The sequence below is a fragment of the Thalassophryne amazonica genome, chromosome 2, assembly GCF_902500255.1.
Source record: "Thalassophryne amazonica chromosome 2, fThaAma1.1, whole genome shotgun sequence".
NCBI classification, from domain to species: Eukaryota; Metazoa; Chordata; class Actinopteri; order Batrachoidiformes; family Batrachoididae; genus Thalassophryne; species Thalassophryne amazonica.
Genome location: NC_047104.1, coordinates 78,021,747 through 78,165,925, shown reverse-complemented (window position 1 = coordinate 78,165,925; position 144,179 = coordinate 78,021,747). Strand labels below are relative to the sequence as shown.

The 144,179-nt window shown below is 41.5% G+C and overlaps 1 protein-coding gene and 3 long non-coding RNA genes across 7 annotated transcripts in view; all 4 read right to left on the bottom strand.

Annotated features, from left to right (window-relative positions):
* The window catches only part of LOC117526323, a 26,875-nt gene extending 12,477 nt beyond the window's left edge, over nucleotides 1–14,398 (bottom strand). The window contains exon 1 of the long non-coding RNA XR_004565259.1: nucleotides 14,264–14,398. This is a non-coding gene — a long non-coding RNA (uncharacterized LOC117526323). The remainder of the gene's footprint in view (nucleotides 1–14,263) is intronic.
* Nucleotides 14,399–50,209: 35,811 nt separating this feature from the next.
* zfand3 (zinc finger, AN1-type domain 3) lies at nucleotides 50,210–100,765 on the bottom strand. Of its 4 annotated transcripts, none has more exons than XM_034188359.1 (6): nucleotides 100,430–100,765; nucleotides 89,175–89,216; nucleotides 75,885–76,070; nucleotides 73,476–73,541; nucleotides 56,557–56,754; nucleotides 50,210–52,032 (listed from the first exon to the last, which is right to left on the bottom strand). In XM_034188359.1, the coding sequence occupies exons 3-6, from the start codon at nucleotides 76,066–76,068 to the stop codon at nucleotides 51,878–51,880; spliced, it is 603 nt and encodes a 200-aa protein (XP_034044250.1). In that variant the 5' UTR covers nucleotides 76,069–76,070; nucleotides 89,175–89,216; nucleotides 100,430–100,765; the 3' UTR covers nucleotides 50,210–51,877. The 4 variants fall into 4 exon arrangements, with proteins under 4 accessions (XP_034044250.1, XP_034044276.1, XP_034044267.1 ...); XM_034188385.1 differs by having other exon boundaries at nucleotides 75,885–76,073; nucleotides 89,179–89,216; XM_034188376.1 differs by lacking the exons at nucleotides 89,175–89,216; nucleotides 100,430–100,765 and adding an exon at nucleotides 88,733–88,916.
* Nucleotides 100,766–108,651: 7,886 nt separating this feature from the next.
* Nucleotides 108,652–135,895, bottom strand: LOC117526291. The gene is made up of 4 exons (XR_004565252.1): nucleotides 135,559–135,895; nucleotides 124,294–124,334; nucleotides 111,028–111,213; nucleotides 108,652–108,706 (listed from the first exon to the last, which is right to left on the bottom strand). It is a non-coding gene; the product is annotated as an uncharacterized LOC117526291 (long non-coding RNA).
* Nucleotides 112,361–119,585, bottom strand: LOC117526298. Its single transcript, XR_004565254.1, has 3 exons — nucleotides 119,165–119,585; nucleotides 118,323–118,327; nucleotides 112,361–112,371 (listed from the first exon to the last, which is right to left on the bottom strand). It is a non-coding gene; the product is annotated as an uncharacterized LOC117526298 (long non-coding RNA).
* Nucleotides 135,896–144,179: the final 8,284 nt, after the last annotated feature.

The window sequence follows — 144,179 nt, the reverse complement described above, 5'->3', positions numbered from 1 at the left end:
AAATGTTGATCAAATGCGCTTTTCAATATTAAATTCAAATGTCCACAAAATCCACAATCTGCAACAGATCCAGATCAAATTTTGTCAGACAAGAGTGAGTGCCAGTCTGCTCCTCACTTCAAATATGAGAGTGATTGGGCATGTTTGATTAAGATAGAATGTAAAATATACATTAAATGGGGCTTTCAATGTTAAATTTAAATGGCCACAAAATCTGTAATCTGGATCATATCCGGATCAAACTTTTTCAGTCGATAAAGGACACTAATTTTAAACAGGTCCTGGACATGTTGTGGTAGAAGTTTATTTTTTACTTTAAACATAATTTGTATTATGATATAGTGAATCAAAGCCCAAAAATTCAAAATATGCAAATGGACAACCAATGGATTTGCTGGCTCATGGTATTATTTCTTACTCGTAATTCTTATAGCATTCTTTTGAAGTAAAAATATAGGGTTTGTATTAGTTTTGTAGTCAAGAATGTCAATAATACCATGGTTTTATGAGTGTTAATGATTCAAATGGTAAATGGACTGCATTTATATAGCGCTTTTCCATCTGCATCAGATGCTCAAAGCGCTTTACAATTATGCCTCACATTCACCCTGATGAGAGTGTTAATGATTCAAATGGTAAATGGACTGCATTTATATAGCGCTTTTCCATCTGCATCAGATGCTCAAAGCGCTTTACAATTATGCCTCACATTCCCCCCGATGAATTCACCCCCGCTCACTACACATCTGAAGCAATAGGGGATTAAAGGCCTTGCCCAAGGGCCCTTAGTGATTTTCCAGTCAGGCAGGGATTTGAACCCATGATCTTCTGGACTCAAGTCCAACACCTTAACCACTAGCCCTGTTAGATCTGTGGGTGATAATGTCCTGGGAAATCCTATGTACCTTCTGCAGTAATTTTCAAAAAATCAGAAGAATTATATAGTTCTATCCAAGATTATTAAATACTCCAAGGAGATATGATATACTAGTCAGACCTTTGTGGATTCATGTCAAAGATAGAAATAATTTCAATCAGGGATGGTCAGTTATCATGCAATATATTTTATTTATCTATTTTTTTACAACCCCAATTCCACTGAAGTTGGGACGTTGTGGAAAATGTAAATAAAAACAGAATACAATGGTTTTCAAATCCTCTTCAACATATATTCAATTGAATATGCCACAAAGACAAGATATTTAATGTTCAAACTGATAAACCGTATGGTTTTTGTGCAAATATTTACACAGTATTCACACTGTATTACGTTACTAAGCCATATATATTGATTTATAACGCAAAGCTGTCAAAAGGGGTAATAAATATAAGTGTAAAGGCGCTTGAATATATCATCACAGCAGTAAATTGATGAGTTCACATGAACACCATGCAGATCGCTGCTGTGTTTATGTACCGTCGGAAATTATAGCTTGTTTGCTTGGATTATTTTTTATGTGGGTGGGGGGTCTGCTTCACTGGACTCAGGCACCTTATATAGGCCAGAATTAATCTTTTGTGTGGATACAATGATTTTTTTTTTTTTTAACTAAAAATAAAATAAAAACCACACTCCTGCCACGAGCAACAGCTGAGTTTGAAACAACTCAGCTGTTGCTCGTGGCAACAGTCCTGTAATTCCCAATGGTGCCTGAATGCAGCAGCATTCTGCATGATGTTCACATGGAGTGATCATTTACTGCTCCAATTATATATTCAATCATCGTTACACTTATCTCTTTTACCCCTTTTGACAGTTTTGTGTTATAAATCTACACTCAACAAAAATATAAACGCAATACTTTTGGTTTTGCGCCCATTTTGTATGAGATGAACTCAAAGATCTAAAACTTTTTCCCACATACACAATATCACCATTTCCCTCAAATATTGTTCACAAACCAGTCTAAATCTGTGATAGTGAGCACTTCTTTGCTGAGATAATCCATCCCACCTCACAGGTGTGCCATATCAAGATGCTGATTAGACACCATGATTAGTGCACAGGTGTGCCTTAGACTGCCCACAATAAAAGGCCACTCTGAAAGGTGCAGTTTTATCACACAGCACAATGCCACAGATGTCGCAAGATTTGAGGGAGCGTGCAATTGGCATGCTGACAGCAGGAATGTCAACCAGAGCTGTTGCTCGTGTATTGAATGTTCATTTCTCTACCATAAGCCGTCTCCAAAGGCGTTTCAGAGAATTTGGCAGTACATCCAACCAGCCTCACAACCACAGACCACGTGTAACCGCACCAGCCCAGGACCTCCACATCCAGCATGTTCACCTCCAAGATCGTCTGAGACCAGCCACTCGGACAGCTGCTGAAATAATCAGTTTGCATAACCAAAGAATTTCTGCACAAACTGTCAGAAACCGTCTCAGGGAAGCTCAATCTGCATGCTCGTCGTCCTCATCGGGGTCTCGACCTGACTCCAGTTCGTCGTCGTAACCGACTTGAGTGGGCAAATGCTCACATTCGCTGGCGTTTGGCACGTTGGAGAGGTGTTCTCTTCACGGATGAATCCCGGTTCACACTGTCCAGGGCAGATGGCAGACAGCGTGTGTGGTGTCGTGTGGGTGAGCGGTTTTCTGATGTCAATGTTGTGGATCGAGTGGCCTATGGTGGCGGTGGGGTTATGGTATGGGCAGGCGTCTGTTATGGACGAAGAACACAGGTGCATTTTATTGATGGCATTTTGAATTGCACAGAGATACCGTGACGAGATCCTGAGGCCCATTGTTGTGCCATACATCCAAGAACATCACCTCATGTTGCAGCAGGATAATGCACGGCCCCATGTTGCAAGTTCTTGGAAGCTGAAAATGTCCCAGTTCTTGCATGGCCGGCATACTCACCGGACATGTCACCCATTGAGCATGTTTGGGATGCTCTGGACCGGCGTATACGACAGCGTGTACCAGTTCCTGCCAATATTCAGCAACTTCGCACAGCCACTGACGAGGAGGGGACTAACATTCCACAGGCCACAATTGACAACCTGATCAACTCTATGCGAAGGAGATGTGTTGCACTGCATGAGGCAAATGGTGGTCACACCAGATACTGACTGGTATCTCCCCCCAATAAAACAAAACTGCACATTTCAGAGTGGCCTTTTATTGTGGACAGTCTAAGGCACACCTGTGCACTAATCATGGTGTCTAATCAGCATCTTGGTATGGCACACCTGTGAGGTGGGATGGATTATCTCAGCAAAGGAGAAGTGCTCACTATCACAGATTTAGACTGGTTTGTGAACAATATTTGAGGGAAATGGTGATATTGTGTATGTGGAAAAGGTTTTAGATCTTTGAGTTCATCTCATACAAAATGGGAGCAAAACCAAAAGTGTTGCATTTATATTTTTGTTGAGTATATATATCTGGCTTAGTAACATAATACAATTGATACAGCAGCCACCACGGTACACAAGTGGGGGGGGCGGGGATTCAGGTCTCCTGCACAGTCCTGTGATCTTTTCATCCAGCCCTTTCTGAAACGGTCTTCTGCCTGAAATTAAAGAATTTCTGAAACGTTCAAACCATGCTGAATATGCACAGCATTTGGATTTGAAAGCAAGTTTTAAAGCAAATTACATGTGCTATCAAGCAGGTTGCAACAGTGTGACCTGCAGAACTTTCCACACTTGGACACAGAACTTAAGCACCAGGACAAAGAACGTGGATCCTAACAGTCATGTTATGATGATCACATGCAGAGCATCTTGTCAGAATTTGACAGGCGCTTGACTGACTTTGCCTCCAAAGAGCCTTGTCAGTTTTCTCTGTTTTCCTTTTGGGGAAAATATAGAAGTGGACTGTATATTGTCCAAAGTGGCATCACTCTTCAACCTGGATCCTCACACTGAAAAATGACATTTGAGCTCAAATCCATAGCAACACCTGACATGAATGTCCAAATCTGGAATCTAATGCAGACAGAGAGTATCTGAGTGCCTGCTTACAGCTGCTCTCGGCTCTTACTGTCCGGACTATGAGAGACCAGCTTCCTCCTCTTGGGCCAGAAGTCCCACCAAGGTACGGAACAACTTTTCCAACTTGAGGCCAGTCCTAGACCTACTTGTGCTTATTCTTTTCCACCATGCACATTTACTTCAGTGATGCATTATTATTGTTAAAACCTACCAGAAAATTGTGTTATTATATTGGTGCACAATATGTTCTGGCTACGCTGTGGCGTTCCATATGGCTCGTTAGATCTCGATACACTGTCGACTTTAAAAGTAGATCTTGGTTCAAAAAAGGTTGGGTACCCCTGAGTTAGATTAAGATCAAATAGTTACAAGGACATTTTGGATGTGCGTCAGTCATTTTGTGTTATGCATCATGGAGCACTCTTACAACCTCCTCCAACTTCGCTGGCGGAGGAAAAAAAAAAGCTCTGTTAAGTTCACTGAAGCTATGCAGTGGGTAGGGTGTTTATGCTGTTGTGATGGTGCAGAGGTCAAAGCTGCTTCTGCAGTACAGACTACGTACATACATTCCAGCTTTTCAAGCCTTGAAGACTTGCTGCCTGCTCACCCTTTCCCCGCCGACAGCCGAGCCGAGCAGAGCACACTCTCATTCTGCAGCTCAGAATGAGAGAGCACAGTGTCTCTCAGTGAAAGAACAAAAACTCTGTCAAAGTCTTCCATTAAAAAAAAAAGCTCCTTCCGCCTGCGTAGCTCCTGATATATTCAGAAATGAACGCTTTATTTTTACAGTTTAAAGTCTTGATGATTCCAAAGTTTGCTCAAATAAGCAGCAAGGATGGTGTGAGAGTGACGAGTTTCCATTTTCCTCACAGAGAAATTTCAGTGAGGGAAAGAGAGAGATGGAGGGGCTCCCTCTCTCTTTCCCTGGTAGAGAGGAGGAGTGAGGAGGTTCAGTGTGAACAGCGGATTTATGCACTACACACTGTGAAAAAACAGCAACGCAATTGTAATCAATGATAATCTTCACCACACAGCCTCAGTGAAACAGTAAAGTGTGAAAAACTGATGCAGAAAGTTTTTCATCCAGGGTTTCATCTTTAAAAGAACAGATTTACTTATTTACTTATTCCAGTTACTTCTTAAAGAAGTATTTAATTTTTTTTCATTTTCTTATTATTGTTGTTTATGTACAAATGACACCAGGGGCCCATTCCATGAAGCAAGCTCAGAAAAGCAGTGCTTAATGTGAAACAAGTGACTTGAACAAGCCTAACAAATTAGATGAAGCTAAAGTGGTTCCATAAAGGCCATGTTCACGCAATCAAACTAAGTCAAGACAGTTTTAGCCAGTCAGATTAATTGCGTGTGCACGCCATTCACAGGCAGGCCATGAGGTCGAGCACAGATCAACTGGATTCACAATGGCAAAATGTAAAGAGCGAGCAGCAATGTTCAGTGCCTCAGAGCAGGCACTTAATAATGGACACCTATAGCAAATTTATACATCTAATAAGGAAAAAGGTAACACGGCAGCAATAAATAAACTCAGAGAGAAAGGTTGGCAGGAAACTGCTGACTGACTAAATGCATACGATTAACATACCAATGCAATGCATTCTGGGTACAATGTATTGTTAAATAAATGTGTCCTTATTCTTATTCTACTGTGGTGAACATGTTGAAGTGTCTTAGAGCTTGTTAAAATTATGTCTAACTGTTTTTGATGTCTAAATTTTGAAACATCTTGACACCATAAGTGAGTGGTTGCATTGTATTATTGGCTTCAAAATGCCGAGCTTCGTGCTGTTAGAGTGTAGTGATGTTGGCTTCAGCGTGTGCATTGGTATTCCATTCTATTTGATTTATTTAACAGTGAATCTGGTTTTGTCTATTTGATTGTTTTACTTGTAAGTGCTTCTCTTTTCTTTTCTTATTGCTCCAATAACCCCAGATCAAATTCCTTGGATGTGCAAACTTACTTGGCAATAAATTTGATTCTGATTTTGATTAAACTCAACTCAGATTGCAAGGCCAGTGACTTCAAACCTACAAAAGATGAACTCAAAGCTGCAATGAGTGGCACTTAGCTCTAGTGGATTTTTTTAACTATTTTACATACTGTGCAATAAATAAATAAATGAATAAATTAGGATTAATTAACTAATTAATAAGAAAGAAAGAAAAAAATGCACGGTACGCTACAGGGCTCAAGGGTAGGTTGCACATTTATGATAAGTTTATAAATTTAAGTTCCCGCTCTATTTTCCAGAGTTGACAGGTATGGTTAAGTGGCAACTCAGGCTAAGCCTGACAATTAGCCTGGTAGCGACCAGACTAGTTCAGAAGTATAAGTTACTACGGTAACTCACCGAAACTTGACGTTAGTGAGATTGCTGGAATGGAACCCTCTTAGAAAGTTGTGACTTGTCAAAATAAGTGGGGATTTTGTCAGGAGTTGAGTTTTTGGTTGTCTGTTTTATTTTGTTCTGTTATTTTGTGGATTTCGTTGGCCCTGGTTTGTTTATTCTCTTGCTGGGTTTTTCTGCTTGGGCTTGCCTGTCTCTGTCTCACTCTCTCTCTCTCTAGCCACGCCCTGGTTCTGGTGCTTTCCTTGCACACCTGTTTCTGATTTGCTGATTGCCACCTGGAGTGATATAAGCTCACTGAGGTTGTTTGTCTCTCGCCTTTTTGTCATGCCCTGTGCCTTCATACCAGCTCTGTATCTGCGTTCCATAGTCCTGCCTGCCTCCTTGTGTGTACCTGACCTTCAGCCTGTTGCTTTGACCACGCCTGTTTGCCTAATGATTTTTGTACTGTTGTTTTTTCTGGACTGCTTACTCGTGTACTGACCTCCGCTAACCACAATCATAAAGTCTTCTCAAAACCAGAGCTGTTTGCTTGAGCTGTGCATTTGTGTCCTGCCATTCCTGACCATCCAGCCTGATAGTACAAACTGGACAACGATGGACACAGCCGGCTCTAACCCATTTCAGCTGACAGTACAACACCACAGTAAGCAGCTCGCACAACAACAGGATCACCTTACCGAACTCTCCTCCCGGTTTAGCGACCTCGCTAAGCACCAGAGCTTTTTCATGGAGTCAGTGAGCACCCAGATGGGACAATTACTGTTGAGCCTTAATCATCAGGCTTCTACCGTTCTGGCCACCGGCAGCACCAGTGTGCCTCCACCGGGGCTGCCAGCTACCGCTCTGGCTTCCGTACCCGAAGCAGACTACTGCAATCTGATGTCACTGCCTGAACGCTTCTCAGACAAGTCCGGAGACGTCAGACCGTTTCTGACTCAGTGTGAGTTGAATTTTGAACTCATGTCATGTAAGTTCCTGTCCGACAGGGCGAAGATAGCTTACATCATCACTCACCTGACTGGTCGTGCGTTGGTGTGGGCAACAGCTGAGTGGGGTCGCCAATCTGCCACCTGTGCCTCTCTTCCGGCATTTACTTCAGCTCTGCAGTTAGTCTTCCAACACACTTCTCCGGGGCGAGAAGCAGCTCGATCCCTGATGAAGCTGAGGCAAGGTGGATGTTGAGTTGCCGACTACGCGGTGGATTTCCACATTGTGGCAGCCAGGAGTCATTGGAATGCTGCGGCGCTCCATGACATGTTTTTCAGGGGCTCTCCAATAATATCCAAGAACTGCTGATAGCCATAGATTTGCCCGACGATTTGGACCAGCTGATCGCTCTCGCCATACGGACCGACCGGCATCTGCAGGACTGCCCTCACCATGCCGCCCGGCTGCCTGTCCAACGCTCCGCAACACCTCCTGTCTGCACGTCCTCCTCCAGCCATGTGAGAGCGGGTCCTCCACACAGCAGTCCAGAGGAGTACATGCGACCACGTCATGCTCGTCTTTCTTCCGCGCCGAGAGGCAGCGACGCCAAGATGGTGGACTTTGTTTTTACTGTGGACATTCTGATCACATGATAACCAATTGTGAAGCCAGGGGTGCCACCATGCGGCCAAAGTCCGACATATGGGGGAGTCTTAATTCCATAACTCCATCCACAGCACAAAATGTAATTCCAGCAAAATTGTCCTCTGAGAACTCGTCAGTTTCCGTGTCAGCTTTCACTGATTCTGGTTCTGATGCTAACTTAATTTTTTCTTTGTTGGCCAGGTCTCTGCACCTGAAGTTAATAGAGCTCTCGTGCCCTCTGGTGGTGCGCACAGTGGATGGCTATGAATGAGGTTGTATTTCTCACCGTACTCAGTCAGTTTCCTTAACTGTGGCTGAAAACCATTCTGAATCTATCAGTTTTCATGTATTTGACAAGATGACTCATCCACTGATCCTGGGGCACCCCTGGCTAATACAACACAGCCCTAATTTTGACTGGTCAAAGGGAAAGATTGTTTCATGGGGTTCAGCCTGCAAGAAAGCATGTCTGTCAGAACCAGTGTGTTCCCAGCTGGAGTCTAACCCGGATCTCGCAGGGGTTCCGTCATGTTATCACGATTTAGCATTCGTGTTTAGCATTCATTACCGCCCCACCGAGAATATGACTGCGCAATCGAGCTTCTCCCTGGAGCAAGCGCAATACGGGGAAAGCTCTTTTCACTGACGGTCCCTGAACACAGCGCCATGAATGAATATATACAGGAATCCCTCACTGCTGGTTTTATTCATCATTCGTCGTCGCCTGCAGGGGCAGGGTTTGTCTTCGTCGAGAAAAAGGACAAATCGCTCTGCCCTTGTATTGATTATCGTTGGCTTAATGACGTCACCGTTAAAAATCGTTAACCATTACCTCTCATCTCCACTGCTTTTGAGTTGTTGAAAGGAGCAAAGATTTTTACTAAGCTGGATCTCTGCAACGCATACCATTTAGTAAGGATAAGAGAAGGAGATGAATGGAAAACAACTTTTAACACACCAACTGGTCATTATGAATACTTAGTCATGCCATTTGGCCTCACAAATGCTCCTGCAGTGTTTCAGAATTTGGTAAATGATGTGTTGCGTGAATTTCTCAACAAATTCGTTTTTGTTTACCTTGATGATATTTTGATTTTCTCTCCTGACCCGAAAACCCACACCGAACATGTGCGCATTGTACTTCAAACCCTGTTACGCCACAACCTGTTCGTTAAAGCAGAGAAATGTGAATTCCATAAATCGACGGTTTCATTTTTGGGGTTTGTAATTGCTGAGGGGGAGATTAAAATGGACCCTGATAAGGTTGCTGCAGTATGTGACTGGGCTGTTCCATCCTCACGAAAGGAGGTACAGAGATTCCTGGGTTTTGCCCATTTCTATCGTAAATTCATCCACAATTTCAGCACTATTGTATCTCCATTACATGATGTCACGTTGTCCCTCCGGCCGTTTGCTTGGTCACCTGAGTGCGACGAGGCTTTCAAGGTTCTAAAGAAACACTTTACAGCGGCCCCTGTGCTACTCCTCCCTGACCCCGCTCGACAGTTCGTGGTTGAGGTGGATGCTTCAAACGTGGGTGTGGGTGCAGTTCTTTCACAACGTAATCCTACTGACAACAGAATGCACCCATGTGCCTATCTGTCAAAGAAGTTGACTGCAGCTGAGCAAAATGACAGCATCGGAGACCGCAAACTGTTGGCAGTAAAAGTGGCTTTGGAGGAGTGGCGCCACTGGTTGGAGGGGGCACAAACACCATTCCTGGTTTATACTGATCACAAAAATTTAGAATATTTGCGATCTGCCAAGCGCCTTAATGCGCGTCAAGCTAGGTGGGCCATCTTTTTCAGCCGATTCAACTTCATGTTTTCATACCGACCAGGTTCTAAAAATGGGAAACCCGGTGCTCTATCCCATCAGGGTGAACCGGTTTACGCCCCAGCCGATCCAGGTACAGTACTGCCAGCCTCCTGCTTTGTATCCGCTCTCACGTGGGAAATTGAGTCTAGGGTCTGGTCTGCCAATGATGGGGTCCCGGTGCCCCCCGATTGTCCCACCAGCAAGCTTTTTGTTCCAGACATGCTCAGGGGGGACGTGATCAGGTGGGGACATCACAGTCGTTTTTCTTGTCACCCAGGAATAATGAAAACCCTTTTTGTAGTGCAACAGAGGTTTTTGGTGGCCTGGGTTATTATCCAAGGATGTATCGGAATATGTCAACGCCTGTCATACATGTGCCATGTATAAATCATCTAACCGTCCACCCGCCGGATTATCGATGCCGCTGCCTGTGCCTGCACATCCCTGGTCCCACATTACATTGGACTTTGTAACCGGTCTTCCGCCCTCCAAAAGGTTAACACTGTAGTTCTTAATGTTGTAGATAGACTGTCAAAGATGGCACATTTCATTCCACTGTCCAAACTCCCGTCAGCCAAGGAAACAGCGGAGGTTTTGCTGAATCATGTTTTTAAATTACATGGTTTCCCCCAGGATATTGTATCTGACAGAGGTCCTCAGTTCGTGTCCAATTTTTGGAGGGAGTTCTGCCGTCTCCTCTGGGTTTCCGTCAGTTTAACATCGGGCTACCATCCACAGGCCAATGGTCAAACCGAACGTCTTAATCAGGAATTAGAAAAGGATCTCCGTATTCTTGCCTCACAACAGCCTGCTACCTGGTCTTCGCAAATACCCTCTCTGGCCACGCCCTGGTTCTGGTGCTTTCCTTGCACACCTGTTTCTGATTTGCTGATTGCCACCTGGGGTGATATAAGCTCACTGAGGTTGTTTGTCTCTCGCCAGTTTGTTGTGCCCTGTGCCTTCATACCACCTCTGTCTCAGCCCTTCAGCCTGTTGCTTTGACCATGCCTGTTTGCCTGATGATTTTTGTACTATTGTTTTTTCTGGACTGCTTACTCGTGTACTGACCTCCGCTAACCACAATCATGAAGTCTTCTGAAAACCAGAGCTGTCTGCTTGAGCCGTGCATTTGTGTCCTGCCATTCCTGACCATCCAGCCTGATAGATTTGGCTTAATCATGTTTGCTGGAATACCCCTCAGATCAAATTACTTATATGTGAGAACTTACTTGGCAATAAATTTGATTCTGATTTTGATTTGACAATCAAATCAGTCCAGGTTAAGCTCTTGTTCAAACAAGACAATTAGGGGTTATATTGTTTTTTTTTAAGTATGCAATCCCAGTTAAAAATGTAAAAAAAAAAAACCCTAAACTGTCAACATGACGTAAAAACTCTGCCTGTCTTACTGGAGTACAGTGTGTGATTTTTGAAGAAGAGAGCAAATCCTATGTCCATCAACTATTAATGTGTTTTTAAACTTCAACATTATTTATATTATTAACTTAGACAGAAACATGCAAAAAGAACTTTGATCTCAACATACAGTAAGTGTCATTTTTTTGTCTATTATTCTTGCTTTCAATGCATCTAAAACCAGTCAAAATGACTCGCAACATGCATTGCCTCAGGTGATGATTGCCAACAGCTACACTAAAAAATTCTGGAGAGAACCCTGATAAAGGTGAAGATGTCAAAGAATGAGTCAGAGAGGCGGGGGAGTGGGGGTGTTTGGGGAAGGGCTGGTGGAGGTATTTGATCCAATTAAGCTGTCCAGTTTGGCTTCTGTTAAGAGAAGGGAGAAACAGGAAATCAATAATGCAGCCATCCAGGCAGGAAACTAATAGCAACTTTACAACAGTACCTGGCCAGCAATGATCACACATTGATAAGTAAAATGTAGTTTGCAGGAGAAAATGAGATGCCATCACATACTGTGTCTGATTGTGACACTGCATGAGTAATCAGTGAGCGGGTGCAGAAAGATGATCAAATGCAATGCAAGCAGCACCTGTAAATGATACTGACTCATATTGATGTTTTTTTTTTTTTACTGTAGGGGACTAGAATTAAAGCACAATAATATCCTGTTTACCCTATAGCTCCACCTCATGGCCAGTATCTAATCCAAAATCAATATGCAACATTTACACAGTGAAAAAAGCTGAAAAAAGAACAAAAAAGTCAGACAGAGATAAATGGCATGACTCAAAAATATGTGCAACCTGCACAGAATTCTTTGGAAGATTTTGGTGCTGTTGCCTTTATGCTAAATAGATCTACTAGGAAGTATTTTGAATATTTTACTTACAGTCTGTCTGGGCTGCTCTACTCTCCTGTCAGAGTTGGTACGGCAATATATGCTGGTTTTACTGAAACTCTGGCTGAGCTTGTTGCTCAGCTGGGAGTTCAGGGTGTTGAATATCCAAGGGACTGAATGTGAAATCAACCCTGAGTAAAACATTAAACCTTTGGCTGCATTACGCCTTTAACCCCACATAAAAAAAAAATAAGAAGGATGTAGACAAAAAATTAACAATACTGGTTTGTAGGTTTCTATTTTTGCAGAGTTTAATTGTACATTTGGAGCCCAGGTTGTAACCAAGGCTTCTCATTTTTAGCAACTTTGACATTCTCATATTGGCTAAAATACATTACAACAAAGCAGTGGCAAGTGTCGGCCATATGAGGCCTCATGATGAATTTGATGTTTTGCTTGTTTTCACAGCCTACAAGATGGCATTCCCTTTTCATAAAAGGGGTTTGATGCACAGTGCACTGAAGCACCAACCTCTGGTGCTTAATAAAACAGAACACTGAAGTGCCAAAACTCGCAATTCCTTGAAGGACCATTTAAGACAGACTCCAAAAGCAAGACAATCTCCATAGGATCCCATGTAGAATTGTCCAACTTTTCAGCAGAAATAAATGTATGGCCATTCTGGAGGAACAAAAAATAAATAAATAAAAAATTTTGGCCTCTATAGTTCGTTTCTTCTTTCACGGCAACTTTAAGTGGCAACTAGTGGGCTGGGTCCAGGGCCATCCGTGTATTTGGTAGATGCATTGTTTGCTGTTTGGTCAATTTACTAAGCTAAATAACAGTCAAAGAAAAACACTTTTTAAGGCCAAAGGACAGAAATAGTACTGTTACCAGTGATAACTGGCATGCATCAGGGATGCCTTCTGGACCCTACACTGTTCAGTGCTTGCATGTGCTGGATTTTGGGTAAAGTTTTGAAAACCAGCAGCTTAAATGCCTTCACTAATGAGGAAAGTTTTACTGACTGAGACTTTAAGGACAATGCTGTGATAGTTGCTGTGGAATCAGTGGATACCGTGACTGCAGTACTTCTACCATCAGGAGGTTCTTGATAAACGCGATTGTGCGTTACATTTATTTTTCAGCCTCTGATGTTTGGGGTGGAAATTTCCTATCTACTATGGGGTCTCATCTGAGATGTTTCCAATTGATTTTACAAACAGTACATTGTTCTTGCAAATATGTACCTGAAATCTGACCAGGACTGGTCCAGAAAACAAGAACTGATGGAAAAAAAACTGGACTTCCAGGAACTTAGGGGAGGTGATGGTCTAGTGGTTAAGGTGTGTTAAGAAGATCATGGGTTCAAATCCCCGCCTGACTGGAAAATCACTAAGGGCCCTTGAGCAAGGCCTTTAATCCCCTACTGCTCCTGGTGTGTAGTGAGCGCCTTATATGGCAGCACCCTGACATCGGGGTGAATGTGAGGCATAATTGTAAAGCGCTTTGAGCGTCTGATGCAGATGGAAAAGCGCTATATAAATGCAGTCCATTTACCATTTAACTTCTGGAAAACTTGCGTCACTGCATGTTTCACCTGGCTGAAGCAGACAGATGGGGCTACCTTTGAGATTTGGGGATGGACTCGTTGTCTGCTTAGGTGATTGCCATCCAGTGCTACAGATCCATGGTGTGGTGAAGGCGGTGACGTGCAGCACCAGCATATGCTTCAAGACTTGACTTGCTATATATATATGTATCCCCCCCAATAAAACAAAACTGCACCTTTCAGAGTGGCCTTTTATTGTGGGCAGTCTAAGGCACACCTGTGCACTAATCATGGTGTCTAATCAGCATCTTGATATGGCACACCTGTGAGGTGGGATGGATTATCTCAGCAAAGGAGAAGTGCTCACTATCACAGATTTAGACTGGTTTGTGAACAATATTTGAGGGAAATGGTGATATTGTGTATGTGGAAAATGTTTTAGGTCTTTGAGTTCATCTCATACAAAATGGGAGCAAAACCAAAAGTGTTGCGTTTATATTTTTGTTGAGTGTATATATATATACACACACACCGGTGCCTCCAACAGATGCCTTTGATTCTATGTTGAACAGTTTAGCGATAAGCGCATGGTGATCACATGAACAAACATCAAACTAAAGCATTACAACAAAAAACGAGATACAGTAAAGATGTAAGCTCCCTCATATTATACCTGAACGGTTAAAAAATAGACTGTGTAATTTCTGGTCGTGCTGGTCTTAAAAGTTTAATGGAGATTTGTCAAACTGACCTTATCCTTTTGGAGTCTCAGACTCGAATCCCTCTTGTTCCTGTCACCAATTACAGGCCCTGCTCATTGTAATGGAGACCCCCGGTTCATCGGTACGTCTTCATTAAAGATTCATCATCATCACCAGTTTATTTCACCCCCTTGAATTCAGGAACAAAAGAGAAGTGTGCAGTCAGCTTCTTCTTTAAAGGTCAGCCAGGGGGAGGGGATCTGACAGGCAAGAATGGCTGCAGTGGGATTGGATCTTCCACCATCACCCCTAATTTCCTGTTAAACCTCAGCAGATGGCAACAGCTGGGCTGTTTCAGGCTTCTGTATGCACTTTGTGCTGGTTTAAAATGGTCTTGATGGAATGAATGCTGAGGAAAGTTATCATCTCTATAGGATGACCAGTGATCATACATCATCATGCTATTAACATACTATAGTTTAAGAAACCCTCAGTTTGTAGAATCCCCAGAATTACTGAAAAAGAGTGTGTTTTACAGGCCAATGTCATGTAGGGTCAAAGGTCAAAATTTTACAATATCTGTCTGTTTATTCCACTACTCCTCCAAGGTCCTTTGGCTGATATGCACCAAACTTGACATGTGGATGACAGACAAGCGCAGAATTAACCTTAATGGGTCTCTTTTGGTAAAAGTCATTGGGGTCACTGGTCAAAACTAGGGTTGGGTATCAAGAACTGGTTCTTTTCGGGTATTGTTAAGAAATTATTTGATTCACCGACATCAACAGCCTTTTTGCTTAACGATTCCCTTATTGGTCCTTCAGAGCGGTCATTGTTTTTGGGGTTGTTTGTCGGGAAAATGATCATGTCTCTACGTTGATTACAGAACCCCTGCAGGGTCTGTAATCAACTGTTTCTGCAGTGCAGCTCTTCTTTTAAGCTTGAAGCAATGAAGCATTGATCCGACCCACTGCTTCGTTGGTTCTTTGTTTTATTTCACTTTATCTTAATTTTTCCCCACTAAAACCCAAAAGAGCATATGTCTGTGAGTAATATTTACCTTTATGTTAAACCGACCTGTTATGGTCTTCTGAAACAGTTGATAGATTTATTTTATAACTTAAAAACGGGACCGATGCTAACGCGTTAGCATGTCTATGGCATTTTCAATGTTGAAGTTAGCATTGAGCTGTTCGCATCTCGGCACGCTTGTGTGCATTTGTTTTCTGTATAATAATTAATGGCTCAGCGTTTCTTGTAAAAGAGTCAAATGTATTACAAATTGCAATAGTTTTAATTTATTTTGTTTATATATTAATAATAATAATAATAATAACAACAACAATAATACTAGTAATAATAACTAATAATGCTACAATACAATTTTAGAGAAAGAGACAAAAAGAACCTGATTAAAAACACAACAGAAAATATAAAATGAACAATGAACATAAATAAATAAATACAGAAGTAAATAACTGTTTCCTGTGAACACCTAGTGACTCTTACACCTCCACTTCATCCCTGTTTTATTTAAGTTTAATGACAATTCGTTTCGGTCAAACCATATTTTCAGTGTGTTAATTTCTTCAGTGATTTCCTCCAGAACTATCTGCCAAACTAGAAAACTGCTGCATCCGAGTAAAAACCATTATACTACTGGAATGAATTTGAATAAGGAAAGTTATTTTGTTTTTCTCACTAAATGGATGCTGCACTCACTGCAGTTTATTGTCTGGAATAGTCCCAGATTGTATTTCAGAGCTTCTAGAATTCAAACATTTTCATGCGGGTGGTGTTGGGGGGTAATTTTGGGTTTCAGCTTTTTTGTTTTTCACCACTTTCATCCCTGAATATGTCAATCATGAGTCACTTTTGTGCGGATTAAAGTCACTAACTGGGACTCCTGTCTTGTAGCGAGAAAGAAACGAGAATCATCCTCCATTCTATTCACACAGCTCCAAATGCTGCGCGACTTTCTGTCTCAGTCAAGTTAGAAGGATAAGAGTACAGTCGGGATAAATAACTTCAAAGCGAAACGTCGTTTAAATCAATTGACACCTCTTTCCAAATGTAAAAAAACAAACTGAAATCGAACAAAACATTTTTTCCTCCCAAAATGAGATGTCCTGAGCTGATGTGCAGCAGCCGGCTGAGCTCAGAGGTATGGAAAGACATTCATGCCAAAATGTCTGAAAGGAAATGCTTTTGACAAAAACTACAGATTTTATTTATTTTTATTTATGTCCAGAGATCAAGGATCCAGTGACCAATTTAAAATGTTGTTGACATAGAAAACCTGTAAAGCCTACTCTTATACCAATATGCAGCTGTGTTCAAAATAATAGTGTGTTTAAAAAGTGAGTAAAGCTCAAAATAGCTTTTATTTCCATACACGCAAATGCATTGGGAACACTGCACATTGTATTCCAAATCAAAACATGAAGAAAAGTTGATCAGATTTGTTACTACTTTACAGAAGGTGAAGAAAAAGGAATATTAGGCTGCTCAAAAAATAGCAGTATCTACATTTGTTTCTTAAATAAATTAGGTGGCTCTTATTTAAGGATGAAGGCAGAAAATGCTGTACATGCTGGTTGTAGTGCATTACTCTAAAAATCTGAGACATTGTTCAGAAGAACAGTGTAACAGATCTGATCTGTGTGTGTCCACTTTGACATAGTCTTATCCATGGAAATATAGACCTGGAATGGATGTGCACGCCTCAATCTATTAGCGTTGCTAAACACACGGCGGCGCTATTACTAAGGATGGAGATGTGCAGATCATAAATAATAAACTGACCACTTTTTTCGCACTAGCGTCGCTATTTCTTAACGGATGTTAATAAATGTAGGCTTGTTTTAAAGCCCCTTGAAAGCTCTTTCCAATGAACCTATGCATGTGTGGGTGAAAAAAACCTTTATGTAAAATGCAGAAATTTGGGGAAATTATGACAAACTGTGCTGCTTTCTTGCTCTATTGTCACTATTTGTTAATGTCACTATTTGTTAACAGATTTTAATAAAAGTAGGCTTGTTTTAAAGCCCTTTAAATGCTCTTTCCATTAATTGCTCTTTCCCATACATACCTGGGTAGAAGAAAAAAATGTTTTATGTAAAGTGTGGAAATTTGGGGAAAAATATGCCATTCTGTTCATTTACTGTGATGTTTTTTCCTGTCATCATAATTCTCAAAGGATTTTTATAAATGAAGCCTTGTAAGTTGTATTCAAGATGATTACTAAAGTAGACCTGCATTGAAATAAATGCAGTCAGATCTTTGGACAAAAAAATGACTTATATTTACACATAAGATCCTTCTTAATGTAGTAAACTAAATCTGCAAGCCCAGATCTGTTATTCAACAGTGAAATCTTCATTTAAAAATGACAAATTTACAGCTAAAATTTAGCCCTCCGCAAAACTGACATCCGGGACGCTGCCGAGACATCAGGGAAAAGACCCTCTCTCCCAGCATGCATTGCGCGCGCCAACTGTAATTTGTGGATTTACGTCAGTTTGCATCTGCACCTTGTTATTGTCTTATACAGAAGGATCTACTTTTTTTAAAACTTCATATTGTCTTGCGGCACGTTTGGTGAGTACACATTTCTTTTATTTGTGCTTGAAAATTATTTTGGGGGACTTTTTCATACGCCCGTTTGATTGAGTGGTGTCGCATTGAAAATCTACTGTCTTTCGCCTCCGGTGTTCCGTCGCGGGGTACGGAGGTGGGACCCGCAAAGAATCCAAGTCATTAAAAAGATATAAACCTCTCTCAGCGGCCACGGAGCTCTGCGGCTCCGATTACCGAGACATGCAGCGCTGTGGAAAGTCTGTCCTTGCAGCAACAGGTGTCACCGGCCGCTCCGCATCAAAACAGCGAGCGTAGTCTCTGGACTTTTGCCAAGTTGGCTGCACCTCCATTCAGTAGACAGGGACGTGGTGCCGGCTGCACAGCAGACACGGGGGCGATGTGAGTGGCCCGCTTCAGCGTTTACTGAGCACGCAGACTCAGTAAACGCAATTCTGGCATTGCCCACAGGGAGAGGCAGAGAGCTGGGGCAGCATTACTTATTGCTCCCTAGCTCAGTCGCCATGTGTTGGAGTTCACCCTGGTGAGCGAGAGGGTCACGTCCCTACGCCTTCGGGTCGGGGACAGGTCTCTTACTGTTCTCTCAGCCTACAGGCCGAGTGACAGTGCAGAGTACCTGACCTTCTTGGAGTCCCTGGGAGGGGTACTAGATAGTGCTCCAACTGGGGACTCCATTGTTCTCCTGGGGGGATTTCAATGCCCACGTGGGTGGCGACAGTGAGACCTGGAGGGGGTGATTGGGAAGCATGGCCTCCCTGATCTGACCCCAAGTGATGCCAGAACATGTCCTGTGAGGCTTCATCACGGCGTTGCTTTGCGCCATGCGGCACCGCCGCGACGCGCGAAGCCTCCGCTCCTCTTTCCATGACAAAAACTCCTGTAACAGTGGAATGTGCCGTTCATTTCCAAACTGGACGCTGTGTTTTATACGGGATGTCATCTGGCTAGCACAGGAATTGTGAAAAGACGTGGACATCAGCACTTTTTCGGCACATTGAGACAGATGTGTGGAGGAATTCCGTGCGTCGCGGCGGTGCCGCATGGCGCAAAGCAACGCCATGATGAAGCCTCACAGGACATGTTCTGGCATGTCCAGGCACATCCACAATTTCTCGGATAATCACTCGATGGAAAAACCACCGACAGCTGTCTGAACGCCATTTCAAAGCCGTCCTGTGAGACCAAAACGGAGGTGGTTTTGTCTCGCTCCAGTAGCGAATCCATTGTGACGCGCGAAGCCTCCGCTCGGCTTTCCATGACAAAATCTCTTGTTAAAAGTGAAATCTGTTGGAAAATGGTTGATGTCCAGCTCTTGTGATAACCAGAGAAATTGCACACGTTGGTCACGGATCCATACAGCCATCCATTTAGAAATGAAATGGTCGCTCAGCCTGTTTCGGTCTAGTTGAAAATAACACTGGTTGTAAATGAAAGTACAAATGTGTCAAAGTTGAAAAGTTCAACACATTTTAGTTGCACAAACTAGAGAAACCTGGAATGGAACTGGGTACACTTCTGGTGAGAAATCGATGAAATGTCAGCGTTACATTAGACGTGCCAGTTCATGTACATTGATGTGTATTATCAACCTGTGTTTCAGTTATCTTACCTCTCTGACTTGTATTTGATTTGATTCATTTTATTTATTTCAATCATCAAACTCATGCAGTAACAGAAAATAAATGAATGAACAGATAAAACAAAATAAAAAGGAAAATACATAAAATACTGAATATACTGAAAAAAAAATGTAGCTGAGTGAAAAAGGTCAAGGCTGAAGCTATCTAGCTTTTAAATGCCCTGACCTATTTACAACCCCAATTCCAATGAAGTTGGGACGTTGTGTAAAATGTAAATAAAAACAGAATACAATGACTTGTAAATGGAAATGGACCGACCGGTACTCCAGCTTGTCTGAGGGGAACGAGCTGGAGTACCGGTCGGTCATTACAGACTTCGTGGACTGGTGTGAGCGCAACCACTTGTGTCTCAACACCAGTAAGACGAAGGAGATGGTGATCGACTTCAGGAGGAAACCACCACCTCACCCACCAGTGAACATCCAGGGGGAGGACATAAAGACTGTGGACAGTTTCAAATACCTGAGTGTTCACCTCAACAGCAAACTGGACTGGACTCACAACACCGACGCCCTGTACAAAAAAGGTCAGAGTCGCCTCCACCTCCTGAGGAGACTGAGATCCTTTGGAGTGAGCAAGCCTCTGCTTAAGACCTTCTACAACTCTGTTGTAGCCTCAGCTCTCCTCTATGCTGTTGTCTGTTGGGCCCCGGGCAGCACAGAGCGTGAGAGAAAGAGACTGAACAAGCTGGTCAGGAAGTCCAGCTCTGTCCTGGGCTGTCCTCTGGACTCTCTGGAGGAGGGGGCTGAGAGGAGGGTGTTAGCCAAGTTCAAATCCATCATGGACAACTCCTCTCACCCTCTGCACCAGACTGTAGTGGAGCTGACCAGCTCGTTCAGTGACAGACTGAGGCACCCTCAGTGCAAGAAGGAACGATACCGCAGGTCGTTCCTCCCTGCTGCTGTCAGACTGTACAATAACACTGTGAAATAACCACAGGCAAGATGGATCACAGATGTATAAGTTGCCCATGCCATGGGCACTAACACACCCCCATACCATCACAGACGCTGGCTTTTGAACTTTGAGCTGGAAACAATCTAGATGGTCTTTTTCTTCTTTTGTCCGGAGGACACAATGTCCATGATTTCCAAAAACAATTCGAAATGTGAACTCATCAGACCACAGCACACTTTTCCACTTTGCGTCTGTGCATTTCAAATGAGCTCGAGCCCAGAGAAGGTGGTGGTGTTTATGGATGTTCTTGATGTATGGCTTTCACTTTGCATGGTAGAGTTTTAAGTTGCACTTGTAGATGTAGTGACAAACTGTGTTATCTGACAATGGTTTTCTGAAGTGTTCCTGAGCCCACGCGGTAATGGGCTCAGGAACACTGCTGTGCCGCCTGAGGGATCGAAGGTCACGGGAATTCAATGTTGGTTTTCGGCCTTGCCGCTTACGTGTACAAAGTTCTCCAGATTCTCTGAATCTTCTGCTTATATTATGGACTGTAGATGATGGAATCCCTAAATTCCTTGCAATTCAACATTGAGAAACATTATTCTTAATAGGGATGAGCGAGTACACCATTATCTGTAGCCGTATCTGTTCAACCATCGAAATTATCTGCATCCATATCTGTACTCGTATTGGGCGGGGCCTAAAGCGGAAGTAGGCATGGTTTAATCCGAAATGGCTGGAGCTTAAATCAGTACGTTATTTTAAGTCTGAAATTGATAGACTGATCAGAAGTTGCAATATTTATTGCTTATTTGAAAACTAATTTACAGAACAGACTCAAAATTGAGATTCCAATCAATGTTTTTGATCACAAAAGTAAGAGAACTATTTATAGAACAAGTTTTTTCTTAACTCAGAACATGAATCATCTTAAGTGTATGACTGAATATTTACAGAACAGCCTCATAATTGAGATTCAATGTTTTTGATCACAACAGTAAAGGAACTATTTACAGAACAAGTTTTTTATAAACTCAGAACATGAATATTCTTAAGTCTATGGATGAATAACAGAAAAGCCTCGGAATTGAGCTTCAGTGTTGTAAGAAATTATGAACCACAAAGTATGCATGAACAAGAGTTGTCATACTCAACACAACTTTCTTGTTTTTTGTTTTTAATTTTATGATCAAACTGTGATTTTTTTCCAGTTATTTATTTATTTTACTACCTAACATTCTTGGCATTTTTTCCACACAAAGTTAAACAATATTAAGGTGTGTGTGCCTGTGTGTGCATGTATGTCTGTGTCTACATGTGTGTGTGACTGCGTGAGAGGGAGAGAGGTTGTTCGACTGACCATTTTATTTTATGAACTGCAGTGAGAAAGTGTCAGATACTGCATGCAGCCATATTCAATAAAAATATTAATATAGGCTACTTTGTGTGTTCAGCTATATGCAGGGCTTAATTTGAGGGGGAGCAAGCCGGAGCGCGCTCCAGAACCTCGGACGCGCGCTCCGGAACCTCTGAAGTTGGCTCCGCCAGCTATTTATAGTGGATCCGTGATCCGCCACCACTCTTGACTAACAAAATAAAAAAATAAAAAAAAAATCACCGCCTGCTGTGCGGAATTGCGCCAAATCTGGCAACAGGTCCAGAGGCTACGCTCGCTGTTTTGATCCAGATGTTGACCGTAGCCGCAGAGTTCCGTGGCCACCGAGAGAGGACTTGGATTCTTTGCGGGTCCTGCATCCGTACCCACGGGGGCACTGAGTGAAGGGAGAGTACGCGCATTGTGTTCTTCGTGTGTCTGTTTATAATCTCACACAGAAGAAAAAAGAGAGTGTTTACATGAGAGAAAAGTGAGAAAATGTTAATGCCTGTTTGAGAAAAGTGTGTAGTGAGGGGTTTTACAGCTTTAAAACATCTATAATAAGTGTAAAAAAATAGCGCTGACTACGTAGATTTCGTTTATCGCGGGTTAACGTAACTCCCGCGATAAACGAGGGACCACTGTACATCATTAAACAGGAATTTGTACTCTGTCTGGATTTGGTGTGACTACTAGAGTTATTAGGCCTACAATACATGCCCAGTTTATTTTCGGTGTGGCGCACGGCATTGTTCGCAGCCCACCCCCCACCCCCCCTTCTTTTTTTTCTGCACCGGAGCCAGCCATCCTCTGCGCTCCGGGACCTCCCACTTTACAAATTAAGCACTGGCTATATGTGTGTAAATGGTCTGTAAGACTGTTTATTTTTTAATGATCTGTGTGAACTTAGTGATTCATGCAAACATCTAGTGATGGCAAACAGGGAAATAATATGTCAGTCTTGTTCAAAGTGTTCTTGTCAAAAGCACCGCGTTCAGTAGGAGCAAAGTTTTCCACCTGACTTTGTCACCCAACCAAATGAAGAGCAAGCAATGGTTTAAAAAAAAAAAACCCGACCGTAGTGAAGGCAGTGACCGGCGTGACACGAACCATTTTCACCTGTGTCTTGTCAAAAGCACCGCATACGTTAGGAAACAAGTTCAGCAGGTAACTTTAAATATCATACAAACTGAAAAAGAGGCAAGGTGAAGAAAACTCAAGGAGTCCTAAGAGAGCAACATGAGGCAGAATCAAGCCAAGTACAGAGATAGAGATCAGTTCCTGTCTGTGTGTGTATCTCTGCAAGAGTGAGAGACAGGTCAGAGCGGCTACAGAGACGTGTGTGGAGAGGGGCGGGCGCTGTGTGTGACTGGCCAATCACAGAGCGTGAAGACAGTCAGTTAGCCAATGAGAATTTTCCTTCAGCACGAGCACAGATATTGATGAGTTTTACTCGTATCATGCTCGTACTTGTCAAAAAAAAAAACCTTTATCCGTACCAGATACTTGTCTGAAATGAGTATCTGGCTCAACCCTAGTCCTTAAACTGTTGGAATATATTTTCTACACAGTTATTCTCAAAGTGGTGAGCTCCATCTTGCTTGTGAAAGGCTGAGCATTTTGGGGATGCTCCTTTTATACCCAATCATGACACACCTGTTTCCAATTAACCTGTTCACCTGCGGAATGTTCCAAACAGGTGTTCTTTGAGCATTTGTTGCCCCTGTCCCAGATTTTTGAAATGTGTTGCAGGCATCAATTTCAAAATGAGGAAATATTTGCACAAAAACAAAAAAGTCTATCAGTTTGAACATTAAATATCTTGTCTTTGTGGTGTATTCAATTGAATATAGGTTGAAGAGGATTTGCAAATCATTGTATTCTGTTTTTATTTACATTTCACACAACGTCCCAACTTCACTGGAATTGGGGTTGTATATTGTGTCAATATTAAAAATAAAACATTTCAGTCAGAGCACAAACAGCAATTTGAAAAGCAACAATCATGGCTTTCTGGTACACGTTAATTGCTTTTACCAGTTTGAATACTTTAGAGGACACTGTAACCACTTAAGACAGATTTTTTTGTACATTCCTTTACAATTATATAGATTGGTGCTCTGTTTGAGGTCCAGCTCCAAACTGCTCCACAAATTCACCCCACAGATTGATATGCACATCCTTCTCTTACTAGTTCAATTTCTGTTCTTTTTGAAGTTCAATTCTCCTCTCTTCCCATAAGTAGAATTTGAGAGCATCAGCAGAGACAGACTGGCTTCTGTATTGTTGTTGGGATTCAACACAGCCTCAAGTGCACTGGCCATAAATACATGTATACAGTAGTTTTCAGAATAATAGTAGTGCTATTGACTAAAAAGATTAATCCAGGTTTTGAGTATATTTCTTGTTACATGGGAACAAGGTACCAGTAGATTCAGTAGATTCTCACAAATCCAAGAAGACCAAGCATTCATGATATGCACACTCTATGAAATTGGGCTATTAGTAAAAAAAAAAAAAAAAAGTAGAAAAGGGGGTGTTCACAATAATAGTAGTGTGGCATTCACTCAGTGAGTTTGTCAGTTTTGTGGAACAAACAGATGTGAATCAGGTGTCCCCTATTTAAGGATGAAGCCAGCACCTGTTGAACATGCTTTTCTCTTTGAAAGCCTGAGGAAAATGGGACGTTCAAGACATTGTTCAGAAGAACAGCGTAGTTTTGATTAAAAAGTTGATTGGAAACTTATACGCAGGTGCAAAAAATTATAGGCTGTTCATCAACAATGATCTCCAATGATTTAAAATGGACAAAAAAACCAGAGACACGTGGAAGAAAATGGAAAACAACCATCAAAATGGATAGAAGAATAACCAGAATGGCAAAGGCTCACCCACTTGATCAGCTCCAGGATGATCAAAGACAGTCTGGAGTTACCTGTAAGTGCTGTGACAGTTAGAAGACACCCGTGTGAAACTAATTTATTTGCAAGAATCCCCCACAAAGTCCCTCTGTTAAATAAAAGACGTGCAGAAGAGGTTACAATTTGCCAAAGAACACATCAACTGACCTAAAGAGAAATGGAGGAATATTTTTGGGACTGATGAGAGTAAAGTTGTTCTTTTTGCGTCCAAGGGCCGCAGACAGTTTGTGAGACAATCCCCAAACTCTGAATTCAAGCCACAGTTCACAGTGAAGAGTGGTGCAAGCATCATGATATGGGCATGTTTCTCCTACTATGGTGTTGGCCTATATATCGCATACCAGGTATCATGATATGTCAAAATACTTGAAGAGGTCATGTTGCCTTATGCTGAAGAGGACATGCCCTTGAAATGAGTGTTTCAACAAGACAATGACCCCAAGCACACTAGTAAACAAACAAAATTAATGCCTTGCAGATGTGAAGAAATCATGACAAACTGTGGTTATACAACTAAATACTAGTTCAGTGATTCGCAAGATTGCTTAAAAGCAGTTTGAACATAGTTTTGAGTTTGTAGCATCAACAGCAGATGCTACTATTATTGTGAACACCCCCTTTTCTACTTTTTTTTTTTTTTTTTACTAATAGCCCAATTTCATAGCCTTAAGAGTGTGCATATCATGAATGCTTGGTCTTGTTAGATTTGTGAGAATCTACTGAATCTACTGGTACCTTGTTTCCCATGTAACAATAAGAAATATACTCAAAACCTGGATTAATCTTTTTAGTCACATAGCACTAGTATTATTCTGAACACTACTGTATGTTCGATTCAAACAACTACTTTTTCCAGCAATTCCATTACCACACTTAGAAAAACGAACATGTACATGTTCATAAACTCTGCATACTTGAAAATGAAGGCATGTACAGTCCTGCTTCATAACCACAACAAAGTGTTTGTGAGAATGAAAATGTTGGAGAACACATAATTGAAGCTAAAACATTCCACATATTTTTCCTTTAAACACATACAACTAAGTGTACATACAGTACCACTTTATTGCATATGACACAGGTTGCTGGCAAAATAGTTGACTTATGAACCAAGCTGGTACTGCCACTTCTTAAGAAGTGCAGTTTTAGGCTGGTGGTTCATTCAGTGGAGCAGCATTTCGACCTCTGGCTCTCTTCAATGCTACATGCTTTTCAGCCCGAGTAGTGAGGAGGATCACATGTAATTACTTGGTGCAAATGTATTCAATTAAAAACATACTCAATGTATTGTTTCTCTGCTCTGTGCAGTGACCACTAGCATCCATGTACATGTAAAGGAACACCCTTTAAATAGGTAAACAGGGCCTTCCAAGTACTCCGTCAACAATGATCCCAAAAATATTACAAAATATTCTCCTAATGTACCTTGGCGATCAAATTTATGTCGGTGAATCGACAATAATACGTTGGATTAAACGTATTATTGTCGGGATGTTCCGCAACATCATGAAAGCACTTCCCTCCATCAAGCATGCCTTGAGCTTTGATGTCCTTTGCAATTTCTTGGCTTCGTCAGTTGAAATTTCTCCAAGATTTACAACAAGCGGCAAACTTAATCAACCTCGCTGCTGTCATTGGGGTGGATTTCTCATGATTTATGGATTTAAGATGGTAATGCATTTAATTTCCACTTCACCAGCCAGCTAGCCACCACTCACAGCCGGGTACGCCATGTTGTTTACCTGCTAGCATGTGAAAGCTGAGCAGTGATTGGTTCAGACAGATCACGTGGGGTTCCTCTTCTCATAAAATCCTTTTTTTTCCATCTCGGGTTTGTATCTCACAGATTTTTTTAGTTGAACTCTGAACTGTACTTTTGTATATTTTTAACAAAATTATAGCGTAGATAATTTAGACCGACTTTACTGGAATGGAAAGAACAAGTTTTCATCCGCGCGCCTATTTGGCCTTTATACATGTTGAAAGATGCCAACATGGGCAAAATAGGAGAATCACTCATCCTCACCTGTATTTATCAGAATTTCTAAATTTCAAAACTGAATATGAAGCAATTTTTTATGTAGTTACTGAAATTTTCTGGCCCCACTCCTACTGTAACCTTTTCCATCAAAGGAAAGAAACTATTGCATCACCTTCACAGCCATTTCTCTCTACACAGCTCAAGGGATGGATACATGAACTCTTCCAATCTAACAAATAATAGTCCTCCACAGGTCTCAGGCCCATTGCGCCTGACCTTATCTCCACATATAACTTTGTGATGTGGACAAAGGCGCAGAGCCAGCTGTGGCCACTTTGGTGCTCCAGGTGAGATTATTTGCCCCCACCCCAGTGCAGACAACACCCCAAACGTTAATGGACAACAGCCACATGACAGACCTTAAATGGTAAATGGACTGCATTTATATAGCGCTATTCCATCTATATCAGACACTCAAAGCGCTTTATAATAATGCCTCATTCACCCCAATGTCAGGGGATTTTATTATTATTATTTCCTCAGTCATTCCCTGAAAAATTCAGGGACCCAACTTGTGTGTTGTACTAAAATGGACAAACACAACTGAAACCTAAATTATGACAGAAAAATTTGCAATAAATCCTACATACCATTTTAGTATAAGTAAAAGGTCTTATGCCTTAAAAGATTTAATAGACTGTTATTACACTGTTAGGCGCATGCGCACTGAGTACTCCGCAAGTCACTCATGTAGAACGCTGTGGGGAGCAGCACCTTTTAAGGCGGACATGCAGGCTCCGTGTAAATACACGAACATGACTTAATCTCTGGATAACACTCCGAGCCAATGTCCGTAACTTGCTCAATAAAAGGTGTACAAAGTCCCTTAAGCCATTCCCAGATATGACCATCTAAACAGTAAGAAAGTATTTAAAAGAGCACATTTCCGCTATCAGTTGTAATCCTGTACACACTGTGCGCACATTTTTGTCATCATTGAATATTATAATTTAAACAGCTTGTGTGAAACTATATTTATTGTCTACCTGTTTGGCCAAAAAAAAAAAAAAGAGGCCTTTTCAGTGTTCTGAGGCAGACTGCATGCTATAAAACACAACGTTCCAGTCATTCATCAAAAACATTCAAGCATACTGCTACAGTTATCATGAAAGAAAGGGAAGCCCACCAACTCAACATTTTTCATGTGTTTAAAACGGTAAAAGGCACACTGTACGCAGGTGAAAGTGACCAGACTTTGTCCCTGGGCTCAGAGGTCTCAAGGTCACTCAGCTTGTCCTCGTCTGTCCCTAGCAGCTTAGACATCTGATTTTATTGTAAACCGTGTCCATATCAGAAGGCTGTTGGTCTTGGATCTAGAGGCCATTAAAGTTCGATTCCAGCCTCATATTTCTGTCCAAACCCGACTCAAACCCGACAGACATTTTAATGTTTCTGTCAAAACCTGTTGTTTCCATCCAAAACAAATTTCCACAAATGGGAATAAAGCCATTAGATCCCGTATTTTCTTTCTTTTAAATGAACAAAAATGGACATTTGCCTTATTGTGAAGCAGACCTGCACAAGAATAAATAAAGTCTTGAATCTAAACTGTTATTGCCTCCCTTCATCCAGATCCATCACCACAGACACACTGGTGTCCAAATATGAAGTCCATGTTTTGAAACTACTTTAATTCTTTATTGTATTCCTTATTTTGTTTTTGAAGAAGTCCCTCTGTGTAATATGGTGCTCCAGAGTTGGGAGTTTATGCTTCTTCTCATGATGGGCACATTTTGTGGTTCTAACCTTATTCCAAAATGGAAGAAATTATTTTTTTTCCTCAAAATTCTACACACAATATCCCATAATGACAATATGATTTTTGAAAATTTATTAAAACAACAAAAAACTAAGAAAGCACATACATAAGTAGTCACAGCTTTTGGCATGAAGCTCAAAATTAAGCTCAGATGCATCCTGTTTGCACTGATCATCCTTGAGATGAGCCATGTAGAGCCTTGCACACTCCACCCATTTATGCATTAATGTATGCAAACGTTTGGGCACACCTGTTAATTTTCATGATTTTCCTTTCTAAATCATTGGTTGTCTGGATCAGACATTTCAGTTAAATATATTATATAGCAGATAAAAAGACTGATATTTGAGAAGTGAAATGAAGTTTCTAGTATTTACAGAAAGTGTACAATAATTATTTAAACAAATTTGGGCAGGTGCATAAATTTGGGCACCCTTGTCATTTTATTGATCTGAATACATTAAGCACTAATTATTGGAACACAAAATTGGTTTTGGTAAGCTCACTGACCTCCTTACACAGGTGAATCCAATCATAAGAAAGGGTATTTAAGGTGGCCATTTGCAAATGTGTCCCCTCTTTGCATCTCTTCTAATGAGTGGCAACATTGGAGCCTGTAAACAACTCTCAAATGACCTGAAAACAAAGATTGTTCAACATCATGGTTTAGGGAAAGGATACAAAAAGCTATCTCAGAGATTTTAGCTGGCACAGTACTAGTTAAGGCCCAAAGTGGCAGGCCAAAAAAATATCAGATAAGCTGGAGCAAAGGATGGTGAAAACAGTCATAGTCAACCCACAGACCTGCTCCAAAGACCTACAACATGATATTGCTGCAGATAGTGTCGCTGTGCATCGTTCAACTTTACAGCACCCTTTGCACAAAGAGATGCTGTATGATGCTGTAATGCAGAGGAAGCCTTTTCTGTGTACACGCCACAGAGTCACTTGAAGTATGCTAAAGCACATTTGGACAAGCCAGCTTCATTTTGGAATAAGGTGCTGTGGACTGATGGAACTAAAACTGAGTTATTTGGACATAACAAGGGGCAGTATGCATGGCTGAAAAAGAACACAGCATTCCAAGAAAAACACTTGCGACCTACAGTAAAATTTGGGGGTGGTTCCATCATGCAATGGGCCTGTGTGGCCAGTGCAGTCCTGGGAATCTTGTTAAAGTTGAGGGTCACATGGATTCCAGTCAATATCAGCAATATCTTGAGAACAATGTTCATCAATCAGTGACAAAGTTGAAGTTGCACCGGGGCTAGATTTTTCAACAAGACAATGACCCTAAACACTGCTCAAAATCTACTAAGGAATTCATGCAGAGGAAAAAGTACAATGTTCTGGAATGGCCATCTCAGTCGCCAGACCTGAATATTATTGAAAATCTGTGGTGTGATTTTAAGCGGGCTGTCCATGCTCGGAAACCAACAAACCTGAGTTGTTTTGTAAAGCTGAATGGTCCAAAATACCTTCAACCAGAATCCAGACTCTCATTGGAAGCTATAGGAAGCGTTTAGAGGCTGTTATTTCTGCAAAAGGAGGATCTACTAAATATTGATGTATTTTTTCTGTTGGGGTGCCCAAATTTATGCACCTGCCTAATTTTGTTTAAAGAATTATTGCACACTTTCTGTAAATCCTATCAACTTCATTTCACTTCTCAAATATCACTGTGTTTGTCTGCTACATGATATATTTAACTGAAACTGCTGAACCAGACAACCAATGATTTATAAAGGAAAATCATGGAAATCATCAGGGGTGCCTAAACTTTTAGATACAACTGTAGCTCAGACACTGGCGTAATTGTCGCTGACTGAATGGTCCCCCCTTATAAACAGCCCCCCCCACCTTCACTGTGCATGCGTCATTTTAGCGTGTTAGCAGCAATTCACCCATTATCGCCTCATTTCTGCTTAAAACTGCACTCCAGTCATCATTTATCTAAATGACAGCTATCTGAAGCTTTTATGCATCATTTCCACATAAATTTAGCATTATTTCATAATAAAAAGCGGGGGCGTGATCATACCGCCACAGCAGCACATCTGAGACAGACTCTCTGGATCCGACTCTCTACACCCATAGCGATCAAAGACAGTAATGTGGTTATTAACCATCAGATGGCAAAGTTAAACCTCTTAAACCATTCTAAAGTCAGGGTTGAGCAGAAACGAGGCAATAATGTTAATCACTGCTGACGCTCCGAAATGACGTATGCGCAGCAGAGCATCAGACTCAGATATGCTACTGTCGTGCCCCCTCGTCTTTTATTATGTAATATTGAGCTTCCGCTGAGCTTCCACTTGGTTTTCGGCACATTCAGGAACAGCTGCTCCCGTTATAGGTTTTTGGCACTTCCCAGCCACCGTACCAGTGGCTTCCAGTGGATTGTTTGCCGTTGTGACGCTCTTCCAAATTTTATATGGTTGTATATGTTTTGTTTATTTCTGTTTAGCACTCTTCTGGTTCTTAAGTGTATCTACTCTGAATCTTATTTAATTACAGTCCTGTTGTGAATCACTAGCAGTTAGCATTTGCTAGCATTTAGCATTCGCTAGCTAGGTCGACTCCCCCCTCCCCCCGCCGTTACTTTTATAGCTGTCTCTTTTTTACTTGTTTAATACTTTTGTTACTTTTTCAGTGTAACTGCTGTGAATTTTAGGTCATTATTTTACTCCTGTGTAAATCTTAGGAGCGGCTAGCATTTCGCTAGCATGATTTGGCGCAATATAAATGAAAATCAATTGAAAAAATTAATAATGCTAAATTTATGTGGAATGATGATGACTAGAGTGCAGCTTTAAGCAGAAATGACTGAGGCGATAATCAGTAAATAGCTGCTGACCTTCCAAAATTATACATGCGCAGTGAAGGCAGGGGGACCATTCGGTCGGCAACACCGGCTCTCCATGGAAAACCAGTGGGTGATCAATGGCTGTTCATTGTATATACAGTCTATGCTCCTGCCCTAAGGATGCTGACAGGGACATTTACAAAAACCTATAATCAGACTTCGGAGGATTCTACCACCACCCATTTGTTTGTTTGACTGTTTGTGAACAGCCTTAATGTGTATTTTACATTATATCTTAATCCAACGTGCCACAATCATTCTCATATTTGAAAGTGAGGTGCAGACTGGCACTCACTATCACCTGACAAAGTTTGATCCGGATCTGATTTGGACTGTGTATTTTGTGGACTTTTGAGTTTAATATTGAACAGCCCACTTGGTGTACATTTTGCATTATATCTCAATCAAAAGTGCCTCAATCACGTATTTTTCTCTTATGGATTTACCTACACCACCAAAATTAGATGGAAGTTCTAATGTTATGTCTGTCTATCTTCCAGTTATCAGTTGGAAACCAAGTGCCAAAAAGCAATGACAAATTGTGCAGAGATAACCAATGTTCTGTGAAAAGTATCTGAAAAAGAATTCAGAAACCAAAAAATTGGAAAAAAAAAAAACTGAAAACCCAACAACAAAAAAAACTTAGATTCAAGTCTATGAATGAACTACGAGGTCTGTGATAAAAGTAACGGACCTTATTATTTTTTTCAAAAACCATATGGATTTGAATCACGTGTGATTACATCCGACATGCTTGAACCCTCGTGGGCATGCAAGAGTTTTTTCACGCCTGTCGGTTACGTCATTACGTCTTTGAGTGAGGAGTGGCCCACCCTCTCGTCGATTTTTTAATTGTTTAGGAATGGCTCAGAGACTGCTGCTTTGTTTGATAAAAATTTTTTCAAAAACTGTAAGGCACAACTGAGTGGACACCATTCGATAAATTCAGCTGGTTTTCGGTAAACATTTTAACGGCTGATGAGAGATTTTGGTCTGGTAGTGTCGCTTTAAGGACGGCCCACGGCGATCTGCGCTTCGAGGCGGCAGCATCTCGCTGTTTCAAGTTGAAAACTTCCACATTTCAGGCTCTGTTGACCCAGTAAGTCGTCAGAGAACAGAGAACTTTCAGAAGAAGTCGGCATGAGGAGTTTATTCGGACATTCCATTGTTAACGGACATTTTGTAATGAAAGAATGTGCGGGCAGAGTCGCATGTCGGGCCGGACCCGACCGCGGGGGGTCGTGACAGGAAAAACACCTCCGTTGGAAACCTTAACGGGCAAGTTGGAACATGCCCAAGCTGTTAAACAATTTCTCAGTTACTCACTTGTTGAAAGCCATCAAAAGCCGCCTGAATTTTACAAATGGTTTTCAACACGGAGGCGTTTTTCCTGTCGCGGCGCACACAGATTCGCCGAGTCGTCACGGAAACGACTCGGCGAATTTGCGCACACGTCTTTCATTACAAAATGTCCTTAAACAGTGGAATGTCCGCATAAAGTCCTCATGCCGGCCTCTTCTGAATCTTCTCTGTTCACTCACGACGTCCTGGGTGAATTAAGCCTTAAATTATAATGTTTTCAGGTCGAAACAGGCCGATGACGGTGCCTGGAAGCGCTGCGCGACATCCCGCTCCGTGGGAAGTCCTTACAGCGACAGAAACACCCCATAATCTCTCATCAGCCGTTAAACGTTTCACCGAAAACCATCTTAATTTCTCGAATAGTGTCCACTCGGATATCCCTCACAGGTCCAGAAAATATGTTGATAAAGCAACACGCGCCGTCCACAGCGGCTATTCAGACAAAGAGATTCCGACAGGCGGGGTGGAGCACTCCTCACTCAAGGCCTGCCCACAGGCGAATGACGTCACCGACACGCGTGAAAAAACTCACGCATGCGCACGAGGGTTCAAGCTTGTCTGACGTAAAAACATATGAATCAAATCCATTTATTTTTTGAAAAAAATAAAAAGGACCGCTTTTTTCATCACATACCTCGTACATACTCCTGACATTTGATCACACCTAGTTAAGCAACTTCTAACAGAACTTTGACCTTGAAAATATGTAAAGAATCACCACACATACAGAATGTTAAACCATAATTTTTACTTTGTAGAAAATAAACAAATCACAGATTTGAAACAAAACACATTTAGTTCACATGCTGAATAATCACTGTAGCTTTGAATTAGTGGCTTATTGTTTCCCCACATCAGGTAGAGGGGAAAAAAGATGCAATCAGTCAGTCAGTGTTGAAAATTACAGTCGCCTTGTAGTTTACATTTCTAAAAAAGCACGGTTGCAATTATAATAAATACTAGCAAACCACAGTTAAAATCTTTAACTTTACAACAGACTTTATAACAGGTCCATTGTACTGGCTTTGTTCAATGCAGTAGAAGAGATCAATAAACATGTGGACCAAAGGGAATTAGTAATTGGTTTATTTATTGATCTAAGAAAGGCTTTCGACACAATTGATAACATATTGCAAAAGATGGAACTTTGCGGGATCAGAGGAGTGGCTCTGAATTTGATTAAAAGAAATTTAGAAAACCTGAAGCAGTTTGGTGAATTCGGGGACTGCTGTTCTTCGTATCTGGACATCATTTGCAGGGTTCCCCAGGGCTCTGTGTTGGGACCAAAATTATATTTTATATATCAACGATTTATGTAAAGTTTCGGATATGTTTAAAGCAGTTCTCTTAGCTGATGACACAAACTTGTTTTGTTCATGAGAGTACGAGGTCTGTGAGAAAAGTATCGGACCTTTTTATTTTTTTCAAAAACCATATGGATTTGAATCATGTGTGATTGCATCAGCCAAGCTTGAACCTTCGTGCGCATGCGTGAGTTTTTTCACGCCTGTCGGTTGCGTCATTCACCTGTGAGCAGGCTTTGTGTGAGCAGTGGTCCACCCCTCTCGTCGGATTTTTATTGCGAATAAATGTCTGAATGATTTGGAGCTTTGCTGCATCAATTTTTTTCCAGAAACTGTGAGAGACCTCCAGGTGGACACCGTTCAGAAAATTAATATGGCTTTCAGGGACGATTTTATGGGGATTATACAGATTAAGGAGTGTTACTGCCGCTTTAAGGACGGCCCACAACTGCTGAGAGTGCGGCGCGCTCCGAGTGCCGATCGACATGCTCAGACCCCGCTGAAACAACCAGATTATTTCCGACGTGAAGGCTTTGTTGATCCGGGACCTCATCTGACTTTAACAAAAAGGCAGAAGACGTGGACATCAGCACTTTTTCGGCACATTCCACTGTTACAGGAGTTTTTTTCATGGAAAGAAAAGCAGAGGGACGTGCCACGGAGCGGTTCATTACGTGGGACAAAACCACCTCGGTGTTGGTCTCACATGACGGCTTTCAGGTGGATTTCAGATGGATTCCGGTTGCTTTTCAGTCGTGTGATTATCCGATTGTGATTGTGCATGAGCTGGACATGCCCCAACATGTCCTGGAAGGCTTCATCACGGCGGTGCTTTGCGCCATGCGGCTCCACCGCGACGCACGGAACTCCTCCGCACGTCTGTCTTAATGTGCTGAAAAAGTGCTGATGTCCACGTCTTTTCACAATTCCTGTGCTAGTCAGACGACATACCAGATCAAGACAGCGTCCAGTTTAGAAATGAACGGCACATTCCACTGTTACAGGAGTTTTTGTCATGGAAAGAGGAGCGGCTCCACCGCGTCGGCGCAAAGCAATGCCGTGATGAAGCCTTCCAGGACACGTTGGGGCATGGTACATGCCTATCTCGGCTTTCAGTGCTTACCAGTCGAGTGAGTATAAGAGAAATTGTGGAGAGCTGGGCATGTCCCAACTTGTCCTTTAACACTCCGAAACGGAGGTGTTCCTTTGTCTCGCTTCATCAGCGAATCGGTCGTGACGCGCGAAGCCTCCGCGCGGCTTTCCATGACAAAATCTTTTGTTAAAAGTGAAATCTGCCGGAAAATGGCTGATGTCCAGCTCTTGTGATAACCAGAGAAATTGCACACGACGGTCCCAGCTCCACACAGCCATCCGTTTAGAAATGATGTGGTGGTTTCTGCCTCTCGATGGCGGCCCGGAGCGCGGCGTGCTGTGCGCCATTGTGGGCCATCCTTAAAGCTGTAGTAACACTCCTTACTCTCTGTGAAGCCCGTAAAATTTTCACCGAAAGCCAGATAAATTTTTCGAATGGTTTCCAGCTGCCTGTCTCTAACAGTTTCTGAAAAAAATTCTGATGGAAAAAAAAGCCCAAATCATTCCACCATTTCCTCGCAATGAAACAACGACGAGAGGGGTGGAGCAGTGCTCACTCAAAGCCTGCCCACAGGCGAATGACGCAACCGACAGGTGTGGAAAAACTCACGCATGCGCACGAAGGTTCAAGCTTGGCTGACGTAAAAACATATGAATCAAATCCATTTAGTTTTTGAAAAAAATAAAAAGGTTCGTTACTTTTCTCACAGACCTCGTATTGTGCCTAAAAGTCTCCTGGATATATTAACTGGGTTTTTAGATGTTATTGCATTTATGTAAAAATGCCAGAAGCTCAGGTTGTTTCTCCGTTATGTTCAATGGGAGTTACTGCGAGCTGCGATCGTTTCCTGTTCATGTTGTTCGGGGAAAGTGAAGTTTGCACTTTATACTTGAAGTTTATACTTGAACCTTTTCTACTGAAATATGTAGGTGGTAACTAGCTTGGATTGGGAGCTGTTGGGAAATATTTGTTTTCTTTTAATTGTAATTATGAGCTGCTGTTGTTCAGATTTTGTTTAGAAATGAACGTTTATGAACAGGCCTGGTTTGATTTTACTTCATGGAGGGGTGTAGGCATTGATAAGCTTTGCTTCTGCCTATGCCATGAGGCACCATGTAAATTATTATTATTTTCTTTGACTACTTTGTTTATGAGTTTTGTTGTTGTATATGAATGAAATTTTGTTGCATGGGTGTCTAATAAATTCAATTCAAGTAAACTGTAAACCTTTTGCAAAGGTAAAACTTTGTGGAACCGGAAACTAGTCTTGGTGGAGGTTTGCGCTTTATGAGCGCAGCGCTGTAGTTTGTACTTTATTTGATGCCTGGCCTGAGCAGTGGCTCACTCCTCAGTCTGGCCTGCTGAGGGAGTTTTTCCTTACTACAGCTGCCTATGTGCTTGCTCAGGGGGGTTTGGGTAAGGTTAGACCATACCCACGTGAAGCTCCATGGAGCAACTTATTTGTGATTTGGCGTTATATAAATAAATTTAACTGGGTACACTGGCACAGTGCAGATGAAGTGTCTTGTTCAAGGACACAGATAGCCTTTGCCAATAAATACTATGTTTGTACTTCTTGATGTATGTCAATTAAGTCCAAGACATTCAGTGACATGGAAATGTTCACATATCCATCTTGCGACTTCTCTAAAGGCAAATGGCTCTAAAGGTGATTTAGTTCTGTTATTCTACAAGATGTCCATACTTAGAATCCACTATTTTGGATACATCACATGTTTGTATTCAATTCATATTAAACATTTGTTTTCACTGTAAGCTTAAACCGCATAAGGAGGCCTTTTATTTTTTAATTTAAATCTTTTAAAAACATGTAAATTATGTAAAAGCCAAAGCAGTTCTATGCCACTGTATGTGTCCCTGGTGTAACAAGAGACAGAAAGGGACAGCAGCAAGAAAACAAGCCACACAGCAAGAAACCATAGCAAAAAAAAAAAAAAAAAAAAAAAAAAATCAAGTGGCATGTGTTCAAAACCAGTCAAGCCAGTAAGAGCATCAGCCTTTGTTTGTAGAGCTATAAGCAGATTACTTATCAGAGGGCACACGTCATCTCTAAATCCCTCAAACATTAGAGCCTGCAACAAATACACTGGATATATACTCAACAAAAATATAAACGCAACAATTTTAGTTTTGCTCCCATTTTGTATGAGATGAACTCAAAGATCTAAAACTTTTTCCACATACACAATATCACCATTTCCTTCAAATATTGTTCACAAACCAGTCTAAATCTGTGATAGTGAGCACTTCTCCTTTGCTGAGATAATCCATCCCACCTCACAGGTGTGCCATACCAAGATGCCGATTAGACACCATGATTAGTGCACAGGTGTGCCTTAGACTGCCCACAATAAAAGGCCACTCTGAAAGGTGCAGTTTTGTTTTATTGGAGGGGGGATACCAGTCAGTATCTGGTATCTGGAAGGTATAATATAGCACCTTCAACTGCACCACAGACTAAAACAGTTAAATGTGGTCTATTAAACATTAGGTCTCTCTCTTCTAAGTCCCTGTTAGTAAATGATATAATAATTGATCAACATATTGATTTATTCTGCCTTACAGAAACCTGGTTACAGCAGGATGAATATGTTAGTTTAAATGAGTCAACACCCCCGAGTCACAACTTTGGATGCTGTAGCTCCTCTGAAAAAGAGAGCTTTAAATCAGAAGTGCCTGACTCCGTGGTATAACTCACAAACTCACAGCTTAAAGCAGATAACCCGTAAGTTGGAGAGGAAATGGCATCTCACTAATTTAGAAGATCTTCACTTAGCCTGGAAAAAGAGTCTGTTGCTCTATAAAAAAGCCCTCCGTAAAGCTAGGACATCTTACTTCTCTTACTACCATTATTTAATGCTTCGATCTTAAATATGATCAATCTATCTTTATTAGTTGGCTATGTACCACAAGCTTTTAAGGTGGCAGTAATTAAACCATTACTTAAAAAGCCATCACTTGACCCAGCTATCTTAGCTAATTATAGGCCAATCTCCAACCTTCCTTTTCTCTCAAAGATTCTTGAAAGGGTAGTTGTAAAACAGCTAACTGATCATCTGCAGAGGAATGGTCTATTTGAAGAGTTTCAGTCAGGTTTTAGAATTCATCATAGTACAGAAACGGCATTAGTGAAGGTTACAAATGATCTTCTTATGGCCTCAGACAGTGGACTCATCTCTGTGCTTGTTCTGTTAGACCTCAGTGCTGCTTTTGATACTGTTGACCATAAAATTTTATTACAGAGATTAGAGCATGCCATAGGTATTAAAGGCACTGCGGTGGTTTGAATCATATTTATCTAATAGATTACAATTTGTTCATGTAAATGGGGAATCTTCTTCACAGACTAAGGTTAATTATGGAGTTCCACAAGGTTCTGTGCTAGGACCAATTTTATTCACTTTATACATGCTTCCCTTAGGCAGTATTATTAGACGGCATTGCTTAAATTCTCATTGTTACGCAGATGATACCCAGCTTTATCTATCCATGAAGCCAGAGGACACACACCAATTAGCTAAACTGCAGGATTGTCTTACAGACAAAGACATGGATGACCTCTAATTTCCTGCTTTTAAACTCAGATAAAACTGAAGTTATTGTACTTGGCCCCACAAATCTTAGAAACATGGTGTCTAACCAGATCCTTACTCTGGATGGCATTACCCTGACCTCTAGTAATACTGTGAGAAATCTTGGAGTCATTTTTGATCAGGATATGTCATTCAATGCGCATATTAAACAAGTATGTAGGACTGCTTTTTTGCATTTACGCAATATCTCTAAAATTAGAAAGGTCTCGTCTCAGAGTGACGCTGAAAAACTAATTCATGCATTTATTTCCTCTAGGCTGGACTATTGTAATTCATTATTATCAGGTTGTCCTAAAAGTTCCCTGAAAAGCCTTCAGTTAATTCAAAATGCTGCAGCTAGAGTACTAACGGGGACTAGGAGAGCATATCTCACCCATATTGGCCTCTCTTCATTGGCTTCCTGTTAATTCTAGAATAGAATTTAAAATTCTTCTTCTTACTTGTAAGGTTTTGAATAATCAGGTCCCATCTTATCTTAGGGACCTCATAGTACCATATCACCCCAATAGAGCGCTTCGCTCTCAGACTGCAGGCTTACTTGTAGTTCCTAAGGTTTGTAAGAGTAGCACAAACCCTAGGAACCAGCTCCCAATTCAGATCAGGGAGACAGACACCCTCTCTACTTTTAAGATTAGGCTTAAAACTTTCCTTTTTGCTAAAGCTTATAGTTAGGGCTGGATCAGGTGACCCTGAACCATCCCTTAGTTATTCTGCTATAGACTTAGACTGCTGGGGGGTTCCCATGATGCACTGAGTGTTTCTTTTTTTTGCTCTGTATGTACCACTCTGCATTTAATCATTAGTGATTGATCTCTGCTCTCTTCCACAGCATGTCTTTTTCCCGATTCTCTCCCCTCAGCCCCAACCAGTCCCAGCAGAAGACTGCCCCTCCCTGAGCCTGGTTCTGCTGGAGGTTTCTTCCTGTTAAAAGGGAGTTTTTCCTTCCCACTGTCGCCAAGTGCTTGCTCACAGGGGGTCGTTTTGACCGTTGGGGTTTTTACGTAATTATTGTATCGCCACCATGGGCCACTCGATCCACAACATTGACATCAGAAAACCGCTCACCCACACGACGCCACACACGCTGTCTGCCATCTGCCCTGAACAGTGTGAACCGGGATTCATCTGTAAAGAGAACACCTCTCCAACGTGCCAAACGCCAGCAAATGTGAGCATTTGCCCACTCAAGTCGGTTACGACGATGAAATGGAGTCAGGTCGAGACCCCGATGAGGACGACGAGCATGCAGATGAGCTTCCCTGAGACGGTTTCTGACAGTTTGTGCAGAAATTCTTTGGTTATGCAAACCGATTGTTTTAGCAGCTGTCCGGGTGGCTGGTCTCAGACGATCTTGGAGGTGAACATGCTGGATGTGGAGGTCCTGGGCTGGTGTGGTTACACGTGGTCTGTGGTTGTGAGGCTGGTTGGATGTACTGACAAATTCTCTGAAACGCCTTTGGAGACGGCTTATGGTAGAGAAATGAACATTCAATACACGAGCAACAGCTCTGGTTGACATTCCTGCTGTCAGCATGCCAATTGCACGCTCCCTCAAATCTTGCGACATCTGTGGCATTGTGCTGTGTGATAAAACTGCACCTTTCAGAGTGGCCTTTTATTGTGGGCAGTCTAAGGCACACCTGTGCACTAATCATGGTGTCTAATCAGCATCTTGATATGGCACACCTGTGAGGTGGGTTGGATTATCTCAGCAAAGGAGAAGTGCTCACTATCACAGATTTAGACTGGTTTGTGAACAATATTTGAGGGAAATGGTGATATTGTGTATGTGGAAAAAGTTTTAGATCTTTGAGTTCATCTCATACAAAATGGGAGCAAAACCAAAAGTGTTGCGTTTATATTTTTGTTGAGTGTACTATGACTGAATGCCAACTCTGGTGTTTCATTCTATGTCAGGAGAGAACTGAGTTAACAGAATGCATACCTCCACCAGTGTCTAACAGTCAGCTATTTATCTTGGCATTGTGCAGTTGTACTACACAATGCAGTACAACTGAGGGCACTGTTCCACCACTATATAAATAAGGAAAATCAATACAAAATGACAAAAAAAACAAAAAAAACCTCACTACTAGAGCACCGTACTCAAAGAGAGCAAATCTCTGCAAACGTCTCCAATTGCGCAAATTTTTACCTTGGAAAAATTTTCAAGGTCAAAGCCCTGTTGGAAGTGGATTTTCATGAGCTTAAATATAATACAAAAAATAGCTCAAAAGGGCTTTTCAATGTTAAAATCAAATATCTGCTGAATCCACTATACAGATCAGATGCTGATCAAACTTAAGGTGCCCTGACACTTGCACGGCATTGATATGTGGCGTGATCTGCTTGCCAAAACACTACGTGTAGCTCATCAAGTTGAGTAAAGTAGTAGTGAATATTGGGAGTGATTGCGTCAGCGCACTGCATCAGAGCGCAGCTCGTCTGAATAAGATGTTAAATCTATCATAAACATACGTTCACAGATGCACACAAGAAGGAAAGAACTGTTTTACCAAGCCATGACAATGTAAACATGACAAATTAGCTTTTTAGATGGCTCCGAAGGCTTTCTCCAGTTTGTTCAGCACGCACGAACAGCTCCGGCTGGAGCGGTCCTCTGTGATTCAAGAAGCGATTAGAGCCGTTTTCAGCAGCAAACTTGCAGAGAAAATGATTAATCCGCTATGAAATAATTATTTTATATACGCAGCATTCAGCGCAGAATGCATGGCAGACGGTGGAACAAAGCACTGCATCCAGCTGGTAACACAGGGGATGGGATCATCATGACGATATGCGTGCAAGTTGTGCACGTGTCAAAGCACCTTTAGTCTATTCAGTGAGAGTGCACGTCATTGTGACAAATGAGAGTGACTGAAGCACTTTACTGAGATGTAAGCCAAATGGGCTGTTCAATGTTACATTCAAATGTCCACAAAATTCACAATCTGAATTAGATAAAACTTTGTCAGGTGATAGCGAGTGCCAGTCTGCACCTCACTTTCAAATATGAGAGTGTATGGGGCAATTTTGTTTAAGATGTAAAATATACATTAAATGAGGTTCCGGGTGGTGGCCAAGTGGTTCGCTCACTTGGTTTCAGTACAAAATGTTCTTGGTTCAAACCCCACCCCTGCCACATTTCCCCATCTAATGTGGAGTTGCGCCAGGAAGGGCATTTGGTATAAAATTTGTGCCAAATCAATATGCAATATGAAAGTCTATCAGGGCTGTGAAAACTCCACGGATCCGCGGAACTGGTAAGAATTTTTTTTTTTCTCTCTCTGGAAAATAAACATTGTGCTGTTCAAACAGGATTTCAGAAAAGGTTATGTGCCTTTTTTCTTTCATTAATCTAGACTTTCTTTCATTGAAAAAAAAGACATTGTCGCTTTGAATGAATTTAGGCTACATCAATTTACACAACAATGTAAAATTAGTTTTTGTTAATGTAGACTTTTTTCATGGGAAAAAAAGACACTGGCTTCGAGTGGATTTACAGGAATTTACACAAGAATGTGTGGCTTTTTTACTATAAGGTATGTTATTGATATTTTACCCTGATTTTTAAAATATTCTTCAATCTTTAGCTGTGGTTTTTGACATGGTCTTTTCAGTCTTCATGAATTTCATGTAGTTTAATTGTTTTGAGTTAATGCATAATTTGGTTTACAATTAAAAGGAAACTCATTACAGGTCCTACTTCCATGTCGTATTCTGTTATTTCAACATGATCACTGATGGTTCAAATGAAAGGTTGAATCTAGGATCATTTAAATATGCACTAATTTTGAGATTTGTTCTTCCAGGAGATGTTGAAAATGTATCAGTAGATGAAAATTTAATTTAGTTTCTTTGGCCCCACAAGGCCATAGACCCTGGCTCCTGGGGAGCTGCGCCCCCCCAGACCCCCTGCAAATTTTCCTCGGATTTTACAGTTTCCATTTCACAGCCCTGGTCTATGATTCCCCCAGGACGAGATGCCAGTCAGACATAGGTTGCTTACCCAGCCAAGTGATACTTTCATTTACTGAATGCTGGAGCGGGACAATGCAGAAGTAATATCTTGTCCAAGGACATAAACAGGCAGCATGACTGGGAATCAAACCCACATTTACAAAGTGGTAACCAAACTCTTTATTGCACTACTTATCTGAGTTTATCTGAGATTCATTTTTTTGCTCTTGCTTGCCTCTACTGGTGGTTTGCTCTCACTGCGGTATTGTATCACTTCCTGTTCCGGAGCACAGCGGTGTTTTGCTGTATCTGTTAGCTGTTTAATCTGTGCAGTTAGATTGATCTAGATAACTAGATAACGATTTGTTTCACAGTGTAATCTTCATGTGCCTTAACTAAAGCACTCCCTCTGCTGAATCACCTCTAAATTATTTACACATTATTCGCTTTGTGTGTTTTTAGGAATCCGCTAGCTTAGCGCAGCTACTAGCTCTTAGCCGGTTTAGCATGGCGGCTTCTCCTGTCTCTCCCGCACTTTTCTGCTCTGGGTGTGAAATGTTTAGTTATTCCTCGGCCTCCTTTAGCAGTAATGGTACTTGTAATAAGTGTAGCTTATTCATAGCTTTGGAGGCCAGGCTGGGCGAATTGGAGACTCGGCTCCGCACCGTGGAAAATTCTACAGCTAGCCAGGCCCCTGTAGTCGGTGTGGACCAAGGTAGCTTAGCCGCCGTTAGTTTCCCTCTGGCAGATCCCGAGCAGCCGGGAAAGCAGGCCGACTGGATGACTGTGAGGAGGAAGCGTAGCCCTAAACAGAAGCCTGGTGTACACCGCCAACCCGTTCACATTTCTAACCGTTTTTCCCCACTCGGCGACACACCCGCCGAGGAACAAACTCTGGTTATTGGCGACTCTGTTTTGAGAAATGTGAACTTAGCGACACCAGCAACCATAGTCAATTGTCTTCCGGGGGCCAGAGCAGGCGACATTTAAGGAAATTTGAAACTGCTGGCTAAGGCTAAGCGTAAATTTGGTAAGATTGTAATTCATGTCGGCAGTAATGACACCCGTTTACGCCAATCGGAGGTCACTAAAATTAACATGAATCGGTGTGTAACTTTGCAAAAACAATGTCGGACTCTGTAGTTTTCTCTGGGCCCCTCCCCAATCGGACCGGGAGTGACATGTTTAGCCGCATGTTCTCCTTGAATTGCTGGCTGTCTGAGTGGTGTCCAAAAAATGTGGTGGGCTTCATAGATAATTGGCAAAGCTTCTGGGGAAAACCTGGTCTTGTTAGGAGAGACGGCATCCATCCCACTTTGGATGGAGCAGCTCTCATTTCTAGAAATCTGGCCAATTTTCTTAAATCCTCCAAACCGTGACTATCCAGGGTTGGGACCAGGAAGCAGAGTTGTAGTCTTACACACCTCTCTGCAGCTTCTCTCCCCCTGTCATCCCCTCATTACACCATCCCCATAGAGACGGTGTCTGCTCCCAGACCACCAATAACCAGCAAAAATCTATTTAAGCATAAAAATTCAAAAAGAAAAAATAATATAGCACCTTCAACTGCACCACAGACTAAAACAGTTAAATGTGGTCTATTAAACATTAGGTATCTCTCTTCTAAGTCCCTGTTAGTAAATGATATAATAATTGATCAACATATTGATTTATTCTGCCTTACAGAAACCTGGTTACAGCAGGATGAATATGTTAGTTTAAATGAGTCAACACCCCCGAGTCACACTAACTGCCAGAACGCTCGTAGCACGGGCTGAGGCGGAGGATTAGCAGCAATCTTCCACTCCAGCTTAAAGCAGATAACCCGTAAGTTGGAGAGGAAATGGCATCTCACTAATTTAGAAGATATTCACTTAGCCTGGAAAAAGAGTCTGTTGCTCTATAAAAAAAAGCCCTCCGTAAAGCTAGGACATCTTACTTCTCATCACTAATTGAAGAAAATAAGAACAACCCCAGGTTTCTTTTCAGCACTGTAGCCAGGCTGACAGAGTCAGAGCTCTATTGAGCCGAGTATTCCTTTAACTTTAACTAGTAATGACTTCATGACTTTCTTTGCTAATAAAATTTTAACTATTAGAGAAAAAATTACACATAACCATCCCAAAGACGTATCGTTATCTTTAGCTGCTTTCAGTGATGCCGGTATTTGGTTAGACTCTTTCTCGCCGATTGTTCTGTCTGAGTTATTTTCATTAGTTACTTCCTCCAAACCATCAACATGTCTATTAGACCCCATTCCTACCAGGCTGCTCAAGGAAGCCCTACCATTATTTAATGCTTCGATCTTAAATATGATCAATCTATCTTTATTAGTTGGCTATGTACCACAAGCTTTTAAGGTGGCAGTAATTAAACCATTACTTAAAAAGCCATCACTTGACCCAGCTATCTTAGCTAATTATAGGCCAATCTCCAACCTTCCTTTTCTCTCAAAAATTCTTGAAAGGGTAGTTGTAAAACAGCTAACTGATCATCTGCAGAGGAATGGTCTATTTGAAGAGTTTCAGTCAGGTTTTAGAATTCATCATAGTACAGAAACAGCATTAGTGAAGGTTACAAATGATCTTCTTATGGCCTCAGACAGTGGACTCATCTCTGTGCTTGTTCTGTTAGACCTCAGTGTTGCTTTTGATACTGTTGACCATAAAATTTTATTACAGAGATTAGAGCATGCCATAGGTATTAAAGGCACTGCGCTGCGGTGGTTTGAATCATATTTATCTAATAGATTACAATTTGTTCATGTAAATGGGGAATCTTCTTCACAGACTAAGGTTAATTATGGAGTTCCACAAGGTTCTGTGCTAGGACCAATTTTATTCACTTTATACATGCTTCCCTTAGGCAGTATTATTAGACGGCATTGCTTAAATTTTCATTGTTACGCAGATGATACCCAGCTTTATCTATCCATGAAGCCAGAGGACACACACCAATTAGCTAAACTGCAGGATTGTCTTACAGACATAAGGACATGGATGACCTCTAATTTCCTGCTTTTAAACTCAGATAAAACTGAAATTGTACTTGGCCCCACAAATCTTAGAAACATGGTGTCTAACCAGATCCTTACTCTGGATGGCATTACCCTGATCTCTAGTAAGACTGTGAGAAATCTTGGAGTCATTTTTGATCAGGATATGTCATTCAAAGCGCATATTAAACAAATATGTAAGACTGCTTTTTTGCATTTACGCAATATCTCTAAAATTAGAAAGGTCTTGTCTCAGAGTGATGCTGAAAAACTAATTCATGCATTTATTTCCTCTAGGCTGGACTATTGTAATTCATTATTATCAGGTTGTCCTAAAAGTTCCCTGAAAAGCCTTCAGTTAATTCAAAATGCTGCAGCTAGAGTACTGACGGGGACTAGAAGGAGAGAGCATATCTCACCCATATTGGCCTCTCTTCATTGGCTTCCTGTTAATTCTAGAATAGAATTTAAAATTCTTCTTCTTACTTATAAGGTTTTGAATAATCAGGTCCCTTCTTATCTTAGGGACCTCATAGTACCATATCACCCCAATAGAGTGCTTCGCTCTCAGACTGCAGGCTTACTTGTAGTTCCTAGGGTTTGTAAGAGTAGAATGGGAGGCAGAGCCTTCAGCTTTCAGGCTCCTCTCCTGTGGAACCAGCTCCCAATTCGGATCAGGGAGACAGACACCCTCTCTACTTTTAAGATTAGGCTTAAAACTTTCCTTTTTGCTAAAGCTTATAGTTAGGGCTGGATCAGGTGACCCTGAACCATCCCTTAGTTATGCTGCTATAGACTTAGACTGCTGGGGGGTTCCCATAATGCACTGAGTGTTTCTTTCTCTTTTTGCTCCGTATGCATCACTCTGCATTTAATCATTAGTGATCGATCTCTGCCCCCCTTCACGGCATGTCTTTTTCCTGGTTTTTTCCCTCAGCCCCAACCAGTCCCAGCAGAAGACTGCCCCTCCCTGAGCCTGGTTTTGCTGGAGGTTTCTTCCTGTTAAAAAGGAGTTTTTCCTTCCCACTGTCGCCAAGTGCTTGCTCACAGGGGGTCGTTTTGACCATTGGGGTTTTTATGTAATTATTGTATGACCTTGCCTTACAATATAAAGCGCCTTGGGGCAACTGTTTGTTGTGATTTGGCGCTATATAAATAAAATTGATTGATTGATTGAGTTTGGTCCAAATTTGATCAAAACTGGTTATGATGTTCACACATGGATACACAGGACTGAAAACAATACCCTCACATGCACTGATTCTACATGCAGGTATGATAAATTGTAAACATTCTTTTCTGGCCTGTTAATGACCTACACAAAATTCTGCAAAACCCATCAAGTAACCATGTGTACCTCAAGCACTGTCAAAAACTACAGCATTATGTTATCTTTGAAAATTCTTGGGCAGTGTCGAGGTTACAGAAATGATGTCACACCTAAAGCCTGTTTTAAATAAATATTAGCAGTAAATACTATTCATATGCCCAGTGAGTCTCAATATATTACTTAATTAAACCATTACTTAAGAAAACTAATCTTGACCCTAGTGTATTGACAAACTATCGGCCAATATCAAATCTATAATTTTTCTCTAAAATTCTGGAAAGTGGTGTCACGGCAGCTTCGTAGAATATCTCTTTGAGCCACTGCAGTCTGCTTTTAGAAAATATCATTCCACAGAGACGGCTCTCACTAAAGTAGTGAATGATCTTCTGCTTACAATGGATTCGTACACCACTACGGTTCTGTTGCTGTTAGATCTCAGTGCTGCATTTGATACAGTGGATCATCATATTCTATTTGATAGGCTGGAAAATCATTTTGGGATTACTGGGAGTGCCCTTGCTTGGCTGACGTCATACTTGACCAGTCGTTCTCACTGTGTTTTGTACAGTAACACTACCTCTAACCTTGGTGACATGAAATTTGGGGTTCCACAGGGGTCTGTCTTAAGCCCCCTGCTTTTCTCCCTTTATATAGCACCCCTTGGGCACATATTGCAGCGTTTTGGGATTAGCTTTCACTGCTATGCAGATGATACTCAGTTATACATGGGTGATTCTTTAACTACGGGCACTATTGGCCTTGTAAATGTAATTTCCACCACACCATTGCCTTACAATATAAAGCGCCTTGGGGCAACTGTTTGTTGTGATTTGGTGCTATATACATGTGCTCTGATGTCACTGTTTATCTCCATAAAAACTACCCAAACAATCTTTCATACAAACTGTTTAAAGGGACATTACAGTGTTGTGGTGGAAATTACGGCAATAGTGTGGGACAACTACATTTTGTTTAAAAAAATCACAACAGTTGTATGACATTGAATACCCCAATTATGTTTTGATTATTTTACTGATATTTTATTCAGAGATATTTTAAAACATTAGAAAAAACGTTTCTTTACCATTCATTTTTATCATTGAAGATCAAAAGTCTGGGTGTGGGACAAGCACAAAACGGCAATATTTGCATATAATGATGCTGAAAAAAGGTGAAAAAGTCATCATAGACTACTAGAACAAATTTCTTAACACACTTTCACTGTAAAGATAACTATAAAAGTGTGAAATTTCCCCTTTTTTCTGTTTTTCATACAATATGATCAAAGGACATAATAAGTGCCCGTAGTCTAAGAATCACCCACATACCGATAACTGCTGGTAATCTCGTTCACATAAAATCCTTAGAAGACTGCCTTGCAGCAGTGAGAAGTTGGATGTCTAGAAACTTCCTACTTTTAAACTCTGATAAGACTGAAATGATGGTTCTTGGTCCAGTGAGACATCGGCATCAATTTGACCAGTTAACGCTCAGCCTCGGCTCGTGTGTCATACATCACACTGACAAAGTGAGGAACCTTGGGGTAATTTTTGATCCTTCATTGTCCTTTGGCCTCCACATTAGAAATATTACTAGGACTGCTTTCTTCCACCTGCGAAATATAGCGAAGATTCGTCCCATCCTGTCTATGGCTGATGCTGAGACCCTGATCCATGCATTTATCTCTTCTAGATTGGACTACTGCAATGTTCTATTTTCTGGTTTACCACAGTCTAGCATTAGCGGTCTCCAATTGGTTCAAAATGCTGCAGCCAGACTTTTGACATGAAGCAGAAAGTTCGACCACATTACACCCATTTTGGCATCCCTTCAATGGCTTCCTGTCCCAGTGAGATCAGATTTTAAGGTTCTGCTACTAACCTATAAAATTATTCATGGACTGGCACCATCCTACCTAGCTGACCTAATTAAACCTTACGTACCGGCCCGGGCTTTATGTTCTCAGGGTGCAGGACTACTTTGTGTCCCTAAGGTGAATAAGCAGTCTGCGGGTCAGAGCTTTCTCTTATCGTGCCCCTGTTCTGTGGAATGATCTCCCTGCGTCAATAAAACAGTCAGATTCTGTGGAAACTTTCAAGTCCAGACTTAAGACGCACTTATTTTCCCCTTTCATATGGCTAGCATACTGGTACAGTTTTGTTTTATGCTTTTTACTCTTTTAATTCATTTTATTAGTAATTGGAGCGGGCCGCGGCCTCAACTTTACCTAAATTCTGGGTCTTTTAGTGAAGTTTAGGGCTAGTGGCCAGCGATCACCTTAGTATTTCTGTTTTTCTAGTTGTTTAATGCTGACAAATTATACAGTATTTCTTGTGTTTCTGATGCCTGATTCTGTTTTTTCCTCTCTGTATAAGGTGCAGCTCCATCCAGAGATGGGAGTTGTGTTTGTGTTGGCAATTCTCCTGTCCTGTGCGCAATAGCATTTCTTGTATATTCGTCCGTGAATTGTTCTGGGAATTATTCTGTAATTTATGTTTGTAGCATGGCCCAAGCAGAAGGTCACCCCTTTGAGTCTGGTCTGCTTGAGGTTTCTTCCTCAGAGGAAGTTTTCCTTACCACTGTTGCTCTTAAGGTTAAGGTTAGACCTTACCTGAGTGAAGCGCTTTGAGGCAACTCTGTTGTGATTTGGCGCTATATAAATGAAAGTAAATTGAAATTGAAATATATATATAAAGGAGATGAAAGGCAAGTTTCAAACTTTTGTTGTGCAACACTACACAATGTTTCATCCACCTTGAGAGGAGAAACAATTACTGTATATTGAGATTTAATCTTCCATGGTTCTGCACAGTTCAGGTAAATATGACGGGTGAGAGATTACACTGGTAGTCTGCCAAAGCTCTACTTCTGAAGATGCCTTTTGATCATAGCTACACATGTTGCCCCCCCCCCCCCACTTCAATTTTAATTGTTGCAGCCAACCCTCAAGACTCATTGCTGCTGTCAGAAGACTAGTTAAAATTCTCTATTATCGAACATGCATGCACAAACACACAAAACTGTTTTGTTAAGTAAATGAGAGTAGCTTTGTAGCTCTGTGAGCAGTAAACAGACGTACATTACTATCAAAAACTGGGAGGATGTTAGGGCACAGCAGAGCCAGCATAACACTGTAAAACATTGTAAAAACTCATTTCTACACAATTATTTCATGAAGGACTTTTCTTCCTTTATCTGCTCAATTCATAATATCAGTAAGGGCATGTGGAGACATTCACTTTGTCTAATTAAGTTTATTTTTGTCTCAATAAAAGAAAACATTCAAAAGGAGAAGCAAAAATTAAAGCAATGGAACCAAAAAATAATCATCTTTGCCATGTCCCTTTGATACCACAACCTGAAAAATGCAGCTCAACACTTAATTGTAAATTCATCTGAAACAAAAGGGCTTTAAATGAGGTTTTCTTAACAGAATATTCACATATTATGCATTTTCAATTTCTCTTATAGACTACCAGGAAAACAAAAATAATGATATTCTGATTTTCATTTTCAACACTGTACATTCCAGCCAACAAATCACCTTAAACTATGAGTCATTAAAATGAAGATGTTTACCAAGAGTTTATGATAAATAATATCACCAACCCAAATAGCAACCCATGGGCGACACTCAAATGTGATTTACTCTGAAGAACATTACCAGTCAAACGTTTGCACACACTCTGCGTGTGCAAACTTTCGACTGGTAGTGTAAATGTGTGAATTTAATTTTGCCTGCTAATGCTGGAGGTAAATGACAGCGAAGCTTCAAACAGTATAAGAATTAAACATATAGCAATCTGTGGACGTGGCCCATGCAAACGGATCCAGCACAAATCCATCTATTCGATATGCTGAAGTTTGTAAAAAGAGGAGCTGGATGTGGAGAAGTAATGCCTGAAAGTGGGGGGGCATTAGGGTGTAAAAGAAAAACAAGACAGAAAAAGGAAGACTAAGACTCCTCTAAAAGTCATGATCAATCACATTCTGAAACTTACCCTCCAGAACTATCCAAGGACAAGCACACTGCTTGAAGCAGTGTGTTTTGTTTGAGTCCTTTCTCACACGTCATCTTATGAACTTGGATTTGTTTCCGCAATCCACGTTATCCAGTGTCCTTGTCATCAGGCGTAATGCCTTCAAAACTATTGTTAAAGTAGTAAAAGGTATCCTGCAGCAGTTAGTAGAAATTTGCAAGTAAGAGGAAGGAGGGCTTTGATACTCTCATAACCTGAGGTGGATGGGTGTGATGATGATGTGCATTCCAAAAACTTTAGTTTAACAGAGGGGACCAGTAAGAGAGTAAGACACTGACAGAGACTCAATGGGTTCGTCAGAAAGTCCACAGCACCGAGGCATTAACGGCTCTGTGTGATACTGAGGTAAAGAGCACAGTCTGTGCAGCGCCAAAGCAATGGTGTATACAAAGAGGAAAACATCCCTCCTTCCTCCTCCACTTCCCACCCAGTCTTTGATGTTTCTTGAGGTAAAAGGTATAGTCTTCAATGGGCTTCTGGGGCAAACATTTGTAAAAAAAGAAAAAAAAAAAGTTTTTCTTCTTTTCTTCCCTTTGTCCATTTGCCCTTTTATATTCAGAGGCTTGAACAACAACAATTGGGGAGGGGGTGGTGTATACACTTCCTTTGCTATTATAGTTTTCCTGGGATTGGATTTACCAAAAGGCATACCAGCAGTGGGAATGTGATCAAACCAAGAGAAGCAGAAACTGGGGTAAGGGTGGGATGTACGGAGTTACCCAATTTAAAAATAAGTGGAAGCTTGTACCAAAAATAAACAAAACAAAACAAAAACTAAAGCCATGAAAGCCGGGGGTGGGTGGGGGGGCCAGAATAATAATTTAAATCCCTGGTAGTGCTGACAACATCCAAATGCACATCAGCCACTCAGGAGCACTCCTCACCAATGCGCTGGCAAGAACGGCCAACCTTGCGATCAAGCTTGACCATCTTGAGGACAGCTTCTTGCCGGCCACGGCCCAAGTGGTCAAACATACACTCGTGTTGCTCTGGAAGACGGTGCAGCATACAGAAGACATAACCTAGAGAGTGGGTGAGGGGTTTGAGGGCAAGAAAGGCAAAGTAGCTATTTAACAGAGTTCCGTAATGACACAAATATAGACCAATACATGTACTTTACAAAAATACATTACAAAAGATCACTGTACCAAAAATACAGGTGACAAATAAAAAGAAATCCCAAAGCGAATCAGCAACATGTGAGTTATTAAGCTTCTCATACAGATATTTCAAGTTGCAGGAAATTTACTGCCGACCCCCCCACTATTTTATTTTTTTGTTTGCTTTTTAAAGTGCTTCAATAACTGTGCTTAACTGACAGTGGTTTTCTGGTGTTCCTGAGCCCACGTGTTAAGATCTTTTACACAATGATGACTGTTTTTAATGCAGTGCCGCCTGAGGGATCGAAGGTCACGGGTATTCAATGTTGGTTTTCGGCCTTGCTGCTTATGTGTAGAAAGTTCTCCAGATTCTCTGAATCTTCTGATTATATTATGGACTGTAGATGATGGAATCCCTAAATTCCTTGCAACTGATTGTTGAGAAACATTGTTCTTAAACTGTTGGACTATTTTTTCACGCAGTTGTTCACAAAGTAGTGATCCTCGCCCCATCTTTGCTTGTGAACCATTGAGCTTTTTGGGGATGCTCCTTTTATACCCAATCATGACACTCACCTGCTCCATCTGATCTAATCTGTTCACCTGTGGAATGTTCCAAACAGGTGTTCTTTGAGCATTGTTTCCACTGTCCCAGGATTTTTTTTGAAAATGTTCCAGGCATCCATTTCAAACTAAGCAGATATTTGCACAAAAACAATAAAGTTTATCAGTTTGAACATTAAATATCTTGTCTTTGTGGTGTATTCAATTGTGTATAAACTGCGTGCGGCTTTGTCCAAGTGCTCAAAGAAAATTTTGAAATAATTTTGTGAACTTCACGTGAACATTGCACAAACAATTAAAAAACATTGTGTGAGCGCAAGTGATTGCCGTGGATCCCCACGGGCAACACGCGAGTATTTATTATAATTGCAAACATATTTTTTTAGAAATGCAAACGACAAGGTGACTATAATTTTCAATACTGACCAACTGCATCTTTTTTCCCTCTACCTGCTGTGGGAAACAGTAAGCCACTAATTCAAGTAATCATAGTTGCTGTGATTATTCAGCATGTGAACTGAATGTGTTTTGTTTTCAAATCTGTTATTTGTTTATTTTCTACAAAGGAAAAATGATGGTTTAACATCCTGTATGTGTGGTGATTCTTTAACCCATTTTACCCCACTGGCAACAATTGTTGCTGAAGTGTATCACTGTCATTTTCTACTGACAATAAAAAAAATCTCAAAAGGTACTGATGCAACTTTTTCCACTTAAAAAAAAAAAATCTGGGCATAAACGGGTTCATTTTTGTCATGGGTTGTGAGTTGTTTGACACACTGACCCAACAAAAAGTGTGAAAATGAGAACTATTTACACTTTCTAAATTTAAAAACCTGTGAGTGACCAACAACAGATATATTCTGTACAGCATGCTATAATGTAAATAATGTGCATGATTCCATCAACATATGCACATGAGAACAACACAGTTTGCCATACCACACGCTTCAAAAATATTCGCTCATTCTGTCATGTTGCGTACCACTAGATAAATATTGTATACATCTAACAATTCACTGACTGAGAGAGAGAGAGAGGTCTAGTCAGTATTATTGTAGTGCAATGTCAGAAAATCAATGCTGGTTTGAATAGTGGTTTGAAATGTATAAATGTTATTCAGGCCTATTTCTTTCAAGCTGAACGACAAGTGAAAAGGCCAGCAGCTATATGGTTCTCTGTGGGATTTCTATGTCAGAGGAGAACCACAGTGCTTGAACTGACTTTAATCTGACCATCCAGTAAAGTATGTCTATCGAGTGTGACAACATTAGATCAGACACTCAGCTGGAGTGGAGCCATCTTCCCCCATTTATATTCTGAAATGCGTTCATGTTTTCAACTCATTATTGAACCTTCTTGGATTACGCTGCAAAACATTCTGCAGTACCATTAGCAAAAGCAATGTTCAATTACTGCAACAGTCAGAAATCACCATAATTACCAACATTTCCCTTTCAGGCTGTATAAAGTATGTTTTGATAGCAGGCATTTAGCTATTAAGGATGGATGGCCGGTGCATTAACAACTGCATGATTTAAAAAACGAAAAAAAAAAAAAAAAGAAGTCAATTTCCAATTTACAAATTATTGTGTGGATTTAAGCAGATGGTGTTTAAATGGGAAAGAGCTGTGACTTTTTAAGTACCTTAATTTGTATGCAAACAAGTTGATTAGGGGCCAAGTATTAGTTTAAACAGCATTAATGTTTGTGGTAATTGGCTTATGGTTTATGTGTTGTGTGAACCATTTAAGCTTTCGCTAACAGGCCCCAAAGCTAGCAAAAGCACTCTGGGCACTGGGACTTCTGTCAACTCACAAACATGGGTAATAAACACACTTCAATCCATTTATGTCAAATTCCCAAAAGTAATCACTAAATTAATAGTCTGTATTTATGATTCTTCACATTAACTACTGTCAAATCCATTTATGGGCTTGTGTGTTCTGTCCCATAATGAAGTATGACAGGAATGTCTCCTCTGAAAGTGCCACTAAAGTGCTGAATTTGATTTCTGCACAGGTGCCAACCTTCTAGGGATGTGAATCGTACAACAACTCACGATTCAATTCGATTCCGATTCTTGGGGTGACGATTCGATTCAGAATCGATTTTTGATTCAAAGTGCTCTGAGAAATAGTTATATTACTTAAAAAATGTTAATGTTTAAGAAAATGCAGCTTTACATGGTTAATCAAGTGATTCTAGATGTAAATTTACTTATCTGCTTTGCTCGTTCAGAGTTGACTGGCAGTTTAGTGAAGTGATGGAGTGTGCGCTGGTCAGTAGTTGGCAGAGACCGCTGCTCCACTTCTTTTAGCTCCGGGTCATGGCGTCGCATGTGGGCTTGCGGATTTGAAGTGTTTCCGAAGTACTTGACTTTCATTTTGCAGATTTTGTACACTGCACAAGTCATGTCAAGCTCCTCCTTACACAGCAAATAATAAAAATCCAAAATGCGCTCAAACATTTGCCTTCAGCAAAGACAGTGCTGGCTGAATTAGCTCTTCGTCCGCCATGCTAAGCTGCAGCCACTGAACTCTATGCCGGACCCTCCTCTCGCGGGGACGCTGTAGTACGGAAGCCGTTGCCTGACAAACAGTACACGCAGCGAGTAAGCAAGGAAATGTTTTAAAAATGCTTTTTAAAAATCGATTCTTGGACATTTTGGATCGATTCATTATTGTAATAAATAAGAATCGCGATTCGGACGTGAATCGATTTTTCCGGCACACCTACAACCTTCAGTGATGTGACATCCTAATGATGGAACACAGACAGACGTGCAGCATTTTTGGGAACACAGTAAACTGTGATCATAGCTTCTTATTATGACATTCTTTATTATCAGTAATTATTCAACTATCATCACAATTGTAAGAAATAAAACTAGTTTAACGGTAGAGGAAAGACAAGCTTTGAAATTATGATATACATTCACTGCTTGTACTTTTGCTAGAAAACATGGACTTGTGAATGTGCTTAGAAAAAATATCCATATATACATGGGGTAACAGAGGTTTTGAGCCTGACCCAGAAAAAAACAGGGTGTGGTTCTCCATCTTTTGCATTCCAAGAGAACGATGCCCTACTTCATCTGGATCAGGCTCAAAACTTCTCAATTGCCCTCACAGTAATCAATCACATGGTTCAAAGAGTTTACCTATCTAAATTACATTATAACTCAAATTCTACAACAAATGTCTATGAAAGCACTCACAGAACTGTGGAACTTTGGAAATATTCAACATTAAACTTCAAACACATGAAAACATAAAAGGCAGGTAAAAATGTTTTGCAGTACATGACCTCTTTAATTATCATCTTATTGTAAGCAAGACGATTTTCAAATTTGCTCCTTGAAAGTTACTACCTAGATGTAAACTTAAAGCGTTTTACACAGTTTCACAAGTCCGACTCCACTACTGCCGCTGCCATTTATTTATTTTAAACTGGAGCCAATACGACTCACATCACTTTATGTAGTTTCGTCCGTACTCAGACACAAACTAATAAGTGTTCACAACATAGTAACTGCAGAAGATATTGCCAAGTTGTACAGTGTGTGTTAATAATGCAGTCATTGCAGTGCAATCAAATTAATGGCACTTATGTTTCTGTTTTCACTTGTCAGCATGTGAAAGAAGTGACCTTCACACAAGTCAAACAAGTGTTGTGACTGAATTCCATTTTACAGTGATCCTAAAGCAAAATGTGATTAACATCTTAAACACCTATTACTCTGTATGTGTGTGTGTGTGTGTGTGTGTGTGTGTGTGTGTATTGAAGCATGGGTGGGTTTAGAGGTAACATCAGGTTTTAAAAAAAAAAAAAAAAAAAAAAAATCACAATGCATGTTCAGACAGTGATGCAGCATCATACCACAGCGGCAGGAACCCAGCTCTTGCTGTACCAGTTCTAGTTTGGTTTGGCAACGATGACAACGTTTGCGGCTCCGCTGTTTAGAGCCACTGGATGACACGGAAAAAGATGATGACGACGATGATGACTCCTCACCCTTGGGCACGTCACCTACTCTTGCTCTCTTCTCAGGTGAAATGTCACTTTCTGAATCCGAGGCTGAGGATACACAAATTAAGTTGGAGAAAAGTGTATATAAAGATTATTAGCTACAACTAGTCGCTGACCAATATCACACAATACCAACATTTTTTTTTTTTGCACGTGATTAACTACAATTTAATAATAACAAGACAAAAAATGGTGTACTTAAATGAACATTTATTTGACATTCCTAAAGCCTGCTTGCTGAAGTAGATCAGCACTGTTTACAATCCAATTATAGAAAAATGAATCAAGTAAAAAAAAATGCCCACAGGTAATCAAAAAACAAACATTTTACTACACTTGGCATTTATCATCACAGAGCAGCATCTCCTCATTTCTGAGAATAAAAACTTAATTTACATAAAAAGTAACTAGCATTAATATCAAAGTAAAGTACTTCTTGTCACCACTGAATCAGCGAAAATATCATGAGAAGTGCCTAGTAGCATGGCAAGGATCTCTATGTAAATGGACTGCGTTTTTATAGCATGTTTTGTTTTTCCATCTACTATAGAAACTCCATGTGCTTCATAACAATGTCTCTCATTCATACATCCACACGTCAATGTTGAAGTGCTGCCATACACGGCACTCAACTGTGTTCCAGTCTGACAGGGAATGGAACAGAGGGTCATTAGTCACAAGTCTACCACTTTAACCTCTAGGCCGTCACTTCTGGCCACTGTCATACAGACGCCACTCAGACAAGCCTGCCTTAACACTGGATTGCAAATGAAGCCCCCCCAAAAAAGCACGTGTGGGTCAAGAGAGATTATCAAAATGTTTAATCTGTCCAGTTAATCGGTCAACCATCCACTGTAGTTTATAAGTCTATTTCTAAGAACTTTATTTCTTTATTTTATACTGAACATTTTATTTATTTATTTTATGTGCATTCATTCAAATATGCGCTCAATTAAACTCAAATCCCTTGCATATGTATATGTACTTGGTCACTGAAAATTTCCAAATTAATCAAAGGTTATAGAAATAGTTTACAATAAGTCATATCAATGTGATCACAACCACACTCAAAAAACTGATTCAAGCCCTTCTTTGATGTGACACATTAAATTGTTGTTTAATTTGCAGGAAAAAATAAATACTACTACTTCAGTCATACATCAAACAGTTCAGGGTCTCCGTTGTCGTATTTTACGCTTCATAATGCGCCACACATTTTCAATGGGCATCAGGTCTGGACTGCAGGCAGGCCAGTCTAGTACCCGCACTCTTTTACTACGAAGCCACGCTGTTGTAACACGTGCAGAATGTGGCTTGGCATTGTCTTGCTGAAATAAGCAGGGACGTCCCTGAAAAAGACGTTGCTTGGATGGCAGCATGTGTTGCTCCAAAACCTGGATGCACCTTTCAGCATTGATGGTGCCATCACAGATGTGTAAGTTGCCCATGCCATGGGCACTAACACACCCCCATACCATCAGAGATGCTGGCTTTTCAACTTTGTGCTGGTAATAATATGGATGGTCTTTTTCCTCTTTTGTCCGGAGGGCACGATGTCCATCCATCCATCCATTTTCTTCCACTTTATCTGGAGTCGGGTCGCGGGGGCAGCAGCTCAAGCAAAGCCGCCCAGACCTCCCGATACACACACACCTCCCCCAGCTCCTCCGGGGGAACCCCAAGGTGTTCCCAAGCCAACCGAGAGATGTAATCCTTCCAGCGTGTCCTGGGTCTTCCCCGGAGCCTCCTCCCAATGGGACGTGCCCGGAACACCTCTCCAGTGAGGCGTCCAGGGGGCATACGGAAAAGATGTCCGAGCCACCTCAACTGACTCCTTTCGACGTGGAGGAGCAGCGGCTCGACTCCGAGCTCCTCCCGAGTGACCGAGTTCCTCACCCTATCTCTAAGGGAGCGCCCAGCCACCCTGCGGAGGAAGCTCATCTCGGCCGCTTGTATACGCAATCTCGTTCTTTCGGTCATGAGCCAAATCTAATGACCATAGGTGAGGATCGGAACGTAGATCGATCGGTAAATCGAGAGCTTTGCCCCCCTACTCAGCTCTCTCTTCACCACGGTCGAATACAGCGACCGCATCACTGCAGACGCTCACCGATCCGTCTATCAAGCTCACGCTCCATCCGTCCCTCACTCGTGAACAAGACCCCGAGATACTTAAACTCCTCCACTTGAGGCAAGGACACTCCACCGACCTGAAGAGGGCAAAGCACCTTTTTCCGGTCGAGAACCATGGCCTCGGATTTGGAGGTGCTGATTTTCATCCCGGACGCCTCACACTTGGCTGCAAACCGCCCCAGTGCACGCTGAAGGTCCTGATTTGACGAAGCCAACAGAACCACATCGTCCGCAAACAGCAGAGACGAGATTCTGTGGTTGCCAATCCAGACCCCCTCTACACCCTGGCTGCGCCTAGAAATTCTGTCCATAAAAATAATGAACAGAACCGGTGACAAAGGGCAGCCCTGGCGGAGGCCAACGTGCACTGGAAACAGGATTGACTTACTACCAGCAATGCGAACCAAGCTCCTGCTGCGGTCATACAGGGACCGGATAGCCCTTAGCAAAGGACCCCAGACCCCGTACTCCCGGAGCACTCCCCATAAGGTGCCCAGAGGGACACGGTCGAACGCCTTCTCCAGATCCACAAAACACATGTGGACTGGTTGGGCGAACTCCCATGAACCCACGAGCATCCGATGGAGTGTGTAGAGCTGGTCCAGTGTGCTGCGACCAGGACGAAAACTACACTGCTCCTCCTGAATCCGAGGTTCGACCATCGGTCGAATTCTCCTCTCCAGTACTCTGGAATAGACCTTATCGGGGAGGCTGAGGAGTGTGATCCCCCTATAGTTGGAACACACCCTCCGGTCCCCCTTCTTAAACAGAGGGACCACCACCCCGGTCTGCCAATCCAGAGGCACTGTACCCGATCGCCACGCGATGTTGCAGAGGCGTGTCAGCCAAGACAGTCCCACAACATCCAGAGACTTAAGGTACTCAGGACGGATGTCATCCACCCCAGGAGCCTTGCCACCGAGGAGCTTTCTAACCACCTCGGTGACTTCTGCCTGGGTAATGGATGAGTCCGCCTCTGGGTCCCCAGTCTCTGCTTCCTCTTCGGAAGACGTGATGATGGGACTGAGGAGATCCTCGAAGTACTCCTTCCACCGCCCAACAACATCCCCAGTCAGGGTCAACAGCTCCCCACCCACACCGTAAACAGTGCCGGTGGAGAGCTGCTTCCGCCTCCTGAGGCGTCGGACGGTTTGCCAGAATCTCTTCGAGGCCGACCGATAGTCCTCCTCCATAGCCTCCCCGAACTCCTCCCAGACCCGAGTTTTTGCCTCTGCGACCGCACGGGCTGCGGCACGCTTGGCCTGCCGGTACCTGTCAGCTGCCTCTGGGGTCCCACCTACCAACAAAGATAAGTAGGACTCCTTCTTCAGCTTGACGGCATCCCTTACTTCCGGTGTCCACCACCGGGTTCGGGGATTGCCGCCGCGACAGGCACCAGAGACCTTGCAACCACAGCTACGAGTGGCCGCATCAACAATGGAGGTGGAGAACATGGTCCACTCAAACTAGATGTCTCCAACCTCCCCCGGGATCTGGGAGAAGCTCTCCTGGAGGTGGGAGTTGAAGACCCCCTGACAGAGGGTTCCACCAGTCGTTCCCAGCAGACCCTCATGATACGTTTGGGCCTGCCAGGTCTGACCTGCTTCCTCCCCTCCCAGCGGATCCAACTCACCACCAGTTGATCGGTCGACAGCTCTGCCCCTCTCTTTACTCGAGTGTCCGAGACACGTGGCCAAAGGTCAGATGATACGACTACAAAGTCGATCATCGACCTCCAGCTCAGGGTGTCCTGGTGCCACGTGCACTTATGGACACCCTTGTGCTTGAACATGGTGTTCGTGATGGACAAACTGTGACTAGCACAGAAGTCCAACAACTGAACACCACTCGGGTTCAGATCGGGGAGGCCGTGCTTCCCGATCACCCCCCTCCAGGTCTCACTGTCGCCGCCCACGTGGGCATTGAAATCCCCCAGGAGAACAATGGAGTCCCCAGTCGGAGTGCTATCTAGTACCCCTCCCAGGGACTCCAGGAAGGTCAGGTACTCTGCACTTCTGCTCGGCCCGTAGGCCGAGACAATGGTGAGAGACCTGTCCCCGACCCGAAGGCGTAGGGACGCGACCCTCTCGTTCACCAGAGTGAACTCCAACACATGGCGACTGAGCTGGGGAGCAATAAGCAATGCAACCCCAGCTCTCCGCCTCTCCCCATGGGCAACGCCAGAAAAATGAAGCGTCCAGCCCCTCTCCAGGAGTTGGGTACCAGAGCCCATGCTGTGCGTGGAGGTGAGCCCAACTATCTCTAGTCGGTATCTCTCAACCTCCCGCACAAGCTCAGGCTCCTTGCCCCCCAGCGAGGTGACATTCCATGTCCCAACAGCCAGGAGCTGTGAGCATGGGCCGGGCCGCCGGGCCACCCGCCCTCAACCGCCACCCAATCCTCTCTGCACCCGACCCCCATGGCCCCCTCTGCAGGTGGTGAACCCACAGGAGGGCGGGCCCACGTTGCTCCTTCGGGCTGAGTCCGGCCAGGCCCCATGGGCTAAGGCCCGAGCACCAGGCGCTCGCGCGCGAGCCCCAACCCCAGGCCTGGCTCCAGGGTGGGACCCCGGCTCCGCCATACCGGGCGACGTCTCGGTCCTTGATCTTTCACTGGTCATGGAGGCTCTGAGCTGCCCTTAGTCTGACCCGTCACCTAGGACCTGTTTGCCTTGGGAGACCCTACAGGGAACGCAAAGCCCCCGACAACATAGCTCCTAGGATCATCTGGGTACACAAACTCCCCCACCACGATAAGGTGGCAGCTAGCGGGGTGTCCATGATTCCCCAAAACAATTTGAAATGTGGACTCATCAAACCACAGCACACTTTTCCACTTTGCATCTGTCCATTTCAAATGAGCTTGGGCCCAGAGAAGGTGTCAGCGTTTCTGGATGTTGTTGATGTATGGCTTTCGCTTTGCATGGTAGAGTTTTAACTTGCACATGTAGATGTAGCGACAAACTGTTAACTGACAATGGTTTTCTGAAGTGTTCCTGAGCCCACGCGGTAAGATCCTTTACACGATGTGTCGGTTTTTGATGCAGTGCCACCTGAGGGATCGAAGGTCACAGGCATTTAATGTTGGTTTTTGGCCTTGCTGCTTACGTGGGGAAAGTTCTCCAGATTCTTTGAATCTTCTGATTATATTATGGACTGTAGATGATGGAATCCCTAAATTCCTTGCAATTCAATGTTGAGAAACATTGTTCTTAAACTGTTGGACTATTTTTTTCACGCAGTTGTTCACAAAGTGGTGAAGTCAAAGATACACAGACATGCCTACTTTTATGAGTGAGTGTGTGTGTGTGTGTGTGTGTGTGTGTGTGTGTGTGTGTGTGTGTGTGTGTGTGTGTGTGTGTGTGTGTGTGTGTGTGTGTGTGTGTGTGTGTGTGTGTGTGTGTGTGTTTGGGGGGGGGGGGGGTTTCTTACTCTCGAGTTTTTCTGAATATTTTCTGTGGTACATTCAAAAGGGATCACTGCAGTTGCATAGCTTTACAACTGACTCACATTATGTTGCCACTTAGCCCTCTTGAACCACTATGGCCTTGACTCTGACAGCTCCAGTCACAGGCATTGATGGAGCTGCAGCTGATCGGGCTCAGTCCACTGTCATCCATGTTGTATGCCTCAGATACTGGAAGTGAAAAACCTCCACCTCTGAGGAATGGTCTGTGGAACAGGTGACCTGAGAGTGCAGTTCTGTTTTATCTGTCATGTCAACACTCAGCCCTGTCTCAGCTCCTTGCTCTGTCATTGTCTGCTCACTTTTTTTCTTAAGCATTTTTCAAAATTATGCAGCAGGTGAAGTTAGGCTCTAACTGCAGGGTTAGTTCCTCCATAATATTGAGACTAATCTAATTCCATGCTTCATTTATGAGAAATAGTATAAAACAGCCAATGACTTAAGGAAACAACACTTATGTGTGCATCAGAAGATTCTATGAAAGCCTGACACACCACCCTCACTAAACATGGCCAGATAATTAGGTCAAATGTTGAAGGCTACAGCTGTCTTATAATTGCACCTCTTTAATTTTTTTCCTAACAAGACAGCTGATGAACTGCTGTATGTCGTAACTGTGCATTTATGTTTTGTATATGATTTCCTGTTTGTTGTTTAGCATTTTACTTAAATTTGTTTTCTGTGTTGTTGTTCAGTCCTCTGCAGCTGAGGATGGCGAGAAAGACATCGCCACCAGAGCCATGGGGATTTACATAATCCACAGAGATGGACATGGGAGTTGTGACTGAGGGCATTAAAGTCCTCAACAACCTTGGCAGTGTCATCATGGGGGTCATCATGCTTTTGGGGCTCATTTATGCCCTTGATCTAGCCTTTCCCAAAAACCTTAAGTACACCTTCGAGTTTTTCCAGAAGCTCATTATGACCTTGGATGGACACAAGATGAATGCAAAGATACAGCACCTGAAAATCAAGCCGTTTTCATAAGGAGCAAACACTGTTCACACAAACAGTGATAGTCAGCATGGATGTTTTTGTTGTTCTAAAAATGCCAACTACTTGTGTAGTGCATCTCGAGTGTGTTGCTATGGATAGGCTGTGACTGGACTCAAAGAAATTGCTTTTTTTCCCCATGTACAGTTTTGTACTTATACCATATATGTTGTGTATGTGCAGTGCCTCCCAAAATAAGTGTTCACTTTAATATGTTTATGCCATTTCAAATAAAAAAAAGTACAAAAAAAAAAATCTAAGATTATCTTCCTTAAATTCTAACTCAAAGCAAATCTCTACAACTTGACATAAATTAATTAAAAAATATAAATGCCAAAATGATATGGTTGCATAAGTAAGGAAATGCTTTGGTATAATACCTGTACGAGGTCTGTTAGAAAAGTATCTGACCTTTTTATTTTTTTCAAAAACCTGATGGATTTGAATCACGTGTGCTTGCATGAGCAAACCTTGAACCTTCGTGCGCATGCGTGAATTTTTTCACACCTGTCGGTTGCGTCATTTGCTTGTAAGCAGCCTTTGTGTGAGGATGGGTGTAGTCTCTCGTCGTTTTTTCTTCGCAAGGAAATGGCGGAACGACTGGAGCAGCGCGACTGCATCAAATTTTGCCAGAAACTGGGTGACAGCCAGGTGGAAACTATTCAGATTATTCAGACGGCTTTCGGTGACGATCCTATGGACATCACACAGATTAAGGAGCGGTACAACCGGTTTAAAGACGGCCGCACAACAGTTGAGAGCGCGCCGCGCTCCGGGCGGCCATCAACATGCTGAAATGACCACATCATTTCCAAAATGAACGCTGTGGTGATGTGGGACCGTCGTGTGACTATCCGAGAAATTGTGTAAGAGGTGGACATTAGTACTTTTTCGGCACAATCCACTGTGACAGAAGATTTTGCCATGAAAAGAGTGGCGGTGAAATTCATCGGCACGAAGCTGATGGCGCAGCCAAAGCGCCTTCGTGTTGAAGCCTCACAGGACATCTTGTGACATGCCCAGCTCTTCCACCATTCGGAAGATTCAGATGACTTTCAGTGGCTTTTCAGTCGTGTGACTATCCGAGAAATTGTGGACATGAACATTTCCAAGTCACTGAATATGTCTTGGACTTTATTTACATCAATTATTAAGAAACACAAACAGTACTGGCACTCTATGGTAAAACTGTGTGGAGTAGACAGGAAACAGAGAAGAGTGCGGAAATACACCCAGACAACCCAGAAGAAGTTGTAGGCTTCTGTGGCTGTGACTGGAGAAATTGTTCACTAAACATCAAACTGAGGCTTACATCTTAAATGTACACACCTGCAGGCAAATTGTAGCTGAACATTCAGGTCTTCTTTTTAAGAAAATCCTCTATACTACTTCACAATGAAGCTGTATAACCGGGGATACAAAACTGTTTGTATTTCTTCATAATCAATGTAAATAAAACCCAAGACATATTCAGTGAATTGAAAATGTTCATGTATCCATCCCCTTTCTTCTCTGAAGAAAACTGGCAATAAAACTGATTTACAGGTATTATACCAAAGCGTTCCATTACTTATACAACTCATCATCTTGACTTTGATGTCTTTAATTAATTTATATCAAGTTGTAGAGATTTGCATTCAGTTTGAGGATTACTAAAATATTCTTTTATTTTATTTTTTTGTATTTGAAATGACAAACAAAATATTTGAAACAAGTGTTCCAAAACCTTTGGATGGCACTGTATATTTCATATGTTTGTATCCACTACATATTACAGTTTATAGTAAAACCAAAGTTTTCATGATTAATCTGAGCTGGAAATACCATGCCTTATTGTTTGCAAATATTACACTTGTTGTACCAGTTACTTAGGCTGAAGCAATTTCTTTTCTAAATGTGATTTGTCATACACTGTTTTCATCAGAAAAAAAAACAGAGAAGCTTAAACACTAAAACTTTCAGTCAAGGCCAAACTACATCTTGGAACAGTTTAGTCTGAGATTGGTTTAAGAATTTTAATGGTTTATACTGTTCATATCTTAAATGTGGTATATGCGCAAGTCATGCCAGTTTTTAGGCACTAAATAGTGAAGTTAAACGTCATCATTGGTCTGAAATGGTGTATACATGTCTTAGCTTTCCTGCCTGAAACATATGGGTTCTCGGGCAGTTTTGATGCGTGTTGTAACACGTCATAAAGATGAGTTTCATCTTGATGTTCTATTTTCAAATATGTACAGTAGTGTTCAGAATCATAGTAGTGTTATGTGACTAAAAAAATTAATCCAGGTTTTGAGTATATTTCTTATTGTTACATGGGAAACAAGGTACCAGTCGATTCAGTAGATTCTCATAAATCCAACAAGACCAAGCATTCATGATATGCACACTCTGAAGGCTATAATTAATTAATAAAAAAAAATTAATTAATTAATTAAAAAAAAAAAGTAGAAAAGGGGGTGTTCACAATAATAGTAGTGTGGCATTCAGTCAGTGAGTTCGTCAGTTTTGTGGAACAAACAGGTGTGAATCAGGTGTCCCCTATTAAAGGATGAAGCCAGCACCTGTTGAACATGCTCTTCTCTTTGAAAGCCTGAGGAAAATGGGACGTTCAAGACATTGTTCAGAAGAACAGCGTAGTTTGATTAAAAAGTTGACTGGAGAGGGGAAAACGTATACGCAGGTGCAAAAAATTATAAGCTGTTCATCTACAATGATCTCCAATGCTTTAGAATGGACAAAAAAAAAAAAAAAAAGAGATGCGTGGAACACAAATGGAAAACAACCATCAAAATGGATAGAACTATATATATATACTCAACAAAAATATAAACGCAACACTTTTGGTTTGGTTTTGCTCCCATTTTGTATGAGATGAACTCAAAGATCTAAAACTTTTTCCACATACACAATATCACCATTTCCCTCAAATATTGTTCACAAACCAGTCTAAATCTGTGATAGTGAGCACTTCTCCGTTGCTGAGATAATCCATCCCACCTCACAGGTGTGCCATATCAAGATGCTGATTAGACACCATGATTAGTGCAATGGTGTGCCTTAGACTGCCCACAATAAAAGGCCACTCAAAGGTGCAGTTTTATCACACAGCACAATGCCACAGATGTCGCAAGATTTGAGGGAGCGTGCAATTGGCATGCTGACAGCAGGAATGTCAACCAGAGCTGTTGCTCGTGTATTGAATGTTCATGTCTCTACCATAAGCCGTCTCCAAAGGCGTTTCAGAGAATTTGGCAGTACATCCAACCAGCCTCACAACCGCAGACCACGTGTAACCACACCAGCCCAGGACCTCCACATCCAGCATGTTCACCTCCAAGATCGTCTGAGACCAGCCACTCGGACAGCTGCTGAAACAATCGGTTTGCATAACCAAAGAATTTCTGCACAAACTGTCAGAAACCGTCTCAGGGAAGCTCATCTGCATGCTCGTCGTCCTCATCGGGGTCTCGACCTGATTCCAGTTCGTCGTCGTAACCGACTTGAGTGGGCAAATGCTCACATTCGCTGGTGTCTGGCACGTTGGAGAGGTGTTCTCTTCAACTCTATGCGAAGGAGATGTGTTGCACTGCATGAGGCAAATGGTGGTCACACCAGATACTGACTGGTCCCCCCCCCCCCAATAAAACAAAACTGCACCTTTCAGAGTGGCCTTTTATTGTGGACAGTCTAAGGCACACCTGTGCACTAATCATGGTGTCTAATCAGCATCTTGGTATGGCACACCTGTGAGGTGGGATGGATTATCTCAGCAAAGGAGAAGTGCTCACTATCACAGATTTAGACTGGTTTGTGAACAATATTTGAGGGAAATGGTGATATTGTGTATGTGGAATAAGTTTTAGATTTTTGAGTTCATCTCATACAAAATGGGAGCAAAACCAAAAGTGTTGCGTTTATATTTTTGTTGAGTGTATATATATATATATATATATATATATATATATATATATATATATATATATATATATATATATATATATATATATATATGGATGGGTGATTCTTTAACTACGGGCACTATTGGCCTTGTAAATGTAATTTCCACCACACCATTGCCTTACAATATAAAGCGCCTTGGGGCAACTGTTTGTTGTGATTTGGCGCTATATACATGTGCTCTGATGTCACTGTTTATCTCCATAGAAACTACCCAAACAATCTTTCATACAAACTGTTTAAAGGGACATTACAGTGTTGTGGTGGAAATTACGGCAATAGTGTGGGACAACTACATTTTCTTTAAAAAAAAAAATCACAACAGTTGTATGACATTGAATACCCCAATTATGTTTTGATTATTTTACTGATATTTTATTCAGATATATTTTAAAACATTAGAAAAAATGTTTCTTTACCATTCATTTTTATCATTGAAGATCAAAAGTCTGGGTGTGGGACAAGCACAAAACGGCAATATTTGCATATAATGATGCTGAAAAAAGGTGAAAAAGTCATCATAGACAACTAGAACAAATTTCTTAACACTTTCATTGTAAAGATAACTATAAAAGTGTGAAATTTCCCCTTTTTTCTGTTTTTCATACAATATGATCAAAGGACATAATAAGTGCCCGTAGTCTAAGAATCACCCATATATATATATATATATATATATATATATATATATATATATATATATATATATATATATATATATATATATATATATATATATATATAGAGAGAGAGAGAGAGAGAGAGAGAGAGAGAGAGAGAGAGAGAGAGAGAGAGAGAGAGAGAGAGAGAGAGAGAGAGAGAGAGAGAGAGAGAGAGAGAGAGAGAGAGAGAGAGAGAGAGAGAGAGAGAATCTGTTCAAGTCAGCAAGTTTCACTACAATTTCAAGCCAAAAATGTAGGCTCTTCTATAATACACAGTGTAATACTTTTCATTAAAAGGTACAATGACATACTATCCAATTTATTAGAGAGACCAGACACTGAGAAAGAACAGATGACGGCCCACTCCATAACATTCCTCGCTGGAACAGAAATTCCTCTTTGTGTACTCTGACGATTGATGGTTCTTTATTAGATTACATTCAACACTGCACTTAAGACAGGACAAGCATGTGGCTAGCGCCCTGCATTGGCTGAAATTTCAACTCTGCTTTTCTCATCAATCTTGTGGACTTTTTCATCTGGCCCAGCCGAATGCAGATCAGCGCTCAATAAATCTTTGAGAACTAGGCCAAGTCAGCAGCCAGATCTCCTTTACCTGCCCCATCGATCCTGTGCGTGTGCGTTTACGCACAGGCAGGACCATGTCCTGAACTGAAAAATGCATCCTCTTTGCCTGCCCTTTGTGTTCTAGGTAATCTCAATAGTCAGTGTGCAATATGTGAAGCTTTGAATTAATAGTTTCCAATTTTGTAGCTTTTTCTTTTTTTCTTTTGAAGAAAGGAAAAAAAGGTGCATGTGACATTGAAGCCTACAAGTGCTTTTTAACAAATTCATTCATTTAATTTGGAACGAAATGGAAACTGAGAGTCTAACGGGTTGAACAAAACCTGCCATCGGATAGTCAAGCTTTGAAAAGATATAGTGACTGCAAAATCTGTCAGGACTACACAATGCACATGAAATATATTTACTCTGTTAATGGCCCAGTCACACGGCATACGACGATTCCTGAACGAAGGGAAAGAAGTAAAAAAGTTACAATTTGTTGAGAAAAGGTGGACGAAAGAGCTTTATCAACAAAAACAAAACCGAAGCTAACGTTGATCGCGACGCTTTAAACGAAACGCGCCCGGAGCCACAGCTGGAGCAGTGTGTGTGCATCTAGGACTCAGTGCTGTGACGGCGCTCATAGCGCCTGAGTCCTAGAGAAAATGCAAACACAAGCTGTGGAGATCTGTGTGCACATCGGTGGGTCCACCAGCTGTGGTTCCTTGTCCAGAACAAAAGAGGGATCATCTCCTTCGTCAGAATCCTCACTGTCTGACAACACGCTGCGCACTATGTCTTGCTCCAATTTAAAAAAAAAACAACACTGGTGTGCTGTGGTCACTGCTGTATCACTGCAGTGGTTCACCCATAATTGTCTTAATCTGAATGACTCTAAAACCGAGATTGTGGTATTTGGGAATTAATTTGATCCCGCTGCTCTGAGCTCACTGAGTAACCACTGCCACCCGTCTGTTAGGAATTTTGGTGTCATCTTTGACAGTTCTGTTAAATTTGAAAAGCAAATTAACTCTGTAATCAAGTCTAGCTTTTTTCAGCTTCATCTCCTGGGTAAAGTTAAACCCTATTTGCCCCGGGCTGACTCGGAGAGAGTGATTCATGCTTTTGTCACCTGTCGTTTGGACTATTGTAACTCCCTCTATTGTGGGCTAGATCAAATGTCCATTCACCGTCTGCAATTGGTCCAAAATGCTGCAGCGCGGTTGGCCTCTCTGCACTGGCTTCCAGTCAGTTACAGGATTCATTTCAAGTTGTTGTTGTTGACTTTTAAATGTTTAAATGGATTGGCTCCCTCCTACCTCTCCGAGCTTCTGTCGGTTCATGCTCCAGGTCGAAATATGAGATCGGCCAATCAACTGACTCTGGAAGTGCCGAGATCCCAGCTGAAAACCAGGGGAGACCGTGCATTTTCAGTGGCAGCTCCGAGACTCTGGAATAGGCTTCCTTTGAATGTCCGTATGGCCCTATCTTTAAACATCTTCAAGTCTTGGTTAAAAACTCTTGTTTGCCCTGGCTTTCGACTCAAGCTAGCCGATTCCTGATTTGGTTATGATTATCATTTTAGCCATTTTGTTCCTGTTGTGTTTTTCATCATTACTAATATTTTTTGGGTGTGTGCAGCACTTTGGGCAGTTTTTCTGTATTAAATGTGCTATATAAATAAATTTGACATTGACTGTATTACATTACTAAGCCATATATATTGATTTATAACAGTAAACTGTCAAAAGAGGAATAAATATAAGTGTAAAGACGACTGAATATATCAGAACAGTAAACTGATCAGTCCGTGTGAACGCCACACATCGACTCCCCATGTGCGGTTATTCCACCAGCTGCAGCTGATCCACAACATGAATTCTGTCTTCCAGAACAGCTCTTTATATAATCATTTGAATTATCTACCTGTTGCCACATGTACATAAGGGCTGGATTGTCATTCGTACACTCATTGTTATATTTAATAAAAAATAATAAGTGCACACAGGAGCTGTTGCTGCCGCTGACGATGTGCTCAAGTACCGTCGGAAATTACACAATTTTTTTATTGTTTCAAATTCAGCAGTTGCTTGTGGCAACGGTAATTAATTGTATCCAGACAAAAGATGAATTCTCGCCTATATAAGGTGCCTGAGCCCAGTGAAGCTGAACCCCCACCCAGATAAAAAAAAAAAAATCCAAGCAAACAGGCTGAGTTAGCGCTGTAATTTCCGACAGTACATGAACGCAGCAGCAGCAGCAGCGCTCAGAAATGGCTTCTGCACTGTGTGAAAATATTCAGCTGGTCGAACGAAGTCCAACTAAACCCTAAGGTTACAAAAATTAAGCAAACAATAAAAAAAAGTCGAGAACAACAGCAAAATAAAATACGGACAAATTGAGGTTTTCGTTGCCCTTCATTCAAACTTTTCGGCAGTTTAAAAATCCTGACAAAGTGCCAGCTGCAGTAACGAAGCTGGGCGAAGGTTAAACGATGACAATGAAAGTCCAAATTTTTTGTTTCATTTGGGCTTCATTGCCCTTCGTTAAGTGCCGTGTGACTGGGCCACAAAATTAAAAAAAAGAAAAACATTTTTAATTCATCAAAATGTCATTGACTTTTTGAAACAGATTAACAGTACAGGTCCTTTTTCACTAAAGAATTTTCAACTGACTACAAAGAAACTACACCTTTACCTTGTGCTCAGTCAGTACTGAGGCAAAAACTACACCTCAAAGACAAATGAAAATGTGTTTTTGTCTGTGAAGGCACAGAGTAGAATGAAAGATGTAAAAACAGAGAGATCTGTGGAAATTTTGATACAGTCTTTAAGCAACCTGCAAACTTTGGGATTTGCCTTCCAGAAAATAACAAGCCCAAATATGAAGCCAAATGTACACAGGATGACTTAAAAAAAAATTCAGTGTCCTAGAGTAGTCAAGTCAGAAACCACATCTTAATTCAATCAATTTTTCACTGGTTTAAAAAAAAAAGGTTATTCACAATCCCCATAAAATCTGATGGATTAACAAACTATCATGTCCAGATATGCAAAGCTGATCAAGAGACAGCCACACAGATGTGAGGGCTACAGTTGCTAAAGACGCATATATTCCTTACTTTAAAAGGGAAATAAATTAAACCGATTAATATTTACAACCAATTTGCAAAAATCTGTTTTCTCTTCACACAGCTTATTGTGTACTCTGTCTATTCACTACTCTCATTTACTTGAGAAATTACTTAAATTACATTCTCACCCACTTTGTGGAAATGCTCTACTGCGTTTCCCAATTGCTCATCAGCTAATTCTTCTGGAAAACCAATTAACTTGGCCATTCTCACTCAGTCACAAGCACTTAATGCTACTTGCACAGCCACTCCAACTTAAGTGGACATGACAAGAACCTAGTGCAAAGACAAGAAGAACCTGAGGTGTATCATGTACTGCTGAGGTGAATAGGCCTACAGGTGACTGGAATGGAAGGCATTATTAGTTTTCCAACATAATCAATATGAAATCATTGTTGTGTTTGAATAGTTGATCCATGGTATGACAGTGCGGAGGGTCATTGAATCAGAATCTAATTTATTGTCAAGTAAGTTCACAAATACAATGAATTTGACTGATTTGGTGCTATTGCTTCATAAAAACAAACAAGAAAAACTTCTATAAGAACTAAAATAGAGTCATAAAATACAAGTATACAAGAACAAAACTATATTCACTGTTAAACTGTAATGGAATGGGACAGTGTGCAAAACAGGCAACTGAAGTACAGATGTACAGTACAGTTCAGTGCAGGGATGACCAAATCTGTGCTTTATGGTAGTGGGGGAGCGAGGTAGAGTAAGTGGGGGTGGGGGAAGCTTCTGCGATTAGAAGCGAAACATCCTAGCGTCAAGCAACCTAGTCCAGTCGAAGATTCAAGCTTCTCTACTATTGAAAGGAGAACTGAAGTCCACAAACAGAATCCTGATGTAGGTTCCTGAGAAGTCCAGATGCTGGAGGATGAAGTGGAGAGCCATGTTGGTAGCATCATCTACATATCTGTTGGCTCTGTAGGCGAACTGCAGGGGATCCAGGAGTGGGTCGGACATGGCCTTGAGGTGTGTCAGGACAAGGCGCTAGAAAGTCTTCATCACCACAGAGATCAGGGTGACGGGGTCTGCAGTCATCAAGTCCTGCAGTTCTTTGTTTTTTGGGGATGGGGATGATGGCGGTGGTCTTGAAGCATGCTGGCGCATCTCCAGTGAGGTGTTGAAGATGTCTGTGAACACCAAAGTTGATCTGCGAAGTTTTCAGTATGGATAGAAAAGCAGAATCAGGTCCAGCTGCTTTGTGTGGGTTCTGTCTCTTGAAGAGCCTGTTGACATCCCTCTCATGAATGGAGACAGGTGTGATGGGGGAGGAGGTGGGGGTCCTTGTTGTGTGCAGTTCTGTGGAGGGGCAGAGCCCAGTTGGGGTGGGGGAGGAGGTGCTGATGGGTTAGAGCTGCTGATCCCGGGGATGGTATTGGGACATTGTGGAACTGTACCAACCTAACCGCTATGGTTTCACGTCTAGTTATGTTAATATCAAGCCAAGACCTAAGAAACACCAGACTTGACTAATCAGCTGTGGTTGCAGCTAAGTATACCATATAGTTTCTTTTGGTAACAGAATTCAAATGAACTGCAAATCTCAGTGACTTCCAAATATTTTTGTATCTATCTTGACATGTCTTAGAAAAGGGCTGAAAAAATAATTTGGTGAGATGTAAAAGAGCATGTATACTGGTCCTGACTTTTGATATACCAAGGTGCCACTTTTACATCTGTATTTTCAATATGGTCTTCTTAAAGTACTTGTATTTGACTGATCGTAAGAGGAAACACTGCACTTACTGAGAGGTGATGCAATTTTGAACCAACCAACATACACATTATAATGCACAGGTGCATAGTGACTTTTGTTGTATACCATAGATTTCACTGAGGCACCTTACCTGAGTCAAAAGGACGTTTTGTGGGAGTGGAGAGCGTTTCGAAGACCGTTTCTGTGCTGGATATTTCTAAGTGGGGCACATAAGATCAGAAAATTGAAAAAGACAGAATGATATCAAGAAATGACAAAATGTCAAAAGTGCAGATTATATACAGAATTATTTGATGTATAAATGTGTGTATGCTCTAAAATGCATAACCTCCTGCATACATAATTCTTGACATGCAAGCATGTCCATGCACACTTACTACAGTAATATGGAGGACAAACGGTGGAGTAAAAGTGCATAAGAAATGACAACTGTTTGACTAGATAGATAACACGTTGTCCTGAAGGGCATAAACAGCCAGAGTCAATAAGCTGGTGGAAAGTTTGATGGTGGTTGCCTGGATGCTCAGGGACTGTTTTCTTCATATTTGGCAAGAGAACATCCTCTTACTGGGGTGTGTTTAATAATTTGTCATGTGCCTTTACTTTGGAAAGAGAAACAGCTTCATGCACACAAACATTAACTTGTTAAATGCCTCCAACGTATCCATCCCTCGATTTTCTAAACCTGGTTATTCCAATTAAGGGTCATGGGGGAGCTGGAGCCTATGCCGGCAGTCTAGGGTGTGTGGCAGGGTACACCCTGGACAGGACGCCAGTCTATCGCAGGGCCACATATAAACACACTCACACCTATGGTTAAGTTAAAGATTCCAATTTACATAACATGCATGTCTTTTGGATGTGAGAGCTACTTGATAATTATGTCCTGAGAAGTGTTGTTACATAAAGATAGCCAACTTTTTACACAGCTAATAAAAATGTAATTTATTCCCTGCAATTAGCAGGACATGCATACAATTTCTCAATCTGAACATTTGGAGACTTTTCATGGATCCTAATGGAAACTTTTACCACTAAAACAGAACATCCAGTCAACAGGCATAAGATTTAAAAAGCTGTGAAATCTGTTATGATTGATGTACCCAATATCTGCAGTTTTCCCTAATACGAGACCAAATTAGAAGTTGAATAATACACCTTCAGAGACAGTACCTCAGAGTCATTTTTAAACACTTTTCTAGGTTTTTTTTCCACAACATTCTTGGGAAGTAAAAAAAAAAAAATTAAGACTTTATTGATCTCACAGTGGAGAAATTCACAAAGAAGTGTTTTTAAGTAAAGCGCTGCCTGCCAAACTATTTTTTACAAACCCAGATTTAACTGCATGAAAAGTGGCAACAAGAGCTAGTGTAACCATTTGGTCATGTCTCACACTGCATCGCCTGTTGCTTGTAACAGCAATTCCACACATTTAGATTTAAATGCAACTGTGCAGGTCATATTGTCTCCAAGCTCTCTGTCTGCCATTATTTTTCCTCATGTCTGCTTGAAGGAGGCGATATCACGCAGTACTCAATTTAGGTCCACAACAAGCACATTGCACCCTTTGCTGAATAAAAGAAGTAGTACCTTATGTATAATACAGGGCTTAAAGCACACAAAAATAAAAAAATTAAATTTTTTTTCGCTCCCAAATCATAAGATCTTCATCTATCTTTTTATAGAAACCCTTTCGCAATCATATCCTATTGTTTAAAGTAAAACAAGGTGGAGACAGCTAATTAAGTTTCAATTTGTTTCAGTTATATAGCACCAAATCACAACAAAGCTGCTTCAAGGTGCTTCACACAAGGTCTAACCTTACCAACCAAACTAAGAAAATAGCAAGTTGTTCTCCTGTTGAACAAGATTATATTTCACTCACTAACCATTGCTGCTCTTTTATACAGTAATGCAGCCATCAAATTCTAGAAAGACTTTAACCTTCTTTTTTGGTGAAAGTGGAAATTTGTTGGTCAGGGCTCTGGAGACTGCTGAAGACCCCCAGAAAATTTTGAGTTTTTTGATGTCCAGAGATGCACTCTGTAAGATTTTTTTTTTTTTAATAACTGTTTTGTCACCCTGATTCCCCCTCCTCGCAAATTTAGTTGTACTGCATAGTGTGTTTTATTTTCTTTTTTACATTTTCACCTTTTCTTTGCCTTTAAACAAACTTGATATCAAAGCCTGCATGTTTGCTTGATAAGATTAACCATAAAGGCCATAATCATTTTCATATTTTGGATTCCCTCATCCTCAAACAAACAAAAAAATAAATTGTGATATTGTGTTGTTTTTCCCTTCTGACCAAATTGTCCAATGATGGAAAGGTATGTCAACAGTATTAACTTTTCTCATCTGAGTACTAAACTCATGAACAGTTGGGCAAAAACCAAATGTAATTTTGAGATCAAGGGTCCAGAGCAAGCTACTTCAGCTACTGAGTTATGATCTCAGAATTTACTCGTGTCATGACACAACTATCACTGTCACTACACAGTGACAGCATTAACTTCTCCTCGACACACTGCCATCTTACCGCCCTGAGCAGGTCGTGACATTATTCCTCTCTGTCCCGGCAAAGACTCTTCTGAGGAATTAGGTATCAGCTTCAAAGACTCACTGATGCTGTTTGTTTCATTACAAAATACGTTGTCTTGGCTGTCGCTGGAGCTTGAGGCTGTTCTTGGGGAACAATCATCATCTGGCTGTTTCTTCTGCATATCTGTGAATAAAATTTAACAGTGGAAATACCTGTGCACAAGTGGGTATGTGTACATGCTGAATGCTTTGCTTCATGAAATAAGCATTGTCATCTTGTACAGTAGGTCAGAGAATGGCTACACAGAACACAGGTGCATCTTGAGCATCTGAATGAAAAATGACGCACGTGTAGCCAAGGCTTTGAACCAGTCAGGGAATGGAAATTAAAACCAGAAATAAGCCACATATTTCTCAGAACTAAAATGAAATCAGAAGCTCTGTTTTTTTTTTATGTTCCAGTACAGGAACATTTAGCAGGGGTGGTAGCCAAGTGGTCAAGTGCGCTTGTTTCCAGTGGGGAAGGATCCTAGTTCAAAACCCACCCCTGCCCATTCTCCAAGTAATATGGTGGTGACTCAGGGAGGGCATCCCGTGTAAAACTTGTGCCAAAAATCAACATGCAGATCCACTTCGGATCTGTTTTAGTGGCGGCCTTACTTTTGTACACATTTACTCAGAATAATAGTAAAGCTGTTTGTTTTTTATTTTCTTACAAACTAAAATATGAAGCTCTTCCACTGTGCTTCTCCGGTGTTCACTTCAAGTGAACACCGTAGGTCTGAATTACTACTCTGAGGAGACCATTAAGGAAAACCAGGCGCTGTGCGTTTTTCCATGTGGAAACAGAGTTGCATCAGGAAGAGAATCGGCCATAAAACTTGTTCTAAATCACAATGCAGAACTGTACTGAATCTACTGTGGCAACCCTAAACAAACAGGGGCAGCTGAATGAAAAAATTAAGCTAACATTTTCTACTTGTAATAACTTGCTGCTAAGTTCTCATTTTGAATGTAATGCAGGTGATGAAAGTAAAATGTGATGTGGACTCTCAGTTTCCAGTCAGAGGAGGCAAATATTGTACATCATACAACCCCAATTCCAATGAAGTTGGGACTAGGGATGGGTATTGATAAGATTTTAAATCAATATCGATGCCATTATTGTTTCCGCTTATCAATCCAATTCCGTATCGATTCTTTTATCGATACCAATTGTGAATTTTCTGTGTAGTAAAAGTAGGCTTGATACTTGATCTCTGGACATAAATAAAAATAAATAAAATCTTTTCCTTTCAGACATTTTAGCATGTAATGTCTCTCCGTACCTCTGAGCTGAGCTCAGCTAGCTACTGCACATTGGCGCAGGACGTCTCATTTTGGGAGGAAAAAACATTTTGATTGATTGCAGTTTGTTTGTATTACAATATTTGGAAAGAGGTGTAATTTGATTTAAACGGTGTTTCACTTTGAATATATTAATTCCGAATGGACTCTATCATTCTAACTTGACTCGGCAGAGAGCTGTGCAGCATTTGGAACTGTGTGAACAGAATGGAGGACGAATCTCGTTTCTTTCTCGCAACAAGACAGGAGTCCCAGTTAGTGACTTTAATCTGCACAAAAGCCATCCCCTCATTACCCCATCCCCGTAGAGACGGTGCCTGCTCCCAGACTACCAATAACCAGCAAAAATCTATTTAAGCATAAAAATTCAAAAAGAAAAAATAATATAGCACCTTCAACTGCACCACAGACTAAAACAGTTAAATGTGGTCTATTAAACATTAGGTCTCTCTCTTCTAAGTCCCTGTTGATAAATGATATAATAATTGATCAACATATTGATTTATTCTGCCTTACAGAAATCCTGGTTACAGCAGGATGAATATGTTAGTTTAAATGAGTCAACACCCCCGAGTCACACTAACTGTCAGAATGCTCGTAGCACGGGCCGGGGCGGAGGATTAGCAGCAATCTTCCATTCCAGCTTATTAATTAATCAAAACCCAGACAGAGCTTTAATTCATTTGAAAGCTTGACTCTTAGTCTTGTCCATCCAAATTGGAAGTCCCAAAAACCAGTTTTATTTGTTATTATCTATTGTCCACCTGGTCGTTACTGTGAGTTTCTCTGTGAATTTTCAGACCTTTTGTCTGACTTAGTGCTTAGCTCAGATAAGATAATTATAGTGGGCGATTTTAACATCCACACAGATGCTGAGAATGACAGCCTCAACACTGCATTTAATCTATTATTAGACTCTATTGGCTTTGCTCAAAAAGTAAATGAGTCCACCCACCACTTTAATCATATCTTAGATCTTGTTCTGACTTATGGTATGGAAATAGAAGACTTAACAGTATTCCCTGAAAACTCCCTTCTGTCTGATCATTTCTTAATAACATTTACATTTACTCTGATGGACTACCCAGCAGTGGGGAATAAGTTTCATTACACTAGAAGTCTTTCAGAAAGCGCTGTAACTAGGTTTAAGGATATGATTCCTTCTTTATGTTCTCTAATGCCATATACCAACACAGTGCAGAGTAGCTACCTAAACTCTGTTTAGTGAGATAGAGTATCTCGTCAATAGTTTTACATCCTCACTGAAGACAACTTTGGATGCTGTAGCTCCTCTAAAAAAAGAGAGCTTTAAATCAGAAGTGCCTGACTCTGTGGTATAACTCACAAACTCGTAGCTTAAAGCAGATAACCCGTAAGTTGGAGAGGAAATGGCGTCTCACTAATTTAGAAGATCTTCACTTAGCCTGGAAAAAGAGTCTGTTGCTCTATAAAAAAGCCCTCCGTAAAGCTAGGACATCTTTCTACTCATCACTAATTGAAGAAAATAAGAACAACCCCAGGTTTCTTTTCAGCACTGTAGCCAGGCTGACAAAGAGTCAGAGCTCTATTGAGCTGAGTATTCCATTAACTTTAACTAGTAATGACTTCATGACTTTCTTTGCTAACAAAATTTTAACTATTAGAGAAAAAATTACTCATAACCATCCCAAAGACGTATCGTTATCTTTGGCTGCTTTCAGTGATGCCGGTATTTGGTTAGACTCTTTCTCTCCGATTGTTCTGAGTTATTTTCATTAGTTACTTCATCCAAACCATCAACATATTTATTAGACCCCATTCCTACCAGGCTGCTCAAGGAAGCCCTACCATTATTTAATGCTTCGATCTTAAATATGATCAATCTATCTTTGTTAGTTGGCTATGTACCACAGGCTTTTAAGGTGGCAGTAATTAAACCATTACTTAAAAAGCCATCACTTGACCCAGCTATCTTAGCTAATTATAGGCCAATCTCTAACCTTCCTTTTCTCTCAGAAATTCTTGAAAGGGTAGTTGTAAAACAGCTAACTGATCATCTGCAGAGGAATGGTCTATTTGAAGAGTTTCAGTCAGGTTTTAGAATTCATCATAGTACAGAAACAGCATTAGTGAAGGTTACAAATGATCTTCTTATGGCCTCAGACAGTGGACTCATCTCTGTGCTTGTTCTGTTAGACCTCAGTGCTGCTTTTGATACTGTTGACCATAAAATTTTATTACAGAGATTAGAGCATGCCATAGGTATTAAAGGCACTGCGCTGCGGTGGTTTGAATCATATTTGTCTAATAGATTACAATTTGTTCATGTAAATGGGGAATCTTCTTCACAGACTAAAGTTAATTATGGAGTTCCACAAGGTTCTGTGCTAGGACCAATTTTATTCACTTTATACATGCTTCCCTTAGGTAGTATTATTAGACGGTATTGCTTAAATTTTCATTGTTACGCAGATGATACCCAGCTTTATCTATCCATGAAGCCAGAGGACACACACCAATTAGCTAAACTGCAGGATTGTCTTACAGACATAAAGACATGGATGATCTCTAATTTCCTGCTTTTAAACTCAGATAAAACTGAAGTTATTGTACTTGGCCCCACAAATCTTAGAAACATGGTGTCTAACCAGATCCTTACTCTGGATGGCATTACCCTGACCTCTAGTAATACTGTGAGAAATCTTGGAGTCATTTTTGATCAGGATATGTCATTCAAAGCGCATATTAAACAAATATGTAGGACTGCTTTTTTGCATTTATGCAATGTCTCTAAAATCAGAAAGATCTTGTCTCAGAGTGATGCTGAAAAACTAATTCATGCATTTATTTCCTCTAGGCTGGACTATTGTAATTCATTATTATCAGGTTGTCCTAAAAGTTCCCTAAAAAGTCTTCAGTTAATTCAAAATGCTGCAGTTAGAGTACTGACGGGGACTAGAAGGAGAGAGCATATCTCACCCATATTGGCCTCTCTTCATTGGCTTCCTGTTAATTCTAGAATAGAATTTAAAATTCTTCTTCTTACTTATAAGGTTTTGAATAATCAGGTCCCATCTTATCTTAGGGACCTCGTAGTACCATATCACCCCAATAGAGCGCTTCGCTCTCAGACTGCAGGCTTACTTGTAATTCCTAGGGTTTGTAAGAGTAGAATGGGAGGCAGAGCCTTCAGCTTTCAGACTCCTCTCCTGTGGAACCAGCTCCCAATTCAGATCAGGGAGACAGACACCCTCTCTACTTTTAAGATTAGGCTTAAAACTTTCCTTTTTGCTAAAGCCTATAGTTAGGGCTGGATCAGGTGACCCTGAACCATCTCTTAGTTATGCTGCTATAGACGTAGACTGCTGGGGGGTTCCCATGATGCACTGTTTCTTTCTCTTTTTGCTCTGTATGCACCACTCTGCATTTAATCATTAGTGATCGATCTCTGCTCCCCTCCACAGCATGTCTTTTTCCTGGTTCTCTCCCTCAGCCCCAACCAGTCCCAGCAGAAGACTGCCCCTCAATAAGCCTGGTTCTGCTGGAGGTTTCTTCCTGTTAAAAGGGAGTTTTTCCTTCCCACTGTAGCCAAGTGCTTGCTCACAGGGGGTCGTTTTGACCGTTGGGGTTTTACATAATTATTGTATGGCCTTGCCTTACAATATAAAGCGCCTTGGGGCAACTGTTTGTTGTGATTTGGCGCTATATAAAAAAAATTGATTGATTGATTGATTGATTGAAAAGTGACTCACAACTGACATATTCAGGGATGAAAGTGGTGAAAAACAAAAAAGCTGAAACCCAAAATCCCGCCCCCCACCAACACCACCTGCACAAAAATGTTTGAATTGTAGAACCTCTGAAATGCAATCTGGGGCTATTCCAGATAAACTGCAGTGAGTTCAGCATCCATTTTGGTGAGGAAAAAAACCCAACTTTCCTTATTCAAATTTATTCCAGTAGTATTCTGCTCTTACTATGATGCAGCAGTTTTCTAGCTTGTCAGATAGTTCTGGAGGAAATCACTGAAGAAATTAACAAATTGAAAATATGGTTTGAGTGAAACAAATTGTCATTAAACGTAAATAAAACAGGGACGAAGTGGAGATGTAAGAGTCACTAGGTGTTCACAGGAAACATTTACTTATTTATGTTCATTGTTATTTGGTTTTATCTTTTCTGTTGTGTTTTGTTCTTTTTGTCTCTTTCTCTAAAATTGTACTGTTGCATTATTAGTTACTAGTAAGTCCCTTCGGCTGCTCCCTTGTTTGCACTCGGGGTCGCCACAGCAATTCCAAGGTGGATCTGCATGTTGAATAGGCCAGGTTTTACGCTGGATGCCCCACCTGACGCAACTCCACATTAGGGGTGGGATTTGAACCCGGAACCTTCTGCACTGAAACCAAACGCATTAACCACTTGGCCACCACCCCTGCCTGCTGCATTATTAGTTACTATGAGTTATTATTACTATTGTTGCTATTATTATTAATATACGAATAAAAAAAAAAAGCCTTTTACGACAACGAACGCTGAGCCATTAATTATTATAAAGTAAAATCCACACAAACGTGCTGAGATGCGAACACCTTATTTCTAACTTTAACACTGAAAACACCATAGACACGCTAACGCGTTAGCACTGATCCTGTATTTAAGTTATAAAATACATCTATCAACTGTTTCAGAAGACCAGGTTGGTTTAACATTAAAAAGGTACATATTACTCACAGACATATGCTCTTTAGGGTTTTACCTGGGAAAAATTAAGATAAAGCGAAATAAAACAATGAATCAACAAAGCAGCTTCAATCTGCGAATCACTGCTTTGATTGGTTCAAGGTTCAAAGCAAAGCTGCACTGCAGAAAAGTTGATTACAGACCCGCTGCAGGGTCTGTAATCAATGTAGAGAAATTACAATTTTCCTGACAAACACCCCCAAAAGCAACAGCCACTCTGAAGGACCGATAAGGCAATCGTTAAGCAAAAAGGTTATTAATGTCGGTGGATCGAATAATTTATTAACGATACCCAAAAGGAACCGGTTCTCGATACCCATCCCTAGTTGGGACATTGTGTAAAATGTAAATAAAAACAGAATACAAAAATTTGCAAATCCTCTTCAACCTATATTCAATTGAATACACCACAAAGACAAGATATTTAATGTTCAAATTGATAAACTTTATTGTGTTTGTCCAAATATTTGCTCATTTTGAAATGGATGCCTGCAACACATTTCAAAACAGCTGGGACAGTGGTATGTTTACCACTGTTTTACATTACTTTTCCTTTCTGTGTAGGCTCTCAGTTGTCCAGGTGGTTTCCATAGTAGAGAAGCTTGAATCTTCGACTGGACTGGGTTGCTTGACGTGAGGACGTTTCGCTTCAAATCACAGAAGCTTCCTCAGCTAAAATTCTTGCTCTGGTAGTCTGACTTCTGTCTTGACTCTTGTAGAGAAGAATAAACCAGAAGCCAACAAAAGCTGGAGTTTTTAACCTAACCAGACCCCTCCTACCGAGAGGCCGACTGCTATAGGCTAGTGACTAAACAATAGCTCTAATTAGCACCTATTGTGCTCTAGTTAGCACTCTCCTAATGATGGGATGGAAGCCTCCCCTGATGGCTCCCTTGACGACTCTCCTAATGACGTGAATGATTCATTACCATGAAAAAAAAGACTGAAACTGCTTTGACCTGAGTATCCCATTGTCTCAGACACGCTCTGTCCCCCGTTTCATTGTGTAAAGCAGGGGTGGGCAATCATGTGCCATAAAGGGCCGAGACACTGCAGGTTTTCCGTGCAACCAGTCACCTCAGCAGGTGATTTCATTAATGATCAGGTGTCTCAGCAGGTGATTTCATTGACAACCAGGTGTTATGTTCAGAGGAGAAAGCTCATCAGCAACCGACCTGCTGAGGTGAATGGTTGCATGGAAAACCTGCAGTGTCTTGGCCCCTCGATGCCCACCCCTGGTGTAAAGGATCTTACCACGTGGGCTCAGGAACACTTCAGAAAACCATTTTCAGTAAACACAGTTCGTCGCTACATCTACAAGTGCAACTTAAAACTACCATGCAAAGCGAAAGCCATACATCAACAACATCCAGAAAACACCCCCGCCTTCTCTGGGCCTGAGCTCATTTGAAATGGACAGACGCAAAGTGGAAAAGTGTGCTGTGGTCTGATGAGTCCACATTTCATATTGTTTTTGGAAATCATGCACGTTGTGTCCTCTGGACAAAAGAGAAAAAAAAGACCATCCAGCGCAAAGCTCAAAAGCCGGCATCTGTGATGGTATGGGGTGTGTTAGTTGCCCATGGAATGGGCAACGTACACCTCTGTGATGCACCATCAATGCTGAAAGATACATCGAGGTTTTGGAGCAACACATGCTGCCATCCAAGCAACATCTTATTCAGGGACGTCCCTGCTTTACTTCAGCAAGACAATGCCAAACCACATTCTGCATGTATTACAACAGCGTGGCTTCGTAGTAAAGAGTGCGGGTACTGGACTGGCCTGCCTGCAGTCCAGACCTGTCGCCCATTGAAAATGTGTGGCACATTATGAAGCAGAAAATCCGACAACGGAGACCCCGGACTGTTGAACAACTGAAGTCGTACATAAAGCAAGGAACCCCGAGGTTCCTCACTCTGTCAGCGTGATGTATGACACACGAGCCTAGGCTATTAACTAACTGTCTGGTCAAATCGATGCCGATGTCGCTGATTTTATTGTTCCGACATAGGCGATACGTAGCGTCGTGGGCGCGTTATATTTGTGACCCCCAACAGCTAATAACATAAACCTAGATTATAAATAAGAGCAACACCCCCGCCTTACTTTGCATCATGAGGGACATGACTAAATGTGTATGCCAGTGTGCAGGCCTCACTTAAAGGGAAGACAGCTGTAGGTTTAAGCCAGGTTTCACATAACCCAATCATATCTAAGTGATGATCCATAATTAGATCATTAATCAAAATTTTGAGTACAGTGATCTTTTGTTAATGAAACCCAGACTAAGGACCCAGATTAAGTAGGTTAAGGTGGGAGACATTCCACATGGGTTGTAGGTAGCAGACACGAAATATTTGATATTGCTGAAACAGCCAACAGTCCATCCTCAATTCCAGTGTCATCCAATGTAGTAATGAGTATTAAGTTTGCAAAGCATAGCCCTCTATGATTTTTATGGACACATCTATGTAACAGGTCACAGTTTCAACTTGATGAATTTCCCTTCCTGGCACATAAACTGCACCATCACCATAGTGGATTTTCTGCACTAATTTCCTTGCTAAGCTAATGGATTCCACATCCACATTGTCATAAGCCTTGCAGGGTCTCTAATCACCTGCTCCATGGGCTGCTGTAAAATCCTAATGTTACCCTCCCTGTAAATTGAGTTCTACCAGTGACACGTTATTCCCATTCCAATCCAATTCCATCGTTGCATGGTTACTTTTCTGTAAGTAATCAGGGACAGCGACTCATTGTGAAAGGGTGTGGTCGGCTCGTCAAAGCTTACCGTAGCAACAGTGGCTGCATGGCAAACTGAAAATTCGGTGAACAGACCCACAGATTTCTCCAGCTCGGCTGCAGAGTTAAATCCACGCTAAATCCATCAACCATCCAGTTAAAGCCATCAAAAACACGGAACTGGAAGCAACTCAAAAACAATTCCTGTCCAATACAAGACCTCTCTGTATTGTGCTGGACATATCACAGGCTGACACTTTGTCATTCCTCCTGTTGTCCACCTGGAGGGTGATTTGATTGGTTTACATCATGCATTTTTCCACCAAAGATAAAGGGGAAGTTGCCCCCCCCCCCCCCCGACACACCCCGACGTTTGCGCGTATGCTAAGCAAACACATGTTAACAAAGCCCATGCGGTAAGATCCTTTACACAATGATGTTGGTTTTTAATGTAGTGCCGCCTGAGGGATCGAAGGTCACAGGCATCCAATGTTGGTTGTCGGCCCTTGCTGCTCACATGTAGAAAGTTCTCCAGATTCTCTGATCTTCTGACTATATTATGGAATGTAGATGATGGAATCCCTAAATTCCTTGCAATTGAACATTGAGAACATTGTTCTTAAACTGTTGGACTATTTTTTCATGCAGTTGTTCACAAAGTGGTGATCCTCACCCCATCTTTGCTTGTGAACGGCTGAGCCTTTTGGGACGCTCCTTTTATATGCAATCATGACACTCACAATTACTGTTTTCAGTTCCCAAATTCTTACTGAGTGTTGTTAGAGGGAAAGGTGATGTAACACAGTGGTAGACATACCACTGTCCCAGCTTTTTTGAAACGTGCTGCAGGCATCCATTTCAAAATGAGCAAATATTTGCACAAAAAATAAATAAATAAATAAAGTTTATCAGTTTGAACATTAAATATCTTGTCTTTGTGGTGTATTCAATTGAAAAGTCGAAGAGGATTTTCAAATCATTTGCAAATCATCTCGAAATCATTTGCCTCCACTCGAAATTTTGAACGCACACAAACTTTCTGGCGAACTTGGCGGACATCAGCTGACAAGGAACTCGCTTTGCAGATGGCAAAGGACTTTTCATTGACAAAAAACAAAAACTGATAGCATCAGCTCATCATACATTTACTTGATCAGTCGCAGTGTGACTGGGGCTACAAAGCTAGCCCTTGTCCTGGAACACTTCCTGTTTCTTGCATAAGAGTTTTTAAAATAAGAGCACGGCGATGACATCACAAGTCAAACGCGAAAGAGATGAGAAAAACATTGTGAAAACTCATTATCGTTTGCTTTTTACAACATCTTGAGGTTCACAGAATTAATTTATTTCAGGTGGGCATTTAGTAAACTTTAATTTAAAAGATAATTTCATTTTGGGTAGGTGCTGAACAAACTCTCTTCAAAAAAGGGGATGGGCTTATTGCTTGACCCAGGGCCCACAGACACACAATACATTATTTCCTGTCATCAGCTGTGTCACAGTGAGTTATCGCTGTAAAAAAAAAAAAAAAAAGACAGGTTTCAGTTAAGGATGCGACCAATACGATCCAGTATCAGGATCAGCTTCAAAAAGTTTCGTGTCAGCTCAGCAGGAAAACAGCAAGACAGAGAGAAAGACAGTGAGCAAGAGACAGAGCAAATGAGAGAGAGAGGGAGAGAAAGAGACAGACAGAGAGAGAGACAGACAGAAAAGAGGGGGAGAGGACTTAATTTTTACTCTTAACACTTGTTTTGACAATGTAACATATGTTTCCCACGTCAATAAAGCTCCACTGAAATTGAAAATTGAGGAGAGACAGACAGAGAGAGCGCTGTCTTTAAGTCTATAAAAGTCCCATAAAAAAAATAAAGTACTTAATTCTTTCACCAAACATCAAATCTTGGCTTGCATCTCCTCGCAAATTGTAGCTGAACTTTAAGGTCTTCTTTTTAGAAAATCCTCATATAAAATCAACAACAATGATAATAATAATAATAACATTAAGCAACACAGCTCTGGTACTGGAATCATATTGGTATCGGCAGATATACAAATTCAGGTATCAGGATCGGAAGTGAAAAATTGTGGATCGTGCATCCCTAGTTTCAATGCTTTTTTATTTTTTTAAAAACTTGCCTGATCTGGGAAGATGGGGTAGTTGATTTTTTTTGTCTGACAAAGCACTTTTTTAATCCCAGACAATTGAGAAAATATTACTGTACAGCACTGGTTTTACTGGGGGAAAGATCCACGCTTTATTTTACACTCTTTAAAATATCTACTCATGAATTAAGTTATAAATTAATTACCATTACTAGTTTATTGTACAGGCTATACCAGTGATTTTCAACCTTTTTTGAGCCGCGGCACCCTTTTTATATTTACAAAATCCTGCGGCACACCACTGTCATGTGTCACGTGTCACGTACCACTAACTCGACTGTCTCTACACGGTGCGTTAGCACGTTAGCAACACGTGCGGTACAGATATGACGTAACATAGTATACTATAGTCGTGGAGCTGTATATAAGAACTAGAGAGCGCACTCCCATTGCTGCACACTAAACGAAAAGGTCCCTTCATGGACAGCAACATGACGTCTCCTAACCGGGCAAAATATTGATGAAGTTCCCGGATGTTAATGCATTTCAATGGAGATTCGCGACCTGAACACACTCAGAAAATGTTCGCAAAATACTGTTTAAAATGCCATTTTGTCCTGGATATCGAGCCAGTAAAATTAAATTACATTAAATTATGTCAGGAAAGTATTAAACTTACTCTGACACACATACATTCACAAATATTAGTGTTGAAAGTTACACGGATCTGCGCTGATAAGCTACGCTGCTCGGCTGAGCTGCTGCTGTGTTCAACACAGCGCGGCTCCTAAAACCATTACAATACATTTATATATATTATATTTTTACACAATTATCCTTTATTGACCGAGTTTCATTCATGAAGTCAGCGGTGTGTGTGTGCACATCTCTGTGTGTGTGGCAGCACGGCGCGGGTCATTAATCTCATTATTTTAAGGTGCAAAAAAAAAACGTCCCTAGTCGAACAATTTTTAATCACTAACAACAAGAATTTTAACTAGACATTGGTCTAGCAGTGGAAAATATCAACTAGACATAAGTGAAATTAATGATCCGTGTCATCGGGCGACACAGGTACGGCAGGAGACATACAGCTTGCCAAAATGCGCAGCTTTCCGGCATATTCCCCTATTTCTTGACGAGACTAAGTGAACTTCTATGCACACAAATCACTAACTTGCCCGGAATTAAAATGGCGATCACGCCTCCTTGTCGGCACACGGCTCAGCGCTACTGCGCGCTTTGCTGCCATCTACTGAATAAAAGAGCATTACACCATATGTCACACTATTACAGCACATACACCCGATAATGGTGATATTTGATAACTGCCCACGGCACCCCTGACGATTGATCACAGCACCCTAGGGTGCCGCGGCACCCCGGTTGAGAATCACTGGGCTATACTACTCTTGATAATTCAGGCATTTTTTTCCTGTGCGCTGCAAGAAAAAATGGATGCCGAATTGCACACTGCTGCGGCCATCATGTGGTCTGAACCACGTACCAGTGTCTCCACAAGACATTCAGCTGGTGCGTGCGCAGGACTGCCTACCTGATTTCAGTCCACGCACAGTGACTGGTGCATTTCTATGCAATTCCAGGCAGAAAACTGTTCCTTATGTCTTGGGTTAGTTGGTTTTCTGTGTGTGGTTTGAAACTGTTGGCAGAGTTGCTGACCAATGTGGTCACCAGGATGCTCTAAAGTGAGCATCATGGTATATCCCTGGGACACTGTGCCAGAGATAGCTTGGACTGCCCCGCCTTGTTTCATACCTCGCTCAGGTCACTCGTTTGGCTTGTGAATGGCCAAAGTGTCTTAACCTCTTCATGTTAAATAAAGACTCACTACCACCTTGCATTTGTGGACTCCTCTGTGCTCAATTGGTCTCAGCAAAATCCCTAGTGTGATCTATTAAATATATTTATATTATAGAAGGCACAATGGAATTAGTGTGGGTGTGGCAGGATGGGGAGGTGTGGCATCACGATGGTGGTTCCACATCATGATGTCAGTCAGCCATCGGCGATGGACAATGGCATCGTCCAGCTGCCCAATCCTAATGTCAAGCAAGCATGTTCTGAGAAAGCAGTACAAAAAAAGGAACTTAAATTTTAAATAGTAGTACCCTGTTTCAAAACTATCAAAAATCTACTGTATATATATATATATATATATATATATATATATATATATATATATATATACACATATACTGCAATCAGACTTGGTGGAAAGGAATACCAATACTCTACTTGTTCCTATGTTTCTTGCTTGTCCTCCACATGCTTCATGGCTTAGTCTAGGTCTTTACAAAAAGTGTACACACCAGATAATATAAAATATGTACACGCATGCAGATGAACTTACCCGCAAAAACATTTTGAGCAAAGATTCATAGTTTTGCTGGACCTGAAGAAAGAACAGACAGGTAATACATTAATAACTTAAACCGTGCTGTATAGAAAATAGTTTCAAATGTGACCGGAAATAAAAAGTGTAATTTGGCAGTGCTAAGAACACAATTACACAGAGAAATTGATACAGAGTACAATATTAAAATATTTGGTTCATTCCAAACCGTCCTGCTGCAAGGTTCCCAATGCCAAGGCATCCGCAAGTTAAGTCTGGACAGTTTCTCTGTATCTATTTCAGGAACTTGCCCATTTACAGTCAAGAATTATTGGCCTGGCAGTTGTGAATTAGTTTAGTGGTCATTAAAGTAGTACACAATCATATCCGTGTTATTCATTGCCAAACATGATAGCTGAATGACCTTGTATCAAAATGGAGCATGTTGATCTATCTGAAAGTAAGGGGCCCTTCTTATTGTTGTACCTAGATGGGCTATATTAAAAATAATTCTTATTTTATCTGACAAAACACACAAAAAATGCATTCACCATAAAACATTTAAAATTGCATTTTCTACCCTTTTCATGAGTTTTTTGTTTTTGTTTTTGATAAATAAATTAAAAATAAATCCTATTTATTGTATCGAAATTTAATTAGAATAGATCTTTGTCACTGTAAAACACTGACAGGCAATATCATGCTGTGAAATGCAGTTTAGCAGCTCTTCCGGTGACGATGTGTAAAATTAAATACATTAACATTTAGGCCATGGGTCAGCATGGGCCCACTAACCACACAACCCCCCACTCTATAAATTTGGTATCATTAGAAAGCTTAGGATGCCTTCATCTCCTTCTTCTGTCGCCACAGCAGATCAATCATTTCTCACACTGTCCTCTGTATCATCTTCTGTACAGATGGGTATTGATAGGATTTTATCGATATAGATGTGATTATTGATTTCGCTTATCAATCCCTTTAACAATACCTCTTGTGCATTTCCCGTGTACTAAAAGTAGGCTTTACAGGTTTTCTATGTCAACAACATTTATTGGAGTCTTAAATAAATAAATACGAAATTGGTCATTGGATCTTTGATCTCTGGACATAAATAAAATCTATACATGATGGATCCTGCATCTCTGGACACAAATAAAAATAAACAAAATCGGTAGTTTTCGTCAAAAGCATTTCCTTTAAGGTTTTAATGAGACAAATATAACCCCATAGCCCTGAGCTGAGCTCTTGCAGCTGGCTATGCTGCACGTCAACATGAATGTAATTTGTAAAGTATGGAGGACATCTCATTTTGGGAGAAAAAAAACAAAAAAAAAAAAACGGTTTTGGTCTGTTGTAGTTTGTCGCCTGTATTACAACATTTGGAAAGAGGTGTCATTTGATCTAAAACAGCAATTCGCTTTGAAGTTATTAATTCTGACTGTAATCCATCTTTCCCACTTTACTCGGCAAAGAGCCACACAGCATTTAGCCACGCAGTTCGCCCCAAAATTGAAAACTTATTTTCAGAGTAGGAGGAGGATTATTTTTTCAAATATTCAATGACAAATCAGTCTTATCTGCAATGCAAACTTGGCTTTACTAAAGAAGGGAATTTGGAGTGGCATTTCAAAAGGAGCCACAAACTTCATGGCTAATCGCCTCTGCACGCCCAAAAGTCCAGGAATTAAAAAGACAGTTCACCCTACTCAGAGTGCCGCTCTCATTGGACTGACATCTCTGGTATTTTGGCATTGTGGGATAGCTCGCCAACAGGTTGAGCTCGCCAGACTACTTTCACCATACTGCTCAGTGTGCCACTCTCGTTGGAGCGACACCACACAGAATGTGTCTCTTTGTCCCAGATAGATCTCTTTCAGTGCAGCTTCTTGATCTGACTTCAACACGAAGTTAACACCTAAGTCTTTCATTGCCAACTGCAAATGGTAATCAATTTCAATCATATCTTTCTGAACTCTTCCGCATCAAACTCCAACGTGTTAATGTTCTTGAGCGATAACAGGTGATGATTGCTCATGAACTTTAAGTTTCTTAAATATTTATTACTAATATTTATCCACTCTTAAAACTTCAGTTATCTTTATAATTTTATTACTGGTAAATTTTATCTGGGACACAATTATCTGGAAACTACTTTTTGTGCAGGAATTCATCAAGCACATTGGCTGCAGATGCGTACTAACACAGAATACCCATAAACTGGGCAGTTCTTCAGCCATAACAAGAGCATCCACTTTTAGCTTGCCATAAGCTAAGCTAGTGGCACTCGTGAGAGTGTGAAGTCGGCTAGCAGCACAACGGTCCATAAATATGGAAGGCATGATTTATTTTTTATTTATTTAACCAGGTTAGTCCCACTGTAGAACTGGATATTGATTAAAATTTCAAGAATCGATAAGATTCTGATTCTTAAGATTCAGAATAGGTTATTTCGATTCAATTCTATATTGATTTGGGTTAGTGTTACTAAAATAGTTTTTGAGCTGTTACATAATTGTCTAGTTATGCAACATAATGCTAGTATTATATTGACATTTGACAGCAAATTAATGAAGCATTAGTAGTAATAATGATGGCTGTAAGACTGATCTCCCTCCCAGAAGGAACCAGAGGTACCTGGTTCATTGGCCCTGACACAGGTACATTTCTACACCCTTCCATGTAAAGCTGTAACAAAGATTTAAAAGAAAAAAAAAAAAAAACTATGGCTTTACTTAAAATGGGCCCTCAAAATGCAGGCAATAGTGTTTCAGAGAGTTATAAATTTAAAACTTTCCGTGGGCAAACGGTCCCAATCTCCCTTACAAACACTCGCATCTGCAGCGCTCGATGTGCGGCAGGCTGCAGGAGAACTTTACGACTGCCGCACAGACTGACTTTTCAGTCAGTCTCTTCTCCCATAGCTGCACAGCGAGTGCTGGTGGAAGAGAGACTGACTGAAAAGTCAGTCCACACCAGACAACCTTCGTGCGAGGACCGAGAGAAAGAAGGAAAAAAAAAAAAACACACACACGACGGCGTGAATCAAACAGCGGACTTTTCTCTTTTCCTGCCCGCAAAAGACAAGAGTCCCAGTCGTCATGATTGACATCTTTAAATAGCTTTGACAGAGGCTGATGAATAAGTTGTGGTCCTGCTTTTAACCAGCGTCAATGTAGAGAAAGGATCATTTCACAGCCTCAGAAACAGTGGAACGGCCCAACTGTAGCGTCGTTTTTTCAGAGATGCTGTTCCAACGCTGGCGAGAAGTGCATATATATATATGATCTTGATGTGTGAATCAGTCTGTGGGAATTAAAATGAGAATCGATTTAAAATTGGTGAATCAATCTTTTCAACCCAGCACTATCCCATTGAGATCTAGATCTCTTTTACAAGGCAGACCGGGACAATTTTTTAAGTTTCCAATTCACCTAACCTGCACGTCTTCAAGTTCAACTTCAGACTCCACCCCTGTGTAACGGGGATTTAAATAATCAATGTTTTACACCATTTTTTTCCAGGATATTTGTGTCTTCACATGAAAATGACTGTGATATGCATATAAGACAGTGATCGGCAGAAAAATCATTTGCTGAGCGTGCATGGAGCCACACGTGTGTTAACCCCATACCTCAAGGGCTGGTGCCGGGGGCAAGTAAACTGCATTTGTGTGTTCCAGCATATTATGTGGGAGGCAATCCAGTTCGTAACAGGAATCCCTGACTGTCATTAGGTTGGGTTAAATGTGGAGGACAATTTTCATTGCATGCATGTACAATGACAATAATTTGATTTGATTATGATTATATTTGTTTAATTTTTTTATTAGCAGAATCATCCAGATGCAGTGATTCAGTAGAATATTTTGAACATTATCTAAACATGTAATTTGTCTCTGATAAAACTTTAATCCAAAAACAGTGATACAAGATTAGAGCTTGTCACTGACATCTTGCTGAACACTGTAGCGCACATCTTTCATAAAACATGGCTCTTGCTTGACTCAGAGAAGGCTCCTGTTTCCTCTTCAGCCCATGTCTTAATGTGTGTGCACCAAGTGTGACGGAAGGTGCTATCAGTCACATTCTATTTATTTTGGGAGCTTCGTAAGACACCTTTGTCCCAATTGTTAAAAGGCAAGGTCAGCTACAGTAAACCCGATGACTCTCTTTCAGTCTGCTGGTATGTTGTTTCTGAATAAAACCAAAAGGACACCACTTCATTATGTCACCCACTGATGAAAATGGCCAAATGTAAACTCATCATTACCTGCTGTCAAGCACACAAATCCAAACAAATCAAGTCAGATTAAATAAGAAAGCCAAAAAAAGTGAAAAACAGATAGAAATAAGATCCATCAGAAACAGCTCCATCTTTCTGAAATTGTGTAGAGTTCTACAGATTGTAAACGTTCTATCTTGCCTGCTGCTGTTACTAATGAGCACGTCCAACTGGAATAGACAGGACCATTTGCTACTTCACCTCTTCATGTGCCATTTAAATGAAGGAAGAGAGGAATAGACACTAAGAAAATGGAAGCTGTACAAAGCAATGCTGAAATGAGCATCAAAAATTAATTCATGAATACAGATAAAAGCCTGTCAAAGGCTGACATTCACAGAAGTAACACCACATGTTGCAAAACACCAGCCATCTTCTAATAAAACCATGAGCCTTTCAAAAATGGCTCAATAAGTAGGATAAGTTGTTTCTTCAGCAAAGATAAGCTACTAGTCATCTTTTTAGACTAAAAAAAAAGTCAGTCTTTATAATAACTGAATGACAGAGAATATTAAACAGGATGTTATTGTAATCATCTCAGATTTTATGATTTTTTTTCGCCCCCATATCTTTCAAGTCAAGCCTGAATGCCACACCATTAAGTGGATGAATAGGCACAAATCAATCAAACCTAATGATCTAAAATGCAACAAACACATTTTGAAAGCGTGATAAAAGCTACATCACAGCAACAACCAACCAAAACTGGTAAAAAAAAAAAAAAACTGAGTTTTTTGGGGATCAACAATATAAAACACAAAATAATATTTCACAACTGTTTTGCTGGAGCAGCATGATAGGAGTCTTCAGACAATATCTGAACTGGAACTCTCCCATTAAACAATAACAATGATGAAAAGGGAAAGAAATACTGCAAAACAGCTAAAAACAGCATCCTAAAACAGTATTTTGCACATTTCATTGGATTTACCACATAAGCAGTGGTGGGCACAGTTCCGCTAACCGTTAATTATCAAAGCTAACTTTTTTGTTAGCAGATTAGCTTTACAGCTAAATTCAAAAACCATCCACAGACCAATGAGCTTCTGATAAATTTAGTTCCAATAACTTTTAGACCGCAAACATTTATTTATTTATTTATTTATTTTTTACACAGTAACGGTAAATATATATATATATATGTATAAACCCTGTTGGCTCCTGTCTGCTATGTATTTTGCAGAAGTGGGGCAGCTAAGAGAAGCTGAGCTCAACTCTACCCCAGCAGAAGGGGCCTGGCCGCCAGGCTGCTACAAAACAGCAACAACACCACCAACAAAAAAGTCATTACCCTTTACAGTATACAGCAGCTTCGCCATGAGGCCGAAGTCCTCAAAAGGAAACCAAAATGTATTATGGGTAAACTGAGCCTGTGATCACTGATTGGTGAAAAATTTAACGTCTTGTTGATTTTACAAATAAATGTGCTATTTGTAAAATATGTCATTTTTTTCATTTGGTTAAAAAATAAATAAATAAATTAAAAAAAAAAAAAAAGCATTTGCAAACCTGAAAATTCTGTTTGTTAAGTTGGGATTCAGCCAGGCAGCAACAACTGTGTGATATAACCGGGCGTCATTCTATGCATTTTGACCTATCTACTGGATGGCAAATTACATACTGGCATATTATGTTACTATGCTTTTTACCTTTTAGTATTTCACTATGCTTTTTAATCTTTTAATTCATTTTATTTTGTTTTCTGAATTGTTTTGTGTGAAGTGCCTTGAGGCAACTTGTGTGATTTGGCGCTATATAAAGTGAATAAACTGAATTGAAATTGGGGTTCAGTTGACCCATAATGCAGTTTGGCATTTGTGTGTGTCAATGTTCAAAACTTCAGAATTAGTGCATTATTTTAAAATTAAAAGATGTTATATTTTCACTTTGCACAAATGACAGACCTGACATTAATGTAGTTAAACAATCCAGATGAATTTAGTTTAACATAATTCAAAGCTGCTTTCCCTTTGAGGTCTTCGGCCTCATGGGTAAACACTGGTGTTGGCTCGTTGGTTGTGTTGGGTTTGTGATCATCTTTGAGTCTAATCAGAAGCATTGGCAGTGTTTAAACTCAAAACCAGCCTGTCAGTAGCTGCGTGTACCGGAGACACTACTGAAAGTTACCGGTTAGCTGTAGCTTATGCAATTTTTTTTAGTGGTTTATCGGTTTAGCATTATAAAAGTTAACTTTTCAGTTAGCTGATTAGCGGCTATCGAAGCTAACTTTTTGGTTAGCTGTGCCCACCACTGCCCATAAGTATATGTGTTCAGTGAAGTAGGGCTGGAGCTATCGATTATTTTTGTAATCGAGTATTCTATTGATTATTCTGGTGATTAATCGAGTAATCAGATAAAAAGTACTTTTGCGTTTTTAAACAACATCAATAGCCCAGGGCTCTCCCTAAGCAATGGCACAATGTCCCTGTGCCAAAGTCTTGACATTTTGCTGAAATGGCGATGGGATGTGGCTTTCTGTTCTGTTTTTTTTACCCCAACTTGTAAAATGTAACCATTTTGTTTTTTTTTTTAAGGTTGGTGGGCTGGATCCCTACGTGATTTTTTTTTTTTAATCCCCGTTTCTCTGCGATTCAGCAGATGCATTTCAGCAGGAGGTTGAACATGCAAGCCTCGCAGTTACTGTTTTTTTTTTTAAGTTACCGTGTTTGTGAAGCATTGTGTGTTGCCCAGAAAAAGCAAAACACTTAGTGCGAGTCTGAACAGCAGCCAGGCTTCGACTGTGGGTCAATAGTCACTCACCACGTCAAGCAGACTGTGTGTTTTTTAATAATAGACAAACACACTGCTTCACTTTAAATGCGCAGTAAGTCTATTTCAGATGATCTGTGTGGACCCTCTTTCTCTTAAAAGGCTTCATTTCACTCTGTGTCGCACTGGAAAGCGGTAGCTTTAAGGGCTAAATTATTAGCTGTTACACGGCCTGAGCATATGCTCTAGTCTTCTTCTGTTTTTCTGGGGACATTACAGCGCCACACACAGGCCTGGCAGATGCACTACAACGTTTAAACAAAGCTTAGAAACACAGAATTGCCTCGATCATTTTTTGTAATTGAATTATTGAGTTATCATCTCAGCCCTACAGTGAAGTCATCTTATTTACACAGTATTTGTTCAAATAAAGGTTCGAATTTGGTCTGAAAAAAAAAAATGGAGACATTTATGCGACCAATCTTATACTTGACAAAGCAGGGCTCAGTGCAGCTCAAGTGTCATTGCTAGTTTCCACGCCCAGCACCCGTGTTCTTCAGGCCCACATCAGAAGAATGGAACACATCAAAACACTTGTCACAAGGCCATGGATATCGCTGTGGTCACCATAACTATGTGTTGGTAGGTTATTATTACGGCGCTGACGTGACATCTTAACCCTAACGTTAATAGCCCAAATAAATTAAATCCTACAGAGACACACGAACTCTGAGAATAACTGAAACAAGAAATGCTGGTTGATATGAAGGGAGCTTAAAAAAAAAAAAAAAAAAAGTCTTCTGTCAGAGAATTGAACCCATCTCCCACATAGCAAACGTGGATACTTACCACTGCAGTGCACCCAGGAAGTATTCGTAGTGCTTCACTTTTTCCACATTTTGTTATGTTACAGCCTTAATTCAAATGGAGTAAATTTATTTTTTCCCCTCAACATTCTACTCACAACACCCTAACATGATTTTTTTTTTGAAATTTTAGCAAATTTATTAAAAGTAAAAAAAAAAAAAACCTAATTAAGTCACGTGTACAGAAGTATTCACACCCATTGCTCAATACTTTGTTGATGCACCTTTGGCAACAATTAAAGCCTCAAGTCTTCTTGAATATGACGCTACAAGCTTGGTGCACCTATCTTTGGGCAGTTTTGGCCATTCCTCTTTGCAGCACCTCTCAAGCTCCATCAGGTTAGATGGGGAGCATCAATGCACAGCCATTTTCAAATTTCTCCAGAGATGTTCAGTCAGATTCAGGTCTGGGCTCTGGCTGGACCACTCAAGGACATTCACAGAGTTGTTCTGAAGCCAATCCTTCAATATCTTAGCTATGTGCTTAGGGTCGTTCTCCTGCAGGAAGATGAACCATTGACCCAGTCTGAGGTCAAGAGCACTCTGGAGCAGGTTTTCATCCCGGATGTCTCTATACATTGCTGCAGTCATCTTTCCCTCAATCCTGACTAATCTCCCAGTTCCTGCTGCTGAAAATCAACCCATAGCATGATGCTGCCCCACCATGCTTCACTGTAGGGATGGTGCCTGGCTTCCTCCAAAAATGATGCCTGGCATTCACGCCTAAGATGTCAATTTGCGATTTGAAGCAAAACGTCCTTGTGTCAAGCATCCCAGTCCAGTCGAAGATTCAAGCTTCTCTACTATGAAAGCCACCTGGACAACTGAGAGCCTTCACAGAAACACCAAGAAGGTCGATTCCCACCTGTGGCCTTTCTGTGTGGAGTTTGCAGGATCCCCCCCCACCCCATGTTCGCGAAGGGTTTCCTCCCACATTTAAAGACATGCAGGTTAGGTGAATTGGGCACGCAGTCTCATTTTAAACCCTGCATGATATCGTAGGATCTGAACACTTACAGGCACCGCTGCCATTGTGCAATATTTACACACCATAACATCACATGGATAAAGAGTGTACTGTTTTGTTTTCAGCTGCAAACACCAAAGCAGTCGCGAAAATTGTTTTGTTTTTTTTTTCGGTTCCTAGTGGAGAAGGGAAGACAAAGGGAGTGGAAGACGTTGTATTGGTATGTGTTAGCCTACACAGCTAACCAGAGTAGCTTCATTGTCTCGCCTGCAAAACCGCCTCCACATGGTTCTGCCCCAGGTCATAAACAAACTACAACACATGCCCACTTTACCACTGCATTCTAATTTTTTTTTTTTGCATTTTCACTTTGTGTGTAATGTGCCCAAAAACCCACTGAATGTGGTTTTTCCCCTGGAAGTGGAGAAATTATATCATGGGTTGGAGCGGATTTTACTCCAAGCGCCCTCTGGTGGCCATTTTTGGCCAATGAAAACATCGCCAAGCTCAGTACAATTACATGTAATTCGGTCACTTTTCAAAGGGGTCAGACTCATCAATAAAGACAATTTAATGTACAATGGTTCATCTCAGGCCACCTTGGTGATAAATCTCGTTCCAATGATATCTGTCAGCTGGCTGTTAGAAGAAAGTTAGAGTCAGAGACAAAACAAAACCAGCTGACTTATGGCCCAGTCACATGGCACACGATGATTCCTGAACGAAGGGAAAAAGTTTTAAAAAGTCACAATTCATTGAGAAAAGGTGGACAAAAGAGCTTTATCACCAAACAGCCTGCGAAGCAAGAGCGCAAAAGGGACAAAAGAGAAACTTAAAAAAACTGAAGCTTACGATATCGACGCTTTAAATGAAATGCGCCTGGAGCCACGGCTGGAGCAATGTGTGTCTGCATCTCTGAGTTCCAGGACTCGGCGCTGGGATGGAGCTCATAGCGCCTGAATCCTGGAGAAACTGCAAACAAAAGCTGTGGAGATCTGTGTGCACGTCGGTGGACCACCTGCTCTGGTTCCTCGTCCAGACGCTGCGCGCTCCGTCTTGCTCCAATTTAAAAAAAAAAAAAAGTGTGCTGCGGTCACTGCTGTATTACTGTATTATGTTACTAAGCCATATATATTGATTTATAACAGAAAACTGTCAAAAGGGGGAATAAATATAAGTGTAAAGATGATTGACTATATCAGAGCAGTAAATTAATCAGTGCGTGTGAACGCGCGCATTGACTTTTTTTTTTTTTTTTTTTTAATTGGAGCAAGACGGAGCGCGCAGCAGACAGTGTGGGTTCTGATGATGAAAGAGATGATCCCTCTTTTGTTCTGGACAAGGAACCAGAGCAGGTGGTCCAATGACGTGCACACAGATCTCCACAGCTTCTGTTTGCAGTTTCTCCAGAACTGAGGCGCTATGAGCTCCATCCCAGCGCCGAGTCCTGGAACTCAGAGATGCAGACACACACTGCTCCAGCTATAGCTCCAGGCGCGTTTCATTTAAAGCGTCGTGATTGTTAGCTTCGTTTTTTTTAAGTTCCTCTTTCGTCCCTTTTGCGCTCTTGCTTCGCAGGCTGTTCGGTGATAAGGCTCTCTCGTCCACCTTTTCTCAACGAATTGTGGCTTTTTTAAACTTTTTCCCTTCGTTCAGGATCGTCGTGTGCCATGTGACTGGGCCATTAAATAGACAACCAATGCAGCCTGAGCTTGTTTTCATCGGGCAGCCAGTCGTGGAAGTACGAATGCTTGCATTCAGATTCTCTACTTCGTCGGAAGTGATGAGTCTCTGCTCCAACCCATATGTGTCATATTTTACCCCTTTCGCGCCTCGCCCTCAAATGAGACTGTGGTGCCCTATTGGAAACTTTAGAATTGTCTAGGTCTCCCTTCCAAAAGAGAACTCGATCTCAAAGGGACTAAACTGGTTAAATAAATAAAATAATCTGGTGAGTTTTCAAGATGATTATACTTGTTTTTGAGTTACTCCTTACACAAGCTGGCTGGGAAGGATTAACCACCCACTCACCCACGTATATTTATATTTCAACATTAACCATACAAGTTGAAAGTATGGAGAGTCTACACAGTTTACTTTCTTTGATTCACAAATTCAGTGTGTCCATATTTCGTTATTTACGATGTATGTAAGTTGATTTTTGTCGTCAGATGAATCATGAAGTGGCTGTACTATCCACCCTTTGTACTTCAGTAAAACTCCAGGTTTTCTCTTTAACAAGCCGGTTTATCTTCGCTCAATGGCCACTTTAGCAGCTGTGTCACAGCTGAGGGCGTTTAAAGCAGCCGGTGTTAGCTAACAGCTAATGCTACAAAACAAAGGGGAGGGGGGAACAACGGAAGAGCTGCTAGCAAGTCGGATAGCTTCTCACTGATAGAGAAATAACTGCCAAATAAGATAAATATTTAAGAAATAAAAGTTCTTACCCCCAGAACCCACACGGGCAGCGCGGGGGTATGACGTTACTCGGAGGCTTGCTTCGTTCGCTCCCCGTGTCCCCCATGTCGACGTTCGGCTGTCCGCGTAGCAGGTGAATCCGAGGATGGATTTAAGGCCTTGTGTGAGTCTTTAGATCCACCGGCTTTAACAAAGACAAAACGCCCCGGTAAGATTCTCGTTTACACTTTCAGTGCACAAGAAACTGTTATCTGTCACGATCAACCATTGGTCCGGACTTTTAAAACAGCTGAAACTGATATTAAGACATGGCAGGCAGCGACGAACGGACAGAGGTACAGGGGAAGCAGGGCCGATCAGCTGGAGTCAGGAAGAAACCACTGAGAGCGCAGGGTGGGTGACACACAGAAAGTTATGAACACCCCACAGTGTAAGTTTAAACCACATAGTTATGCAGGTTAAAAATTGATAAAACACAGTTAAGCTCATGTAAAATTATAGAAGTGTTTGACCTTAAAAGTTGTTATTCTTCTGTTTACATTACATTTACAAAGTTTTTTTTTTGTTGTTGTTTATAACTATATAATATGGTATGATCCACAACTTGCTCTCACAAAAAATATAAACGCAACACTTTTGTTTTTGCTCCCATTTTTCAGGAGCTGAACTCAAAGATCTAAAACATTTTCTCTACACACAAAATACCTATTCTCACAAATGTTGTTCACAAATCTGTCTAATCTGTTTGTGAGCACTGTGTTAGTGACCAGCCAATAAGGCACACCGGTACAATAATAGAATAGAATGCTTTTAATTGTCATTATACACAAGGTACAACGAAAATTAAAAGACAACTCCGTAGTGCAAAGGGTGTAAAAAAGTAAATATAAAAAGACAAGAATATATACATGTATTTACAAAGGAGCCAGTAGGTGTATTTAAGTCAGCCAACTGGTAGAATAAATACGAGGTCTGTCAATAAAGTAACGGTTCCTTTTTATTTTTTCAAAAACTATTCATTCATATGGTTTTACGTCAGACATGCTTGAACCCTCGTGCGCATGCGGAGTTTTTCCACACCTGTCGGTGACGTCATTCGCCTGTGAGAATGCCTTGGGAAGGAAGTGGTCCCGCCCCCCTCGTCGGTTTCATGTCTGGAAATGGCGGAATGAAAAGGACTTTTTTTTTTCCATCAGAATTTTTTCAGAAGCTGTTAGAGACAGGCACCTGGAACCATTAGAAAAATTTATCTGGCTTTCGGTGAAAATTTTACAGGGCTTCACAGAGAATAAGGACTGTTTACTACAGCTTTAAGGACCCCTTTTTAAGGACTGCTCGGCGCGGCACAAGCCACCGGACCATTTCTAACCGGATGGCTCTGTGGATACGAGACCGTCGTGTGCTCTTTCTCTGATTATTACAAGAGCTGGACATCAGCCATTTTCCGACAGATTTCACTTTTAACAAGAGATTTTGTCATGGAAAGCCGCGCGGAGGCTTCGCGCGCAAATACCGATTCGCTTTGGAAGCGAGACAAAGGAACACCTCCGTTTCGGCGTGCCGGAGGACAAGTTTGGACATGCCTATCTCGGCTTTCAATGCTTACCAGTCCAGTAAGTATCAGAGAAATTGTGGAGAGCTGGAGCTGTTCTGCAAAGTAGCAACGCAGTGCGAGGGCAGCATAGTAAAAACACAACAGCGCAGCGGGCTCAAGTAAGAAGATTAGAGAGGAAAAGAAATCATGAGTCATCAGTCAATCAATCCAGAGCAGGAGGCCGTCGAACAGGCACTAGGTTTAGCTGCACCAGAGCCAACCAAAGATATTCACCAGTCAACTGAACAGCAAGAGCCACTTCAAACACCAGATGCCCGGTCACAAAAATCCCATCACTCCTCACACTGCTCCAGCAGGGGGTCAACGTCAACACACGCTGCCAGAGCACGCGCCAAACTGAAAGCTGCACAGGCACAGCCGAAAAAGAAGCCAGCATGATGAGACAGAAAGCCGAGCTTGAAGCTAACGCAATGAGGCAAAAAGCTGAACTCGAAGCCAGTCTCCACCTCCTCAACTGCCAAAAGAACGCTGCTGCCCGTGAGGCCGAAGCAGCCGCCTGCAAGGAGGAAGAGGAGATTGAAAGCAGGGAGAAGCACCACGGGCCATATGTTCCAGAAAAGCCCCTCAATGCAGCTGAACGAGCCGGTAACTATGTCCAGCAACACGCAGAGCTGTTTCACAGCCACTGAAACATACATCAGTGGAGCCCCAAAGAACACACAGACACTAAGATGCCGGAGCCGGGCCAGCTGTTCACCAACATCCGATGCTGAACATCACAAACATTAAAAGAGAAGAACCCAGCATGAGGCCACCACTCAGGGCATATCCCAACAACTTACAGCCGCCCACCAACCCCCAGAGAGTGACCTCACATGAGCCACAACAAGCGCAAGATCTCGCCAGGTATCTCATGCGGTGAGAGCTCGTCAGCTCCGGCCTTATCAAGTGTGATGACATTACTGGTCATGGAGAGCATCCTTTGTGACCGCCACTCAAGATTTAAACCTCTCCCATAGAGAGGAGCTGGACTTGCTAGTCAAATGGCTTGGAGCCGAATCAGCCGAACACACAAAGAGAATCCGCTCAGTGCACGTCCTCAATCCCGCCGCCGGCCTCAGCATGGTGTGGCAATGCCTGGAAGAATGTCATGGCACACCAGAGGTCATCGAACACGCACTGCTTAAAAAAACTGGAAGATTTTCCTAAACTAACCAACAAAGACAGCGCCAAACTCCAGGATCTGGGCTACATCCTGCTCGAACTGGAATGTGCGAAGGCAGATGGATTCCTCCCCGGCCTCGCTTTCCTGGACACAGCCCGGGGGGTAAACCCCATAGTGGAAGAGAGAGAGAGAGAATCTGTTCAAGTCAGCAAGTTTCACTACAATTTCAAGCCAAAAATGTAGGCTCTTCTATAATACACAGTGTAATACTTTTCATTAAAAGGTACAATGACATACTATCCAATTTATTAGAGAGACCAGACACTGAGAAAGAACAGATGACGGCCCACTCCATAACATTCCTCGCTGGAACAGAAATTCCTCTTTGTGTACTCTGACGATTGATGGTTCTTTATTAGATTACATTCAACACTGCACTTAAGACAGGACAAGCATGTGGCTAGCGCCCTGCATTGGCTGAAATTTCAACTCTGCTTTTCTCATCAATCTTGTGGACTTTTTCATCTGGCCCAGCCGAATGCAGATCAGCGCTCAATAAATCTTTGAGAACTAGGCCAAGTCAGCAGCCAGATCTCCTTTACCTGCCCCATCGATCCTGTGCGTGTGCGTTTACGCACAGGCAGGACCATGTCCTGAACTGAAAAATGCATCCTCTTTGCCTGCCCTTTGTGTTCTAGGTAATCTCAATAGTCAGTGTGCAATATGTGAAGCTTTGAATTAATAGTTTCCAATTTTGTAGCTTTTTCTTTTTTTCTTTTGAAGAAAGGAAAAAAAGGTGCATGTGACATTGAAGCCTACAAGTGCTTTTTAACAAATTCATTCATTTAATTTGGAACGAAATGGAAACTGAGAGTCTAACGGGTTGAACAAAACCTGCCATCGGATAGTCAAGCTTTGAAAAGATATAGTGACTGCAAATCTGTCAGGACTACACAATGCACATGAAATATATTTACTCTGTTAATGGCCCAGTCACACGGCATACGACGATTCCTGAACGAAGGGAAAGAAGTAAAAAAGTTACAATTTGTTGAGAAAAGGTGGACGAAAGAGCTTTATCAACAAAAACAAAACCGAAGCTAACGTTGATCGCGACGCTTTAAACGAAACGCGCCCGGAGCCACAGCTGGAGCAGTGTGTGTGCATCTAGGACTCAGTGCTGTGACGGCGCTCATAGCGCCTGAGTCCTAGAGAAAATGCAAACACAAGCTGTGGAGATCTGTGTGCACATCGGTGGGTCCACCAGCTGTGGTTCCTTGTCCAGAACAAAAGAGGGATCATCTCCTTCGTCAGAATCCTCACTGTCTGACAACACGCTGCGCACTATGTCTTGCTCCAATTTAAAAAAAAACAACACTGGTGTGCTGTGGTCACTGCTGTATCACTGCAGTGGTTCACCCATAATTGTCTTAATCTGAATGACTCTAAAACCGAGATTGTGGTATTTGGGAATTAATTTGATCCCGCTGCTCTGAGCTCACTGAGTAACCACTGCCACCCGTCTGTTAGGAATTTTGGTGTCATCTTTGACAGTTCTGTTAAATTTGAAAAGCAAATTAACTCTGTAATCAAGTCTAGCTTTTTCAGCTTCATCTCCTGGGTAAAGTTAAACCCTATTTGCCCCGGGCTGACTCGGAGAGAGTGATTCATGCTTTTGTCACCTGTCGTTTGGACTATTGTAACCCTCTATTGTGGGCTAGATCAAATGTCCATTCACCGTCTGCAATTGGTCCAAAATGCTGCAGCGCGGTTGGCCTCTCTGCACTGGCTTCCAGTCAGTTACAGGATTCATTTCAAGTTGTTGTTGTTGACTTTTAAATGTTTAAATGGATTGGCTCCCTCCTACCTCTCCGAGCTTCTGTCGGTTCATGCTCCAGGTCGAAATATGAGATCGGCCAATCAACTGACTCTGGAAGTGCCGAGATCCCAGCTGAAAACCAGGGGAGACCGTGCATTTTCAGTGGCAGCTCCGAGACTCTGGAATAGGCTTCCTTTGAATGTCCGTATGGCCCTATCTTTAAACATCTTCAAGTCTTGGTTAAAAACTCTTGTTTGCCCTGGCTTTCGACTCAAGCTAGCCGATTCCTGATTTGGTTATGATTATCATTTTAGCCATTTGTTCCTGTTGTGTTTTTCATCATTACTAATATTTTTTGGGTGTGTGCAGCACTTTGGGCAGTTTTTCTGTATTAAATGTGCTATATAAATAAATTTGACATTGACTGTATTACATTACTAAGCCATATATTGATTTATAACAGTAAACTGTCAAAAGAGGAATAAATATAAGTGTAAAGACGACTGAATATATCAGAACAGTAAACTGATCAGTCCGTGTGAACGCCAACATCGACTCCCCATGTGCGGTTATTCCACCAGCTGCAGCTGATCCACAACATGAATTCTGTCTTCCAGAACAGCTCTTTATATAATCATTTGAATTATCTACCTGTTGCCACATGTACATAAGGGCTGGATTGTCATTCGTACACTCATTGTTATATTTAATAAAAAATAATAAGTGCACACAGGAGCTGTTGCTGCCGCTGACGATGTGCTCAAGTACCGTCGGAAATTACACAATTTTTTTATTGTTTCAAATTCAGCAGTTGCTTGTGGCAACGGTAATTAATTGTATCCAGACAAAAGATGAATTCTCGCCTATATAAGGTGCCTGAGCCCAGTGAAGCTGAACCCCCACCCAGATAAAAAAAAAAAAATCCAAGCAAACAGGCTGAGTTAGCGCTGTAATTTCCGACAGTACATGAACGCAGCAGCAGCAGCAGCGCTCAGAAATGGCTTCTGGACTGTGTGAAAATATTCAGCTGGTCGAACGAAGTCCAACTAAACCCTAAGGTTACAAAAATTAAGCAAACAATAAAAAAAAGTCGAGAACAACAGCAAAATAAAATACGGACAAATTGAGGTTTTCGTTGCCCTTCATTCAAACTTTTCGGCAGTTTAAAAATCCTGACAAAGTGCCAGCTGCAGTAACGAAGCTGGGCGAAGGTTAAACGATGACAATGAAAGTCCAAATTTTTTGTTTCATTTGGGCTTCATTGCCCTTCGTTAAGTGCCGTGTGACTGGGCCACAAAATTAAAAAAAAGAAAAACATTTTTAATTCATCAAAATGTCATTGACTTTTTGAAACAGATTAACAGTACAGGTCCTTTTTCACTAAAGAATTTTCAACTGACTACAAAGAAACTACACCTTTACCTTGTGCTCAGTCAGTACTGAGGCAAAAACTACACCTCAAAGACAAATGAAAATGTGTTTTTGTCTGTGAAGGCACAGAGTAGAATGAAAGATGTAAAAACAGAGAGATCTGTGGAAATTTTGATACAGTCTTTAAGCAACCTGCAAACTTTGGGATTTGCCTTCCAGAAAATAACAAGCCCAAATATGAAGCCAAATGTACACAGGATGACTTAAAAAAAAATTCAGTGTCCTAGAGTAGTCAAGTCAGAAACCACATCTTAATTCAATCAATTTTTCACTGGTTTAAAAAAAAAGGTTATTCACAATCCCCATAAAATCTGATGGATTAACAAACTATCATGTCCAGATATGCAAAGCTGATCAAGAGACAGCCCACAGATGTGAGGGCTACAGTTGCTAAAGACGCATATATTCCTTACTTTAAAAGGGAAATAAATTAAACCGATTAATATTTACAACCAATTTGCAAAAATCTGTTTTCTCTTCACACAGCTTATTGTGTACTCTGTCTATTCACTACTCTCATTTACTTGAGAAATTACTTAAATTACATTCTCACCCACTTTGTGGAAATGCTCTACTGTGTTTCCCAATTGCTCATCAGCTAATTCTTCTGGAAAACCAATTAACTTGGCCATTCTCACTCAGTCACAAGCACTTAATGCTACTTGCACAGCCACTCCAACTTAAGTGGACATGACAAGAACCTAGTGCAAAGACAAGAAGAACCTGAGGTGTATCATGTACTGCTGAGGTGAATAGGCCTACAGGTGACTGGAATGGAAGGCATTATTAGTTTTCCAACATAATCAATATGAAATCATTGTTGTGTTTGAATAGTTGATCCATGGTATGACAGTGCGGAGGGTCATTGAATCAGAATCTAATTTATTGTCAAGTAAGTTCACAAATACAATGAATTTGACTGATTTGGTGCTATTGCTTCATAAAAACAAACAAGAAAAACTTCTATAAGAACTAAAATAGAGTCATAAATACAAGTATACAAGAACAAAACTATATTCACTGTTAAACTGTAATGGAATGGGACAGTGTGCAAAACAGGCAACTGAAGTACAGATGTACAGTACAGTTCAGTGCAGGGATGACCAAATCTGTGCTTTATGGTAGTGGGGAGCGAGGTAGAGTAAGTGGGGGTGGGGGAAGCTTCTGCGATTAGAAGCGAACATCCTAGCGTCAAGCAACCTAGTCCAGTCGAAGATTCAAGCTTCTCTACTATTGAAAGGAGAACTGAAGTCCACAAACAGAATCCTGATGTAGGTTCCTGAGAAGTCCAGATGCTGGAGGATGAAGTGGAGAGCCATGTTGGTAGCATCATCTACATATCTGTTGGCTCTGTAGGCGAACTGCAGGGGATCCAGGAGTGGGTCGGACATGGCCTTGAGGTGTGTCAGGACAAGGCGCTAGAAAGTCTTCATCACCACAGAGATCAGGGTGACGGGGTCTGCAGTCATCAAGTCCTGCAGTTCTTTGTTTTTTGGGGATGGGGATGATGGCGGTGGTCTTGAAGCATGCTGGCGCATCTCCAGTGAGGTGTTGAAGATGTCTGGAACACCAAAGTTGATCTGCGAAGTTTTCAGTATGGATAGAAAAGCAGAATCAGGTCCAGCTGCTTTGTGTGGGTTCTGTCTCTTGAAGAGCCTGTTGACATCCCTCTCATGAATGGAGACAGGTGTGATGGGGGAGGAGGTGGGGGTCCTTGTTGTGTGCAGTTCTGTGGAGGGGCAGAGCCCAGTTGGGGTGGGGGAGGAGGTGCTGATGGGTTAGAGCTGCTGATCCCGGGGATGGTATTGGGACATTGTGGAACTGTACCAACCTAACCGCTATGGTTTCACGTCTAGTTATGTTAATATCAAGCCAAGACCTAAGAAACACCAGACTTGACTAATCAGCTGTGGTTGCAGCTAAGTATACCATATAGTTTCTTTTGGTAACAGAATTCAAATGAACTGCAAATCTCAGTGACTTCCAAATATTTTTGTATCTATCTTGACATGTCTTAGAAAAGGGCTGAAAAAATAATTTGGTGAGATGTAAAAGAGCATGTATACTGGTCCTGACTTTTGATATACCAAGGTGCCACTTTTACATCTGTATTTCAATATGGTCTTCTTAAAGTACTTGTATTTGACTGATCGTAAGAGGAAACACTGCACTTACTGAGAGGTGATGCAATTTTGAACCAACCAACATACACATTATAATGCCAGGTGCATAGTGACTTTTGTTGTATACCATAGATTTCATGAGGCACCTTACCTGAGTCAAAAGGACGTTTTGGGTGGAGAGCGTTTCGAAGACCGTTTCTGTGCTGGATATTTCTAAGTGGGGCACATAAGATCAGAAAATTGAAAAAGACAGAATGATATCAAGAAATGACAAAATGTCAAAAGTGCAGATTATATACAGAATTATTGATGTATAAATGTGTGTATGCTCTAAAATGCATAACCTCCTGCATACATAATTCTTGACATGCAAGCATGGCCATGCACACTTACTACAGTAATATGGAGGACAAACGGTGGAGTAAAAGTGCATAAGAAATGACAACTGTTTGACTAGATAGATACACGTTGTCCTGAAGGGCATAAACAGCCAGAGTCAATAGCTGGTGGAAAGTTTGATGGTGGTTGCCTGGATGCTCAGGGACTGTTTTCTTCATATTTGGCAAGAGAACATCCTCTTACTGGGGTGTGTTTAATAATTTGTCATGTGCCTTTACTTTGGAAAGAGAAACAGCTTCATGCACACAAACATTAACTTGTTAAATGCCTCCAACGTATCCATCCCTCGATTTTCTAAACCTGGTTATTCCAATTAAGGGTCATGGGGGAGCTGGAGCCTATGCCGGCAGTCTAGGGTGTGTGGCAGGGTACACCCTGGACAGGATGCCAGTCTATCGCAGGGCCACATATAACACACTCACACCTATGGTTAAGTTAAAGATTCCAATTTACATAACATGCATGTCTTTTGGATGTGAGAGCTACTTGATAATTATGTCCTGAGAAGTGTTGTTACATAAAGATAGCCAACTTTTTACACAGCTAATAAAAATGTAATTTATTCCCTGCAATTAGCAGGACATGCATACAATTTCTCAATCTGAACATTTGGAGACTTTTCATGGATCCTAATGGAAACTTTTACCACTAAAACAGAACATCCAGTCAACAGGCATAAGATTAAAAAGCTGTGAAATCTGTTATGATTGATGTACCCAATATCTGCAGTTTTCCCTAATACGAGACCAAATTAGAGTTGAATAATACACCTTCAGAGACAGTACCTCAGAGTCATTTTTTAAACACTTTTCTAGGTTTTTTTTCCACAACATTCTTGGGAAGTAAAAAAAAAATTAAGACTTTATTGATCTCACAGTGGAGAAATTCACAAAGAAGTGTTTTTAAGTAAAGCGCTGCCTGCCAAACTATTTTTTACAAACCCAGATTTAACTGCATGAAAAGTGGCAACAAGAGCTAGTGTAACCATTTGGTCATGTCTCACACTGCATCGCCTGTTGCTTGTAACAGCAATTCCACACATTTAGATTTAAATGCAACTGTGCAGGTCATATTGTCTCCAAGCTCTCTGTCTGCCATTATTTTCCTCATGTCTGCTTGAAGGAGGCGATATCACGCACTCAATTTAGGTCCACAACAAGCACATTGCACCCTTTGCTGAATAAAAGAAGTAGTACCTTATGTATAATACAGGGCTTAAAGCACACAAAAATAAAAAAATAAATTTTTTTCGCTCCCAAATCATAAGATCTTCATCTATCTTTTTATAGAAACCCTTTCGCAATCATATCCTATTGTTTAAAGTAAAAACAAGGTGGAGACAGCTAATTAAGTTTCAATTTGTTTCAGTTATATAGCACCAAATCACAACAAAGCTGCTTCAAGGTGCTCACACAAGGTCTAACCTTACCAACCAAACTAAGAAAATAGCAAGTTGTTCTCCTGTTGAACAAGATTATATTTCACTCACTAACCATTGCTGCTCTTTTATACAGTAATGCAGCCATCAAATTCTAGAAAGACTTTAACCTTCTTTTTTGGTGAAAGTGGAAATTTTGGTCAGGGCTGGAGACTGCTGAAGACCCCCAGAAAATTTTGAGTTTTTTGATGTCCAGAGATGCACTCTGTAAGATTTTTTTTTTTTTAATAACTGTTTTGTCACCCTGATTCCCCCTCCTCGCAAATTTAGTTGTACTGCATAGTGTGTTTTATTTTCTTTTTTACATTTTCACCTTTTCTTTGCCTTTAAACAAACTTGATATCAAAGCCTGCATGTTTGCTTGATAAGATTAACCATAAAGGCCATAATCATTTTCATATTTGGATTCCCTCATCCTCAAACAAACAAAAAAATAAATTGTGATATTGTGTTGTTTTTCCCTTCTGACCAAATTGTCCAATGATGGAAAGGTATGTCAACAGTATTAACTTTTCTCATCTGAGTACTAAACTCATGAACAGTTGGGCAAAAACCAAATGTAATTTGAGATCAAGGGTCCAGAGCAAGCTACTTCAGACTGAGTTATGATCTCAGAATTTACTCGTGTCATGACACAACTATCACTGTCACTACACAGTGACAGCATTAACTTCTCCTCGACACACTGCCATCTTACCGCCCTGAGCAGGTCGTGACATTATTCCTCTCTGTCCCGGCAAAGACTCTTCTGAGGAATTAGGTATCAGCTTCAAAGACTCACTGATGCTGTTTGTTTCATTACAAAATACGTTGTCTTGGCTGTCGCTGGAGCTTGAGGCTGTTCTTGGGGAACAATCATCATCTGGCTGTTTCTTCTGCATATCTGTGAATAAAATTTAACAGTGGAAATACCTGTGCACAAGTGGGTATGTGTACATGCTGAATGCTTGCTTCATGAAATAAGCATTGTCATCTTGTACAGTAGGTCAGAGAATGGCTACACAGAACACAGGTGCATCTTGAGCATCTGAATGAAAAATGACGCACGTGTAGCCAAGGCTTGAACCAGTCAGGGAATGGAAATTAAAACCAGAAATAAGCCACATATTTCTCAGAACTAAAATGAAATCAGAAGCTCTGTTTTTTTTTATGTTCCAGTACAGGAACATTTAGCAGGGGTGGTAGCCAAGTGGTCAAGTGCGCTTGTTTCCAGTGGGGAAGGATCCTAGTTCAAAACCCACCCCTGCCCATTCTCCAAGTAATATGGTGGTGACTCAGGGAGGGCATCCCGTGTAAAACTTGTGCCAAAAATCAACATGCAGATCCACTTCGGATCTGTTTTAGTGGCGGCCTTACTTTTGTACACATTTACTCAGAATAATAGTAAAGCTGTTTGTTTTTTCTTTTCTTACAAACTAAAATATGAAGCTCTTCCACTGTGCTTCTCCGGTGTTCACTTCAAGTGAACACCGTAGGTCTGAATTACTACTCTGAGGAGACCATTAAGGAAAACCAGGCGCTGTGCGTTTTTCCATGTGGAAACAGAGTTGCATCAGGAAGAGATCGGCCATAAAACTTGTTCTAAATCACAATGCAGAACTGTACTGAATCTACTGTGGCAACCCTAAACAAACAGGGGCAGCTGAATGAAAAAATTAAGCTAACATTTTCTACTTGTAATACTTGCTGCTAAGTTCTCATTTTGAATGTAATGCAGGTGATGAAAGTAAAATGTGATGTGGACTCTCAGTTTCCAGTCAGAGGAGGCAAATATTGTACATCATACAACCCCAATTCCAATGAAGTTGGGACTAGGGATGGGTATTGATAAGATTTTAAATCAATATCGATGCCATTATTGTTTCCGCTTATCAATCCAATTCCGTATCGATTCTTTTATCGATACCAATTGTGAATTTTCTGTGTAGTAAAAGTAGGCTTGATACTGATCTCTGGACATAAATAAAATAAATAAAATCTTTTCCTTTCAGACATTTTAGCATGTAATGTCTCTCCGTACCTCTGAGCTGAGCTCAGCTAGCTACTGCACATTGGCGCAGGACGTCTCATTTTGGGAGGAAAAAACATTTTGATTGATTGCAGTTTGTTTGTATTACAATATTTGGAAAGAGGTGTAATTTGATTTAAACGGTGTTTCACTTTGAATATATTAATTCCGAATGGACTCTATCATTCTAACTTGACTCGGCAGAGAGCTGTGCAGCATTTGGAACTGTGTGAACAGAATGGAGGACGAATCTCGTTTCTTTCTCGCAACAAGACAGGAGTCCCAGTTAGTGACTTTAATCTGCACAAAAGCCATCCCCTCATTACCCCATCCCCGTAGAGACGGTGCCTGCTCCCAGACTACCAATAACCAGCAAAAATCTATTTAAGCATAAAAATTCAAAAAGAAAAAATATATAGCACCTTCAACTGCACCACAGACTAAAACAGTTAAATGTGGTCTATTAAACATTAGGTCTCTCTCTTCTAAGTCCCTGTTGATAAATGATATAATAATTGATCAACATATTGATTTATTCTGCCTTACAGAATCCTGGTTACAGCAGGATGAATATGTTAGTTTAAATGAGTCAACACCCCCGAGTCACACTAACTGTCAGAATGCTCGTAGCACGGGCCGGGGCGGAGGATTAGCAGCAATCTTCCTTCCAGCTTATTAATTAATCAAAAACCCAGACAGAGCTTTAATTCATTTGAAAGCTTGACTCTTAGTCTTGTCCATCCAAATTGGAAGTCCCAAAAACCAGTTTTATTTGTTATTATCTATTGTCCACCTGGTCGTTACTGTGAGTTTCTCTGTGAATTTTCAGACCTTTTGTCTGACTTAGTGCTTAGCTCAGATAAGATAATTATAGTGGGCGATTTTAACATCCACACAGATGCTGAGAATGACAGCCTCAACACTGCATTTAATCTATTATTAGACTCTATTGGCTTTGCTCAAAAAGTAAATGAGTCCACCCACCACTTTAATCATATCTTAGATCTTGTTCTGACTTATGGTATGGAAATAGAAGACTTAACAGTATTCCCTGAAAACTCCTTCTGTCTGATCATTTCTTAATAACATTTACATTTACTCTGATGGACTACCCAGCAGTGGGGAATAAGTTTCATTACACTAGAAGTCTTTCAGAAAGCGCTGTAACTAGGTTTAAGGATATGATTCCTTCTTTATGTTCTCTAATGCCATATACCAACACAGTGCAGAGTAGCTACCTAAACTCTGTTTAGTGAGATAGAGTATCTCGTCAATAGTTTTACATCCTCACTGAAGACAACTTTGGATGCTGTAGCTCCTCTAAAAAAAGAGAGCTTTAAATCAGAAGTGCCTGACTCTGTGGTATAACTCACAAACGTAGCTTAAAGCAGATAACCCGTAAGTTGGAGAGGAAATGGCGTCTCACTAATTTAGAAGATCTTCACTTAGCCTGGAAAAAGAGTCTGTTGCTCTATAAAAAAGCCCTCCGTAAAGCTAGGACATCTTTCTACTCATCACTAATTGAAGAAAATAAGAACAACCCCAGGTTTCTTTTCAGCACTGTAGCCAGGCTGACAAAGAGTCAGAGCTCTATTGAGCTGAGTATTCCATTAACTTTAACTAGTAATGACTTCATGACTTTCTTTGCTAACAAAATTTTAACTATTAGAGAAAAAATTACTCATAACCATCCCAAAGACGTATCGTTATCTTTGGCTGCTTTCAGTGATGCCGGTATTTGGTTAGACTCTTTCTCTCCGATTGTTCTGAGTTATTTTCATTAGTTACTTCATCCAAACCATCAACATATTTATTAGACCCCATTCCTACCAGGCTGCTCAAGGAAGCCCTACCATTATTTAATGCTTCGATCTTAAATATGATCAATCTATCTTTGTTAGTTGGCTATGTACCACAGGCTTTTAAGGTGGCAGTAATTAAACCATTACTTAAAAAGCCATCACTTGACCCAGCTATCTTAGCTAATTATAGGCCAATCTCTAACCTTCCTTTCTCTCAGAAATTCTTGAAAGGGTAGTTGTAAAACAGCTAACTGATCATCTGCAGAGGAATGGTCTATTTGAAGAGTTTCAGTCAGGTTTTAGAATTCATCATAGTACAGAAACAGCATTAGTGAAGGTTACAAATGATCTTCTTATGGCCTCAGACAGTGGACTCATCTCTGTGCTTGTTCTGTTAGACCTCAGTGCTGCTTTTGATACTGTTGACCATAAAATTTTATTACAGAGATTAGAGCATGCCATAGGTATTAAAGGCACTGCGCTGCGGTGGTTTGAATCATATTTGTCTAATAGATTACAATTTGTTCATGTAAATGGGGAATCTTCTTCACAGACTAAAGTTAATTATGGAGTTCCACAAGGTTCTGTGCTAGGACCAATTTTATTCACTTTATACATGCTTCCCTTAGGTAGTATTATTAGACGGTATTGCTTAAATTTTCATTGTTACGCAGATGATACCCCTTTATCTATCCATGAAGCCAGAGGACACACACCAATTAGCTAAACTGCAGGATTGTCTTACAGACATAAAGACATGGATGATCTCTAATTTCCTGCTTTTAAACTCAGATAAAACTGAAGTTATTGTACTTGGCCCCACAAATCTTAGAAACATGGTGTCTAACCAGATCCTTACTCTGGATGGCATTACCCTGACCTCTAGTAATACTGTGAGAAATCTTGGAGTCATTTTTGATCAGGATATGTCATTCAAAGCGCATATTAAACAAATGTAGGACTGCTTTTTTGCATTTATGCAATGTCTCTAAAATCAGAAAGATCTTGTCTCAGAGTGATGCTGAAAAACTAATTCATGCATTTATTTCCTCTAGGCTGGACTATTGTAATTCATTATTATCAGGTTGTCCTAAAAGTTCCCTAAAAAGTCTTCAGTTAATTCAAAATGCTGCAGTTAGAGTACTGACGGGGACTAGAAGGAGAGAGCATATCTCACCCATATTGGCCTCTCTTCATTGGCTTCCTGTTAATTCTAGAATAGAATTTAAAATTCTTCTTCTTATTAAGGTTTTGAATAATCAGGTCCCATCTTATCTTAGGGACCTCGTAGTACCATATCACCCCAATAGAGCGCTTCGCTCTCAGACTGCAGGCTTACTTGTAATTCCTAGGGTTTGTAAGAGTAGAATGGGAGGCAGAGCCTTCAGCTTTCAGACTCCTCTCCTGTGGAACCAGCTCCCAATTCAGATCAGGGAGACAGACACCCTCTCTACTTTTAAGATTAGGCTTAAAACTTTCCTTTTTGCTAAAGCCTATAGTTAGGGCTGGATCAGGTGACCCTGAACCATCTCTTAGTTATGCTGCTATAGACGTAGACTGCTGGGGGTTCCCATGATGCACTGTTTCTTTCTCTTTTTGCTCTGTATGCACCACTCTGCATTTAATCATTAGTGATCGATCTCTGCTCCCTCCACAGCATGTCTTTTTCCTGGTTCTCTCCCTCAGCCCCAACCAGTCCCAGCAGAAGACTGCCCCTCAATAAGCCTGGTTCTGCTGGAGGTTTCTTCCTGTTAAAAGGGAGTTTTTCCTTCCCACTGTAGCCAAGTGCTTGCTCACAGGGGGTCGTTTTGACCGTTGGGGTTTTACATAATTATTGTATGGCCTTGCCTTACAATATAAAGCGCCTTGGGGCAACTGTTTGTTGTGATTTGGCGCTATATAAAAAAAATTGATTGATTGATTGATTGATTGAAAAGTGACTCACAACTGACATATTCAGGGATGAAAGTGGTGAAAAACAAAAAAGCTGAAACCCAAAATCCCGCCCCCCACCAACACCACCTGCACAAAAATGTTTGAATTGTAGAACCTCTGAAATGCAATCTGGGGCTATTCCAGATAAACTGCAGTGAGTTCAGCATCCATTTTGGTGAGGAAAAAAACCCAACTTTCCTTATTCAAATTTATTCCAGTAGTATTCTGCTCTTACTATGATGCAGCAGTTTTCTAGCTTGTCAGATAGTTCTGGAGGAAATCACTGAAGAAATTAACAAATTGAAAATATGGTTTGAGTGAAACAAATTGTCATTAAACGTAAATAAAACAGGGACGAAGTGGAGATGTAAGAGTCACTAGGTGTTCACAGGAAACATTTACTTATTTATGTTCATTGTTATTTGGTTTTATCTTTTCTGTTGTGTTTTGTTCTTTTTGTCTCTTTCTCTAAAATTGTACTGTTGCATTATTAGTTACTAGTAAGTCCCTTCGGCTGCTCCCTTGTTTGCACTCGGGGTCGCCACAGCAATTCCAAGGTGGATCTGCATGTTGAATAGGCCAGGTTTTACGCTGGATGCCCCACCTGACGCAACTCCACATTAGGGGTGGGATTTGAACCCGGAACCTTCTGCACTGAAACCAAACGCATTAACCACTTGGCCACCACCCCTGCCTGCTGCATTATTAGTTACTATGAGTTATTATTACTATTGTTGCTATTATTATTAATATACGAATAAAAAAAAAAAGCCTTTTACGACAACGAACGCTGAGCCATTAATTATTATAAAGTAAAATCCACACAAACGTGCTGAGATGCGAACACCTTATTTCTAACTTTAACACTGAAAACACCATAGACACGCTAACGCGTTAGCACTGATCCTGTATTTAAGTTATAAAATACATCTATCAACTGTTTCAGAAGACCAGGTTGGTTTAACATTAAAAAGGTACATATTACTCACAGACATATGCTCTTTAGGGTTTTACCTGGGAAAAATTAAGATAAAGCGAAATAAAACAATGAATCAACAAAGCAGCTTCAATCTGCGAATCACTGCTTTGATTGGTTCAAGGTTCAAAGCAAAGCTGCACTGCAGAAAAGTTGATTACAGACCCGCTGCAGGGTCTGTAATCAATGTAGAGAAATTACAATTTTCCTGACAAACACCCCCAAAAGCAACAGCCACCTGAAGGACCGATAAGGCAATCGTTAAGCAAAAAGGTTATTAATGTCGGTGGATCGAATAATTTATTAACGATACCCAAAAGGAACCGGTTCTCGATACCCATCCCTAGTTGGGACATTGTGTAAAATGTAAATAAAAACAGAATACAAAAATTTGCAAATCCTCTTCAACCTATATGCAATTGAATACACCACAAAGACAAGATATTTAATCAAATTGATAAACTTTATGTGTTTGTCCAAATATTTGCTCATTTTGAAATGGATGCCTGCAACACATTTCAAAACAGCTGGGACAGTGGTATGTTTACCACTGTTTTACATTACTTTTCCTTTCTGTGTAGGCTCTCAGTTGTCCAGGTGGTTTCCATAGTAGAGAAGCTTGAATCTTCGACTGGACTGGGTTGCTTGACGTGAGGACGTTTCGCTTCAAATCACAGAAGCTTCCTCAGCTAAAATTCTTGCTCTGGTAGTCTGACTTCTGTCTTGACTCTTGTAGAGAAGAATAAACCAGAAGCCAACAAAAGCTGGAGTTTTTAACCTAACCAGACCCCTCCTACCGAGAGGCCGACTGCTATAGGCTAGTGACTAAACAATAGCTCTAATTAGCACCTATTGTGCTCTAGTTAGCACTCTCCTAATGATGGGATGGAAGCTCCCCTGATGGCTCCCTTGACGACTCTCCTAATGACGTGAATGATTCATTACCATGAAAAAAAAGACTGAAACTGCTTTGACCTGAGTATCCCATTGTCTCAGACACGCTCTGTCCCCCGTTTCATTGTGTAAAGCAGGGGTGGGCAATCATGTGCCATAAAGGGCCGAGACACTGCAGGTTTTCCGTGCAACCAGTCACCTCAGCAGGTGATTTCATTAATGATCAGGTGTCTCAGCAGGTGATTTCATTGACAACCAGGTGTTATGTTCAGAGGAGAAGCTCATCAGCAACCGACCTGCTGAGGTGAATGGTTGCATGGAAAACCTGCAGTGTCTTGGCCCTCGATGCCCACCCCTGGTGTAAAGGATCTTACCACGTGGGCTCAGGAACACTTCAGAAAACCATTTTCAGTAAACACAGTTCGTCGCTACATCTACAAGTGCAACTTAAAACTACCATGCAAAGCGAAAGCCATACATCAACAACATCCAGAAACACCCCCGCCTTCTCTGGGCCTGAGCTCATTTGAAATGGACAGACGCAAAGTGGAAAAGTGTGCTGTGGTCTGATGAGTCCACATTTCATATTGTTTTTGGAAATCATGCACGTTGTGTCCTCTGGACAAAAGAGAAAAAAAAGACCATCCAGCGCAAAGCTCAAAAGCCGGCATCTGTGATGGTATGGGGTGTGTTAGTTGCCCATGGAATGGGCAACGTACACCTCTGTGATGCACCATCAATGCTGAAAGATACATCGAGGTTTTGGAGCAACACATGCTGCCATCCAAGCAACATCTTATTCAGGGACGTCCCTGCTTTACTTCAGCAAGACAATGCCAAACCACATTCTGCATGTATTACAACAGCGTGGCTTCGTAGTAAAAGAGTGCGGGTACTGGACTGGCCTGCCTGCAGTCCAGACCTGTCGCCCATTGAAAATGTGTGGCACATTATGAAGCAGAAAATCCGACAACGGAGACCCCGGACTGTTGAACAACTGAAGTCGTACATAAAGCAAGGAACCCCGAGGTTCCTCACTCTGTCAGCGTGATGTATGACACACGAGCCTAGGCTATTAACTAACTGTCTGGTCAAATCGATGCCGATGTCGCTGATTTTTATTGTTCCGACATAGGCGATACGTAGCGTCGTGGGCGCGTTATATTTGTGACCCCCAACAGCTAATAACATAAACCTAGATTATAAATAAGAGCAACACCCCCGCCTTACTTTGCATCATGAGGGACATGACTAAATGTGTATGCCAGTGTGCAGGCCTCACTTAAAGGGAAGACAGCTGTAGGTTTAAGCCAGGTTTCACATAACCCAATCATATCTAAGTGATGATCCATAATTAGATCATTAATCAAAATTTTGAGTACAGTGATCTTTTGTTAATGAAACCCAGACTAAGGACCCAGATTAAGTAGGTTAAGGTGGGAGACATTCCACATGGGTTGTAGGTAGCAGACACGAAATATTTGATATTGCTGAAACAGCCAACAGTCCATCCTCAATTCCAGTGTCATCCAATGTAGTAATGAGTATTAAGTTTGCAAAGCATAGCCCTCTATGATTTTTATGGACACATCTATGTAACAGGTCACAGTTTCAACTTGATGAATTTCCCTTCCTGGCACATAAACTGCACCATCACCATAGTGGATTTTCTGCACTAATTTCCTTGCTAAGCTAATGGATTCCACATCCACATTTGTCATAAGCCTTGCAGGGTCTCTAATCACCTGCTCCATGGGCTGCTGTAAAATCCTAATGTTACCCTCCCTGTAAATTGAGTTCTACCAGTGACACGTTATTCCCATTCCAATCCAATTCCATCGTTTGCATGGTTTACTTTTCTGTAAGTAATCAGGACAGCGAATCATTGTGAAAGGGTGTGGTCGGCTCGTCAAAGCTTACCGTAGCAACAGTGGCTGCATGGCAAACTGAAAATTCGGTGAACAGACCCACAGATTTCTCCAGCTCGGCTGCAGAGTTAAATCCACGCTAAATCCATCAACCATCCAGTTAAAGCCATCAAAAACACGGAACTGGAAGCAACTCAAAAACAATTCCTGTCCAATACAAGACCTCTCTGTATTGTGCTGGACATATCACAGGCCTGACACTTTGTCATTCCTCCTGTTGTCCACCTGGAGGGTGATTTTGATTGGTTTACATCATGCATTTTTCCACCAAAGATAAAGGGGAAGTTGCCCCCCCACCCCCCGACACACCCCGACGTTTGCGCGTATGCTAAGCAAACACATGTTAAACAAAGCCCATGCGGTAAGATCCTTTACACAATGATGTTGGTTTTTAATGTAGTGCCGCCTGAGGGATCGAAGGTCACAGGCATCCAATGTTGGTTGTCGGCCTTGCTGCTCACATGTAGAAAGTTCTCCAGATTCTCTGAATCTTCTGACTATATTATGGAATGTAGATGATGGAATCCCTAAATTCCTTGCAATTGAACATTGAGAAACATTGTTCTTAAACTGTTGGACTATTTTTTCATGCAGTTGTTCACAAAGTGGTGATCCTCACCCCATCTTTGCTTGTGAACGGCTGAGCCTTTTGGGGACGCTCCTTTTATATGCAATCATGACACTCACAATTACTGTTTTCAGTTCCCAAATTCTTACTGAGTGTTGTTAGAGGGAAAGGTGATGTAACACAGTGGTAGACATACCACTGTCCCAGCTTTTTTGAAACGTGCTGCAGGCATCCATTTCAAAATGAGCAAATATTTGCACAAAAAATAAATAAATAAAGTTTATCAGTTTGAACATTAAATATCTTGTCTTTGTGGTGTATTCAATTGAAAAGTCGAAGAGGATTTTCAAATCATTTGCAAATCATCTCGAAATCATTTGCCTCCACTCGAAATTTTGAACGCACACAAAACTTTCTGGCGAACTTGGCGGACATCAGCTGACAAGGAACTCGCTTTGCAGATGGCAAAAGGACTTTTCATTGACAAAAAACAAAAACTGATAGCATCAGCTCATCATACATTTACTTGATCAGTCGCAGTGTGACTGGGGCTACAAAGCTAGCCCTTGTCCTGGAACACTTCCTGTTTCTTGCATAAGAGTTTTTAAAATAAGAGCACGGCGATGACATCACAAGTCAAACGCGAAAGAGATGAGAAAAACATTGTGAAAACTCATTATCGTTTGCTTTTTACAACATCTTGAGGTTCACAGAATTAATTTATTTCAGGTGGGCATTTAGTAAACTTTAATTTAAAAGATAATTTCATTTTGGGTAGGTGCTGAACAAACTCTCTTCAAAAAAGGGGATGGGCTTATTGCTTGACCCAGGGCCCACAGACACACAATACATTATTTCCTGTCATCAGCTGTGTCACAGTGAGTTATCGCTGTAAAAAAAAAAAAAAAAGACAGGTTTCAGTTAAGGATGCGACCAATACGATCCAGTATCAGGATCAGCTTCAAAAAGTTTCGTGTCAGCTCAGCAGGAAAACAGCAAGACAGAGAGAAAGACAGTGAGCAAGAGACAGAGCAAATGAGAGAGAGAGGGAGAGAAAGAGACAGACAGAGAGAGAGACAGACAGAAAAGAGGGGGAGAGGACTTAATTTTTACTCTTAACACTTGTTTTGACAATGTAACATATGTTTCCCACGTCAATAAAGCTCCACTGAAATTGAAAATTGAGGAGAGACAGACAGAGAGAGCGCTGTCTTTAAGTCTATAAAAGTCCATAAAAAAAATAAAAGTACTTAATTCTTTCACCAAAACATCAAATCTTGGCTTGCATCTCCTCGCAAATTGTAGCTGAACTTTAAGGTCTTCTTTTTAGAAAATCCTCATATAAAATCAACAACAATGATAATAATAATAATAACATTAAAGCAAACACAGCTCTGGTACTGGAATCATATTGGTATCGGCAGATATACAAATTCAGGTATCAGGATCGGAAGTGAAAAATTGTGGATCGTGCATCCCTAGTTTCAATGCTTTTTTATTTTTTTAAAAACTTGCCTGATCTGGGAAGATGGGGTAGTTGATTTTTTTGTCTGACAAAGCACTTTTTTAATCCCAGACAATTGAGAAAATATTACTGTACAGCACTGGTTTTACTGGGGGAAAGATCCACGCTTTATTTTACACTCTTTAAAATATCTACTCATGAATTAAGTTATAAATTAATTACCATTACTAGTTTATTGTACAGGCTATACCAGTGATTTTCAACCTTTTTTGAGCCGCGGCACCCTTTTTATATTTACAAAATCCTGCGGCACACCACTGTCATGTGTCACGTGTCACGTACCACTAACTCGACTGTCTCTACACGGTGCGTTAGCACGTTAGCAACACGTGCGGTACAGATATGACGTAACATAGTATACTATAGTCGTGGAGCTGTATATAAGAACTAGAGAGCGCACTCCCATTGCTGCACACTAAACGAAAAGGTCCCTTCATGGACAGCAACATGACGTCTCCTAACCGGGCAAAATATTGATGAAGTTCCCGGATGTTAATGCATTTTCAATGGAGATTCGCGACTGAACACACTCAGAAAAATGTTCGCAAAATACGTGTTAAAATGCCATTTTGTCCTGGATATCGAGCCAGTAAAATTAAATTACATTAAATTATGTCAGGAAAGTATTAAACTTACTCTGACACACATACATTCACAAATATTAGTGTTGAAAGTTACACGGATCTGCGCTGATAAGCTACGCTGCTCGGCTGAGCTGCTGCTGTGTTCAACACAGCGCGGCTCCTAAAACCATTACAATACATTTATATATATTATATTTTTACACAATTATCCTTTATTGACCGAGTTTCATTCATGAAGTCAGCGGTGTGTGTGTGCACATCTCTGTGTGTGTGGCAGCACGGCGCGGGTCATTAATCTCATTATTTTAAGGTGCAAAAAAAAAACGTCCCTAGTCGAACAATTTTTAATCACTAACAACAAGAATTTTAACTAGACATTGGTCTAGCAGTGGAAAATATCAACTAGACATAAGTGAAATTAATGATCCGTGTCATCGGGCGACACAGGTACGGCAGGAGACATACAGCTTTGCCAACATGCGCAGCTTTCCGGCATATTCCACCTATTTCTTGACGAGACTAAGTGAACTTCTATGCACACAAATCACTAACTTGCCCGGAATTAAAATGGCGATCACGCCTCCTTGTCGGCACACGGCTCAGCGCTACTGCGCGCTTTGCTGCCATCTACTGGAATAAAAGAGCATTACACCATATGTCACACTATTACAGCACATACACCCGATAATGGTGATATTTGATAACTGCCCACGGCACCCCTGACGATTGATCACAGCACCCTAGGGTGCCGCGGCACCCCGGTTGAGAATCACTGGGCTATACTACTCTTGATAATTCAGGCATTTTTTTCCTGTGCGCTGCAAGAAAAAATGGATGCCGAATTGCACACTGCTGCGGCCATCATGTGGTCTGAACCACGTACCAGTGTCTCCACAAGACATTCAGCTGGTGCGTGCGCAGACTGCCTACCTGATTTCAGTCCACGCACAGTGACTGGTGCATTTCTATGCAATTCCAGGCAGAAAAACTGTTCCTTATGTCTTGGGTTAGTTGGTTTTCTGTGTGTGGTTTGAAAACTGTTGGCAGAGTTGCTGACCAATGTGGTCACCAGGATGCTCTAAAGTGAGCATCATGGTATATCCCTGGGACACTGTGCCAGAGATAGCTTGGACTGCCCGCCTTGTTTCATACCTCGCTCAGGTCACTCGTTTGGCTTGTGAATGGCCAAAGTGTCTTAACCTCTTCATGTATAAATAAAGACTCACTACCACCTTGCATTTGTGGACTCTCTGTGCTCAATTTGGTCTCAGCAAAATCCCTAGTGTGATCTATTAAATATATTTATATTATAGAAGGCACAATGGAATTAGTGTGGGTGTGGCAGGATGGGGAGGTGTGGCATCACGATGGTGGTTCCACATCATGATGTCAGTCAGCCATCGGCGATGGACAATGGCATCGTCCAGCTGCCCAATCCTAATGTCAAGCAAGCATGTTCTGAGAAAGCAGTACAAAAAAAGGAACTTAAATTTTAAAATTTAGTACCCTGTTTTCAAAACTATCAAAAATCTACTGTATATATATATATATATATATATATATATATATATATATATATATACATATACTGCAATCAGACTTGGTGGAAAGGAATACCAATACTCTACTTGTTTCCTTAGTTTCTTGCTTGTCCTCCACATGCTTCATGGCTTAGTCTAGGTCTTTACAAAAAGTGTACACACAGATAATATAAAATATGTACACGCATGCAGATGAACTTACCCGCAAAACATTTTGAGCAAAGATTCATAGTTTTGCTGGACCTGAAGAAAGAACAGACAGGTAATACATTAATAACTTAAACCGTGCTGTATAGAAAATAGTTTCAAATGTGAAACGGAAATAAAAAGTGTAATTTGGCAGTTGCTAAGAAACCAATTACACAGAGAAATTGATACAGAGTACAATATTAAAATATTTGGTTCATTCCAAACCGTCCTGCTGCAAGGTTCCCAATGCCAAGGCATCCGCAAGTTAAGTCTGGACAGTTTCTCTGTATCTATTTCAGGAACTTGCCCATTTACAGTCAAGAATTATTGGCCTGGCAGTTGTGAATTAGTTTAGTGGTCATTAAAGTAGTACACAATCATATCCGTGTTATTCATTGCCAAACATGATAGCTGAATGACCTTGTATCAAAATGGAGCATGTTGATCTATCTGAAAGTAAGGGGCCCTTCTTATTGTTGTACCTAGATGGGCTATATTAAAAAATTCTTATTTTATCTGACAAAACACACAAAAAAGCATTCACCATAAAACATTTAAAATTGCATTTTCTACCCTTTTCATGAGTTTTTGTTTTTGTTTTTGATAAATAAATTAAAAATAAATCCTATTTATTGTATCGAAATTTAATTAGAATAGATCTTTGTCACTGTAAAACTGACAGGCAATATCATGCTGTGAAATGCAGTTTAGCAGCTCTTCCGGTGACGATGTGTAAAATTAAATACATTAACATTTAGGCCATGGGTCAGCATGGGCCCACTAACCACACAACCCCCCACTCTATAAATTTGGTATCATTAGAAAGCTTAGGATGCCTTCATCTCCTTCTTCTGTCGCCACAGCAGATCAATCATTTCTCACACTGTCCTCTGTATCATCTTCTGTACAGATGGGTATTGATAGGATTTTATCGATATAGATGTGATTATTGATTTCGCTTATCAATCCCTTTAACAATACCTCTTGTGCATTTCCCGTGTACTAAAAGTAGGCTTTACAGGTTTTCTATGTCAACAACATTTTATTGGAGTCTTAAAATAAATAAATACGAAATTGGTCATTGGATCTTTGATCTCTGGACATAAATAAAATCTATACATGATGGATCCTGCATCTCTGGACACAAATAAAAATAAACAAAATCGGTAGTTTTCGTCAAAAGCATTTCCTTTAAGGTTTTAATGAGACAAATATAACCCCATAGCCCTGAGCTGAGCTCTTGCAGCTGGCTATGCTGCACGTCAACATGAATGTAATTTGTAAAGTATGGAGGACATCTCATTTTGGGAGAAAAAAAACAAAAAAAAACGGTTTTGGTCTGTTGTAGTTTGTCGCCTGTATTACAACATTTGGAAAGAGGTGTCATTTGATCTAAAACAGCAATTCGCTTTGAAGTTATTAATTCTGACTGTAATCCATCTTTCCCACTTTACTCGGCAAAGAGCCACACAGCATTTAGCCACGCAGTTCGCCCCAAAATTGAAAACTTATTTTCAGAGTAGGAGGAGGATTATTTTTTCAAATATTCAAATGACAAATCAGTCTTATCTGCAATGCAAACTTGGCTTTACTAAAGAAAGGGAATTTGGAGTGGCATTTCAAAAGGAGCCACAAACTTCATGGCTAAATCGCCTCTGCACGCCCAAAAAGTCCAGGAATTAAAAAGACAGTTCACCCTACTCAGAGTGCCGCTCTCATTGGACTGACATCTCTGGTATTTTGGCATTGTGGGATAGCTCGCCAACAGGTTGAGCTCGCCAGACTACTTTCACCATACTGCTCAGTGTGCCACTCTCGTTGGAGCGACACCACACAGAATGTGTCTCTTTGTCCCAGATAGATCTCTTTCAGTGCAGCTTCTTGATCTGACTTCAACACGAAGTTAACACCTAAGTCTTTCATTGCCAACTGCAAATGGTAATCAATTTCAATCATATCTTTCTGAACTCTTCCGCATCAAACTCCAACGTGTTAATGTTCTTGAGCGATAACAGGTGATGATTGCTCATGAACTTTAAGTTTCTTAAATATTTATTACTAATATTTATCCACTCTTAAAACTTCAGTTATCTTTATAATTTTATTACTGGTAAATTTTATCTGGGACACAATTATCTGGAAACTACTTTTTGTGCAGGAATTCATCAAGCACATTGGCTGCAGATGCGTACTAACACAGAATACCCATAAACTGGGCAGTTCTTCAGCCATAACAAGAGCATCCACTTTTAGCTTGCCATAAGCTAAGCTAGTGGCACTCGTGAGAGTGTGAAGTCGGCTAGCAGCACAACGGTCCATAAATATGGAAGGCATGATTTTATTTTTTATTTTATTTAACCAGGTTAGTCCCACTGTAGAACTGGATATTGATTAAAATTTCAAGAATCGATAAGATTCTGATTCTTAAGATTCAGAATAGGTTATTTCGATTCAATTCTATATTGATTTGGGTTAGTGTTACTAAAATAGTTTTTGAGCTGTTACATAATTGTCTAGTTATGCAACATAATGCTAGTATTATATTGACATTTGACAGCAAATTAATGAAGCATTAGTAGTTAATAATGATGGCTGTAAGACTGATCTCCCTCCCAGAAGGAACCAGAGGTACCTGGTTCATTGGCCCTGACACAGGTACATTTCTACACCCTTCCATGTAAAGCTGTAACAAAGATTTAAAAGAAAAAAAAAAAAAAAAAACTATGGCTTTACTTAAAATTGGGCCCTCAAAATGCAGGCAATAGTGTTTCAGAGAGTTATAAATTTAAAACTTTCCGTGGGCAAACGGTCCCAATCTCCCTTACAAACACTCGCATCTGCAGCGCTCGATGTGCGGCAGGCTGCAGGAGAACTTTTACGACTGCCGCACAGACTGACTTTTCAGTCAGTCTCTTCTCCCATAGCTGCACAGCGAGTGCTGGTGGAAGAGAGACTGACTGAAAAGTCAGTCCACACCAGACAACCTTCGTGCGAGGACCGAGAGAAAGAAGGAAAAAAAAAAAAAACACACACACGACGGCGTGAATCAAACAGCGGACTTTTCTCTTTTCCTGCCCGCAAAAGACAAGAGTCCCAGTCGTCATGATTGACATCTTTAAATAGCTTTGACAGAGGCTGATGAATAAGTTGTGGTCCTGCTTTTAACCAGCGTCAATGTAGAGAAAGGATCATTTTCACAGCCTCAGAAACAGTGGAACGGCCCAACTGTAGCGTCGTTTTTTCAGAGATGCTGTTCCAACGCTGGCGAGAAGTGCATATATATATATGATCTTGATGTGTGAATCAGTCTGTGGGAATTAAAATGAGAATCGATTTAAAATTGGTGAATCAATCTTTTCAACCCAGCACTATCCCATTGAGATCTAGATCTCTTTTACAAGGCAGACCGGGACAATTTTTTAAGTTTCCAATTCACCTAACCTGCACGTCTTCAAGTTCAACTTCAGACTCCACCCCTGTGTAACGGGGATTTAAATAATCAATGTTTTACACCATTTTTTTCCAGGATATTTGTGTCTTCACATGAAAATGACTGTGATATGCATATAAGACAGTGATCGGCAGAAAAATCATTTGCTGAGCGTGCATGGAGCCACACGTGTGTTAACCCCATACCTCAAGGGCTGGTGCCGGGGGCAAGTAAACTGCATTTGTGTGTTCCAGCATATTATGTGGGAGGCAATCCAGTTCGTAACAGGAATCCCTGACTGTCATTAGGTTGGGTTAAATGTGGAGGACAATTTTCATTGCATGCATGTACAATGACAATAATTTGATTTGATTATGATTATATTTGTTTAATTTTTTTATTAGCAGAATCATCCAGATGCAGTGATTCAGTAGAATATTTGAACATTATCTAAACATGTAATTTGTCTCTGATAAAACTTTAATCCAAAAACAGTGATACAAGATTAGAGCTTGTCACTGACATCTTGCTGAACACTGTAGCGCACATCTTTCATAAACATGGCTCTTGCTTGACTCAGAGAAGGCTCCTGTTTCCTCTTCAGCCCATGTCTTAATGTGTGCACCAAGTGTGACGGAAGGTGCTATCAGTCACATTCTATTTATTTTGGGAGCTTCGTAAGACACCTTTGTCCCAATTGTTAAAAGGCAAGGTCAGCTACAGTAAACCCGATGACTCTCTTTCAGTCTGCTGGTATGTTGTTTCTGAATAAAACCAAAAGGACACCACTTCATTATGTCACCCACTGATGAAAATGGCCAAAATGTAAACTCATCATTACCTGCTGTCAAGCACACAAATCCAAACAAATCAAGTCAGATTAAATAAGAAAGCCAAAAAAAGTGAAAAACAGATAGAAATAAGATCCATCAGAAACAGCTCCATCTTTCTGAAATTGTGTAGAGTTCTACAGATTGTAAACGTTCTATCTTGCCTGCTGCTGTTACTAATGAGCACGTCCAACTGGAATAGACAGGACCATTTGCTACTTCACCTCTTCATGATGCCATTTAAATGAAGGAAGAGAGGAATAGACACTAAGAAAATGGAAGCTGTACAAAGCAATGCTGAAATGAGCATCAAAAATTAATTCATGAATACAGATAAAAGCCTGTCAAAGGCTGACATTCACAGAAGTAACACCACATGTTGCAAAAACACCAGCCATCTTCTAATAAAACCATGAGCCTTTCAAAAAATGGCTCAATAAGTAGGATAAGTTGTTTCTTCAGCAAAGATAAGCTACTAGTCATCTTTTTAGACTAAAAAAAAAGTCAGTCTTTATAATAACTGAATGACAGAGAATATTAAACAGGATGTTATTGTAATCATCTCAGATTTTATGATTTTTTTCGCCCCCATATCTTTCAAGTCAAGCCTGAATGCCACACCATTAAGTGGATGAATAGGCACAAATCAATCAAACCTAATGATCTAAAATGCAACAAACACATTTTGAAAGCGTGATAAAAGCTACATCACAGCAACAACCAACCAAAACTGGTAAAAAAAAAAAAAAAACTGAGTTTTTGGGGATCAACAATATAAAACACAAAAATAATATTTCACAACTGTTTTGCTGGAGCAGCATGATAGGAAGTCTTCAGACAATATCTGAACTGGAACTCTCCCATTAAACAATAACAATGATGAAAAGGGAAAGAAATACTGCAAAACAGCTAAAAACAGCATCCCTAAAACAGTATTTTGCACATTCATTGGATTTACCACATAAGCAGTGGTGGGCACAGTTCCGCTAACCGTTTAATTATCAAAGCTAACTTTTTTGTTAGCAGATTAGCTTTACAGCTAAATTCAAAAAACCATCCACAGACCAATGAGCTTCTGATAAATTTAGGTTCCAATAACTTTTAGACCGCAAACATTTATTTATTTATTTATTTATTTTTACACAGTAACGGTAAATATATATATATATATGTATAACCCTGTTGGCTCCTGTCTGCTATGTATTTTGCAGAAGAGTGGGGCAGCTAAGAGAAGCTGAGCTCAACTCTACCCCAGCAGAAGGGGCCTGGCCGCCAGGCTGCTACAAAACAGCAACAACACCACCAACAAAAAAGTCATTACCCTTTACAGTATACAGCAGCTTCGCCATGAGGCCGAAGTCCTCAAAAGGAAACCAAAATGTATTATGGGTAAACTGAGCCTGTGATCACTGATTGGTGAAAAATTTAACGTCTTGTTGATTTTTACAAATAAATGTGTATTTGTAAAATATGTCATTTTTTTTCATTTGTTAAAAAAATAAATAAATTAAAAAAAAAAAAAAGCATTTGCAAACCTGAAAATTCTGTTTGTTAAGTTGGGATTCAGCCAGGGCAGCAACAACTGTGTGATATAACCGGGCGTCATTCTATGCATTCTTGACCTATCTACTGGATGGCAAATTACATACTGGCATATTATGTTACTATGCTTTTTACCTTTTAGTATTTCACTATGCTTTTTAATCTTTTTAATTCATTTTATTTTGTTTTCTGAATTGTTTTGTGTGAAGTGCCTTGAGGCAACTTGTGTGATTTGGCGCTATATAAAGTGAATAAACTGAATTGAAATTGGGGTTCAGTTGACCCATAATGCAGTTTGGCATTTGTGTGTGTCAATGTTCAAAACTTCAGAATTAGTGCATTATTTTAAAATTAAAAGATGTTATATTTTCACTTTGCACAAATGACAGACCTGACATTAATGTAGTTAAACAATCCAGAGAATTTAGTTAACATAATTCAAAGCTGCTTTCCCTTTGAGGTCTTCGGCTCATGGGTAAACACTGGTGTTGGCTCGTTGGTTGTGTGGGTTGTGATCATCTTTGAGTCTAATCAGAAGCATTGGCAGTGTTTAAACTCAAAACCAAGCCTGTCAGTAGCTGCGTGTACCGGAGACACTACTGAAAGTTACCGGTTAGCTGTAGCTTATGCCAATTTTTTTTAGTGGTTTATCGGTTTAGCATTATAAAAGTTAACTTTTCAGTAGCTGATTAGCGGCTATCTGAAGCTAACTTTTTGGTAGCTGTGCCCACCATGCCCATAGTATATGTGTTCAGTGAAGTAGGGCTGGAGCTATCGATTATTTTGTAATCGAGTATTCTATGATTATTCTGGTGATTAATCGAGTAATCAGATAAAAAGTACTTTTGCGGTTTTTTAAACAACATCAATAGCCCAGGGCTCTCCTAAGCAATGGCACAATGTCCCTGTGCCAAAGTCTTGACATTTTGCTGAAATGGCGATGGGATGTGGCTTTCTGTTCTGTTTTTTTTACCCCAACTTGTAAAATGTAACCATTTGTTTTTTTTTTAAGGTTGGTGGGGCTGGATCCCTACGTGATTTTTTTTTTTTAATCCCCGTTTCTCTGCGATTCAGCAGATGCATTTCAGCAGGAGGTTTGAACATGCAAGCCTCGCAGTTACTGTTTTTTTTTTTAAGTTACGTGTTTGTGAAGCATTGTGTTGTTGCCCAGAAAAAGCAAAACACTTAGTGCGAGTCTGAACAGCAGCCAGGCTTCGACTGTGGGTCAATAGTCACTCACCACGTCAAGCAGACTGTGTGTTTTTTAATAATAGACAAACACACTGCTTCACTTTAAATGCGCAGTAAGTCTATTTCAGATGATCTGTGTGGACCCTCTTTCTCTTAAAAGGCTTCATTTCACTCTGTGTCGCACTGGAAAGCGGTAGCTTTAAGGGCTAAATTATTAGCTGTTACACGGCCTGAGCATATGCTCTAGTCTTCTTCTGTTTTTCTGGGGACATTACAGCGCCACACACAGGCCTGGCAGATGCACTACAACGTTTAAACAAAGCTTAGAAACACATGAATTTGCCTCGATTCATTTTTTGTAATTGAATATTTGAGTTATCATCTCAGCCCCTACAGTGAAGTCATCTTATTTACACAGTATTTTGTTCAAATAAAGGTCTCGAATTTTGGTCTGAAAAAAAAAATGGAGACATTTATGCGACCATCTTATACTTGACAAAGCAGGGCTCAGTGCAGCTTCAAGTGTCATTGCTATGTTTCCACGCCCAGCACCCGTGTTCTTCAGGCCCACATCAGAAGATGGAACACATCAAAACACTTGTCACAAGGCCATGGATATCGCTGTGGTCACCATAACTATGTGTTGGTAGGTTATTATTACGGCGCTGAGTGACATCTTAACCCTAACGTTAATAGCCCAAATAAATTAAATCCTACAGAGACACACGAAACTTGAGAATAACTGAAACAAGAAATGCTGGTTGATATGAAGGGAGCTTAAAAAAAAAAAAAAAAAAAAGTCTTCTGTCAGAGAATTGAACCCATCTCCCACATAGCAAACGTGGATACTTACCACTGCAGTGCACCCAGGAAGTATTCGTAGTGCTTCACTTTTTCCACATTTTGTTATGTTACAGCCCTTAATTCAAATGGAGTAAATGTATTTTTTTCCCCTCAACATTCTACTCACCAACACCTAACATGATTTTTTTTTTGAAATTTTAGCAAATTATTAAAAGTAAAAAAAAAAAAACCTAATAAGTCACGTGTACAGAAGTATTCACACCCATTGCTCAATACTTTGTTGATGCACCTTTGGCAACAATTAAAGCCTCAAGTCTTCTTGAATATGACGCTACAAGCTTGGTGCACCTATCTTTGGGCAGTTTTGGCCATTCCTCTTTGCAGCACCTCTCAAGCTCCATCAGGTTAGATGGGGAGCATCAATGCACAGCCATTTTCAAATTTCTCCAGAGATGTTCAGTCAGATTCAGGTCTGGGCTCTGGCTGGACACTCAAGGACATTCCACGAGTTGTTCTGAAGCCAATCCTTCAATATCTTAGCTATGTGCTTAGGGTCGTTCTCCTGCAGGAAGATGAAACCATTGACCCAGTCTGAGGTCAAGAGCACTCTGGAGCAGGTTTTCATCCCGGATGTCTCTATACATTGCTGCAGTCATCTTTCCCTCAATCCTGACTAATCTCCCAGTTCCTGCTGCTGAAAATCAACCCATAGCATGATGCTGCCCCACCATGCTTCACTGTAGGGATGGTGCCTGGCTTCCTCCAAAAATGATGCCTGGCATTCACGCCAAAGATGTCAATTTGCGATTTGAAGCAAAACGTCCTTGTGTCAAGCATCCCAGTCCAGTCGAAGATTCAAGCTTCTCTACTATGAAAGCCACCTGGACAACTGAGAGCCTTCACAGAAACACCAGAAGGTCGATTCCCACCTGTGGCCCTTTCTGTGTGGAGTTTGCAGGATCCCCCCCCCACCCCATGTTCGCGAAGGGTTTCCTCCCACATTTAAAGACATGCAGGTTAGGTGAATTGGGCACGCAGTCTCATTTTAAAACCCTGCATGATATCGTAGGATCTGAACACTTACAGGCACCGCTGCCATTGTGCAATATTTACACACCATAACATCACATGGATAAAGAGTGTACTGTTTTGTTTTCAGCTGCAAACACCAAAGCAGTCGCGGAAAATTGTTTTGTTTTTTTTTCGGTTCCTAGTGGAGAAGGGAGACAAAGGGAGTGGAAGACGTTGTATTGGTATGTGTTAGCCTACACAGCTAACCAGAGTAGCTTCATTGTCTCGCCTGCAAAACCGCCTCCACATGGTTCTGCCCCAGGTCATAAACAAACTACAACACATGCCCACTTTACCACTGCATTCTAATTTTTTTTTTTTGCATTTTCACTTTGTGTGTAATGTGCCCAAAAACCCACTGAATGTGGTTTTTCCCCTGGAAGTGGAGAAATTATATCATGGGTTGGAGCGGATTTTACCTCCAAGCGCCCTCTGGTGGCCATTTTTGGCCAATGAAAACATCGCCAAGCTCAGTACAATTACATGTAATTCGGTCACTTTTCAAAGGGTTCAGACTCATCAATAAAGACAATTTAATGTACAATGGTTCATCCTCAGGCCACCTTGGTGATAAATCTCGTTCCAATGATATCTGTCAGCTGGCTGTTAGAAGAAAGTTAGAGGTCAGAGACAAAACAAAACGCAGCTGACTTATGGCCCAGTCACATGGCACACGATGATTCCTGAACGAAGGGAAAAAAGTTTAAAAAGTCACAATTCATTGAGAAAAGGTGGACAAAAGAGCTTTATCACCAACAGCCTGCGAATGCAAGAGCGCAAAAGGGACAAAAGAGAAACTTAAAAAACTGAAGCTTACGATATCGACGCTTTAAATGAAATGCGCCTGGAGCACGGTGGAGCAATGTGTGTCTGCATCTCTGAGTTCCAGGACTCGGCGCTGGGATGGAGGGCTCATAGCGCCTGAATCCTGGAGAGAAACTGCAAACAAGCTGTGGAGATCTGTGTGAACGTCGGTGGACCACCTGCTCTGGTTCCTCGTCCAGACGCTGCGCGCTCCGTCTTGCTCTCAATTTAAAAAAAAAAAAAAGTGTGCTGCGTCACTGCTGTATTACTGTATTATGTTACTAAGCCATATATATTGATTTATAACAGAAAACTGTCAAAGGGGAATAAATATAAGTGTAAAGATGATTGACTATATCAGAGCAGTAAATTAATCAGTGCGTGGTGAACGCGCGCATTGACTTTTTTTTTTTTTTTTTTTTAATTGGAGCAAGACGGAGCGCCGCAGCAGGACAGTGTGGGTTCTGATGATGAAAGAGATGATCCCTCTTTTGTTCTGGACAAGGAACCAGAGCAGGTGGGTCCAATGACGTGCACACAGATCTCCACAGCTTCTGTTTGCAGTTTCTCCAGAACTGAGGCGCTATGAGCTCCATCCCAGCGCCGAGTCCTGGAACTCAGAGATGCAGACACACACTGCTCCAGCTATAGCTCCAGGCGCGTTTCATTTAAAGCGGTCGTGATTGTTAGCTTCGTTTTTTTTAAGTTCCTCTTTCGTCCCTTTTGCGCTCTTGCTTCGCAGCTGTTCGGTGATAAGGCTCTCTCGTCCACCTTTTCTCAACGAATTGTGGCTTTTTTAAACTTTTTCCCTTCGTTCAGGAATCGTCGTGTGCCATGTGACTGGGCCATTAAATAGACAACCAATGCAGCCTGAGCTTGTTTTCATCGGGCAGCCAGTCGTGGAAGTACGAATGCTTGCATTCAGATTCTCTACTTCGTCGGAAGTGATGAGTCTCTGCTCCAACCCATATGTGTCATATTTTACCCCTTTCGCGCTCGCCCTCAAATGAGACTGTGGTGCCCTATTGGAAACTTTAGAATTGTCTAGGTCTCCCTTCCAAAAGAGAACTCGATCTCAAAGGGACTAAACTGGTTAAATAAATAAAATAATCTGGTGAGTTTCAAGATGATTATACTTGTTTTTGAGTTACTCCTTACACAAGCTGGCTGGGAAGGATTAACCACCCACTCACCCACGTATATTTATATTTCAACATTAACCATACAAGTTGAAAGTATGGAGAGTCTACACAGTTTACTTTCTTTGATTCACAAATTCAGTGTGTCCATATTTCGTTATTTACGATGTATGTAAGTTGATTTTTGTCGTCAGATGAATCATGAAGTGGCTGTACTATCCACCCTTTGTACTTCAGTAAACTCCAGGTTTTCTCTTTAACAAGCCGGTTTATCTTCGCTCAATGGCCACTTTAGCAGCTGTGTCACAGCTGAGGGCGTTAAAGCAGCCGGTGTTAGCTAACAGCTAATGCTACAAAACAAAGGGGAGGGGGAACAACGGAAGAGCTGCTAGCAAGTCGGATAGCTTCTCACTGATAGAGAAATAACTGCCAAATAAGATAAATATTTAAGAAATAAAAGTTCTTACCCCCAGAACCCACACGGGCAGCGCGGGGGTATGACGTTACTCGGAGGCTTGCTTTCGTTCGCTCCCCGTGTCCCCCATGTCGACGTTCGGCTGTCCGCGTAGCAGGTGAATCCGAGGATGGATTTAAGGCCTTGTGTGAGTCTTTAGATCCACCGGCTTTAACAAAGACAAAACGCCCCGGTAAGATTCTCGTTTACACTTTCAGTGCACAAGAAACTGTTATCTGTCACGATCAACCATTGGTCCGGACTTTTAAAACAGCTGAAACTGATATTAAGACATGGCAGGCAGCGACGAACGGACAGAGGTACAGGGGAAGCAGGGCCGATCAGCTGGAGTCAGGAAGAAACCACTGAGAGCGCAGGGTGGGTGACACACAGAAAGTTATGAACACCCCACAGTGTAAGTTTAAACCACATAGTTATGCAGGTTAAAAATTGATAAAACACAGTTAAGCTCATGTAAAATTATAGAAGTGTTTTGACCTTAAAAGTTGTTATTCTTCTGTTTACATTACATTTACAAAGTTTTTTTTTGTTGTTGTTTATAACTATATTAATATGGTATGATCCACAACTTGCTCTCACAAAAAATATAAACGCAACACTTTTGTTTTTGCTCCCATTTTTCAGGAGCTGAACTCAAAGATCTAAAACATTTTCTCTACACACAAAATACCTATTTCTCACAAATGTTGTTCACAAATCTGTCTAAATCTGTTTGTGAGCACTGTGTTAGTGACCAGCCAATAAGGCACACCGGTACAATAATAGAATAGAATGCTTTTAATTGTCATTATACACAAGGTACAACGAAATTAAAAGACAACTCCCGTAGTGCAAAGGTGTAAAAAAGTAAATATAAAAAGACAAGAATATATACATGTATTTACAAAGGAGCCAGTAGGTGTATTTAAGTCAGCCAACTGTAGAATAAATACGAGGTCTGTCAATAAAGTAACGGTCCTTTTTATTTTTTTCAAAAACTATTCATTCATATGTTTTTACGTCAGACATGCTTGAACCCTCGTGCGCATGCGTGAGTTTTTCCACACCTGTCGGTGACGTCATTCGCCTGTGAGCATGCCTTGGGAAGGAGTGGTCCCGCCCCCCTCGTCGGATTTTCATTGTCTGGAAATGGCGGAATGAAAAGGACTTTTTTTCCATCAGAATTTTTTCAGAAGCTGTTAGAGACAGGCACCTGGAAACCATTAGAAAAATTTATCTGGCTTTCGGTGAAAATTTTACGGGCTTCACAGAGAATAAGGACTGTTACTACAGCTTTAAGGACCCTTTTAAGGACGCTCGGCGCGGCACAAGCCACCGGACCATTTCTAAACGGATGGCTCTGTGGATACGAGACCGTCGTGTGCTCTTTCTCTGATTATTACAAGAGCTGGACATCAGCCATTTTCCGACAGATTTCACTTTTAACAAGAGATTTTGTCATGGAAAGCCGCGCGGAGGCTTCGCGCGCAAATACCGATTCGCTTTGGAAGCGAGACAAAGGAACACCTCCGTTTCGGCGTGCCGGAGGACAAGTTTGGACATGCCTATCTCGGCTTTCAATGCTTACCAGTCCAGTAAGTATCAGAGAAATTGTGGAGAGCTGGAGCTGTTCTGCAAAGTAGCAACGCAGTGCGAGGGCAGCATAGTAAAAACACAACAGCGCAGCGGGCTCAAGTAAGAAGATTAGAGAGGAAAAGAAATCATGAGTCATCAGTCAATCAATCCAGAGCAGGAGGCCGTCGAACAGGCACTAGGTTTAGCTGCACCAGAGCCAACCAAAGATATTCACCAGTCAACTGAACAGCAAGAGCCACTTCAAACACCAGATGCCCGGTCACAAAAATCCCATCACTCCTCACACTGCTCCAGCAGGGGGTCAACGTCAACACACGCTGCCAGAGCACGCGCCAAACTGAAAGCTGCACAGGCACAGCCGAAAAAGAAGCCAGCATGATGAGACAGAAAGCCGAGCTTGAAGCTAACGCAATGAGGCAAAAAGCTGAACTCGAAGCCAGTCTCCACCTCCTCAACTGCCAAAAGAACGCTGCTGCCCGTGAGGCCGAAGCAGCCGCCTGCAAGGAGGAAGAGGAGATTGAAAGCAGGGAGAAGCACCACGGGCCATATGTTCCAGAAAAGCCCCTCAATGCAGCTGAACGAGCCGGTAACTATGTCCAGCAACACGCAGAGCTGTTTCACAGCCACTGAAACATACATCAGTGGAGCCCCAAAGAACACACAGACACTAAGATGCCGGAGCCGGGCCAGCTGTTCACCAACATCCGATGCTGAACATCACAAACATTAAAGAGAAGAACCCAGCTGAGGCCACCACTCGGGCATATCCCAACAACTTACAGCCGCCCACCAACCCCCAGAGAGTGACCTCACATGAGCCACAACAAGCGCAAGATCTCGCCAGGTATCTCATGCGGTGAGAGCTCGTCAGCTCCGGCCTTATCAAGTGTGATGACATTACTGGTCATGGAGAGCATCCTTTGTGACCGCCACTCAAGATTTAAACCTCTCCCATAGAGAGGAGCTGGACTTGCTAGTCAAATGGCTTGGAGCCGAATCAGCCGAACACACAAAGAGAATCCGCTCAGTGCACGTCCTCAATCCCGCCGCCGGCCTCAGCATGGTGTGGCAATGCCTGGAAGAATGTCATGGCACACCAGAGGTCATCGAACACGCACTGCTTAAAAAAACTGGAAGATTTTCCTAAACTAACCAACAAAGACAGCGCCAAACTCCAGGATCTGGGCTACATCCTGCTCGAACTGGAATGTGCGAAGGCAGATGGATTCCTCCCGGCCTCGCTTTCCTGGACACCAGCCCGGGGGTAAACCCCATAGTGGAAAAGTTGCCCTACAGCCTTCAGGAGATCACCAAGGGGTCCAGGTTCAAAGAAGAACACGTTGTAGCTTTCCCTCTATTCCCGCTCTTCTCAGAGTTCGTCCGCCAACAGGCCAAAGTCCGGAACGACCCCAGCTTTGCCTTTGCCACCTCCATGCCGTCCAAACCCAACAAGGCCATAAAGCCCAGCCAGAAAGCTACAGTCACCGTGCACAAGACGGATGCTACATCCAAGTCCAGCGATGGTCACGCCAGCTCCACAGACAAGAAAACCAGTGAACCAGACCGTGAGTGTCCACTACACAAGAAGCCACACCCACTCAAAAAGTGTAGGGCTTTCAGATTAAAGACTGTTGAAGAACGTAAGGCATACCTGAAAGACAACCACATATGCTACAAGTGTTGTGGGTCAACTCAGCACATTGCAAAAGACTGCAAAGCACCCATCAAATGCACCGAGTGCAATAGTGAAAAGCACATAGCAGCTCTCCACCCTGGTCCTCCTCCACCTGCAGAGAATGCCAAAGCAGATAAGGACGAAAGCGGGGAGCCGACCGAGGACACACCAGCAGCCATGTCCAACTACTCCACCGAGGTCTGCGGTAATGCAGACACCCCACGCTCATGCGCCAAAATCTGCCCGATCAAAGCCTTTCCTGAAGGGAAAAAAGAGAAAGCAATCAAGATGTACGCAGTGCTGGACGAACAGAGTAACAAGTCTCTTACAAAAGCAGAGTTCTTCAGCCTTTTCGGTGTCAAAGCCAGCCCAGCAACGTATACGCTGAAAACCTGCTCGGGGAGTACAGAGACCTCCGGCAGGCGAGCCAACAACTTTGTGATCGAGTCCATGGATGGAAAACTGCAACTCCCGCTCCCCATGCTGATCGAGTGCAACATCGTGCCTGGTGATATATCAGAAATCCTGTCACCAGATGTTGCATACAACCACCCCACCTCCAGCCAGTCACGCACAAGATTCCTGTTGTGGACCCTGACGCACCCATCCTCCTGCTCTTAGGAAGTGACATCCTGAGAGTCCACAAGGTACAGGAGCAAATCAACGGGCCACACAACGCTCTTTATGCGCAACGGCTCGACCTGGGCTGGGTCATCGTGGGCGAGTCCTGTCTGGAGGTTGTCCACAAACCAGCCGAAGTCAACGTGTACAAGGCAAGTGTGCTACCCAACGGCCGTGCATCTTTTCTCCGTCCCTGTCCGAACAACATCCAAGTGAAGGAGGACTACAGTGGCAAGCCACACCATCACCAATGCCTCTCCTCCACCCAGCAGGATGACCCGGACCGGGCAGTGAGCACAGATGGGCGGGGGCACTTTGAGAGCTCAAGAGATGACAACAATCCAGCGCTGTCGATGGACAACATAGCGTTCCTGACCATCATGGACAAAGAGGTCTACCAGGATGACGACCACAGCTGGGTAGCACCTCTGCTGTTCTGGTCGCCACGACGACTCCTCCCCAGCAACCGGGAACAAGCAGTGAATCATCTAGTCTCACTCAGGAAGACACTGGAGAAAAAGCCAGAAATGAAAAGTCACTACACCGAGTTCATGCAGAGAATGCTGGACAACGACCAAGCCGAGCGTGTGCCACCTCTGGAGCCAGGTAAAGAACACTGATACCTGCCCACGTTCGGAGAAGCCGGGTCAGATTAGAGTAGTGTTTGACTCGAGCGCCAAATGTGAAGACACCAGCCTGAATAATGTACTCCTCAGCGGCCCTGATCTGAATAACACGCTGCTAGGGGTGCTCCTTAGAGTCAGAAAAGAGCCAATTGCCATTACAGCAGATGTGCAACAAATGTTTTATTGCTTTTTGGTCAGAAGCGATCACAGAGACTACCTCCGCTACCTCTGGTATGAGGACAATGACTTAAGCAAACCCGTGGTGGACTATTGGATGAAAGTCCATGTATTTGTGAATACCCCATCCCCAGCCATTGCCATATACTGCATGAGGCGAGACGCCGAGAGAGGTGAAGCGGAATACGGCTCCGATGCAAGACAATTAGTGGAGCGCCAGTTCTATGTCGATGATGGGCTGACCTCTGTCGCCAGACCTGAGCAAGCGATACACCTCATCACAAGAACTAAAGAAATGCTCGCAGAATTGAACCTAATGCTGCATAAAGTGGCATCAAACAGCGAACAAGTGATGGAAGCCTTACCTGAACAAGACCGTTCCAAGGACCTGAAAGACCTGGAACTCGGCGTCGATCCTCTCCCCCTCCAGAGAAGCCTGGACCTATCCTGGAACCTGGAAACGGACAGCTTTACCTTCATAGTGTCTCGGGAAGAGAAGCCGTACACATGAAGCGGTATCTTGTCCACGGTCAACAGCCTATATGACCTCCTGGGGTTTGTCGCTCCTGTTGTAATGCAAGGAAAAGCATTAATGAGGGAACTGTCAACAGAGCAGGGGTGGGACACTCCACTTGACCCAGAGAAAGAGACTCAGTGGAACACGTGGAAAGACTCACTAAAAGCTCTGGAAGACCTGCACATAAATAGGTGCTACATCCCTGTGCCACTGACTTCAACTCAGAGGTGAGAACACTGCATCTTCTCCGATACCTCCACAGTAGCCATAGGCATCATTGCTTACCTGAGGGCAATCACCGCTGACGGCAAACCACACGTGGGCTTCGTCATGGGAAAGTACAGGCTGGCCCCACATCCTGCCCATACCATCCCCCGCCTCGAGCTCTGTGTGGCCGTGCTAGCTGTCCAGATTTATGAACTGATCAGAGACGAGATGGACATCGATGTGGATGCTGTCAGGTTCTTCACAGACAGTAGAATCGTGCTTGGCTACATCCATAATTCGTCAAGAAGATTCTATGTCTATGTAGCCAACAGGGTGACCTGCATCAGGCAATCCACCCATCCAGACCAGTGGTCCTACACCCCCATGGACCTGAATCCTGCGGACCATGCTACAAGGTTCATGCAGACAGCAGAGCTACAGCAAAGGAGTTGGCTCTCCGGTCCCACCTTCCTCACACGTGAGAACACTGAGGAGACTCCAGAACCCAACGTCTTCACCCTTGTGGAACCCGAAGCAGATGCAGAGATCCGGCCCGAGGTTGCGGTTCTGGCTACCAGAGCCCTGGATGCTCGTCTGGGCTCTCAGCGCTTTGAAAGATTCTCTAACTGGAGGAACCTCTGCAAAGCTACAGCCAGGCTAATTCATGTTGCCGCATCCATTAAAGGCAATCCAGCCAGCTCGGTGCACAACAGGTGGGGCTCTTTCGAAGACGCACTCACCACAAGCGAGCTGTCCCATGCAGAGAGTGTCATCATCTGTGCTGTCCAGCATGATGCCTGCGAAACTGAACTAGAATGCCTCAGAGAGGGCAATGCACTTCCCAAGCAGAGTCCACTCAAGAAGCTCAATCCAGTGGCCGATGAAAGCGGCCTGCTGCGGGTCGGAGGTCGCATCTCATCCGCCCCAGACCTGCCAAGGGAAGAGAAGCATCCTCTGATTATCCCACGCACTCACCACATCGCTACACTGCTGGTGAGGTACTACCATGAGCAAGTAATACACCAGGGGCGTCACATAACAGAGGGTGCCGTGAGAGCAGCTGGATACTGGATCGTCGGAGGTAAGCGTCTGGTGTCTTCTGTCATCGATGAGTGTGTGTGAGCTGCTGCAAGCTATGCGGGCGCCTGCAAGAACAGAATATGGCCGACCTGCCTCCCGACAGGCTCACTCCAGAGCCTCTCTTCACCCACGTAGGCCTTGATGTGTTCGGGCCATGGGCCAGTATGACTCGGAGGACACAAGGAGGAAGTGCGGACAGTAAGTGCTGGCAGTGATATTCATGTGTATGTCAACCAGGGCTGTCCACTTCGAGCTCATAGAGTCCATGACCACCGACAGCTTCATCAATGCCCTGAGAAGATTTTTTGCCATCCGTGGCCCGGCCAAGCTTCTCCGCTCCGACAGAGGGACTAACTTTGTTGGTGCCTGTAAAGAGCTGGGCATCGACACGGAAGACTCACCAGTTACAACTTACCTCCAGAGCAGGGGGTGCTCGTGGGTCTTTAACCCACCCCATTCTTCACTAGGGATGGGTATTGATAAGATTTTATTGATATCGATGCCATTATCAATTCTGCTTATCGATCTGATTCCTTATCGATTCCTCCTGAATTTTGTACTAAAAGTAGGCTTTACAGGTTTTCTATGTATTTCCTCGAGTCTTAAAGTAAATAAATATGAAATTAGTCACTGTATCCTTGATCTCTGGACATAAATAAAAATAAACAAAACAGTGTTTCGCTTTGAAGTTATTAATTCAGACTGGATTCTATCGTTCTATCTTGACTTGTCAGAGAGCCGCGCAACGTTTGGAGCTGTGTGAACAGAACGTAGGAAGATTCTCGTTTCTTTCTCGCAACGAGACAGGAGTCCCAGTTAGTAACTTTAATCCGCACAAAAGTGAATCACAACTCATATTCAGGGATGAAAGTGGTGAAAAACAAAAAAAGCTGAAACCCAAAATTACCCCCCAACACCACCTGCATGAAAATGTTTCAATTCTAGAAGCTCTGAAATGCAATCGGGGACTATTCCAGATGATAAACTGGAGTATCCATTTAGGCGAGAAAAAAAAAAAACAACTTTCCTTATTCAAATTCATTCCAGTATTACTAGGATGCAGCAGTTTTCTAGCTTGGCAGATAGCTCTGGAGGAAATCACTGAAGAAATTAACTGAAAATATGGTTTGACCGAAACAAACTGTCAAACTTAAATAAGACAGGGATGAAATGGAGGTGTGAGAGTCACTAGGTGTTCACAGGAAACACTTATTTATTTCTGTATGTATTTATTTATGTATTTATGTTCATTGTTAGTTGCTATTATATATTTTCTGTTGTGTTTCTATTCAGGTTCTTTTTGTCTCTTTCTCTAAAACTGTATATAATAATCATTAGATTATTAATATATAAGCAAAAATAAATTTAAGGAATATTACAATTTGAAAAGAAATGCACCCGAACGTGATGACTGCAATTGCTAAATGCTAACTTTTAACATTGAAAATGCCATAGACATGCTAACACGTTAGCATCGCTCCCGTTTTTAAGTTATAAAATACATCTATCAACTGTTTCAGAAGACCATAACAGGTCAGCAAACACTTCCAGGCTTACGTTAAAGGTAGCTCCTCACTGCAAGTGCCAACCAACACTTTCCATGAACGGCGGTGAGGAGCGAACCAAACAATTAACGTAACACGCTCAATTACAACCGTTAATTATTAGAAACCATAAACATTAAGGTACCTCAGGAAGTGCGCAGTACAGCTTGAGAACCTCACTTCTCCTCTCTCACAGACACGTGCGTCAAACCTGGAGCGGTCCTCAGCGTCTATTGTAACGAAGCTGATCTCTCCAAGTCAGCCTCACACGGATGGCACAAAGGTAATCCTCTGGCAAAGAAGCCCTGTATCTTCAGGGCTTAAATCCAGCAGGCCTCATCAGGGAATGCACTCCAGCTGTTCTCCTGTTGATCTGCACATGTAGACAGGCAGCAGGTGCAGGCAGTGAGTAAGGTTCTCTGATCCTCTGCACACTTCACCTCTTCTCAACTCAGGACCAAATGCAAACCACCTGGGGAGACACAGAGAAAGCAGGCCCAGCCAGACACCCCCCACTCCATGACAATAAACCCCCCCAGAACCACCTGGGGAGACAGAGAAAAACAGGGCCAGCCAAACACCCCCCAATCC

What these genes read in the sequence shown, in the direction of transcription:
- zfand3 (XM_034188385.1), bottom strand. Translation starts at nt 100,506, where the DNA reads ATGGGGGACACGGGGAGCGAACGAAGCAAGCCTCCGAGTAACGTCATA. An exon ending in TGCCCGTGTGGGTTCTGGGG is followed by an intron (nt 89,217 to 100,429) that starts GTAAGAACTTTT and finishes TTCTTTCTTCAG; the next exon opens with GTCCAGCAAAACTATGAATC. An exon ending in TCTTTGCTCAAAATGTTTTT is followed by an intron (nt 76,074 to 89,178) that starts GCGGGTAAGTTC and finishes AAATTTTATTCA; the next exon opens with CAGATATGCAGAAGAAACAG.